This window comes from Musca vetustissima, unplaced genomic scaffold (assembly GCF_032173495.1).
Source record: "Musca vetustissima isolate MV318-11 ecotype Yass unplaced genomic scaffold, APGP_CSIRO_Mvet_v1 utg10798, whole genome shotgun sequence".
Taxonomy (NCBI): Eukaryota; Metazoa; Arthropoda; class Insecta; order Diptera; family Muscidae; genus Musca; species Musca vetustissima.
In genome coordinates this window covers 1-133,343 of record NW_026872440.1, presented here as the reverse complement: position 1 = coordinate 133,343, position 133,343 = coordinate 1, and the positions used below count along the sequence as shown (strand labels likewise).

The 133,343-nt window shown below is 34.5% G+C and overlaps 2 protein-coding genes across 2 annotated transcripts; both read right to left on the bottom strand.

Annotated features, from left to right (window-relative positions):
• Nucleotides 1-2,309: 2,309 nt before the first annotated feature.
• LOC133338369 (uncharacterized) lies at nt 2,310-4,008 on the bottom strand (the record flags this gene model as incomplete). Its single annotated transcript, XM_061546580.1, has 1 exon — nt 2,310-4,008. A coding segment is annotated over exon 1 (1,699 nt), but the record flags the coding sequence as incomplete, so codon positions are not given.
• A 36,620-nt stretch (nt 4,009-40,628) lies between these two features.
• LOC133338265 (uncharacterized protein DDB_G0283357) lies at nt 40,629-125,328 on the bottom strand (the record flags this gene model as incomplete). The annotated part of the gene is given in 16 exon segments (XM_061546477.1): nt 40,629-40,687; nt 40,743-41,601; nt 78,539-79,800; nt 80,046-80,341; nt 80,765-80,911; nt 83,589-83,702; nt 83,813-84,103; nt 84,166-84,564; nt 85,054-85,548; nt 91,547-91,711; nt 98,215-98,390; nt 102,788-102,940; nt 112,282-112,490; nt 112,576-112,673; nt 121,783-121,907; nt 125,224-125,328. Coding segments are annotated over 16 exon segments (4,953 nt in total), but the record flags the coding sequence as incomplete, so codon positions are not given.
• Between the last annotated feature and the right edge of the window lie 8,015 nt (nt 125,329-133,343).

The window sequence follows — 133,343 nt, the reverse complement described above, 5'->3', positions numbered from 1 at the left end:
TTACATGTGGACTACCCCTAAAAGGGGCGAATATGTATACTTTTTGGGATGGAGGTTTGTTACCATATACGACTACAAAAAACCAAATTACAAAGAATTTGGTTGAAAAACGCGCTCACGAACCCCAAAATACAGAAAATTGAGGGTACCCTTATATATATTTATAATTTATAGTGGAGAGATTTGCTACCTAATAAGAACTCGGCGTACTAAATCACAGTCAATTCGGTCGAAAAATACGATCAGAACCCCCAAAATACGAAAAATATGGGGGTACCCTTATATGGGGACTATCAGAAAAACTGGACCTATATTTATAATTTTTTGTGGAGTAATTTGATAACCAATAAGAACCCAACGTACAAAATTTCAGAGAATTCAGTTATAAAACGAGCTCAAGAACCTCAAAATCCCGAAAATCGGGGGTACCCTTATATGGGGACTAGCCGAAAAAATGAACCTATATTTATAATTTTTAGTAGGGAGATTTGCTACCCAATAAGAACTCAAAGTACCAAATTTCAGCGAATAAAAAATGAAAAACCCCCAAAATACAAAATTGTACCAAACTATTTGACATATTTATAATTTTTTGTGCAAATTCAGTTAAAAACGCGCTAAATAACCTCAAAATACCGAAAATTGGGGGGTACCCTTATATGGGAGCTATGGCTTAACGTGGACCGATTTTTTCCAATTTCAATAGGGTTCGTCCTTGGGCCAAGTAAGTGACCTGTGCCAAATTTCATCCAAATCGGATCATAAATGCGACCTGTACTTTGTTAACAAAAATACATGGACAGACGGACGGGCGGACAGACGGACATGCATAAATCGATTCAGAAAGTGATTCTATGCATATTCTCAAAAGGAACCATGGGTCTATCTCGATTATTTTTGCATGTTACAAACATATGCACAAAGACATAATACCCTGTACCACACTGTGGTGAAGGGTATAAAAACAGTTACCGGAGCAGTATAGTTGGACATGGCCGACCATATGATACCTTACACAACTTCCATGAAAATCTAACATTCTATATTCGGAGCTTGGGCAAGTTGCGTGATATTTTGCACCCTCTTGGCCGATTAGATGCCAACAAATATTTCTAATATTCAGTAGACGAGAGTTGCACTTGTCAGTACGTAAACACCCGTAAATATTTAAGTGTAACTCCCACATATGAGTACATATGACCATAAAGTTGGTATCAATTTAAAGGTCAACCACTCTTCTTGAACACACCACCAACTTCTCGGCCCTATGTCCTTCAGGAGTAAATATATACGCTATAGAATACAAATTTTGTCATTTTTCACACAAAAGTCAGGGTCCATTTGAAATTCGAGATGTTTGGACCATAATTGCGGCCTCTGGAACGACCAGAAAACCCGAAAAAATAAGTATTTGGTCCATTTCATTCCCTAAATATTAACCATCTTTACCAAAAACAATAGGGGTATTCATTGGGCCGAACCCATTCTACATGCAAAATTTCATGATGATTGGTCTATAACTGTGGCCTGTATCATGTTTACAAATTATATTGGACAGACGGACGGACGGACACACATGTCTAGATCGACTCAGCTAGTCGAGATATGACGATCGGTATACTTAATGGTTGGTCTAGGACCAATATTTCGCGGCGTTACAAACTCTTGGGACTGCACAACGCTCTAATACCCTGACAACATAGTTGTGTCAATAAAAATGTTCAGATAAAAGTCCATGGATGATGTTCACCAATTTGAAGTTCCCAGCCCTTTTTTGAATTTTCAGAGAATACATAGTAATCACCTAAATATTTAAGGAATTACGAAGTGTTCGGCCCTGTCACAATTAACGGTGTTTAAAATTGTATATATATTTTGTTGGCCTCCCATGATAGGAGTTATAATAAATGATATCCGGTGAATGATTAGGATCTAATATATAAATTCCACATAATTGCCGTTTATTATATTTGGTATACAATATTTGTTATATTATAAGCAATCATTTTTTAACAATTATTTAAAACAATGAAGCACATCAATGCAAGTAAATTTTATGAAAAAAAAAAAAAAGTATTACAGTATTACGTTGCAACCTTATTTCATATACAATTATTTTCAGCTTCCTCTCTATCGAAAACGAATTTCAATTTTACAATAAATTTTCGAATAAATAATTTCCAATAGAAGCAACAGAAATGCACAAATATAACATGCTACCATTATTTGCCATATAAAAATGAATTCGTCGATGCCCATTGTGCGATGACCTGCATCCGTATTGACATTTTCTATATTTTTAATTTTACCAATTCTTTTCAATTCAATATAACTGAGACGTAGCCAATATTCGTTGAAACCAAATTCATTGGCTCGAATAATGAATTTATTTAACGGTTGTAGGTACAACGAATTCTGAGGCAATACAAAGCCCGTAATGCCCATATTGGGCAGACACATTCTGCTCAAACGAAACAATGGCTTTGAGAAACTCCTCTGCTGGGTACTGTAAATATACCATTGCGCATAATGGACTGGATAGGCGTAGGAGGTGTTGAATGAGGAATGTAGACGCCGATATTTCTCATAGTCAGAGTAAATTTCCAGTCCGGGCAGAAAGCGTTTATAGTTGTATCCGCGACTCTGTTTAATGAAGTCCAAATCATTTTTGAAGATCACAACTTTTAAATTGGCGGCCCGAAGTTCTTGGAAATTTGTGATTGGTACCGTAAGAGGATGTGTGAGAAAGGATTGCAGAATTGCTGAAAATTGCACGGTGACAAGTAGACCTCGTACAAATAGTACGGTATATAATATTTTTAAACTTTTCGTTGCTTGGGGTTGTAGTTTAAACGACCAGCCAAATATTCCCCTAAACACTTTGGTATTCAGAATAAGTTTATCCAAAGTAATTGAGTATTGTTCGTTTCTTTGCAAATGTAAAATTTTCATACCCAGCTCTAGGATAATAGACAACACCAACATCAATAATATGAAACTTAGAAAAAAATGTAGATTCATCGAACGGTATATAAATTCCTTATAGCTATGCGGCTTCTCGATCGGCACCATAATACACCAGGGTCTGACTTCATACGAGTGAGACATTATCCTTGAACTATTAGCGTGGAGTGCTGGAACCAATGCTGCTGGTATATCGAAGCGATCAGCTTGGGCCAAATCGAATATGTTTTGATAGAATACCGGTTTATCCTCCTGCAGGAACAGAGGCCATGACAGGGAGCCGTTGATTTGCTGGGCAAATGCTTCGAGAAAACTCACCACATAACCCTTCATTACAACCTGCCCATATTGATTGCGATGTAAAGCTGATCGAGGTATCATTTGATCGGGATATGTTCGAATTTTATGACCATACAAATTTGCCATTTTATTGGGAAAGAATTCAACATTGTTGCCAACATCATGACCAAAGCTTTTCGTAACCACTTCGAATTCAGGAAACATTTCGAATGCGTAGAATACTGGATCTTCATAGAAATTTCCCAGCAAAACGATGACATTAATTATTTTCTGTTTGGAGCATGCCTTAAACATGTGCCACACAACGATGCTGGCAAAAGCCTGAGACATATGTTCCGCCAATAGAATAATGCGATTTTGTAGCTTATATTGTAAAACCCGCGATAAAAAGCTAACATATCTGTCCTCATCCCCATATTGCCAATAGATGAAAATCAAAAAGTTTTTATTCAATTTAAGGCAGCCATTACAAAATTGACGTACGAAGGTTTGAATTAGCACCGACTTTCCCATATTTTTCTGTAAGACTTCAGGAACCAATACATCCTTAATGGTAAATTCACGTCCAATGAGAATACAGTTATCAAATCGATTCTCTCGATCCACTTTGTAGAATAGTTGTTTTAATTGAAATCTTATTTCATGCTTATGCACGTCCTCGTTTTGTAATTTTCTAATTATTACATTATTGGGTTTGATGGATTGAATGAATAGCAGAAAGATTAGAATTTTGAAAAATATCATGTTTAGAAAATGCTGCCTAAATAAAGGTTGTCGATAAACTGTAAGGAAAATTTAAAGTGAAATTTTATTTATGTGTAGCCAAATAATTTCTTTCTGATACGCTATGGCTGCTTAATGGAAATCATTATGGCATTAATGATATCAAATGCATTTCCTTTTAGCGTTCAATTAATAGCATTATGTTTTTTCCTTGTTCTTTGATTTTACTTTTTTTTCAAATAAATATTTCAGATTACATTTGTTGTACCCTACACATATATGTTCACTATGCGTATAATTCTAGACCGAATTAGGTGAATCTATCTAATTATATCCGTTTGTCAAAGTAGAGGCCATAAGCTATTACCATGAGTAGGTAAAAATTTAGGGCATCTAATGGACCAAACACTTTAAAGAAATAGAGTCAATAGAAATATCCGGACAGATCATTTTTTGAATGACCACTTTATGGAAAAAGGGTACAAAAAGTTTGACCCGATTGGACTTCAGAAATTTTAATTTGTTTTCTTTTTTTTCAGTTATAATTTTGTGGCATTTTATATGAGCAAGGGTATCTAGCCAATGAGTACGCCATAAAAAGGGCCACATGAACCAAGATGTCTGTGTGAAAAAATGACCAACTAATAAATATAAATAATCGGAAAAGTTATATATGAAATTGCAGTTGTTGTCCTTTAAATACGATGTTGTCGGGGTCTAGTTTAAAACATTAATATAAATATTTAATCCCAGTTAGTTGTTTTTATAAAAAAAAAACAACTATTTATTTGTGGGGAATGTATGACATTGTCCGCTGAGGCGTAAGGCAGGGAATACTTCGGATCTCGCCACTGATCCTCATCATTTCCCTTATTTTTTTGTGATTTTTTCCCCAGAAGCTATTTATTGCTTCGTTTAAAAACAACTTTTCATACCTAAATATCTCATGTAACAAATCGAAGTACTTACGTTACCAGCGATACCACCTCAATGAAAGGGTCGTTGGTGCGTGACTTCGTGGCTACAAATCAATTGCAGACAACTACAATACATTTGCAACTGCTATGTGTCGTCACTTTGTGACGAAAGCACATAACGTTGTAGTTGGTATTGCTATTTATTATACCTTCCACCATAGTATCGAAATATTCATTTCCGACCCTATAAAGTATATATATTCTTGATCAAGGTAAAATTCTAAGACGATTTGGCCAAGTCCGTCCGTCTGTTGTAATAACTCTAGCGTCTAAACGAATTAAGATAGGGTGCTGGAATTTTGCATAGGTTTGCCTGCAGGCAGGTCAAGTTCGAAGATGGGCTTTATCGGTCCACGTTTAGGCATAGCTCCCATATAACAGTACCCCACAATTTTCGGTATTTTGGGGTTCTTGAGCGCGTTTTTTAAACCGAATACGCTGAAATTTAGTACATTGAGTAACAAACTAAAAATATAGGTCCACTTTTTCTGGAAGCCCCCATATAACGGTACCTCCTAATTTTCAGTATTTTTGGGGGTTTTGATCGTATTTTTCCAATGAATTGCCTGTAATTTAGTATTTTGGTACAGGGTATTATGTCTTTGTGCATATGTTTGTAACAGGCAAAAGGAATCGATATAGACCCATGGTTCCTTTTGAGAATATGCATAGAATAATCACTTTCTGAGTCGATTTATACATGTGCGTCCGTCTGTCTGTCCGTCCGTCTGTTGATGTTAAATTGAAAACAAAGTACAGGTCGCATTTATAATCCGATTTGGATGAAATTTGACACAGCTCATTTATTTGTCACAAGGACAAACGCTATTGAAATTGGGAAAAATCGGTTCAGATTTAGATATAGCTCCCATATATATTTTCGTCCGATTTAAGGTAAACGATGCACCAAAGTCCCTCAAAAATTACTTGATTTGCACGAATTTTGGCATAGCGTATTGAATTAAGTCTAGAATGACGTGCGCTAAGTTTCGTGATATTCAGTTCCTATTAAGATATAACTCCCATATATAGTTTCGTCCGATTTTAGGTAAATGGTGCACCAAAGTCCCTATATATCTTTCGATTTGCACGAAATTTGATATAGCCTACTGAATTAGGTCTAGAGTGATGTGTGCTAAGTTTCGTGAACATCGGTTTAGATTTAGATATAGCTCCCATATATAGTTTCGCCCGATTTTAGGTAAATGGTGTACGAAAGTCCCTATATATCTTTCGATTTCTAGAATGATGTGTGCTAAGTTTCGTGAAAATCGGTTGAGATTTAGATATAGTTCCCATATATAGTTTCGCCCGATTTTAGGTAAATGGTGCACCAAAGTCCCTGTATATCCTTCGATATCCTGTATATCCTTTCGAAATAAGGCAAATAAGGAATTAAGTGTAGAATGATGTGTACAACTCCTTATATATTTTCGTCCGATTTTAAGTAAATTGTGTACTAAAGATCCATAGCTAGGCCGATTGACACAACGTACTGAAGTTAATATAGATTAATATTTGGCAAGTTTGCTTGAAATCGCTTCAGATATAGATATATCGTAGCTTCCATATATAGTTTCGACTTATTTATGTTAATTGTACACCAAATACTCAATGGGTGTCTGGTTGAGATTAAATTTTAAACAGTGCAGCATACCGAATAGCGTGTGTCAAGTTTAATTTAAATCGATTTAATTAAATCTGTCCCACTGTGCGCAAACGACTCTAAACATGCCCAAATGAATTGAAATTTATCATAGGTTCCAGAAAGACATAAAAATCTCATATTTAAGTTCGTTCAAATTCATGTCAAAATTCCTTCAAAAAGGCGACGTCTTTTCGGATACATATGTAGAATATACCCAAAGTGGTGAAGTGTATCATATAGTCGGCCCAGTCCGACTTTACTACTTTCCTTACTGGTTTATTTACATTAAAATATTTATCTGATTTGTTCCACGTTTTGGGTTTGGTTCTAAGGCTCTATTGTATCGAGATAAAATTTAGAACGTGAGGTTCAATAATGAACTATATATGAACTATAACCCATTTAGGCCTAGACCCTGTGTGGGAGGTACCAGAAGGAGTGAATCCATATTTCCCATCGTCGAAGTTGTACTAAGTTTGGAAGAAGTAATAAGATGAGCATAGTTAGGATGACATCAAAATGTTCTTATACCGATTTGGTCCAAAGAAACATTGGGTCCAGAACAAATATTTCGATGAAGCAAATTTTCACCGTGTCAGTGGGTATACACCCTCATTAGCCATGGGTTTGCAGAAATGTCGGTATATGTCCACTTTTTGGTGTTGAAAAATAAATCAAGATAGTGTTCGGAGTTATCTGTCCATGTTTTGTCATTTAACGAAATCACGCAATATTCTGCATTTTGAGGATTATTGGCATGTATATACACCATATTGTCTATAATTATGTATTTCTGGATATTATTTGGTAGTATATCTTTCTACTAAAACGCATAAATATTGGTCAATTTGAGTTTAGCTCAATCATAGCGGTACCTCTCAATTGGATTTTTAAATTGGATTCTCATAGGTTTGCAAATATCTCCAATATCATAGAATATCGTTCTCCGACGTTCAGCGAAATTGGATCTAATTTGATATTTTCGGTTTTCATTAGGTCTCAAATCTTCCTACCAATAATTATCAATACCAGCCCAAGTTTTGGTATAGATCTCATATTACGACAACCCAAATTTTTATTGTTTTGAAGATTTCTGACATTAAGATAACCATCGATTTCAGGCATTTTGAATGATCATATATATAGGAACTTTGGTGCACCGTTTATACAAAATTGGACGAAAATATATATGCAGGGATGATGCGTGTGATCGACTGTCAAAAGGTTGTAAACGTCGAAAACTTCGGTTTCTTGTATACAATGTAATACGTAGTAAACGTCATTTATTTGAATATTATTACCGTATACAGTTATTTCCAAGAATATATAGGGGAGAGGGGGCACCTTTGAACGTGGGGCACTTTTGAACAGCGCTCTTAAAATCTCGGCTAAGAATTTTTCCGACCCGCAACGAAATTTTTTTATATGCCAATCTTGTTCTTTATCTGCGTAAACCATTTTGGCTAGCTTTTTCAGCTGTCCACAAAATGTACATGGGTGACTATGTTTTCGCACTGCAATTGTAAACCTTTAATTTTTTGGTTGTAAGGGCGCAGGAAGAATTCAGTGATATTTTTCTTTCGTTAAATATTTTTTTTTACATTCCAACAATTATTTCAAACATAACTAATATATTTTCTTTCATATATATTTCCTACAAAAAACGTTATTATAAATTGCCGTAAAATACCACAGGTGGGGCACCTTTGAACATACCCAGTAAACTCCATTAAAAAACGGAGTTTTTAACTTATGGCTTCGATTTCTCAAAAATTTCAAATGGGCTAATAAAATTACGAAATTAGCTGTATTTTTCACCATATACATTTTTGTTTTTATGTCATTTTATATTTTAATAAATTTTGATCAGAATCAGTTTTGAACACTTTGACTTCCTTCATTAAAACAGTAATAAAATATGTATATCAAGCTTAAAGTATGTCATAAGTATATTCATTTTAAAGGTTACATATGTAGCTATTAGTTAAAACTTATAAGAAACGAACAATTATAAAATATTATTTTTATGAGGCTTGAAAAAAAGTGTTCAAAGGTGCCCACCTCTCCACTATATTATAAACCAGTGAGCGGAGCAGTATAGTCGGACGGGGCCGACCATACGATACCCTACACAACTACCACGAACTCTAACTTTCTGAGGATGTTTATTCCGAGTCTGAGTAATATTTCGTGATATTTGCCCCCTCTTGTCCGATTAGAGGTTAACAACACCTCTTTCTTACTTTTTTCGAATATTCAGTACAGTCCTTCTAATTACTTGTCCAGATTACCTTCACGGTGGGTTGTGTTGTGATTTTCGGATTATACTCTACTCGAAAACACACAAAAATTATGTTTTTCGTCCATTTCATCCAAAAATTTTAATCTGATCATCGCCGAAAATTGTAGGCGTTGTTCTTGACTATAACTGGAACTTCATGAAAAATTTCAAAGCCATCAGCGCGATATTTCTCCCTCCAATATGGTAATGGGTTACTAAATAATATCTGAATACGTAAGCACCTGTAAATATTTGACTGTAACTCCCACATCTGAGTAGATACATCACTATATTTGGTATCAATTTAAAGGCCAACCACTCCTCTTGGATATGCTATCAACTCCTGGGGTCTACATCCTCCAGGAGTAAATATATATGCCATAGAATACAAATTTTGTCATTTTTCACACAAAAGTCAGGGTCCATTTGACCCGCTAAATATTGACCGATCTTTATCAAAACATGCATGCTTATTCTCTGGCCCGATCCCCTTCTCCATGCAAAAATTCGCGGTGTTTGGGCCATAATTGCGGCCTCTGGAGCGACCAGAAAAACCGATAAAAATAATGTTTTTGGTCCATTTCATCCCCTAAATATTAACCGATCTTTTCCAAAAACAATAGGGGTCTTCATTGGCCAGAACCCATCCTACATGCAAAATTTCGTGAAGATTGGTCCATAACTGTGGCCTGTATCGTGTTTACAAATTATAATGGACAGACGGACGGACGGACGGACGGACGGACACACATGTCTAGATCGACTCAGCTAGTCGAGATATGACGATCGGTATACTTAAAGGTGGGTCTAGGACCAATATTTCGCGGCGTTACAAACATTTGGGGCTGCACAAAGCTATAATACCCTGACAACATAGTTGTGTAGGGTATAAAAATCAAAAACTTTTTTAGAATAAAATTTTGAAATTTTTTATGGAACTGAGTAAACATACGTAATTTCCAAATTGATTAATGGAAATAGCTATTATCAAAAACCTAATAGTTTTGGGTGGATTTCCGACGTTTCTGACGTATGTACTTTAAGTCGAAAATGTATGTCATTTACGTCACTATTTCTGACTGCCTATCTCTGTATATATGGGAGCTATATCTAAATCTTAACCGATTTTTACGAAACTTAACACACATAATTTTAAACATTATACAGTATGCCAAATTTCGAATTCTGTCATCAGAATTATTTTTTATTATTGTAAAACAGAAAATAGGAAATAATTTAAAATGATTTTTTCCGTCGATTTTGCATTTGGTTTTCTTGATATTGGACTTTTATTTTTCAAAAAGAATGTAGTGTATCTCCCGCATGCAAGGATACAGCGATGCCAAATTTTGTTCATATCCTATTTATAGTATAGTTGCATTAAATTTGAGAACAGAAAATTACGGACAAAAATTCTGGGTTAGATTGAACGAAAATGTATATGGGAGCTATATCTAAATCTGAACCGATTTTCACGAAACCTAGGACACATCATTCCGGACTCAATTCAGAACGATGGCCCAAATGTTGTGCAAATCGAACGATATGTAGATCCTTTTTTGCACCATTTACTTCAAATCGGACGAAAATATATATGGGAGCTATATCTAAATCTAAAATGATTTTCCCAAATTTTAATTGGGTCCGTCCTAGGGCCAAACAAATGAGCTGTACCAAATTTCATCCCCAGAGTATGCATTGTAAAAGAAAAAACACTCCAAAAAATAAAACACAATTCTGATATTTCACCATTTTAAATTATTTTCAGATCTTAGTCAAATTGGTATTAATTTGTCAGAGGATAACATTTTTTTTAATATTGTGTATATAATTTGAACTTTAAGGGGACCCCCCCATTCTCGGTGTAGAATGTTCCTACAAAATTTCAAGTGAAAATCTTAAGAACTCTTGAAGATATACCCGATTTATTGTGTTGTCATCTAGTGACGGCAAGAGTGATTCTCAAACTTTAAACGCATTTTTCTCAAAACGAATTTCGGGCACGATAACTCAAAAACTAATAATCCAATCGGTTTCAAATTTTGACACGTTTCTCTGGGAGTGTGTAGCTCTCGTATTAACTAAGATAAAGCCAATCGGTGAAGATCTTCCTTATTTTTTAACTTAGTTTGTGGTCAAAAATAGGCGATTTTCCAAAAAAAAAATTCAAAGCTCCGCCGTTTTGTTAATTGTTGTGCGAAGTCAATAATCCTAGTTCATACGAGAGTCAGACATGTCCTCTTTCTAACACCGTTGGAATTTTCGGATTCCGATGTTCCAGTGAGGAGTTATCATGCCCGCCATCGAAAATATGGACTTTTCTTTGAACACAAAAAACAACAACAACAAATTTTGGTAAATTATTTTTCTTCCTTTTTAAATCTTCAAATATATATGTGCCAAGTTACAAACCTTAACAACCATTCGTATTCATTTACCAGCCCATTTAAAATCTTAATAATAAAGAACCAAAAAGGGGGGGGTTCCCTTAATAAAGCTGTTTTATTACTTTGTCCCCCATTTTAGACATTTCGAAGGTTTTCATGTTCTCAGAAATTTAAACAACTCCTTCGAAAATACGGGAGAAGATTCTTATTCTATTCGAACAATGAACACCAACAAATTCGACGTAAGCCAAAATATCTCACAAATAATTTATTCTCCATAGTTTTTGAATTCACCCAATGCCAAAATCATTTTTGGAAAATGTGAGTTCATTTTTTGCCATCTAAACATTTAAACATCATTAAAGGTAGATTATATTCGCCAGCCAGCTTATCCTTTTTTGCACCGGGTTTTAATTTTATTTAATTATCAATGATTTCCTGCTGGTACTCTGTCGAATGTTTATTAAATCCCTATTATTTCGTTTTATTTTTCTAAAATAAAAAATCCTACCTTATTGCCATTATCATAAATTTTTAGGTAGTTATCGTGGTAACAACTGCCCAAATAGAATTGGAGGAAACCTTTGGCATGGCATTTCTTGTGTCCCTTTTTTGGTTTCTCTTAATTTCCCCGGATCACAATGGAATTAAAAAGGATTTCCGCTTGGAGATAAGTTCAAATTATTACACCTGCGTCAACAACTGTTTTCGCTTTTTTCTTCGTTTCATTTTTGTCTTTGTTATTTTAAAGCGAAACTTTTGTTTTATGCCTCTTATCGTGAATGGTTGATAGGGAAATGAAACCAAAGTTTTTTTTTTTTGGCTGTCGTTTCTTTTGTTTCCTTTGCTGGTGTTGTTGTTGTGAATTTTTGTTTTTGTTTGGTTGTGTAGGGTGAAATCATAAAGGACATCTTAATGTATGGTTTATTTATGTGTGTGTGTGCGCGTGAGCGTAGAAGGGCCATTATAAGGTTTTGTGTTTTTGTCGGCTAGCATTTGGAGATTGTCTAAAATGATGTCATTTTTAGAATTTTACAACTTTCGTTAACATTTAGCAAGAGACTAATAAAATAGAAGAGTTTATAACTGTGTTTTTGTTACTTTTTTTGTCGAAGGTGCCATAAAGTTATATTTACGTTGAGTGCCCGTACCTAAATAAATTAAAATTAGTTTAAAGCATGTGCCCAAATGTAATAGTATTAATTTGGGGAACTTAAATCAACATATTTAGGGAGCTATATCTAAATAAAACCCGATTGGATTTGAACGCATCAATTAGGTACGTTTTTGCACAGTTTGGTGTTAATCTAATAATCCTTGAGAGTTTGGTACACCATTTACCTAAATTTAAACCGATTTAAAGAAAACTTGACACACGATAGTCTACACTAAATGCGGCACGCACGTGGAGTAAATTTTGAACCAACGTGAAATCGGATAAAAATTTATGTAGAAATTATACCTATATCTGAATCGATTTTCACCAAATTCTATAAATCGGATAGTTATTCTAGGAATATTCTCAAACGCTTACGATTATCTGGACCTACAATGTGCCTTAATAAATTATAAATGGTATATATTGGTCCAAGTTTTAACGTGGCCTCTATAAAACCAGTAAGGAAAGTAGTAAATCGGACTGGGCCGACTATATAATAACCTTCACCACTTTTTGTATATTCTACATATCTATCCTAAAAGACGTCGCCTTTCTGAAGGAAATGAGATATAGAATAGCTTCCATATGTAATTTGGACTTATTCATGTTAATTGTACACCAAATAATCAATGGGTGTCTGATTGAGATTAAATTTTAAACAGTGCAGCATACCGAATAGCGTGTGTCAAATTTGCTTAAATCGATTTACCTATGAATTTGGCATAGGTTGCAGAATGACATGTGAGGGATTGGAGTTAGTCGGTTTATATATAGATAAAAATCACATATTTAAGGAAATGAAAATGAACAAACTTAAATTATCTATATATAAACCGACTAACTCCAATCCCTCACATGTCATTCTGCAACCTATGCCAAATTCATAGGTAAATCGATTTAAGCAAATTTGACACACGCTATTCGGTATGCTGCACTGTTTAAAAATTAATCTCAATCAGACACCCATTGATTATTTGGTGTACAATTAACATTAATAAGTCCAAATTACATATGGAAGCTATTCTATATCTATATCTGAACCGATTTCCAGAAAACTTGATAGAGATTAATTTTAGTGCACCATCGGACGAAAATACATATAGGAGAAGTACACATCATTCTAGACTTAGTTCAGTACGCTATACCGATTACCTTAAATCGCAAGAACATATGGTAGATACAGTGGTGGTCACAGAATTAAAACATTTACTGTTCTCAATCATTTTTTGATCAGCCCTCGATTCGTTTGAAGTATTTTTGAAAATTTTTTAATTCAGAACACTTCGATATACTGCACTCAAGAGATTTAGTGTGAAAATGGAAAATTTTTTCATGCAATTTTTCCATAAATAACGGTTTTTATGAAAATACATCGACTTTGAAGTGGCCATATAATTAAAACATTGTGTGATTTTTTACTTGACTGCATTTTTTGAAAATATTTTTTAAAAAAGTTCTTTAATTTAGTTAAATTATGTAAACTAAGCACCGATAAAATCATTTACTGATAAAAATTTTTGAAAAAATCTGTAAAATCTATCAAAATTGCCAAAAATGTGTTCAGTACACCTTACATTCAGAAAATAACCCTTATTATAGAAAATAAAGGTTCGAATGCACCAGAAATTGCTAGAATTAGTAGAAAACAATAAATAATTCTCAAAATAAATAAATATTTGAAATAAAAACTCAAAAAAATGGGAATTAACTTAAAGGAACGATTCAACTTCGATAGCCTTTATTGAAGAAGGCCGGAATATTTTTGCAGTATGTGAGGAAATATCGATTGATATTGGCATTTATTATATCAAATCGATTGTTCGAGTAGTACAGAATATATTTCATCAAAAAAATTATCAGTCACAATAGAACGAACAGAGATCAACACCTATGTTGACGAGAAAACGTTTCTGGTACACAGCAGCATGTTTAATGGTTAACTCTTGACCCTTAAAATCTATTGAACATGACAATATTTTTCCAAAATAATATTTTTTGAATAGAATAATGCCCATTTAATCTATTTTAGCCTAAAAGAAAGAACAATTTTACAATTTGACAAATATTTAAAGTCTTGAGTTGAGCATCAAAAATGCTGCTGTGTGGCAGAAACTTTTACTCGTCAACATATGCGTTGATCTCTGTTCTTTCTGTTGTGACTGGTATATTTTTTGATAAAATATATTCTGTACTACTCGAACAATCGATTTGATATAATAAATGCCAATATCAATCGATATTTCCTCACATACTGCAAAAATATTCCGGCCTTCTTCAATAAAGGCTATCGAAGTTGAATCGTTCCTTTAAGTTAATTCCCATTTTTTTGAGTTATTATTTCAAATATTTATTTATTTTGAGAATTATTTATTGTTTTCTACTAATTCTAGCAATTTCTGGTGCATTCGGACCTTTATTTTCTATAATAAAGGTTATTTTCTGAATGTAAGGTGTACTGAACACATTTTTGGCATTTTTGATAGATTTTACAGATTTTTTCAAAAATTTTTATCAGTAAATGATTTTATCGGTGCTTAGTTTACATAATTTAACTAAATTAAAGAGCTTTTTTAAAAAATATTTTCCAAAAATGCTGTCATGTAAAAAATCACACAATGTTTTAATTATATGGCCACTTCAAAGTCGATGTATTTTCATAAAAACCGTTATTTATGGAAAAATTGCATGAAATAATTTTCCATTTTCACACTAAATCTCTTGAGTGCAGTATATCGAAGTGTTCTGAATTAAAAAATTTTCAAAAATACTTCCAACGAATCGAGGGCTGATCAAAAAATGTTTACCACAGTAAATGTTTTAATTCTGTGACCACCACTGTATATCTGAATCTGAACGGATTTTCAGGAAACTTATCACAAGTCATTCTAGACTTTATTCAATATGCTATGCAAAAATTCGTGCAAATCGAACGATTTTCAGGAGCTTTGGTGCACCATTTACCTAAAATCGGGCGAAACTATATATAGGAGCTATATCTAAATCTGAACCGATTTTCAGGAAACTTAGCACACATCATTCTAGACTTAATTCAATACGCTATTAGAAAATTCGTGCAAGTCGAATGATTTTCAGGGACTTTGGTGCAGCATTTACCTAAAATCGGCGAAAAAATATATAAGAGCTATATCTAAATCTGAACCGATTTTCAGGAAACTTAGCACACGTTATTCTAGACTTAATTCAATACGCTATGCCAAACTTCGTCCAAATCTAACGATTTCGGGGGCTTTGGTGCACCATTTACCTAAAATCGGGCGAAACTATATATGGGAGCTATATCTAAATCTCAACCAATTTTCATTCTAGGCTTAATTCAGTGGGCTATACTAAATTTCGTGCAAATCGAAAGATATATAGGGACATTGATACACTATTTACATTAAATCGGACGAAAATATATATGGGAGCTATATCTAAATCTGAACCGATTTTTCCCAATTTCAATAGGGTTCGTCCTTGGACCATACAAATGAGATGTGCCAAATTTCATCCAATTCGGATCATAAATGCGACCTGTACTGTGTTTACAATTTAACATAGACAGCCAGGTGGACGGACTTAGAAAGTGATTCTATGCATATTCTCAAAAGTCACCATGTGTCTATCTCGTTTCCTTTTGCCTTTTACAAACATACGCACAAAGATATAATACCATGTACCACAGTGTGGTGAAAGGTATAAATATACCGAGAAATTAAATTTTGCACAAAACCCTCACATGATACCCCATTTTAATGGCTCTGCGTCATTTTTGGTATGATTATTGACCTTACCGCATTTTCCCACTATTTCGTATATAATTTTCGATATGTTTCGACATAGCTCTCATATACAAGTCCTGTCCCATTTTCGGTACTTAGAAGGCTTTTACCGTATTTTCCCACTGAAGCGACTGCAGAAATTGTTTAAAATCGTTGACTATGTCGAAACAATTTTCGAAGTGTTTTAGGTTTACTCATATTTTCTCACCGAAGAGGCTCTAGTTTAGCTTTCCGTATTCCTGTGGATGAAAAAAATGTAAAAAGTTGGATATTGGCTCCCTTTTTTGACATACGAGGGCGTCTCGGAAACTTTTTAGCCTATCAATGAAAGAGAATAGTTAGTTTTTCAAAAATATATTTTTTTTTTTTGAATATGGTCTCCTGAAACTTTAATACACGTAGTTCAACGCTTTTCTAGCAATTCTATCCCTTGATACAAGTGTATTGCATCTTCATTTGACGTAAAACTCTTGCCAGCAAGGATTTTTTAGATTTGGGAACAAGTAAAATTCGCTGGGGTGGTCAGGCAACTCGCACTTTAATCGTTGATTTTTATTCCCTTCTTTGGAGCACTTCCTCCAGCATCAGTCCATTGTTTGGATTGTTCTTTTGATTCTGGAGTATAGTGGCGGGTCCATGTCTCATCAACAGTCATGATCATTCTTATGCGTTTTTGATCGACTTAACAGTCGACCAATGTGGCACCCATCTTGCAGGAAGCTTTTTCATCTGTAGTTCTTCATGCAAAATTAAATGGAACCGATCAATTGAGATGTCCATGATATTAGCATATCATGTACTTTGGCTACAATTTCTGTTGTTGTTGCTGCTTTTGGTTCATATTCACTGCTTGTACGATCACGTTTAAAATCAGCAACCCAATTTTTTACTGTTGCATATGAAGGAGCACGTTCACCTAACACATTCATCATATCATTATGAATTTCTTGTCCCGATAAATCTTTTTTAAGTAAATATTTAATGACAACATGCATTTATAATTTTTCTGTTTACAGGTCGATACAAAATTCAACATGTTTTCTAACAGAGATGGAAGTTTTTTTTTATAATTCCGCATTTCCCCATTGACGTGGCCCAAATAAATATTGAAAATTTTGGTTTTTTTGTGGGGGAGATACCTGAAAGAGTGAACCAATGGATCTGCGAACTTCGTCTAAGCTTGTTAAAGATAATACATTTTTGCAAAGTTTTTTTTTCCAATCAGATAGTCCATTCGCCTGACATTATAAAATGTTGACCATTTGTCGGTGAGGTACAAGAAGAATGGACTAATATTCCCAATCTTCGAAGATGCACTAAGTTTGGAAGAAATATAAGTATGTGCAAATTTTCGAGAGTTATCGTGCACATTTGTAAATCGACTCCAAGTTGTCGATGAGATGAGACACATTTTTGCTGTATAAAAGTGTATACACCCTCATTAGCCATAAGGCTGAGGGTATAATAAGTGTACTATTTTCAAATTTCATGTGGGAATTGTTGTATAATTTTGAGGTTAGAAGGTCATTGTGGAAATTCGTACTATAAGCATACGAAATGTTGTGAATAATACTAAAACAATTTGTGTTTTGAGTAGGAACCATGATATTGATTTTGATAATTTCATCTTGAAATATACGAACATGTTCTAAAAGTAGTGCATTTGGTATTGAGTAGGCGTATATAGGTATAATCTTTAAATTCGATAAGAAAAGAAAATTATAGTTAATGGTTTTGGGTGGTGTTAAACAATGTTGTGGGTAAAGTATCAGAAGGTACGGCCAGATGGATTCCACATTTGTTATTGATTTAGTTATGGTAAAAACCTACAAAGCCTGGATAGTTATCGTACGCACCAGAAATACCTAGGGACTAAGATTCTCATCGACAAATAGTTTGAAGAAAAATGTCATATTCTCTGCGAATCCGAAATAGTAAATTGCATCTATTTTATGTGCAAAGACATAGGGAAGAAGCGAATTGTCTGCCTTCTTCTGTAATGCGATTTTTTACCTTTGGAAACCATATTGCTCTATCTTCGATCGATGGTGGGGTATTACTCTCAAAATTCAGGAGTTGTATCTCCAAAACTGGAGCTTGTAAATGCTCTTTTACAAATTCAACAGAACAATTATTACTTTAAAGGGGAACTGTGCCAAAAAGTTGGACCCATATTGAACATTTTCTGAAATTGCAGACAACCTATATTCTGGAAATGAGAAAGAAATTACAACCAATATAAGCAAAAAATAATCTTAAATATGAATACAATCTGTCGGAACCCAAAAAGGGCCAAACAATTGTCATTTGCTCCTCTGTTGACGGAATATTATTGGCCTTCTGTAGACCGTAGATATTTTTTAAGTCTTCTATCGACTTTCTGTAGTATTTCCAGGGATACAATATATGTTGTTGAACTTACAGGTCGCATTTATGATCCGAATTGGATGAAATTTGGCACAGCTCATTTGTTTGGTCCAAGGACGAACCTCATTGAAATTGGGGAAAAAATCGGTTCAGATTTAGATATAGCTCTCATATATATTTTCGTCCGATTTAAGGTAATTGGTGCACCAAAGTTTCTATATATTTTTTGATTTGCACAAAATTTGGCAAACTTTGCACATATCATTCGTGACCTTAATGAATAAGGTCACGAATGATATGTGCAAAGTTTCGCGAAAATCGGTTCAGATTTAGATATAGCTCCCATATATATTTTCGTCCGATTTAAAGTAAATGGTGCACCAAAGTCCCTATATATCTTTCGATTTGTACAAAATTTGGCACAACGTACTAAATTAAGTCTAGAATGATATGTGCAAAGTTTCGTGAAAATCGGTTCAGATTTAGATATAGCTCACATATATAGCTTCGCCCGATTTTAGGTAAATAGTCCGATTTAATGTTAATTGTGTACCAAAGTTCCTATACATCTTTCTATTTGCACGAAATTTTGGCACAGCGTACTAAAATAACTATAGAATGATGTTCAATCGGTTCAGATTTAGATATAGCTCCCATATATAGCTTCGCCCGATTTTAGGTATATAGTCCACTAAAGTCCCTGGAAATCTTTTGATGTGCACGAAATTTGGCACAGAGTTATGAATAACATCGAGAATAATGTCCGCCAAGTTTCGTGAAAATCGGTTCAGATTTACATATAGCTCCCATATGTATTTTCATCCGATTTGAGGTAATTGGTGCACCAAAGACCCTATATATCTTTCGATTTGCATGGATTTTGGTATAGGGTACTGAATTAAGTCTAGAATGATGTTGCTAAGCTTCGTGAAAAAATTCATAGCTAGGCCGATTGACACATCGTACTGATGTCTGGCAAGTTTCCCATTGAAATCGGTTCAGATATAGAGATATAACAAAACGCGTCGTCTGTTAGGATACATATGTAAACCAGTGAGCGGAGCAGTATAGTCGGACGGGGCCGACCATACGATACCCTACACAACTACCACGGAACTCAAATTTTCTGCGGATGTTTATTTCGAGACTGGGCAATATTTCGTGATATTTGCACCATCTTGCCCGATTAGAGGTAAACAGCACCTCTTCCTCACACTGACATATTTTCCGAATATTACGAGTATTCAGTACTGCTATTGTCCAGATTCCTTTCACCGTGGGTTGTGTTGTGATGTTCGGCTTTCATTTGAGGTCTATAGATCAATTCGAAAATAACACAAAAAATAAGTTTTCGGTCCACTTCATTCCAAAATTATTATCTGATCATCACCGAAAATTATAGGCGTTGTCCTTGACTATAACAGGAACCTCATGGAACATTTCAAAGCGATCAGCGCTATAGTTCCGCTCTCCAGAGTGATAATGGGTTACTAAATAATATACGAATACGGAGATACCTGTAAATATTTAGGTGTAACTCCCACATCCGACCACATACAACAATATAATTGGTCTTAATTTAAAGGTCAACCACTCCTCTTAGATATAATATTAACTTTTCGGGTATATGTCCTTCAGGGGTAAATATATACGCCATAGAATACAAATTTTGTCATTTTTCACACAAAAGTCAGGGTCCATTTGACCCGCTAAATATTGACCAATCTTTCTCCAAACAGGCATTCTTATTCTTTGGCCCGATCCGCTTCTCCATGCAAAATTTCACGATGTTCGGACCATTGATGCGGCCTCTGGAGCGACCAGAAAAACCGACAAAAATTTAGTATTTGGTCCATTTCATCCCCTAAATATTAACCGATCTTTCCCAAAAACAATAGGGGTCTTCATTGGCCAGAACCCATCCTGCATGCAAAATTTCGTGAAGATTGGTCCATAACTGTGGCCTGTATCGTGTTTACAAATTATAATGGACAGACGGACGGACGGACGGACACACATGTCTAGATCGACTCAGCTAGTCGAGATATGACGATCGGTATACTTAAAGGTGGGTCTAGGACCAATATTTCGCGGCGTTACAAACTTTTGGAGCTGCACAAAGCTATAATACCCTGACAACATAGTTGTGTAGGGTATAAATATACCCAAAGTGGTGAAGGGTATCATATAGTCGGCCCAGTCCGACTTTACTACTTTCCTTACTGGTTTTTATTAAAAATGTTTACTTTTTATTGTTATTTAAACTTAATAACAATATAAATGTGAAATATCAATAATCCGCTGTATAATTTGTTTTGTATAATTTGTAATTAAAAGAAAATAAATTAAAGTTTAAAAATATGGCAACCTACAATATGGCATGTGAAACAGCTGTTCATTGTTTTGATCTATTTTGGCGCAACAACTACAATAGATTACAAATAAAAGAACATTTTTATGGTGGCAAAAACACAACGAATAATGGAAAGAAATTTGCGATTGAATTAATTAATTCACTTTATTATTACACTACATAATTGTGTGCCTTTTTATTTAATTTCGATATTTATCTCCCCAAATTCTCAAAGTGGGCTGTTATGTTATGATTTGCTCCTACACCTTTATTTCTTCCTTCAAATCCGGCACACGATAATTTTGAAAAAAAAAATATTTTTTGTTTTTTCATAATTCTTATTTAAGTTTTTCAGTGTTATGCGGCTCACCAGACAAATTTGGTTTTTCCACAATTTTTTTCTTGAGAGACAGATCCACACCCAAAATGTCTGCTATTCGCCTCCAAAATGCATCAAACTCGACGTAAACATTCCTTATTACCTTCATACATTCCTTGGCAATACTTGGTTCAGCATGCATCGTTGTCAATAGGATTTCCAATGACATTTTATTGGTTGTTTTCAAGTTAAAAATTTGCTTACGATTATTTATAATATTCTAAATCTTCATAGAATAAGTATTGTGTAAATATTTTTCATAAAAATAGTTATTACTTATGTTTTTGTAGTCAACTCCCTTTAAATTTATTAGCGAAAAATTTCGCACAAAATTTCATCTCATTCTCCTACTCCCTGTAATTCAGAATACCTAATTTTTCCCCAAAGTGGATATTTTCGCTTTCGAACTTTATTCAGAATAAGCCGAAGGGGAAGAGCGAGTAAATTCACATGGAATTGACATCCAGAATAAGGCTGATAGTTTCGTCCGATTTTATGTGAATGATGCACCAAACTCCTAATGTTTGTCTGATTGGAACAAAACTCTGCACAGAGTACTGAATTAGGTGCAGACTGATGTCTGCGAAGTTTTGCTAAAATCGATTCAGATTTAGGCATAGCTCCCATATAGTTTCGTCCGATTTTTTGTGAATGATACACCAAACTCCCAATATTTGTCCGATTGAGTAAACTTTTGCATAGGAAAAAATGATGCGTGATAAGGTTTGTTGAAATCGGTTAAGATTTTGATATATGTCTTATATATATATACATATATATATATATATATTTTCGTTCGATTTTATGTAAATGGTGCAACGAAGGGTCTATGCTTGTTCGATTTACACGAAATTTGGCAGAGGGTATTAAATTTAATATGGAATTATAACAAAAAACAAATGGTGTATGTAACGGTTACTCAATTAGGTCCATGTGTTTATATAGCTCCCATACATAGTTTGACTCGATTTCATAAAAATGGTACACCAAAGAATCCAAGTCTGTCCGTTTGACATGCAATTTTTCATTGATTTCAGAATTGTATGTGTTTGGGGTTTTTATGGTATCTATGGTCCTCCAAAGATTCTTAGACCGTTCTATCTACAGAATATTGCAGATATTAACATGTCTGGCATGTACCCAAAGGGGTGAAGGGTATCATATAGTCGGCCCCATCCGACTTTTGAACTTTTCTTGCTGGTTTTTTATACAATCCACTCCTGCTTTAGGTCCTAAAATATATTTTTAATCAATCCACTTCTATTTTAGGTCATAGAAAAAATATTTTTTTAACAATTCCACATCTGGCCCTTTAAAGACATTTTTTAGTCAAGAAAAAATAGTTTTAAAAAAACCACCCATTGGTCCTTTAATTTTTTAACAATTCGCTTATGATTTAGGTCCTAGAAAACATATTTTTTTAAAAATCTCCGCCTTGGTCCTCGAAAAATTTTTGTTAATAAATCCCCGCCTTGGTACTTAAAATAAAATTTTCTAGTTCCTAGAAAAAAATATTTTTGAATAAATCCCCGCCTTGGTACTTAAAATATAATTTTCTAGGTCCTAGAAAATATATTTTAAAATAAATGCACGCCTTGGTCTTTGGACTCACAAGTTTTTTATGTCCAACAACAATTTTTTCTAAGAAATCCATGTCTTAGTCCTTTAAAAAATATTTTTTAGTAAATTCACAACTTGGTCCTTGAAAGAAATAATATTTATTTTTATCAATCCCCGACGGTATTTGGTCCTTGAAAAAAATATATATTTTTTTTATATCCACGCCTAGTTTTGGAAATTGAAAAAAATCAGCAATCCTCGCCCGACTTTGGCCCTTCAAATATATTTGCAATTTAAGGCCCTTTAATTTTTTTTTTGTTAACAGTCCACTTATGTTTTAGGTCCTAAAAAATATTTTTTATAAATCTCCGCCTTGGTCCTTAAACAAAATGTTTTCAATCAATCCACTCCTTTTTAAAGTCTTCGAAAAAATATTTTTGAATAAATCCCCTCCTTGGTACTTAAAAAAATTTGTTAATGAATGGACTCCTGTTCTAGGTCCTAGAAAAAAATATGTTAAATATATACACGCCTGGTCCTTGGACTCAAAAGTTTTTTATATCCTAGAAAGCTTTATGCCCACGTCTTGGTCCTTTAAACAATATTGTGTAAAAAATCTTAGTCTTTGTCCTTTAAAGAATATTTTTTGTATATTCACAACCTGGTCTTTGAAAGAAATAATATTAATTTTCATCAATCCCCGCCGGTTTTGGTCCTTAAAAACACTAATAAATTCACGCTTAGTTTTGGAATTTGAAAAATAAAATTCAGCAATCCAGGCCTTTCTGTGGTACTTTAAAAATATTTGCAATCTTAGGTACTTTTTTCTTAGGGCCCATATAAAACATGAATCTATATTTAAACATTTTAGGGCTTCGGTTGGGAACTTTACATAGGAGCAATACATCAAACGGGGAGGTACGTTTGTTGAAATAATGTGAAATATACTGTGAAGAAGTTTTTGTTTACCCACGAAAACTCCGAACTCCGAAAATGTACATACCTGAAATGTGGCGGAGCTACTATATGGAAGATAGGTTTGATTTTTTTCTCATCCATAGTTCGAAAAGCAAATTAGACTGGAAAATGCAGCTAGGACAATAAAAATATCTGACACCATATGGTTGAACATTATTATTTTGTTACATACCCAAATTCTTGTATAGGATTTAATATTGTTGTCCTTTCCTTACTGGCTTGGATTTTTCATTACTCATAAATATACTTTTTTAAATAAACCCCTATAATTATTTCCTGTCCCCCATTTCAAATGAAAAAATAAAACAAACGTTGCTTTTTTCGTATAAAAAATGAATGTTATTTTGTTTTTATTTTTATTTGATAATTATAGATGTTAATGCTATTAAATTATTCGTTATATTTTCAGCTGACTTACAATAGCGGTTCGTTTTTTTTCATTTAATAAAAATGACATTTAAATATCATAAAATCTTATCATGGAGTTTGTTTACTTGTTTTTATATATAAATAATTATTTTTATATATGCATGTAATTACGTTCATACAAATAGATTGATAATGTAATTGAAATTTAAAAAATTGTTGTAAAACACTATATATATGTAGGTAAGTATGAATACATGTATTAATATTATCTCCCAAAGGGAGAAATTATTATAATCTATTCGTTAATATTTGTTATTTTTTGTTGTTATTCAATAAACATTATATAAAACTATGTGTGTGTGTGTGGGTATTTGGATGTTGGTGTATGCGTATGACAGTACAATATTTCTATATATATAATGTTGTGTTGATTTATATCAAAAATTAATAAAAATGGCAGTTTTCCTTTTGTAAGCATAATAAATAATAGATTTATGTGATTTAAATGAAAAAAACTTTACACACACACAATCGAACACCTTTCACATTTAATTTGGTTTTTTTGTTGCATATAGTTGGTGTGTTTTTTTTGTTTGTAATAATTAATTAATATGATTAATGTGTATTTACAGATGCAAAATAGATTGAGTTTGTTTTTTCTTGCCGAGTTTCTAAATAGGAATCAAGTAAAAATGTTAAATTATTTATTGTTTTCGTTTATGCATTATAGTGTGGCAGTAATAATTAATTTCAATTTTATGCTGTTTGATTTTTTTCAAATGATGATTTTTTTTCATTATTAAATACTGTGACTTTTTTTGTTATTACTTAAATTTATAAATACAATTTATTTATTTTTTTGTTTTTTTTATTATTTGTTTATTCATATAAAGTATTAAATACATTTATGTTACTCTTTTGTTACATACTAAAAATATCAATACTTTGGACGTTTGTAAAGTTAATATTTTTTGATTCGTGTTGTTTTTTATTTTTAGTTAAAAGGTATATACAACCACTTATGTTTTTTTCTTTAAAAGCCTCTTAAAAAGTTATTGCAAAAAATAATTTTAGTTTCTTAATTTTCAGATGATTCGATAAATTATTATTTGATTAACAAAATATTCTTTGATAAAAGTTTAAAGAGTTTTTCACACGTATTTAGAGTTTAATAGATAGAACACAGTCTGCAATGAGTTTTTTATAAATATCTTTTGGAAAAAATTGTTTTATTCAAATCTGATTAAATTTTGATCCAAGCAAACGGTCACAGAAGGACACCAAGTCTAAATCGAAACCGACTTGAAAAAAAGAGAATTGTGTAAACTTTCGCCACAATTGGACAAACTTCAGGTATTTGTTTCAAGATTTATGTGAAATCTGCCGAAAATATATATGTGGGAACTTATCTAAATCAATCGGACACATTTGTTGCATAATTTATAGGAAATTGGAGATATAAAAGTCTGCTCTATCTAAATCAGATCCAATAATCACCGATTTTAATGTAGTTTGCCCTAGGACCAACAGTATGGGTAGTACAATGTTTCGTCACATTTGAATAAAAAGTGAGATCTTCACAAACATACGTGGACAGACAGACGGACGGGCACGCCCTCATATGTTACTATGGGTCACATCTAAGAGTATCAAAATTAAGCCTCCCAATAGGGACGCAAAATGGTCATGTGGCGATCACTCCCTCTTGATCAACATAGAATTGTCAATTCTGAGTTACACAACATATTTTGTGTAGGATTTAGACACCTGAATTGGCTGCAAGTTTCATATTTTCTTTTCTCATGGAGTACCAAATATTTCAATTAAAAATATCAATATTACTCCCCAAATGTCGGTATCTTGAGGATTTTGGACACCCACATTTTTACATAGAATCCATATAATGGTACATATACAGGGTGAGATGAAAAAAAACTGCAACCAACTTCAGACTGGTGTCATTTCTAAGCCACTCGTCCGACAGCTGTTAAAATTATTCCAGTGACAGCTCATTATATTGTTTACAAGCATACAAAAGCATTTTGGTGAGAATTTTCCAGAAAAAAAGTTATTCGTGATGGAATTCAAGCGTCATAGTGTGATTTCTTTATATTTGGCTGGAACACCACAAGTGGCTATTGTTAGAGCACTCCAGCATTTAAATGTGAATACATCTTTTGTATCTCGTACCATCGCTCGTTACCTTGATACTGGTAGCGTAGCCCGACGTTAAAGAAGTGGACGGAAGAAAACAGCAACATCAACCGAAATGGTTCGAAAAGTAAGGAAGCGACTTGATCGAAACGAATAAATCTTTTGTGTCTCGTAACATCGCTCGTTACCGTGATACTAGTAGCGTAGTGCGACGTCATGGAAGTGGACGGAATAAAACAGCAACATCAGCAGAAATGCTTCGAAACGTAAAGAAGGGATTTGATCGTCGCAGTGACTGAAAAATGGCTCGTGAGCTGAACATATAGGGGTAAAGCCATTGAAATTTGAAAAAGTGCAATAACTTGCACCGCAACAGAAAGACAATAGACTTAAAAGAGCTAAAGAATTGCTTCGCTTGGCCGAAAATGTTGAACTACAGACTTTGGTTTTCTCTGATGAGAAAACATTAGTTGTGCAGCAGCTTGTAAACAAACAAAATTATCGTGTTTACTTGCCAAAGAGTCAGCTCAAAACGCACACCTTCGATTGGCCACCAGAACTGATGGTGTGGGCCGCCATAATAGCCGAAGGTGTGGGCCGTCATAAACGGGCCCTTGGACTATTGTGTCTGGAGTATTTTGGAAAGCAAGGTTGGCACAAAAATACCAAAGTGTCGGTCACCTCAAGCAAGTGCTTCGCCGAATGGGCCAAAACACCGCAGAGCAACATTCGGGCAGCGTGTGACGTTTTCATTGACACTTTTTGCTTTAAAAAAAAAACATATATTTTGTTTGTATAAGTGCACATTTTCAAATATCCCCCTTTCTAATACGGCAGGGTTCTTCAAAATAAAAAAGTGGCCCTATATTGAATATTATTATACCCTCATCCATTATTCATAACACGAAAATTCGAGGGTATTACACTTTGATATGGTGGAAATGTGCAAATAAATCGAATTATTTGTTTTAGAAAAAGTTTCATTGGACAAAAGTGTTCAATTTAAAATTTCTGTTCTACACATATCACATGTTATGTCTGGCTGGCTGGTGAAATTGTTCCTTCATGTAGAATTTAATATTTCTTCCAAACTTAGCTTACGTTCGAAAATGGGGAATATCGGCACACTCATACTGGTACCTCCCACAAAATGATCAAAATTTTGCTAAAAATTAATTTTATAATAAAATGCAAACGGACTAACCGATTTTAACAACAGTTTGTACAACCTATTATTTTTACAAAGCCTACAATAAGTCCGAAGATGGGACCCATTGGTCCACTCCTTCTGGTATATACGACACAAATGGTCAACATTCTGCAATATATATAAATCCATATATCAGGCTAATGGAATGTCACTTTTGTACTTGTTTTCAGCAACTCTGATTATAGGTTGGTGTGGCCTAAAGTGCCATCACCACGAAATATTTGACCTAATGAATTGAATTCACAGGTTTGTGTGTGCGTTCATCATGAAAATTGACATAGGGAAGGACATCTGGTCAACCGATATGGATGGTACTGTACAATTCATTTCATGCATTTGGGGGGATTGAAATTTCAAATATTTGTTTAATCCGATAATTTGTGCTTTAAATATGAAATTAACATCAGTTGAAAGGATTTACCAACATTTGCCAATTTTTTTAATAAAATCCCCGACAAAAAAATCTGAAAGTTTCTCTGTATTTGTATTTATTTCGACATTAAACTTTAATCTACCCATAATTTGCCTTTCTTAAATATCGTATACAATTTCCACGTTCTTCTTTGTAATCATTATTTGCCATCGGTTATTTTCATTATTTGCGAGCCAGCCGGGCTGACGTTCGAAATAATCATAAAATTTTATTTTCATTGATAGAAAATTTCTACAACAAGTAGAGAATTTGTAATAAAATAATATACGACGAGAATTGTTGGCACCGGAATGGTATTACCATTCCACGTGGTTTGTCGTTAAATTGAATGAGACTACAAACAAGTTATTTATCAAATTAAATAACTGACATGAAAAAAACTAAAAAAAAATTATTGAAATATTTGTGGCAAATAAAGCAAATATTCATAGGGAATAATGTACAGATTGTAGGAGATGAAAATTACTCCTAAAAGAAATTTGTCGATATGAGTCCACTTTTTAAGTAGCATATACATTTGTTTATAGGTGGCCCTTTTGATATGCTTTTTTAAGGGTTTTTTTTATCCCATTTTAGCAACTTTAAAGTGCTCTCAAACACACACATTTAAAATATTAAAAAACTAAGATCATCGCCATAGCTAATTGTTCTCACTTTAATAGCACCTTCCGCTTTTTAATTATTTACATCTGTTTTTGCTTATTCGTCTCTTTTTGGTGTTGCCTTCGATGTTGCCTTGCTTTGCAAAACATTAATGAAAACTATTCTGTGCACAGCATTTATTTTCAAAGCCAAGGAAATTACCATTCCCCGGCATTAATTTCCATCCGAGAAACGTTTCATTAAGACGAAATAAATATTACTATTACACGAAGAAGCAAACGAAATAGACAAAAAGCTCTGAACGTGATATTTACAAGTAATGTTCATCGCACATTTATTTTAATTCTTTGCATTTACTTACTGCTAAACAAAGATTTGTGCTTCCGCTGAAAAACGCTCCATTTTGTCGCACTTCTTTTTAAATTTTTTATTTCGTTTGTCTGTACTGAAGGTGAAAATGGCATTAATGAGTAAAAAGGAAAAAAAATATATAGTGGACAGGTGTATCCGAAGAAGTGTTGCCGTTCGAATAAATGCACTATTCTGTGCAAAAATCGGTTGATATTGCCCCTATGTATCGTGTGGAACCGAAAATTCGGAATCGAAAATGCTAAAAGTGAAATACTTCCTTGCAGGAAAAAAACTCAATAAAGGTCCATGTTTACAGCTGAAAGTTAAATACCTTATTTTAGCAATTGTTCAATGGCCTATGTTTAAAGTCTGTGAAACTTATCTGAATAATTTGGTTAACGGAATTTTAGTTTTTCCTATGTAGTTTACAAGACCAGCAGGATGTAATTGTCAATTTTTAATTTTGAAGTACCCACTCGAAATGTTTTTGAAATTTTGTGTTTGTTTTATTTACCTCATAAGGTATTCAAATCATCTTTGGGTCAAGATTGGAGTCAAATGATGAAGCCTTTATATATGTAATCGTCAAGGTATTATTTTGGACAAAACGACTGTTATATACAAAAGTGTTATATACAAAGGTCCAAACACAGATATGATTGTTTTTAATTTATTATAGGGATCAACAGGGAAAAATCATCATGTCGTAATTCAGATATCGGATTTATGGTGAATCTGCTCTTTTGGGATGTTATTTACCAGCTAAGAATTTTCCACACCAGACCAGTAAAGTTTAAGTAAAGTTTTTAAGCTTATTGACAACAGAGAGCACGGGCTATGTGGAATGTGTCCTGTAGTTCTGGTCAAGAAAAAACATCCGATAAAATATAATATGAGACTATGACCATTATGTCAGCCTAATGTCATATGATGTGACAATATAAATTATTATACCATCCACCATAAGTTGGAGTGTATTCTACATTTGTCAACCCGATTGCAACGCTTCCAAATATTTACCGGGAGATAAAATTCTACGTCGATTTATAAGTGTCCGCCTGTTGAAATTGCGATCCCAATATTTTAGATAGAGCCTTGAAAATTTGCACTGGCATTGCTATTACTACTAGGACAGTTGGTATAGCAAATGGAGTATATCGGTCCACGTTTTGGCATAGCCCCAAAATATTCGATATAGTGGTGAATTTTGACACATTTTTCAACCAAATTGGTTGTAGTTTGCCACTTTTGGTTCGCATTGGGCACCAAATCTTCCTACTGCATATGATATGACAGGTCCAGTTTTTAAGGTAGACCCCATATAACGGTACACCCCATTATTTGGTATTTTGTGCCGTTTTAGACTCGATATTTAACAGAATCAGATGTAATCGGCCTACGAAAATGGTCAATATTTATATTTGTACTGTTCACAAAACTGTGGTACAGGGTCTTTATGTCTTTGTACATATATTTGTTTGTCCACCCGTCTGTCCATGCTCAATTCTAAACAAAGTACATGTCGCATTTACGATCCGAATTTATTTGGCCCAAGGACGAAACCTATTGAAATTGGGGAAAATCGGTTCAGATTTACATATAGCTCCCATATATAGTTTCGTTCGATTTTAAATAAGGTGTAGTCCAACCAAAAATTATAACACCCACTATTCGGTATTTGGAGGTTGGAATATTTTTTCAACCCAATTCGCTCTAATTTGATTTTTTTCTTATACCAAATCTTCCTACTAAAAACTATCAGTGGCAGGTTACGGTTTAGCATAGATCATCTATAACGCTACCATCCCATTTTCAGTATATCGAAGACTTTACCGTATTTTCCAACCGATAGGTCTGCCATTTGGTATAAAGGGTTATAGAAAGTTGGCTTATTTTTGAATTTCTGCGGTGTATATATAGGTACAAGTTTTGATATAACTCTACCTAAAACTTCCACGACTTTTTCGGTATTAATAAATGATTAAACATGTTTTCTCATGGGATTGGCTAGTACTTGACATATTGGATTCCTGATGAATAAAATATGAATTTCCAGCTATAGTGTCTGTAATTTGGAAAACTGTTTTACGGAGCATGAACAACCTATCATCACATAACAACATAACTTAGTCATAGTACAATGTACTTCTCGTATTGGAGGCTTTAAAAAATTTCGGTCGATTTGTTTATTAATTGTACCCTGTGATATAGACCTATAATTACTCTTTAGTACATGCACTTAGGATCACTTTTCGCGCCGATATCCGCTCGCCTTGGTATGAAACTTTCAAAGGCAATCGGCCCAGATATTGTTCCCCTATATAATTTCGTTCGATTTCATATAAATTATGAAAAATATAGACTACGTCTGTAAGATCGACTTGATATCTTGAGCGTATAATCAACTTTTGTATAGAAATGTGTGTGTAAACTTCGGTTCCGATATTAATATGGCTGCCTATATAATTTCTCCCGATTTCATATAAATCATGATCCCAAGAGATTAAAATTTGACCGATTAACATTTAATTAACCACAGCCTATCGAAATGTAGCTGTAAATGCCTCGAAATTTCCTCTAGAATGATTTGATTCCACTTCGATTTCTTTTTCGGAAATTTTTTATTCAATCAGATATGTTTTATGTAAAATTCAATGGGGATTATATGAACACCTCTTACACATAGCCGAAGTGGTGGAGGATATCATATAGTGTGTCCACCTTTAACATTTTTCCTTACTTCTCGTCCTAATTTTTAACATAGAATTTCAAAATCATATTTTCAAAGATTTATATTAGACCCGCGGTGATATTTTAAAATTTTGAAGCTTATAGCAGTTACGTAAGTCTTCTACTGTGTCATTGATTTATCAGATGTTATGAAAGGAACCTCATTGAAACAAAATATACAAATCCAAAAGATATTCATTTAATCACGCATAAAACATTTGTGTGTGCTTACGTTCATTGGTTCATTTGCTTATATCGTTTTTCTTGCTAATAGTTTACGCTTCATTTTTTCCAGGGTTTCTTCATTCATTTTTTTCTGTTTTTCTTTTCTTATTTTCATTTAATAATATTTACACAATTCTTACGATATTTTTTCTATATTTTTCTCACTCTCTCTTTTTAGCAATTTTATTACTGCTGATGCTGTTGCAGCCATCGTTTACAAAATACCGTTGGTGGTGGTACCGCGGCTAATGTTTCTTGATTTTCATGCTGGATTTGTTGTGGATAGGACTGTAAATGATGTTGTTGTAGCTGGGACTGTTGTTGTTGTAACTGTAGCTGTGATTGTTGTTGTTGATGAAGATGATGCTGTTCCATATCTGGTATGCTAATGGTGGCCACCTGTATGGGTATGTGAAGCATCGTTGTTGAGGTTGTTGGCGGGTGCTGCTGCTGATGAAGAGGCTTTAATAAGGGCGGTGGCTTGGGCGGTGGTAGTACCAATTGTGGGGCCGGTTGTTGCAAATTAAAATTCATTAATTCTCACAATTCTGTACTCATTTCACCTACGATTGTGCTCTGCATAGCACAATAGCATGGCCCAAATTAGAGCAGGATTCCAAAATGGAAAGCAGAAAGGAAGAAAAACAACAAGAAAAGAAGAAAGAAAGAAAAAACAACAAATGGAAATTAGTAAAGTTGAGAACAAAAAAGTGAATAAAAACGTTTCTGCTGCTGCATAAATAAATTAAATTTAATTTATTCAAAAATTTATTATTTGTTTAATTTGTTAGTATATATTTTAATAATTTGCTGAAAAGATTTATTTTCTGTTAATGGAATCAGTGAAAAAATGTATAAATCAAAACAAAAAATTAAAAAAAAAAAATGTTTAGTTGTTAAATTATATCTACCAGGGGCATTGTTTTGTGCTCTAGGGATGTGGTATGGTTGTTGGTATATGTGATAAGCTAATGTGTTTTCTATAAAGCCATATAATTAATGTATTATTAAATGTTGTGTGGGTTTTTTTACGTTTTATAATTTGTTTGACAAATAATGGACTTTAGAAGGGATTTTTAATCAAATTGAAAATTGTGTGCATGTTTTTGTTTTTGAAATTATATTTTTTTTGTGATCAATAAAATGAAAATTGTATATAACCTTAAATTTAAAAAAATCGATAAAATTAATTGTACATATATATTTGTCATAATTAATTATTTGTATTGACTTTGACGTTTAATTTAAGTAGACGCTTTTCCTTTACAAATTATAAAAAAAAAACTTTATCCCTGATGATGATTGTCGATGACAATCGAAATATTGGAAGAATAAAAAATTAAATAAAACATAAACAAAAGTTTTTTCATTGACCTTTAGCCGAAACATCATCAAAAACATTAACAATTTGCCAGGTCAACTATAAATATCAACTGCGTATTGAAAGAATTTTAATTCAAATATAGTTTTAATGATATTAAAAACAATGTACTTTAACATAAATATGTTGAAGGATGTAATATGAAACGATGTCAATATTATATCGTTCATACAATAATTTATATTATTAATTCATATATATTTTAGCAATCAAATTGACAAATTGTGGCAGACATTGCAATGTTTGGATGCTCATTTGAGTACCATTTACCATAAGGCGAAGGGTATACAAAAATTTGGTTCAACAAAATAATGACGAAAATTGTGCATAAGTACTTGTCATAGTCGGAGAATATTATAAACAAAAATAAAAATTCCACTGTAAGTTGTGCACAAATTCGTCCAAATCGGACACATTTTATTTATTTGGTACATCATTTGCATAAGAACGGACGAAGATATATATGGGAGCTACATCTACATCTGAACCGCTTTCCAAAAAAAAAAAAAAAAACACACTTCATTTCACACTGCACCAAATTCAACAAACCCTAATACAAAACATTATAGACTAAATTTACATAAAATCGGTCGAAAATATATATGAGAGCTATATCTAAATCAAATCAATCAAATCAACCTGGACCCAATTCAGTACGCAAGCATTTTTCCCATTATTAGCAATGATGTCTAAAGTCATGTATATTTGAAGTCCCGCGAGTGACCGCTCTTTTGTGGATTTTATCTCAAAAGTAAGAAACCGAAGGCTCTCAATTTTTTTCACTGATAGTACTCCTAAAGTTCTACACAAAAGTGTCAAGGGAGAATTGCAAAAAAATAGTTTTCGATTTATTTTACATTTAAAGTGTGATTTGGCCCTTGGAAGTCGTGTGATTGACTGCGGAAGTGTCCATATATGGTATAAATCTGAACCGATTTCAACAAAACATTACGTGCGTCAACTTTCCCAAAATTTAATACGCTGTGCAAAATGTTATCTCAATCGAATAAACCTCGCAAAAACTTCGCATAAATCAATCATAACCTAATTCTCTACGCCATGCAAAATTTTGTCCCCAACGAATAAATTTTTTCTCAATCGGACAAACCTTGGCTGTTTGGTGCACCATTTGCATAAAATCGGACGAAACTATATATGAGAGCTATATCTAAATCTGTACCGATTCCAACAAAACGTCGCATACATCAACCATGACTTGTGTAAAACTGTGTCTCAATCGGACAAAAATTTTGGTTTAGTGCACCAGTTACATTAATTCGGACGAAATTATATATGGGAGCTATATCTAAACTTGAACCGATTTCAACAAAACTTTACGTGCATCAGCGTGTCACAAATTCAATACGCTGTGCAATAGCTTGTTGCAATCGGACACACCTTTGCAGTTTGGTGCTCCAAAAAAATCTGACGAAACTATATATAGGAGCTATATCTAAATCTGGACTGATTATCTCCAATTTCTATAGGGTTCGCCCTTAGGTCGCATAAATGACGTAAACAAAATTTCAACAAAATTTCTCTCAAAAACACATGGGCGGACATGCGGAAAGTGATTCTATGCATATTCTCAAAAGGAACCATGGGTATATATTGATTCCTTCTGCCTGTTTCAAACATAAGCACAAATACATATCACTCTATACCACAGACTGGTGAAGGGTATAATAAGAAAGATCTTTACCGATTGGATTTATCCTAGTTCAACGATATACACTCACAGAGAAACGTGTCAAAATTTGGAAGCGATTGGATTGTTTCGAGAAAAACGCGTTTAAAATTCGAGAATCATTCTTCACGTCTCTTGTTGCTAACACAATAAATCGACTATATCTTCAAGATTTGTTGAGACTGAAGCACTATAAGAGTATAAGGTGAAGTGTATATTAAATTTGTCATTTCCTTTGCAACACCTCGAAATATTCAGAGGAGACTCCACAAAGTATATATATTATTGATCAGACATTCTACTTCCATTTACGCATGTCCGTCTGGCCAAAACACGATAGAGATCACCATATTTATACCTCACACAACTATGTTGTCAGTTTATTATAGCTTTGTGCAGCCCCAAGAGTTTGTAACGCCGCGAAATGTTGGTACTAGACCAACCTTTAAGTATACCGATCGTCTTATCGCGACTAGCTGAGTCGATCTAGACATGTGTGTCCGTCCGTCCATTATAATTTGTAAACACGATACAGGCCAAAGTTATGGACCTATCTTCACGAAATTTTGCATGTATGAAGGGTTCTGACCAATGAAGACCCCTATTGTTTTTGGTAAGGATCGATTACTATTTAGGTGATGAAATGCTAGTATTCCTAGGATATTTGGTATTGCAAAAGGCATATATCGGTCCACGTTCATGTGTAAGATTCATGTATCCCCCATATAACGGTTCGCCCATATACTCGGTATTTTGGGGATTTAGACAGGTTTTCTTACTAAACTGGCTGTAATTTGACATTTTGGGTGCTCATCTAAAAAGTTTCCCTGGGCCTAACAAAACATCATGTTTTTGTTGAAATTGGTTTTCCAATTGGATAAAAATCGGAAGGTTTTTCCAATTGTGTTGAAATTTGCATTTGGAATTGAGCCTGTAATATACATGTCAGGTTTGGGTTGAAATCTATTTAAACATAGATAAGTATAGCTATTTTATATGCATCATAGACCTTATTTTTGTTGAGTTCCTCGATAGTCCAGCTAGCTAGAAGAAAATGAGAAATCTAAATCCCCAACGTAGTATATATATTCAAGTATAAGTATTTTGATGGCCAGAAAATATACTTTTTGGCAATCTTAAGGACCTTGTTTAATATTCCCATCTAAACGTATTGCTATACTGTGTAAAAATCATATTTTATTAAATTTTATATTATTTTAAATGTACTGTTAATTGGAGAATATTTTTTAGGAATTTACCATTTGTTTAACAGTAATAAAATATGAAAAGTTATTATTATACCCTGCCACTTTATTAAGGAAAACAACCACTACAAGCATTTTCCCCACATTATTGAGCCCAAATCCCCTTAATTTTTATTTCGTAAGCCAGAATGCTCTCAGCAAAACAATTTCGTATTTATTTTGATAATAATTCGCTAAATTTAATGTTTTATGGTAAGCGCCGCAGAACAATGTAACAGATAAAGAATCATCATTATAAATAATAGATGAATGCATGAATTGTTGCCCATGACGGTAACATAAATGTCATACTCTTAAGGGAAGAACAGCATTGGAACAGAACCACTCGCAGTTGGTTTCATCTTTTGTTTTCGTGATGAAGGAAATTCAATAGGTTTCTGTGAATTTTGCTTACACACACAATCTCAAGAGTATTGTTTATCTGGCATCATCCATTCAGCGTTTCCCTGTTTCACGAAAAAACAGCAAGGTTTTCATTTTCCAGGACGCTCTGCCGTTGAAAAGTGAAATAAAATAATGTTTGTTGAATTATGCGCATTACTTTACATTTTGCAATGGCTTTCAACACGTGTTGTTTACGGGATACTTTGTGTGGTACCTTGTATATTTTTGTTTTTGTTTCTGTTTTCTTTTATTTACCCTCCTGTTTAAATAAGTCGGATGTACTTAATTTGATAGCACTGAAAATTGAACATAATTTTCTGACTTTTCCCACCCGTAACACGAAAATGTTGTTGCATCATAAAATTTGTAAATTTTGTTCAATAGGGAGGTATATATGAGAATATAAAATGTTTATAAGGAGCCGCAACATGTTTGGTATATTTTCAATCAACATTTTTTTTTATAGAATTTACAAAACAAAAACTGTTAATGCTATTATGGTAAATAGTCAAAGTTAGGAGATGCAAGACTATGTTTCATAAAATTGTCTAAAACGAGACGGACCGGTTGTCCGGTTATAGGTCAAAAAATTGACATTATCAAACCATGTGCTTATCCGAAGGCTTGGTCTTTCAAAATTACCGAATTATCTATACTAACAAAAGAGTTAAGTGATTGACTGACTGGCTGATTTAACGATTCATCAACGCCCAGACGAAACGGCTGAAGCTAGGGTTGGCTGAAGGCTGGGTTTTGGAAATTCGTACTAGAACAGTACGAAAAGTACTAAATGTGATACCATTTGTATTTGGCGAACCGGTAGAGCTAGAACTCTGAAATTTGGATTGGTGGTCGCTGATAGAGTGTAGGATAGGCATAGCAAAGGGTTTTTGGAAATTCGAACTATAACTATCCGAAAACTACTAAAATGTACTTAATTTGGTACAGATTCGTAGCGTGTGAATGGATAGCGCTAAAAATTGAAATTTGGAATGTGAATTATGGTTGAGAAGTAGGATCCATTAAAGGAGATGGTTTTGAAAGCGTGTACTCATGTGTACGAAAAGTACTATATGGTACTATATTTGGTACAAATTTAATCTATACTAATAAAAGAGTAAAGTGATTGACTGACTGGGTGATGCTAAAGCGATTGTCTGACTGGCTGAAGCTAGAAGTTTTGGGTGAGGGTCACTCTTGATCCAAAGGTGACATGTAAGGCTGGGTTTTTGGAAATTCGTACGAAAAGTACTAAATTTGATACCATTTGTATTTGGCGAACCGGTGGAGCTAGAACTCTGAAATTTGGTTTGGTGGTCGTTGATGGAGTGTAGGATAGATGGACCAAAAGGGTTTTGGAAATTCGAACTATAACTATCCGAAAAGTACGAAAATGTACTAAATTTGGTACAATTATGTAGCATGTGAACGGATAGGGCTAAAAACTTGAATTTTTGAATGTGAATTATGGTTGAGAAGTAGGGTCCATTTAAGGAGATGGTATTGAAAGCGTGTACTCATGTGTACGAAAAGTACAATATGGTACTATATTTGGTAGAAATTTAATTTGGAGATACAAATCGAGCTGGAATTTGAAATTAATAGTACCGTCGGAGTGTAGTGGGATATGAAAGTGAACGGAGTGGGATATGAACGTAGTTTTAGAAATTTGTTACTTGTGGGTACGAAAAGTTCTAAATCGTATTATAATCGAAACAGTTTGGATTTAGGTGAACGGATAGAGCGGGAACAATGAAATTTGAACTTAGGATCACTGTAGGGGTGAGGGATTGGGGTCGGGATTCAGTTTAAGAAAATGATACGTATGTGCACTAAATGGTACTAAATTTGGTACAATTTGAATTTTAGTAGAACCAATAGAGCTAGAATCATGAAATTTGGAGTCAGGATCACTCTTGAGGTGTAAGATTGAGATATGTAGGAATTTTTGGAAATTAGTACTAATGTGTACTAAATTTGGTACAATTTGAATTGTGGGTGAACCGAAAGAGTTGGAATCCTGAAATTTTGATTTAGGAACACTGTGGAGGTGTAGGATTGGGGTACGTAGGAAGATTTGGAAATTGGCACTACTATGTACTAAATTTAGTACAATTTGAATTGTGGGTGAACATATAGAGTTATAATCCTGAAACTTGGATTTAGGATCAGTGTGGGGGTGTAGGATTGGGATATGCAGGAAATTGGAAATTGGTACTATGGAAATTGGTACTACTGTGTTCTAAATTTGGTACAGTATAACGGTACCACCAAATGTTCAGTAGTTTGGAGGTTTTGAGCAAAATTTTCAACCGAATCCGCTGTAATTTGGCATTTTTGGGTAGCAAATCTCTCCACTAAAAATTATAAATATTGGTCCGTATTTTCGGGTAGCCCTATATAAGGATACCCCCAATTTTGGGGGTCCACATTTAGGACTAGCCGCCACATACCCCATCGATTTTCGGTATGTTTAACATTTAGCATAAACGAATGTATTGTGATGCAGAAATGTGATCCCACTCTAGGCATAGCCTCTTGAAACCTACACATACAATTTTCTCTGCAATTACCATTTTCATATTCAACCGAAATAAAACCTGTATACGTCGGTGATGGGGATTTTTTACACATGTTCAACACGATCATGCGTCGTCAATATCGTTCCACTTTTTGGGGTTGTTAGGAAGAATCTTCATTGCTGAAATTTGTATTTTGGTGTACATTATGATTGAAATAAATCTGTTCGCAGAATTTTCGGTATAGGTACACATTTTGGTATGTTCCCTATGGCGAAGGACCTGGTTCGACCCGGCTGAACTTAACGCTTTTTTATACCCTTCACCACACTGTGGTACAGGATATTATGTCTTTGTATATATGTTTGTAACAGGCAAAAGGAAACGAGATAGACACATGGTTCCTTTTGGGAATATGCAAAAAATCACTTTCTAAGTCGATTTATGTCCGTCCGTCCGTTCGTCCGTCCGTCTGTCTGTCTGTCTGCCCATGTTAAATTCTAAACAAAGTACAGGTCTCATTTATAAATTGAATTGGATGAAATTTGGCACAGCTCATTTATTTAGCCCAAGGACAAACCCTATTTAAATTGAGAAAAATCAGTTCAGATTTAGATATAGCTCCCATATATATTTTCGTCCGATTTTATGTAAATGGTGCACCAAAGTCCTTATATATACTTCGATTTGCACGAAGTGTGGTACAACGTACTGAATTAAGCCTAGAATGATGATTGGTGAGTTTCGGAAAAATCGGTTCAGATTTCGATGTAGCTCCCATATACATTTTCGTCCGATTTTAGGTAAATAGTGCACCAAAGTCCCTATATATCCTTCAATTTGCACGGCATTTGGCATACCGTAATGAACTGAGTATATAATTATGAGTGGTAAGTTTCGGGAAAATCGGATCAGATTTAGATATAGCTCCCATATATATTTCTATGTAAATGATACACCTTAAGTAAGCTATGTAATCTTCTAGTGGTAACTAAAAATCAGTAATTTCAATTCATAATTAAGTGGCACTGCAGAATGTAATCGTAAAACTGAATGAATTCTATTGAAATAAACTCACATTTGGAACGACATTATCATAATAGACTCACTATGATACTTTATATAAACTAAGAATAAATACAATTGAAATACAAAACACTTATAGAAAAATATACACTCAAAATACACTGGATTTGGGGCGGGGGTGGAAAGAACACTTTATAGAACCAAATTACAAAATTAAAAACTTACCGTCGACTACTTAGTATAATTGGTGAAAGGATTATCTCTAAACTGGAGGAAATATTTTGATTTTGATTTTGTAACGGATTTTGTGGGTTTGGCATTTCATTTGATGCTATTGCTGTTGACGTTGTTGTTGTTGTCGCTCCTGCCACATTCGATGGCGATGATATTGCTGATGCTACCGATGTTGATGATGATGGCATTGACGATACATTCACTCCAGCACTGGTTGCCATTTTACCGCCACTACCAGGGGTGGAACTAAATGCATTGCTGCTGGTTTTGGGGATTTGGGGAGAATTTAAATTGGTATTTGAATTCGAATTGCTATTTAAATTTTCAATTTTCTGCAAGTCCTGCATGGGGGAATTATTATGCTGATGGTGATGTTGATGCTGTTGTGTGTCTGCTGTGGCATTGGCCGGAATTGTGGCTGTATTATTGGAATTTGTGGTGCCCGTAAATGATGATAAGGGTTGTGTTGTAATAACTATATTATTGCTATTCATGGACGTGGATGTGGCAGCCGGATTGTTGGTTGTGATGGGGACAATATTGGCAGTGATGCTATGGGGATTCATAGTCGGATGCATGACTGTATTAGCATTGGGGGATAATAAGCTGGGTGGCTGTGCATTTACGGTTGATGGATATTGCCATTGAGTGCTGGAATTGTTATTGTTGCTGTTGTTGCTATTGGCATTACAATTATCTAAATTAATACGATGGGAAACAGGCAACAACATCGTTTGACCAATATTCCTATTGAATTCTTCTACCTGATGATCATTGTCAACACTTTCAGGTGTTTGCAGTTCTGAACTGCAATTGTTGTTGGTGGTGGTGTTATTGTTATTAATTGAAGAGCCATCATCATATTCATCATAGGAGACATCATCGTAGCTATCATTTAGACGATTATTACTGTCGCTATGCTGGCCCTCTTGTCTGCCGCATGGATTATGCTCGCCACCATCATCATCATCGTCTTCTTCGGTGTGACTGGGTTCCTCGTCTATCTCCTCCAAATCATCTTCACTACAGGTTGTCGACATTGAATGCGATGCCGATGAATTGTTTGTTCCGTTTGCCTGAAGCCTATCATTGCCAATTGTATTGGTTGAGGTGGTGGTGATACAGGTGGTTATGGTGGTGTTGGTAATGGTGGAGGTGTTGTTGGTGGTAGACTACAGGGTTTGCATATAACAAATATTTTTGTTTTGTTTTTTTCAAATTTTTAATACAAAAGAAAATAGAACAAAAGAAACAGAACAACATTGCGTATCGTATCGAGTACGCAGGTGGGGGAAGAAACAAGAATATATAAGAAATTGGGATTTACCAAAATTGTCATTGAAATGTTTCATATACAAACAAAATTTCACTGTCATATATATTTTATTTTCAATGGACAACAAACAACATCAAGAGGACAAGAATATAATAAATATAATATGTCATGCATATTTTGAGGTGGGTATTTTAATTCATTTAAAGAAAGCATATACACAACGGGCAATCATGCTATTCTTTGGAGGATGGGAGTTTCTTAATATTTATATGGGGAAAATATTTTAAGGTTTGTATAAAATAATTATTATAAATATGTATTATACACAAACTTCTAATATAATAAAAATATATGTTTACATACGTACGTGTTTGATTTTGCGTTATATACTAAACGTGCATAAATATAAATAATTTGTTTATCTTAAATGTAGTATATGCTTATTTTTAATAAATTCTTATAGAGAGTATTTTTTTGCAAAATAATTTCAAAATCCGATACAAAATATTTTTGAAAACAATGCCATAATAATATAGAACAACAAACCTTTATAATATAGAAAATGCAATTGCCTTATGGGTCTTTGTGTTTATCCCAAATTAAAAATGCATTATATACGTCATATTCAAATAATTACAAAAACATTTTCTCTAAGATTGACACATTGTTACCATTCTAGACCCATTTCGGTCCTAGACACGTGTTAATTGGTGTCCATAGTACTCATTGTACAATTTTAGGGAAGTATCCGGATATTTTAACCTATGTGAGATTTTGAGTGTGAGGATGTTAAATCTTTTTTGTAAAAAATGTATATTATAGGTACAATTATTGGCTATCTATTTTTATTTTAGTCCCATATAGAAAGCATTCCGGGTTCTGCAAGAAAACTGACAATATAGGTCACAAATAGTGGAAGAGTTTTTGTTAGGTAATTGACCTTTTCTTAATGAAGTGTCCCAAATTTAGAGTTAATAGACCTTCTCGCGGATATATTTTAATATAGATGCATATAAAAGTATACGCCCCAAATGAGATGTGGTTCAAATATTTTGTTTATTTCAAAACAATCTTATTTATATGTATGCCAAAAAAATTAAAATCATAATAAAGAATCGTCCCAACTCATCTGGTAACTCCCTACAAAAATGTTGAAATGGTGTAAACACATATGAATCGAGAGGCAAACACGATTTCAACCGAACTTAACAAACCGTAATATTTGGTCAAATATATAATCAGGATAAAAAAATTTTGGATTTCCTCCACATAAAAATCACACTTCAAATAAAACCCAACAAATTAGTCTAAGAAAGGGGTGCAATAGGTACGAAGATGCCCTGGCAGATTGATATATCCCGACTTCACAAATCTAATTAAAACTTTAATAAGTGAAATAAGCGTAAACCAAAATGAACGAATTTTACTAATGTTTGGTGAATGGAAGGTGGTAGATTTTTTTACCCAATACGACTACAAATTACAGTTAATTCTGTTAAAAACCTGCTCAAGAACGCCAAAATACATAACATTGAGGTACCGCTATATGGGGGCTACGCGAAAAAGTGGATCTATATTTATAATTTTTAGTGGAAAGATTTGCTACCCAATAAGAATTCAAACTACTAAATTGCAGAAAATTCGGTCGAAAAAAAAGCTCAAACACACCAAAATATTGAAATTTATATGATGGCTACAAGAAAAAGTGGACCCATATATAATTTTTAGTGGAGAAATATGGTACCCAATAAGAACCCAATGTACCAAATTTCCCAATGTACACAATATACTGAAAATTGGGGTACAGTTATATGGGGGCTACGGGAAAAAGCCGACCGATATTTATTCTGGTCTATAGTGCATTGGAAAATTAACAAAATGGCGAATATTCGACAACAAACCGAGTTAGAAAACCAGAGAGCGGAGCAGTACACACAATTGCCACGGAACTCTAACATTCTGCGGATTTTTATTCCGAACCTGGGTAATTTTTCGTGATATTTGCACCCTCTTGCCCGATTAGAGGTCAACAGCACCTCTTTCTTACACTGACACATTTTCCGAATATCTCTTCAAATTCCAATGTCAATGTCCAGATTCGCCGTGTGTGTTGTGATGTTCGGGTTATATTTGTAGGGTATAGATTGAAAAACACAAAAAAAGTTTTCGGCACATTTCATTCCGAAATTATTATCTGATCATCACCAAGGTTATATGCGTTGTTCTTGACAATAACTGGAATTTCATGGAAAATTTAAAAGCGATCAGCGCTATATTTCAGCCCTCTAGTGTGGTAATTGGTTACTAAATAATATCTTAATACGTAAGCACCTTTAAATATTTAAGTGTAATTCCCACATCAGAGTACATACGACAATATAATTGGTATCAACTTAAAGGTCGACCACTCTTTTTGGATATACTATCAACTTCAAGGCTCTATGTCTTTCAGAAGTAATTATTAATTTGAGAAGCACTTCTGCCTCGCTTTATACAGGCAAAATGAATCGACTATATCTTCTAGAGTTGCTAAAATTTCCACTTGAAATTTTAAAGTGATATTCTGGATTTAAATTTAAATTTTCAATTTTTTTAAATTTTCAATTTTTTCTAGAACACTCTAATAATACATAGTCTTCTCTACAGCAATTGAGTCTAAAAATGGTATTATGCCTTTGTGCATATGTTTGTAACAGGCAAAAAGGAAACGAGATAGACATATGACGAACCTTATTGAAATTTAAGAAAATCGGTTTAGATTTAGATATAGCTCCCGTATATAGTTTCGTCCGATTTAAGGTAAATCGGGGAACAAAAGTCCCTGTATATCTTTCGAGTCACTTACTTCTACCAAGGACGAACCCTATTGAAATTTAAAAAAATCGGTTCAGATTTAGATACAGCTCCCGCATATAGTTTCGTCTGATTTAAGGTAAATCGGGGAACAAAAGTCCCTGTATATCTTGCGATTTGCATGAAATTTTGTATAGAGATTTGAATTAGGTCCAGAATGATGTGTGCTATGTTTCGTGAAAATCGCTTCAGATTTAGATATAGCTCCCATATATAGTCCGATTTTATGTAAATGGCGCACCAAAGTCCCTATATATCTTTCGATTTGCACGAAATTTTGCGTGGTATACTGTGTTGTGTTTAGAATGATGTGTGTCAAGTTTCAAGAAAATTGGTTCAGATTAAGATATAGCTCCCATATATAGTTTTATCCGATTTAAGGTAAATGGGGCACCAAAGTTCTATATATCTTTCGATTTGCACGAAATTTGGCATAGGGTACTGAATTAGGTCCGGAATGATATGTGCTAAGTTTCGAGAAAATCGGTTTGGATTTAGATATAGCTCCAATATATAGTTGTGTCCGATTCTATGTAAATGGTGCACAAAAGCCCCTATATATCTTTCGATTTGCACGAAATTTGGCATAGGGTACTGAATTAGGTCCAGAATGATATGTGCTAAGTTTCGAGAAAATCGTTTTGGATTTAGATATAGCTCCTATATATATTTTCATCCGATTTAAGGTAAATGGGGCACCAAAGCCCCTATATATCTTTCGATATAATTGTGTCTAGAATGATGTGTGCCAATTTTCGAGAAAATCGGTTCACATTTAGATATAGCTCCTATACATATTTTCGTCCGAGTTAAGGCAAAGCCCCTATATATCTTTCAATTTGAATTGAATTTTGCGTAGTATACTGAATTGTGTCTAGAATGATGTGTGTCGAGTTTCGAGAAAATCGGTTCACATTTAGATTGGCTCCCATATATATTTTCGTCCGATTTAAGGTAAATGGGGTTCCAAAGTCCCTACATATCTATCGATTTGTTAGGATACATATGTTGAATATACGCAAAGTGGTATCATATAGTCGGTCCATTCCGACTTTACTACTTTCCTTACTCGTTTTTGCATAGATGCTAGGTAAAAGTTATGTTGTAACTTTTTCGAAACCCTCTTCTCAGACATATTACTGCACATATATTTTATATAGTTTTAAAATGCCTTCATTACCCCATAAATCTGTTCATAATTGCATAAATTTTTGTCACAACCTATGATACCACGACACGAAATGTTAGTTTAATCAAATCACTTTTATATGCGAATGATTGATGTATATCAATATTTCATGTATATCAAATTACGTATACGCCATGTATGGTTGCAATCAAAATATGAGCTCTATTCCATATGTTGAGCTTTTCGATAATTTGAAAAACATTCACAGAATGTATTTAACAGATGATTAACTGTAATCAAATGTGTAAGGCATTCAATGGACGTATTCGTTGTATTTGTCTGTTTTTAATTTAAATTCAAAAATTTATAAATATAAACTTCCTTATCAATGTATTTAATGTATTCTTTATTATTTCCATATAACCTTTAATTAATGCTGTCAAAAGGCGAAAAATATTTCCATCAAATAGTTGCAATCAAACATGCACAAAATTCCATTTTATTTTTCTGTTTTTGCCAAAAACAAAAATGTTACGAAAACAATGTCACGTACATATTTCAGTTGAGTAGAATTAATGAGTTGGAATTCATGTCAATTCATATGGAATTTCAATTCGCATAGAAATGTGTAGATTTTTGTTTTTTTCTTTTTGCTTGATAAATAAAGCAAAGTAGATGAATTCTTCTCATATTTATTCTCATACATATTTTCTTCATCAAAATAATGCTTCGGTTGAGATTGAATGTGCTGTTCTGGGTAAATTGTTTTTTTTTTCTTTCTAAGTAATTCGAATGTTTTGTAAGGTAAAATACGAAGAAGAAATCAATGAGAAATGTGAGGTTTATAATTTACAGATGTTGGAGTTGTTATTAATTTGGAAATTTGGCTTATTGAGATTGGTGAAAATCGGTAAAAATTTAGATAAATATCCTATGTAAATTTTCTTACTATTATCTTTCGGTTCCCAGTTAGATATAGCTCCCCACATAAACCCCATTGTTTGTGCTATTGGCACTAAATTTTGCATATCGTACATATTTTATTTATCTCTTGCTCCAAGGACCTTGCCTTTTAGGTACTTGGCGCATCAGACCCCACAGTATGTCCGTGTAACACGAAATTTTGCACAGAATATGAAATTGAGCCCAGAATTAATCGGTTCAAATTTATAATAACTTCCATATAAATTTTCTAAATTTTTTCTTCCAAAGTTCTAATTCACTGGCCTCAGTCGGCATACTCAAAACAAATTTCCTTATCGAAAAAGGAATGAAAAATATACAAACGTAATGAAGTAATCACAATACACACAATTTGATTATAGACTTCGAATTAAAAAAAAAAAAAATAGAAAACAACAACAACAACACAAAAAATGCATGTTAATGGCAATATGAAACGAACGAATGAGTGTCAATAGAAAGGACTCGGAAGTGATGTGATGAAGTGATATTCAATGGAATTCATTCAAAATATTGCCACTAACATAAGCATCATCATCTCCACACACAACAGAAATATGCATGTGTGTGTGCGTGTTTGCATTTCAGGAACATGCACAATTTATTTATGATATTAATCTTCAAAAAGAATTTCCTTTTCATTGCTTTCCTTTTTTGTTTTGAATTTATTCACCACTTTAATTTGATCAAACGGAAACTTGGCTAAGAGGCTCGCCATGTGTGGCCCATTGTGTGTCACTGTGTTTGTGTTTGCCTGTTCTCTAGCTGCTAGGCTGGCTGTCTCTTTGCTGGTTTCTTTGTTTGTTTATTTTTAAAGGATAATGGTATCCTTTTGTAAAACTAAAGAGTTTGTACTACACAATGTGTGTTGTAGTAGTCATCGTTGTTGTTGTTGTTATTGTGAAGTTTGATTTTCCATTAATTAAAATTGCATTCATCTTGAAAATTACTTTGTATACAGAACACTTTTCTTTCAATGTACGTATGTATGGTTGTGTGCGTGTGTATTTACATACATACACATGTTGTCTAGTATGTATAATCAATGTATTGATGACTAGTTATAATAGTCGTGCAAAGGGTTAACACACAAATTTGTAGGTGTGTGTGTTTGTTTTTGTTTTCTATTCATCGAAGTATATGCAAACTTCAAGATACGATTCGTATTTCAGCAGCCTTTGTTTAGTTGGCGAACAATGCCACAGCATTGATCCTTTGAGTGGTGATTTTGATTGAAAAGTTTCTCCCAAGTATATCCTTATTAAAGTTTATCAACACTTAATGTATGTTTTCTTATATTTGAAATGTGTGTATTTAACCGAAACAGGTTTTAATTAAATTGTTATTTTAGATAAGAAGAATACGACAAAGTATTTTGATAACGTAACAAGGAAGTGTTGAAAAATAGGCAAATTAAGTTGACTTTTGATGTGGAGGATGCTAAGTTCAAAAGACTTAAAAATGTTGTTAAGTTCGGACTCAAACATTTTAAAACATTTTTTAATGAGGTACCAAAAATTAAATCATTTAAAAAGTGTCGGTCGGTGTAGCTGACACATACATATATACCCTCTATTTGCGGGGGTCTACTAAATTACTGTCTAGCATCGAGGAGGAGTATTTATACCCTACACAACTATGTTGTCAGGGTATTGTAGCTTTGTTCGGCCCCAAGATTTTGTAACGCCACGAAATATTGGTCCTAGACCACCTTTAAGTATACAAATCGTCATATATCGACTAGCTGAGTCGATCTATACATGTGTGTCCGCCCGTCTGTCCATTATAATTTGTAAACAAGATACAGACCACAGTTATGGACCTATCTCCACGAAATTATACATGTAAGATGGGTTCTGGTCAACAAAGACCCCTATTGTTTTTGGTAAAGATCGGTTAATATTTTGGGGTTGAAATGAATCAAAAACTTTATTTTTTTCTGATTTTCTGGTCGCTCCAGAAGTTGCAATTATTGCTCAAACATGGCAAATTTTTGCATGGAGAAGGGGATCGGGACAAAGAATTAACAGATTTGTTTTAATAAAGATCGATCAATTTCTAAAGCGTGTATATTTTACCCCTGAAGGAAAATGTTACGATGTGTTTGTTTGGATGAAAATGAATATCCCGTTCGCTTCATAAGAGATTTTCAAGTATTCAAATTATTAACCCTTTGTGGGGTTTGTGGTCAGATAGTCCGTTCGCATGACATATAATTAATTTTTAGCTAAATCCCCATTTGAACCCTTCACTACACTGTGATACAGGGTATTATCTCTTTATGCAAATGTTTGTAACAGGCAAAAGGAAACGAGATAGACACATGGTTCCTTTTCAGAATATGCATAGAATCACTTTTTATGTCGATTTATGCATGTCCGTCCGTTTGTTGGTGTTAAATTGTAAACAAAGTACAGGTCGCATTTATAATCCGATTTGGATGAAATTTGGCACAGCTTGTTTGGCCGAAGGACGAACCCTATTGAAATTGGGGAAAATCGTTCAGATTTTGATATACGAAGACGAAATTTGACATAACGTATGGAATTGAATCTAGAATGATGTGTAGCTATGTTTCGTGAAAATCGGTTCAGATTTAGATATAGCTCTCATATATATTTTCGTCCGATTTAATGTAAATAGTGTACCAAGGCATCTTTACATCATTCAATTGCATGAAATTTGGCATGGTGTACTTATTGAAGTCTACAATGATGCGTGTTAAATATCATGAAAATCGGTTCAGATTTAGATATAGCTCCCCTATAAATGTTCGCCCGAATGTAGGTAATTGGTGTACCAATGCATTTACATATCATTCGATTTGCACGAAATTTTGCATGGCACACTGAATTAAGTCTACAATGATGTGTGTTAAATTTCATGGAAGTCGATTCAGATTTAGATATAGGTCCCATATATATATTCGTCCGATTTTATGTAATTGGTATACCAAAACATCTATATATTATTCGATTTGCAAGAAATTTGGCATAGTGTATTGAATTAAGTTTAGAATGATGTGTGTTAAGTTTCCTGAAAATCGGTTCAGATTTAGATATAGCCTTCATATAAATTTTCGTCCGATTTTAGGTAATTGGTGTAGCAAAGTCCCCATATATTTTTCGATTTGCACCAAATTTGGCATAGTTTACTAAATTCAGTCTAAGTTTCGTGAAAAGCGGTTCAGATTTAGATATATTTCCCATATATATATTTTCGTTGGATTTTAGGTAAATGGTGCACCGAGTGACACGATATTTTGCACAACGTATCGAATTGAGACTCGAATGTTATTGATTTTGTTGAAATTGGTACATATGCAGACACAGCTTTCATATATATTTTAAACGGGTGTCTGATTGATGGTAAATTTTATCAAGTTTGATCTAAATTGATTTACATAAATTTGTCCCATTGTACGCAAATGACTTTAAACTTGTCCAAATGAAATGAAATTTAGCATAGGTTCCAGGAAGACATAAAGACTCATGTTCGTTTAATTCCATTTCAATGTTCTTTCTAAAATGTGACGTCTGTTCGGAGACATATGTAGAATATACCCAAAGTGGTGAAGGGTATCACATAGTCGACTTTACTACTTTCCCTACTGGTTTTAAAATAAATTTTAGTTTGGAAGAAATATTACGAGTTTCGATGGAATCGGTTACTACAGTCGAGACACCCGCCAGGCAGTCAGATTCCACATTGTCAGAAGAGGATTCGGACCAAATCAAAATCATGTGGTCAAAAATGAGGCACATGCTTGCCACATCAAATTGTATAAACCCTTAATAGCCATAAGGCGGAGGATATAAACAATAAAAGTGAAACTTATAAATCTGTTATAGCAAAAGGTGGACCAATTTTGAAGATGAGAATTCAAAATTTCAGAAACATTGTGTTTAAACCCTCAGAATACCAAGGTTAAAATTTGGAGAACTTTCCGACAACTTGAACCATTTTCTGTCGAAAAGTATTTTAGTTTGTTTGAAAAAAAAATCTTTAAATATTTAAAATTGGGATGTACCTCTTGAAAAACATTGAATATTTTCTACGTAGAGGTATTTTACGCCATTATGATACCTTCATCGCTATGATGAAATGTACACCATGAACAATTTTCTGCACGGAAAATGATACTCTTTGTGATTAAAAACGCATTCTCAAATATGTCGAGCTCTATTGTGATGCTTTTCTGTCATTCAAATGGATTTGTGGACTTATTTCTTGACTTAGCGACCTGAATTTTAAGGTAACATATATTTCGCTTAAATATGACTGCTTTAAAATTATTTTATTTTACAGTTTATTATTTGTATCTCTTTTATACCCCACTGAAATATTCAAAATTTCTTCGCCAAAAAATCTTTACTAAATAGTTTTCAGTTTCAAATTTTATGTTATTGAAATTCTTCATAAAATAAATTTCCTCCTCGTTACACAATTTTGAACTATTATAAAAAAAGTTATTTAAAAAATGATTAAAAAATTAATAAATTACCCAAAACATTATCTATTTTAAAATATTAACTTATATATCTGAATTATATTTTGAGAGGTTCTTCAATTGCTTCCACTAAATTCAGTTTTTGAGGAATTTTTTTATTGCAAAAAGTTTCACAACAGAAAACACACCCTAACGTTCTCTCAGATGACCGATCCCTTTACCTCACTACTAATAAAATCAAATAAAAGGAAAAATAAAAAAAAATTGCCCTTTTTGTGTGTGAAAAAAATAAATAAAACTCAAAACAAAAATTTTGCAGACATAAAGGCTTCCACATCCTCACACTGCCGATTTTTTTCAGATACTTTTATTTTCAATGGCTGGCTTTCATTTGAATAATTGTGTACGTATGTGTTAGTGAATGAGTGAGTGAGAGTGTCCTTTATTGTTGTTGCTGTTGTTATTTTGCCAAACATAAACATTGTTTTGTGAAAAAGTAATGTTCCTGTTTTCGTTTTATTTTTTGGTAACTGCAAAATAAATTAAAGTTAATTAAATTCTTGCCAGCATTGTCTGTTCACATTGCTTTGAGCCTTATCTGTCTAGTTGTATGCGTGCCACCATTTTGGGGCGCTTTTCAGCTACTGTTTATAATTGTGTGTAAGAGTTGTGGTATAAGTCTTTCTAATGTACTATGGCAATAAACATACATTTAACAAAGTAACATTTCGAAGCAAAAACAACACCAACTACACCAACATCAGCGTTAACACCGAAAAATCCAAACATAGAACTTTTACGTAACCATTCCAAAATAGTGTGCCAAAACGAAACGAAGCTATGTATGAAAATACTACCACTCTAAGTTAGAGTACAGTTAATAGTCTCTAGAAAGTCTATTTTTGCTGCCAGACATTCACGGTTAGAACTAAATATTCATAGGGCACAGTGTTTTGAATAAATTTGACATAATTATCGACAAGAGGGGCTTACAGGGACTTACAGACATGTGGTTTGGTAACTGTGATCATACCGCGATTACAGTTACCAATCCGTCTGTCTCTCCATGTTACATTGTAAACAAAGTACAGATCGCATTTATGATACGAACTGGATGAAATTTGGCACAGCTCAATTATTTGGCCTAAGGACGAGCCCTATTGGGAAAAATCGGTAAAGATTTAGATGTAGCTCTCATATATAATTTCGTCCGATTTAATGTAAATGGTGCACCAAAGTCCCTATATATATTTCGATTTGCACGAAATATGGCATAGCGTACTGAATTAGGCCTACAATGGAGTACGTGAAATCGTTTCAGATCTAGATATAGCTCTCATATATATTTTCGTCCGATTTTATGTCAATGGTGCACCAAAGTCCCTGTATATCTTTCGATTGCCACGAAATTTTGGAGAGCGTACTGAATTAAGCCTAGAATAATGTGTGCTAAGTTTGGTGAAAATCGGTTCAGATTTTGATATAGCTCCCATATATAAATCCGTCCGATTTAATGTATGGCATAGCGTACTGAATTAGGCCTACAATGGCGTACGTGAAGTTTTGTGAAAATCGGTTCAGATCTAGATATAGCTCTCATATATATTTTCGTCCGATTTTATGTAAATGGGACACCAAATTCCCTATATATCTTTCGATTTGCACGAAATATGGCATAGCGTACTGAATTAGGCCTACAATGGCGTACGTGAAGTTTCCTGAAAATCGGTTGAGATCTAGATATAGCTCTCATATATATTTTCGCCCGATTTAATGTTAGTGGGGCACCAAAGTCCCTATATATCTTTCGATTTACACGAAATTTAGCACTGCGTATTGAATTAAGTTTGGGTTGATTTGAGTTGAGTTTCGTGAAAACCGGTTCAGATTTAGATATAGCTCCAATATATATTTTCGGTCGATTTTATGTAAATGGTGCGTCAAACTCCCTTATTATCCTTCGATTTTCACGAAATTTGGCATAGCGTACTAAATTAAGTCTAGAATGATATGTGCTTATTTTCCCGGAAATCGGTTCAGATTTAGATATAGCTCCCATATTTATGTTCGTCCGATATAATGTTAATGGTGAACTAAAGTCCCTTTATATCGTTCGATTTGCACGAGATTTGGTATAGCGCATTTAATTAAGTCTAGAATGATGTGTGTTAAGTTTCGTGAATATCGGTTCAGATTTAGATATGGCTCCCATATATATTTTCTTCCGATTTGAGGTAAATAGTGCGCCAAAGTCCCTAAAAATATTTAGATATACGCGAAATTTGACATAGCGTACAGAATAGAGTCTATAATGATGTGTGCTAAATTTCGTGAAAATCGGTTTAGATTTAGATTAAGCTTCCATATATATTTTCGTCCGATTTAATTGAAATGTTGCACCAAAGTTCTTATATACATATCTTGTTCAATTTCATGTCAGTGTTCTTTCGAAAAGGCGACGTCTGTTAGGAGACTATGTAGAAAATAGCCAAAGTGGTGAAGGATATCGTATTGTCGGTCCAGTCCGACTTAACTACTTTCCTTACTGGTTTCATTTTGTACTAGTGAGCCTTCTCACTAGACATGAAACACGTCATTCTAGATTCACGTCACTCTACATTCGGACCGACATTTGTAACAAATATTAGGGTGTGCCAAGTTGAAGCCAAAAATGATTCGACATACTTTTTACAGGATATATGTGTTTTATAAAAAGTCGAACAGATATGGGGAAGTAAATCTGGATTTCATTTGACCTGTTTAAATTCCGTGAGTAGTATTAGGTTGAATTGGTTCGAATTTTAAATAATTTCGTCGGACTTCTTTGAATGATGCTATATCTGTCTAATAAACTTTGAATTAAAAAGTGGTATGGATAATGTTGAATTTCTGTTCAACATTAGTATTACCTATGAACTATCATATTCAGCATGAGTCACAGGTGGCAGATTTCGAAAATTTGGAAAACAACTTCCAAAAAAATATTTTCTATTTTATGAAATTTCCACAGTTCATTCCTCAATGAATGACTGGGTGGGTGTGCGCCCATATACATTTTTGTTGGTGTTTGCGGGTAATTGAGTGAATGGATATACAGTATGAGTGTGTGTGTGTTTAATGTTTACGTTTTTTTTTCAAGTTTGTGGATTGAAAATTTTTTCAGCGAGTGTGAGTAATGTATTTAAATCCAAAAATTACTAAATCAGCATAAAAGCTTCATATTTATGTTGTGAAAGTATTGTGTATCCACAAAAGTACTCATGGGGATCTCTTGTATTCGAATGTGTGGTGAACAGAAGAGTACACACACACAAACCTAGACTCGATTATACACCATACATTGGGAAACAAAACACATTTACTGGTAATCTATGGGTGTTTTAACTTCAAAGTGCTTACATGTTACCATGGAGTCATCAGCACCACCATCATCATCATTGTCGTCGTAGTTGTTGTCGACTGACAAACTGTTGTTTTTTTTGGGAGTCTGAGAACATTTTGGCCATCATCATCACCATTATCCTTCTAACATTGCCTAGAAATACTATCTAGCAAGGCAGTTTCATTTTGCTTTTGGCATACTCAAAACCCATGCCTGTTAATATCCTTTAAGATATTAAGGAAAGAGTGAGTGAGTATTTTGAGAGAAATTTTAACTTTGAAAATTAAATCATTGGTAGCTGTGTATTTTTGTTTTCGTTGTTTGTTCACTGTTGTAGCTATGTGTGTGTGTGTGTGTGCTGTTAACATGTATCTACGATTTTCATTTCCTGTGTGTATTCAGCCAGTATGATGATAATTACTTACCGGAGGCAGTAATGCGCTTTAATTTGAACAAAACAACCAATAGCTAGCTATTGTCTTCCTTGTAAAGCCTTTGAGTGTTATTTTGAATTTTTGTTTAAGCAAAAGTCTTTAATTAAATTTTTAATTTTTATTTTTGGTAATGGAAGAAATGTGATGTGTATATTTCTGATATTAAAAAAATGATCTAACAACCGATAGTTCCCATTTCTAGCCCGTATCTCATTATGAAAAAAAATTACCAATTTTTTTATGTTCCTCATTTTTATTTCATCAACAATTTGTCCCGCACAGAATAAACACAGAGGAGGGACATTGCAATTTTAACATTCATATAGCCAGCCAGACAGTTACGCCCTCGTTAAATCAACAGACACTGACTGTCATTTGTCAAAATAATAATAAGACAAAAAAATGACAAATGACAAATAGATAAATTTGATATTGCGTTTTTTTATGGCTACACTGAACGTTGCTGGGTAATTTTAGTGCTTCTGAAGGAGTGTCAACATAATAAACTTTTCAAATTTCATTAGAATCAACCTATGTCCTTCGTACTATTGCAAATAGGGAAAATTATGTGTTTTTTTATTCCAAAACTCATATTTTTTGACACATCACAAAATGACACAACGGTGATGAAGAGTTCCAAGAAAACCAAATAAAATGTCGTTATCGACCATCTGTATAATGGACAAATTACAGAAATACATAGACAAAAATTATGGTTTGAGAGATTTTCATTATAAAATAGAATTTTTGATATTCAATGAAATGACATTTTAATTACAAATCGTCAGCATTTCGTTCAGTAAGGTTAGATATGTATCAAAATATATTCCGAGGTATATGGTTTGAGAGATTTCCATTATTAAAGGGAATTTTTGAAATTTGATATTATGAAATTTTAATTACAAATTACCAGTATTTCATTCAGCAAGGTTTCTATAAAAATGTTGATAAGTATCTCAGATCCAATAATGTTCCTTCATTATTAAAACATATAAACCCCGGTATATATTTTGGTAAGTATCTCAAATCAAAAAATTTCCCTTCTTTATCGGTTACTTTCACCGGAATTTTAAAATTTATATTTCTAATTTCAGTTTTAAAGAAACGTTGGAATGTCTTTGGTCCCTGGCGTTATACGGACCTAATTTCCCTCAGAACCGATTTCAAAACTCACTTTAGGCTATACTAACGTTTTGCAAAATTTTGTGCTAACCGCTCTAACTTTGGGGTTTTGGGCACAATTTACTTAAATTCGGACAAGACTATATATGGGAACTATATTTAAATCAAATCCGATTTCAGCAAAACTTAGTACACATTAGGCTATATCAACTTCAGTACGTTTGCAAAATTTTGCGCAAATCGGGCTAACTTTGGGGTCTTTGGTGCACCAATTATTTAGGGAGATAGAAATAAATCTGAACCGCTTTTTCCAATTTCAATATGGGCCAAACAAATGAGCTCTGCCAATTTTCATTCAATTTGGATCATAAGAGTGACCGAGGGCGGATAAGCGGACGGACATGTATAGGTTAATGGGACAAGACTTTTATATCAAATTTTGGAAATAATCAGATGATATTTAAGGAATGGGATGAACCAAAAGCCATATTACTCTATGGTTTCCTAGTCGCTCTAGAGGCCTCTATTGCAAGCCGAACATCACAAATTTCAAACGGATAAGAGGTCTGACCAAATATTTAGAATGTTTGTTTCAAAAATGTTTTAGAGGTTCAACTCAACAAAGACTTGTTTGTATGTAGAATAACCAAATTTGAATCGTATGGCGTAAATGTTTACTCCGGAAAAAAAATTATTTGGAAAATATGCCAGGGTAAGATTGAAGATCTGCTGACCTCTAATCGATTAAGAGTATGCAGATATTGCGAAATATGGTCCAAACTCGGAATATACTTCTAAAGAAAATATGGTCCGCCCAGTCCGACTATACTGCTCGGCTCACTGGTTTTTAAAATACATAATTTATACCCATAAATTATAATAAGAATACCTCCAGCTCTTCCATAGGGAAAAGAATACCTGTAGCTCTCCCCAAGGAAAAAGAGTACCTAAAACTCTTCTACAGGAAGAACAAGTAAGGAAAGTAGCAAAGTCGAACTGGGCCGACTATATGATACCCTTAACCATGTTTAAAATTTAATCACCGTCAGACACCAATGGATTATTTGTTGTAAAATTAACATGATTGCTAAAATTCGTGCAAATCGAATGATTTTCCGGGATTTTGTGTACCATTTACCTAAAATCGGGTGAATCTATATATTGGAGCTACATTTAAATCTAAATCGATTTTCTCGAAACATAGCACACATCATTTTAGACTTAATTAAGTACGCTATTCCAAAATTCGTGCAAATCGAATGATTTTCAGGGACTTTTGTGCGCCATTTACCTAAAATCGGTCGAAACTATATATGACAGATATATCTAAATCTGATCCGATTTTCACGAAACTAAGCTGACATCATTCTAGACTCAATTCAGTACGCTATGCCAAAATTCGTGCAATTCGAAAGATTTGCATGGACTTTGGTGCACCATTTACTTAAAATCGGACAAAAATAAATATGGGAGTTATATCTAAATCTGAACCGATTTTCACGAAACTAAGCAGACATCATTCTAGACTCAATTCAGTACGCTATGCCAAAATTCGTGCAATTCGAAAGATTTGCATGAACTTTGGTGCACCATTTACTTAAAATCGGACAAAAATATATATGGGAGTTATATCTAAATCTGAACCGATTTTCCCGAAACTCACCACTCATCATTCCATACTCAATTCAGTACGTTATGCCAAAGTTCGTGCAAATCGAAAGATATATAGGGACTTTGGTGCACCATTTACATGAAATCGGACGAAACTATATATGGGAGTTATATCTTAATCTGGACCGATTTTCACGAAACTTGGCAGACATTACTCTAGACTTGATTTAGTTCGATATGCCAAATTTCGCGCAAATTGAAAGATATATCGGGACTTTGGTGCACTATTTTCCTTAAATCGGACGAAAATATATATGAGAGCTATATCTAAATTTGAACCGATTTTTCCCAATTTCAATAGGGTTCGTCCTTGGGCCAAATAAATGAGCTGTGCTAAATTTCATCCAATTCGAATCAGAAATGCGACCTGTACTTTGTTTACAATTTAACATGGACAGACGGACGGAAATGCTTAAATCGACTTAAAAAGTGATTCTATGCATATTCTCAAAAGGAACCATGTGTCTATCTCGTTTCATTTTGCCTGTTACAAACATATGCACAAAGACATAATACCCTGTACCACAGTGTGGTGAAGGGTATAAATACTTGCAGCTCTCCTATAGTAGGAAGTGGAATACCTGCAGCTCTCCTGTACGAAGTAGAATACCTGTAGCTTATCTTTAGGAAAAAATACCTCCATCTCTCCAGGATGAAGAATACCTGCAGCTCTTCCGCAGAAAGAAGAAAGCTTTTCCATAGGAAGACAATTACTTGCAGCTCTCCTATAGAAAGAGGAATACCTTCAGAGTCAGCACCATCGGTCTTTATTATTTCCTTTTCGAATTACCTACTTAAATTATTAATTTCTCCAGTGGAAAGAAATCGTGTTACGTCATAATTCAAAAGTTTCCGCAACGTCAAATTTGAAAAAAATCTGCAAAATTTTTATCCCCAAAAACTATTTCTGCCCTGCACATTTTAAATGTTACTTGGTTTCACAATATCTATTCAAAATATTATGATTATATAAAAAAAAATTGAATCTATATGCTAAGATAATTTGTTTTATCACATTGCAACAGACATAGTTTATTTCAAATGAATTAGCTTGATTATACACATCAAGTTTATTATTTCGAAATCATATGACTTTGTGACTTTTAGTGCTTTAACTTCATTGAAAATAAAAATCCCACTTCTTTTTCTGTTGACTCACACAAAAAATAAACAAGACAAAATAACGAAATACACAAATGTGTTTTCATTTAATTTCACTTGATGAAACCAAAAATATGCAACACCAACAATATTCAATATTCTATCAATCAAAGGAGTAAAAAAGGAAAAACAAATTCAGCCACACTCACACACACACACCTTTAAAAACAAACGTTACCATCGATCAATTTCATTCAGAAAATAAATGCATATTCCTTTGTTGTTTATTTGATCAAATTGTTCGTTTTTTTTTTTTTGCAATAAATTTCCAAAATAAAATAAATTAAAAATTATTACAGTTTGCCTTTTATCAACTCGTATTTTTTGTTGTTGTTATTATTACCGAAAGAACATTGAATTGTTGTGGCATGAGGTTAGTCAGTTGGCAATTTTTAGAAATATCCTAAAAACAATATTTTTCTAAAAATTGCATGCTAACATATCAATATTTCATATGTATTTCAATTCAATGCTGAACGTGCATAAATCCATACATACATATACACATGAATCAATGGACGTTTGTTTGAATGCATGAATAAATTACAATATTTGCTTTGATTTGGATCGTTTCGAAAATGTGTATTCTATTCAAATACAAATATTCACATAAAAAAAAAATATTTATTAAAATAGAGAGAGAGGGGGGAAAAAATAAAGTGAACAATTGACATAAAGTGCAATAAATTTCTATTTGAAATTATTTCTGTATTAAATAAACATGGTATGTGTTTATTGCTGTAGCATAGTGTTTGCTTAAAAATTGGAAATCAATGGAGATGAGTGCATACATATAAAAGGTTATAATTGGTATTAATTGGTACTATTTTTAAAACTTAATCTAAATAAATCAAATGATTTGTAGACAATGCACCGTTTTAAGGGGGCCCATCCCCCATTCATTAACTAGCATAAATATATTCGGGCAATATCTTCCTTATTTTCCAGCTTGGTTTTGGTCGATTTTGTAATTGGTAATTGAAATTGGTAATTTTCCTAGGTCTGCCATTTTGCTAATTTTGCCATCATGTCCGTCTTCAAAAGGAATTTTCTTTAATTACAAAAAACAACAAAATTATGTAAATTTGTCATTCCGTTTTCAACACATCGAAATATTCACCGGAAATCCCATAAAGTATATATTAAATTGGTGAAAAAATCCATTATAAAAATGTCGATAAAATCTGAGAAATGATCGAAATTGACCGGCACAAAGCTGAATTCAAAAAAAGCTCGATGTTTGGGTGCCACACCAATTACCAAAAAAAAAAAAAAAATAGGATGGATCGAATTTCCATCTGCGAATCCTTGGCCAAACGGAATGAGAATACCAATTTCTTAAGCGGTGGTGACGGAAGATATGAAATGGATCAAATAAGATAATCCTGTGCGAAAACGATCGTGGTCAAAGAGCGGTGAAGCACCTCAAACGGTGGCCAAACGCCCTTACTGGGCGTTAGTCCTGGAAGGGGATTATTTATTACGAGTTGCTTCATATGGCCAAACGCTAACTTCTGATCTCTGCTGTCAACAACTGGGCCGTTTGAAGATAGCAATTGACCAGAAACGGCCAAAATTGGCCAACAGGAGAGATGTCGTGTTCCACCAGGACAACACTAGGCCACACACATATACAGTGACTCGCCAGAAACTTCGGGAGTTTGGTTGGGAAGTTTTAATGCATTCGCTATACAGTCCGGACTTGGCACCAAGCGATTATATTATTTTTATACCCTTCACCACACTGTGGTACAGGGTATTTGTGCATATGTTTGTAACAGGCAAAAGGAAACGAGATAGACACATGGTTCCTTTTGAAAATATCTATAGAATCACTTTCTGAGTCGATTTATACATGTCCGTCCATATATCTTTCGATTTGCACGAAATTTGGCACAACCTACTGAATTGAGCCAAGAGTGTTGTCTGCGAAGTTTCGTGTAAATCGGCCCAGATTTATATATAGCTCCCATATATATTTTCGTCTGATTTAATGTAAATGGTGTACCAAAATCCCTATATATTTTTCGATTTGTACGAAATTTGGCACAGCGTACTGAATTAGGTCTAGAATGATGTGTGTTAAGTTTCCTCAAAATCGGTCCATATTTAGATATAGCTCCCATATATATTTTCGTCCGATTTAATGTAAATGGTGTACCAAAATCCCCTTATATCTTTCGATTTGCACGAAATTTTGCATACCGTAATGAATTAGAGTGATGTGTGTCAAGTTTCCAGAAAATCGGTCCAGATTTAGATATAGCTCCCATATATTTTCGTCCGATTTAATATAAATGGTGTACCAAAGTCCCTATATATCTTTCGATTTGCACGAAATTTGGCATAGCGTAAAAAATTAGGTCTAGACTGATGTGTGTTAAGTTTCCTGAAAATCGGTCCAGACTTTGATATAGCCCCCATATATATTTTCGTCCGATTTAATGTAAATGGTGACCCAAAGTCCTTATATATCTTTCGATTTGAACAAAATTTGGTACAGCGTACTGAATTTTTTCTAGAATGATGTGTGTTAACTTTCCTTAAAATCGGTCCAGATTTAGATATAGCTCACATATATATTTTTGTCCGATTTAATGTTAATGGTGTATCTAAGTCCCTTTATATATTTTGATTTGCACGAAATTTGGCATAGCGTAATGATTTAGATTTAGATATAGCGCCCATATATATTTTCATCTGATTTAATGTAAATGGTGCACCAAAGTCCATATATATTTCTTTCGATTTTCACGGCATAGCGTAATGAATTAGGTCTAGAATGATGTGTTAAGTGTCGTGAAAATCGGTTCAGATTTAGATATAGTCCTATATATCTTTTCTTCCGATTTTATGTAAATTGTTATATATATATATATATATATATTATATCTATAGCAACTCTATATCTGACCAAATGAAAAATTTAGTGTAGGTTGAAGAATGACATGTTTATGGATCCATTTTCGTGTTTATGGTCCTTCAACGTCTGTTAGAATTCATCTGTTGAATATACCCTAAGTGGTGAAGGGATTCATAAAGTCGGCCCCGTCCGACTTTACTACTTTCGTTACTGGTCTTACATTGCAAAATTTCTTTGATGATAAAAAATTGCCATCAAGGAGGATTGAGAAAATGGACTACTAGAGTTTCTGGCAAATATACAGCAGGATTTCTATGAGAGAGGCATTATAAAATTACCTTCAAAATGGCAACACATCACAAAACAAAACGGTGCATATTTGGCCCAAATCGGACATTCCGGAGCTTGTTGAATAAAGTTCTATAGTTCATAAAAAAATATTGTATTTTCCCCAATCTAATATAACCGATTTATTGTGTTCCGTCTGTTGAAATCACGATAGAGATCGCAATATTTAAGATAGAGCTCTGAAAATTTACATAGATATTGCAAGTACTCCTAGGATGTTTGGTATTACAAATGGGATATATCGCCCCACGTTTTGGTTTAACCCCAATATAAATGTACTCCCCCAATATTCGGTATTTTTTGGGATTTTGGACACGTTTATCCACCGAATTGGCTATAATTTGGTATTTTGAATTTCAGGGTAGCCCCCATATAACGGTATACCCCAGTATTCGCTATTTTGTGGATTTTGGACACGTTTTTCCACCGAAATGGCTGTAATTTGATATTTTTGGTTTGGTAAAAATGTTACGATATTTATTCAACGCACCAAATGTACTCTATTTGCCTCACAGTAAATTTTCGAATTTTATAATTTTTGATAATTTGTGGGGAAGGTAAAAGAAAAGTGCAATTTATGTAGTGTTGGTTAATGTACTTCAGCTTGGGTCAACCCGGACATTTCAATCCTATGATATTTGAACAACAAATTAAAAAAAGAAAAAATACCTTTTGTGGGGAGATACTGATAAGCCCCAAATATATATTTAACCATTAAAGAATATGCAGCATTCAAAATACCAAAAATTCGGTGGGATGTTTATATAGGTTCAAACATGGACAGTTTTCGCCCTCCATGAAACCGGAAAACCAAATTACAGTCACTTCAGTGGAAAAATGCTGCGGAAACCTTAAAAAGTACCGACAATGCAACGAATACCATTAGGTACTTCATTCTATTCATGCAAGTGATCTGTAATTTCATCGAAAAAAATATTTTGACTGCATAGGCCTACTTCCAAGTCGGTGCCTACGTCAACAAGTTAATGGGTTACATCTGGAACTCGGAAAATCTATGAGTTTATGTTTATAATTATCTATGCTAGAACCTTTTCGATTTGAAAATACGATTATTTTTTGCTCAGATGTATGAGAGCCTATAGAACTCTGAAATGGCATATTACAGTCTTTTCGTTTCGAAAAAAGAGGCTACAAGCCTCAAAATATCGAAAATTGTGTGCAACCTGTATATGGGGGCTATGTCAAAAAGGACCTAAAGGGATGATGTTCTGCTCAGCTCTATGTCAGTATGCAAAACGCCAAAATGTAAATTAGAGCATTTTCGACTGAATAATACAGCAAAAATCCTCAAAATATCGAAAACTGTGTGGGACCTCTATATGGGGAACATGACAAATTTGGATCTATAATAGTCCTTATATGCATGTCAGTCTCCAAAACCCCAGTATACCAAATTACAGCCCATTCGGTTAGAAAATTTTCCTAAAATAAATATTGGACTATGAGAGCCGCACCAAAACCTGGGCCAATAGATCCAGTTTCCAGGCTATATCTTAAATATTACGAACTTTATCATGATTTTAACAGGCTTGCTGACATAGCTAAATCGACATAGAATTTTTATACCGTCAGCCTTATGGCTAATGAGTATGTATACAATTGAGAAAAAATATGCCTCATCGTAATATTGGTTTTAGACTCCATGTTTATTTGGACCAAATCCATTTCACACTATTTGAAATCGGTTTACAAAAAACTGTTTGTCTGGCCTGCTGGTGCGCACGATAATCTCGCAGGCAGTAACCGAGTTAATCTAAACTTTGCACATTGTAATAATTCTTTTAAATTTAGATCAAGGTCAGGGAATGTCGGTCAACTCCTTGTGGTACCTTCCCCACAAAACGGTCAAAATTTGGTTGAATATTAATTTTTGGATATCATGCGAATGAAGTCCTCGATTTTAACAACATTGTACAAAAACCTATTATTTTTACCAAGCCTAGATCAGTCCGAAGATAGGATCCATTGATACACTCCTTCAGGTACATCCAATCCAATATTAGCGAATGGATTTGCGACTATGTGTGACTGTTTAGATCGGTTTATGGTCCGGCGATATAATTTAGCCTTACATTTTGGAAAATATATTGAATCACTTTAATATTTTAAAGAATTTGTGAAGTCATAGTGAATATATGACATCCATTTTCCCTTTGAGACCCCTGCAATTATTTCCATGCATTTCGGACATAAAGCAAACTATGGCATATCCGTTACAGGTGCCATTAAAATGCATATCAATAAGTAACATTCTTCTTTTATTTTCCAAAATATTTTAAAGGATTGTTCTCAACTTAAAGATTATATTCCTACAGATATCATTACGAAGTAAATATTGTGTATTGATAACTAATCTATCCCAGAAAAAATCAGTAATTTTCATTTTTGGAATAATAACAATTCCTTTGTTTCACAAATAAAGAACAAAATGTACTGACAAACTCCTCCGACTCCATTAGTTTATGTTATGCTTCATTTGCAAAAAAAAAAAAAAAAATAATAATATTATCGAAAGTCCTGCTAGTTCATACTGTGCCTTCATATTCCATTTTTTGTTTTCTAATCTTCATAATGTTGCTGTTTTGGTACTTTGTTTCATCATAATTTGTCTATTTTTGCCATTATCTTCCATATTCAGGACATAACTTTATCTTTTATTAGCACAATGAACTTTAATTTTTGTATGGGGTAGGACTTTCATAATTTTGCCCCCAAATACCAAGTTGAGCACTTTCCTTTCTCTTCTACTCCATAAAGCTGTTTGGAATATTTGTTTTGTTTAACAATCATAGAATATTTTTTCGAAAAAAAATCAATTGAAAGCTTTACTCCTTAGTGTTTTGGTTGCCTTTTTAGGAAGTAAAATATATGTATATCTAGCTATGTACGATACATAGATTGTGAAAGGAATCACAACAACAACAACAGCAACATTTCATATTTTCGTTACAATTTATTTTATGGCAATATTATGCCAATGATTTGTAAGCACTTTAGATATGAAAATCATCCATAAAGAAAACATTAAATATTTCTTTCCATTTCATTTCATTCCACTACAGTTCAGTTCATTTGTTTCTATTCACAGTATTCTTATGGGGTGAAGGCGGGGAAGGCAGTGTGTCTTTTCTCTATTTGTATCTGGAGAATAGTTACCACAATTGTAATTTGTTGTTATAGTTGTTATTGTAACCATAAGCAAGATTTACTTATTGAAAATTGAAAATGTAAAGAAACACAGGACAATCACTCGTAGTTAGTTTACGATTTATATTTAAGTTTTTGTATGTTGGGCTTAAACGAGGTGTGGATTTAAACAAAAATTGGTTTTTTAAAGAATATTTTTGATGGTTTTCATGGTTTAGATTACTTAAAGAATATTTATTTCACAGACCCATAGAGACGTGGATTTTTAAAAGAATATTTTTTCTAGAGCCCAAATAGGCGTGGATTTTTAAAAGAATATTTTCTCTAGGGCCCAACTAGGCGTGGATTTTTAAAAGAATATTTTTTCCAAAGCCCAAATGGGCGTGGATTTTTAAAAGAATATTTTTTCTAGAGCCCAAATCGGCGTGGATTTTTAAAATAATATTTTTTTAGAGCCCAAATGGGCGTGGATTTTTAAAATAATATTTTTTCTAGAGCCCAAATGGGCGTGGATTTTTAAAAAAAATGTTTTTTCTAGGGCCCAACTTGGCGTGGATTTTTTAAAGAATATTTTTTCTAGAGCCCAAATGGGCGTGGATTTTTAAAAGAATATTTTTCTAGAGCCCAAATGGGCGTGGATTTTTAAAAGAATATTTTTTCTACAGCACAAATGGGCGTGGATTTTTGAAAGAATATTTTTTCTACAGCACAAATGGGCGTGGATTTTTCAAAAGAATATTTTTCTAGGGTCCAAATAGGCGTGGTGTTTTTAAAAGAATATTTTTTTACAGCCCAAATAAGCGTGGATTTTTAAAAGAATATTTTTTCTAGGGACCAAATAGGCGTGGTGTTTTTAAAAGAATATTTTTTCTAGGGCCCAAATAGGCGTGGATTTTTAAAAGAATATTTTTTCTAGGGCCCAAATAGGCGTGGTGTTTTTAAAAGAATATTTTTTCTAGAACGTGGTGTTTTTAAAATAATATTTTTTTCTAGGGCCCAAATAGGCGTGGTGTTTTTAAAAGAATATTTTTTCTAGAGCCCAAATGGACGTGGATTTTTAAAAGAATACCTTTTCTAGAGCCCAAACAGGCGTGGATTTTTAAAAGAATATTCTTTCTAGAGCCCAAACAGGCGTGGTGTTTTTAAAGGAATATTTTTTCTACGGCCCAACTAGGCGTGGATTTTTAAAAGAATATTTTTTCCAGAGTCCAAATAGGCGTGGATTTTTAAAAGAATATTTTTTTCTATGGCCCAAATAGGCGTGGTGTTTTAAAGAATATTTTTTTCTAGGGCCCAAATGGACGTGGATTTTTAAAAAAAATATTTTTTCTAGAGCCCACATCGGCGTGGATTTTTAAATGAATATTTTTTCTAGGGCCCAAATGGCGTGGATTTTTAAAAGAATATTTTTCTAGGGCCCAAATGGCGTAGATTTTTAAAAGAATATTTTTTCTAGGTCCAAATAGGCGTGGATTTTTAAAAAAATATTTTTTTTCTAGGGCCCAAGTAGGCGTGGATTTTTAAAAGAATATTTTTTTCTAGGGCCCCAGTAGGCGTGGATTTTTAAAATAATATTTTTTCTAGGGCCCAAGTAGGCGTGGATTTTAAAAGACATTTTCTAAGGCCCATATAGAATATTTTTTCTAGGGCACAAATAGGTGTGGATTTTTTAAGGAACCACACAGGCGTAAGTTTGATTTGATTGAATTTGAGGCTTGATTTTTTAAAGAAGCGTACAGGCGTGAGGCTTGGTTTCTAAAAGAAGCATACAGGCGTGAGTTTGATTTGATTGAATTTGAGGCTTGATTTGTTAAAGAATACGTTTTAAGGACCAATAACGTCGTGAATTTTTTTAAAGAAAATTCTTCGGAGATCCATATAAGCGAGGATTTTTTAAAGAATATTTTTAATGACCCATTTTTAAAGGGCATATACATGCGCAGATTTCTTAAAGAATAAGTTTTAAGGACCCATACAGACGTGAATTTTTTAAGGACTCATACAGACGTGGATTTATTAAAAAATATTTTTTCAAATACCCATACTGGCATGGATTTGTATGTAAGTAAGTCCTTAGTCCGACTTTACTACTTTCCTTACTGGTTTATAGAAAATTTTTAATGGATTTCTTTAAAAATATTTTTTCAACGACCCATGCTGGCATGGATGTTTTAAAGAATAAGTTTTAATAACCCATATTTTATTATTTTTAGGGTATAACCCCAGTTTTCGGAATTTTGGGGTTATTGAGCACATTTTTCAACCGATTTCGCTGATATTTGGTATAGTGGGTTCTTATTGGGTATAAAATTTCTCCACTAAAAATATTAAATATAGGTCCACATTTTCTGGTAGCCCCCATGTCATATGACATGTGACATATGTCATATGACATGTCACATATGTCATATGACATATGTCACATATGTCACATGACATGCCATATGACATGTCACATATGTCATATGACATATCACATATGTCATATGACATGTCACATATGTCATATGACATGTCACATATGTCATATGACATGTCACATATGTCATATGACATGTCACATATGTCATATGACATGTCACATATGTAATATGACCCGTCACATATGTCATATGACATGTCACATATGTGATATGACATGTGACATATGACATATCACATATGACATATCAGATATGTCATATGACATGTCACATATGTCAGTCATATGACATATGTGACATGTCATATGACATATGTGATATGTCATATGACATATGTGATATGTCATATGACATATGTGATATGTCATATGACATATGTGACATGTCATATGACATATATAACGGCCCCTCCCAATTTTCTGTATTTTAGGGGGGTTTGATCGCATTTTTCGAATTGGCTGTAATTTAGTGTTTTGAGTTCTTATTGGGTAGCAAATCTCTATAGTCGGACGGGGCCGACCATACGATACCCTACACAACTACCACGAACTCAAACTTTCTGAGGATGTTTATTCCGAGTCGGAGTAATATTTCGTGATATTTGCCCCCTCTTGTCCGATTAGAGGTTAACAACACCTCTTCCTTACTTTTTTCGAATATTCAGTACAGTCCTTCTAATTACTTGTCCAGATTACCTTCACGGTGGGTTGTGTTGTGATTTTCGGATTATACTCTACCCGAAAACACACAAAAAATTATGTTTTCGGTCCATTTCATCCCAAAATTTTAATCTGATCATCACCGAAAATTGTAGGCGTTGTTCTTGACCATAACTGGAACTTCATGAAAAATTTCAAAGCCATCAGCGCGATATTTCTCCCTCTAATGTGGTAATGGGTTACTAAATAATATCTGAATACGTAAGCACCTGTAAATATTTGACTGTAACTCCCACATCTGAGTAGATACATCACTATATTTGGTATCAATTTAAACGCCAACCACTCCTCTTGGATATGCTATCAACTCCTGGGGTCTACATCCTCCAGGAGTAAATATATATGCCATAGAATACAAATTTTGTCATTTTTTCACACAAAAGTCAGGGTCCATTTGACCCGCTAAATATTGACCGATCTTTATCAAAACATGCATGCTTATTCTCTGGCCCGATCCCCTTCTCCATGCAAAAATTCGCGGTGTTTGGGCCATAATTACGGCCTCTGGAGCGACCAGAAAAACCGACAAAAATTTAGTATTTGGTCCATTTCATCCCCTAAATATTAACTGATCTTTTCCAAAAACAATAGGGGTCTTCATTGGCCAGAACCCATCCTACATGCAAAATTTCGTGAAGATTGGTCCATAACTGTGGCCTGTATCGTGTTTACAAATTATAATGGACAGACGGACGGACGGACGGACGGACGGACGGACGGACACACATGTCTAGATCGACTCAGCTAGTCGAGATATGACGATCGGTATACTTAAAGGTGGGTCTAGGACCAATATTTCGCGGCGTTACAAACATTTGGGGCTGCACAAAGCTATAATACCCTGACAACATAGTTGTGTAGGGTATAATTATAACTATAGGTCCATTTTTTCGTGTAGCCCCCATATAAGGGTACCAACTAATGGGGGTTCTTGACCGTGTTTTTCAATCGATTTCGTAACGTTCCCTATTTTCTGCATTTTGGTGGTTTTGAAAGCATTCTTCGATCTTTGTGTTCTTATTGGGTAGCAAATCTTTCCACTAAAATTTATAAATATACATAGGCCCATTATTTCGGGTAGCCTACATATAAGGGTGCCACCTATTTTCGGTATTCTGGGGTTCTTGGGCCGTTTTTAAACCAAATGAGTTGTAATTTGGTATATTGTAGTCGTATATGGTAATTATTCTCCCTCCCAAACACTATGAATATTTATAACCTTCATTTCTATTAAAATAGTGAGCTGATTTGTTCTGTGTGTTGGGGTTGTCCCCAAATAGGCGTTTTCTAAGATAGTATAGGGGATAGTCGTTACTGCAAATATTCAGGGCTCTAAGACGATTTTGATATCTGTTGTAATCATTTCACCTTCAAAGAATATCGTGCTAAAAAACTCGAAACTGAAGGAAAGAGTTGAGTTACAAAACTGCAATATTGGTTTCGAAATTGACATATATATGTCATTAATTAGGCATATAACCACAAATATTTGCCAATTTCTACACTATGTAATCAATATTGGTTCCCCTTTAGGCATTGCCTCATATAACTTTGCCCTCTAAACTGTAGTAGTTTGAGGATTTTATACTCTACCATGCGTTATCTATATCAGTCCATGTTTTGGGGTTTCCAGATTTTAGGAAAAATCCCCATTAAAAATTGCTGAATTTTGTATTTGGTATACATGATGTTTTACATAAACCGGTTTATAGAATTATCGGTATAATCCACTTTTTGGTATATTCCCTATATTTTCATTGCAAGTATCTGTCAGTATATCTATGGTATAGAGTATCCAAAGTTCGGCCCGGCCGAACTTAACACTTGATATTTCTTTCTCTTTTAGCAAATGGAGTAAATTCTAAAAAGCTGTTTCTTTTCAAAAAATGGAATGAATTAAAAAAAATCTAGTCTACCAAAAAATCTTTTTGCTGACTATTGCCATATTTTCTTCTTCTTGCAAATATTTATTACAACTATTAGTTTTATATTATTACATATCACATATACATATTTTATATTTTACATAATTTATGATTACTTCCTTTGTGAAAAGGAAATTCTCCAACTCAATTACAAAGCAAACATGTTAATAAATAATAACAAAAACTGAGTAAATATATCCCAATTATTATAACATGATTCATACTTATTCACTCGCAATATTTATTCACAGACATACATACATATATATGTATATAGTTACATAAATTGCTTAAAATACAAATAAACAAATATAAAAAAAGCTTAAGTCATCATATTTCATTGCTGAAATTACTTCCTCTCAGGCAAAAAATATGAGACTAAGTCTTTGAATTGGGCAATTATATTCCTTATACACAGTTTGTTATTTCCAGTTTGATATATTATTTTTGCCATTATTGTCTTCATTCATATTTATAAAGAATATTATAGTTTTTTGTTCGTATGTACGCTTATGTTTCCGTTGGCAATAATTCATGGAATCAATTTTATATGTATGAAAATTCTAGGGAAACCCACCCTAATGTCAAATAAACATCTGTGAAATTTTGTAGAGATAGAGAGTCTTGGTAACACATTTATATTACAAAATATAATATAATGATGTGGACTGACAATAGTGCGAAAATATATTCATGTCCAAAAATTATATTTCATGTAATACAAATAAACATAAATAATCATTAGTGAATATGTTGCAGAAATAGTGAGAGTGAGATAGGCGAACGGAAATTCTACGTGCAATTAAATACAAAAAAAAACCTTTTTCTATTAAAAAAAAGATAATTTTAAACAAATGACAGTACGACGGGACCGAAAATAGATAGAATCAACTTCTTAGTCGATTTATGCATGTCCGCCGTCCGTCTGTAAACAAAGTACAGTAGAGTACCAATTTTTTGGCCCAAGGGTGAAATCGGTTCAGATTTTGATATAGCCGCCACATATATTTTCGCCCGATTTTATATACATAGTGCAACAAAGCCCCTATATTTCTTTTGATTTTTCATAGCGTACTGAATTAAGTATAGAATCATTTGTGCTAAGTTTCGGTTCAGTTTTAGATATAGCTCCCACATATATTTTCGTCCGATTATATATAAATGGTGCACCAAATTGCTTATATTTCTTTCAATTTGCACGAAATTTGGCATAACTTACTGAAAAAGTCTAGAATGATGTGTGTAAAGTTTCGTGAAAATCGGTTCAGATGTAGATATAGCTCCAATACATCTTTTAGTCCGATTTTATGTACATGGCGCACCAAAGTCCTTATATTTCTTTTAATCTGTAAGAAAATTGGCATGATGTCCAAATTCAGGTCTAAAATGATGTGTGCTAAAATTTATTGAAAATCGGTTCAGATATAGATATAGCTCCCATATATATTTTCGTCCCATTTTATGTGAATAGTGCACCCTATAAATCTTTCGATTTGCACGAAATTTGACATAATCGCCCATGTGCTGCATTTCGAGTTTGCTCAAATGTGAAACATTTTCCCACATTCAGATTTAATATTTAACTTGTGTTTACAACATTTAATTAAAAAATCTAGTATTTTAATTAGATTTTCTAGTAAAATTAAAGAAAATAAAAAGTCATTCATTTCCCGACGTCGTCGCATTTGACGCGGAGATGCTAACGACGATGAGGATTTTGTGGATTTTTTTCTTTGGCGATGAGCCCGCAGCTCACTTGGATGGTGAGACCGACAAAATGGCCATGGATGCTGTGCTGGCTGTCATTTTATTGGGGAAATTTCGATAACAGATTGTTGTCTAAGGCATTGTTATCTATACCCATTATACTGCCGCCACCTTCGCCGCCGTAAAGATTGCTAGAATTTTGTGAGCTCGATATGGCAGTCATGACAGATTTTTTTAAACAATACATTCCAACGTTTACTATTTCAACAACCTTTTCAGGATTGCATAGCTTTGCAAACATCGAAATACTTACACAGATTCCCTAAGGCGACGTCGTTTAAAGCCTTCCAATGTCATTAGCCTTCTAGTAGAAATCAGGGCAATTATCAAGCCAGGTTGCAGTTTTTCATAATTTTGTTGTTAAAGAAATAGAAAATCGGTAATACGCAACGGATGGCAATGAAATTTGGTTTGTTCGATTTGTTTTGAATCTGCATATAAGTGTGTTGAATTTAGTTCAAAGCGGATCAGATTTAAATATAGCTCTAATATATATGCTCTATCCGATTTTACGTCTATGTAACTCAAAACCCACAAAATACATACATAATACATCATCGTAAAATTTAGTTTGAATGTTTTTTATAACAGAATAATTTGTTTCAGATCGGGTCAGATTTAGATATAACATCCATATATATGTTCCATCAGATTTCACGTTTAAACCACACCAAAATCACAATATACACCCGATCATAACGAAAATCAGAAATGTCTCCGCCAAATTTGGTTCAAATCGGATCTGATTTAGATATAGCTCTCATATATATGTTCTATCCGATTTCAACTTAAATCACTCGTTTGCATTATACCACCCTTTTGAAGACTTATATTCTAGAAGGAAGGCTAGAGCTTCATTCGCAGAAAGTGGAATAGGCTTTTGGGGTTCTTGGGGTGTCACGTTTCTCAGGTGAAAGGTCAGTAGCTTCTTTCCTTTTACCAAATTCAAAGTTTTTATTAGGTGCTATTTTTCAGAACAATTCTTAGGGAAAAATTTAAATCCGAATATAGCCACTCATGATTTTAGACTTTAAAACCATTCATGTTTCTGTGACATTTTTACCAACTTTGCACTAATTTTCAGCGAAATAAATGAACTGTTTGCTTTAAATATTTCTCTCTTTCATCCGAAATGTTGTCGAAATCAATTTTGCTCACTTAATGTTTGAAAACAGCATCAGCTTTTTTCAGTTTGTTACATTCTTCTCGTCATATTTCAAAAAGATCGATTTTTTTATACGGAGGTTGCCTAGAAAAAGAGGCATTACTCGCAAAACGCAAAAAATTGCAACTTGAAATAAATTGAAAATAACTCATTAGTTATCACTTAATTTATGTGCAAAATTTCAAAGAGGTCTTATTTGGTCATTTCTTTAAAAGCTTATTGGAAGTCAATATATCAAATTACTTTAACTCTTTAAAGTCTTCATAGGCTAAAGGGTTATTTTCAAGTATAGTGTCGCAAACATAAAAATGTTTTTATTTAATATAAATATGTTCACTTGTATCTATATTTTCCATTTTACACTAATTAATTATTGTAAACACAATTGAAATAATACGCACTCAAAGTTGACTAAGCACCACAGAAATATAAGCATATTTATAGAATAAATTATATTGAGCGACTTGCACGGCCAGCTGTGTAACGGTACCTCATATTTAACACTAATAAATATCACGTCTCTCTATTTTGGAGTGTTCTTAATACAAAAACAACAACAACTCGTGAAAAGCGACACTTTGATTTTTTCAATTTTACACAGAAAAACCGGTCATTTTACCTATAGTGGATTGACACGACGTTTTGCAATGTAACCAAAGTGGTGAAGGTTATCATATTGACGGCTCAGCCGACTTTACTACTTTCCTTAATGGTTTTATAATTTATATTTATAATGCAAATTTATAAAAAAAAAGTATCGGACTCATGTTGAAATTTGACGTAGAATATTTCACCATTTAAAATTTCTGTGCCTTTTTTATAATTTTTTGTCCTAATTTTCGGTATTATATATTGGATATACCGATTTCTCGTGTTCAAAGACATATACTAAAATTTGATGAAGAATATTTTTGGCCTTTATACCATTTTTCTAAAACGACATCTAGTCGAAATGAGTTTTCATATTTGTAAGATTTTTGGCGTTTAGGCTAATTTTTGAGTTTTGATCTATTCTGAGATATATAGTAAAAATTTATGGCGAACATTTTTGTAGAATATTCTGACCTTACAAACTTCTGGAGAAGGGGACCGAAAATACCCCTTCAGAGTCGACTGAGTGTTAACGTAGTAGACAAAAATATTACACACATATGTACGTAAAACGCAAGGATTTCGAGAAATTTAATCAGAAAATGTCAAAAACCTGGGAAACCCAAACATAAACTTTTAAATGCCTATACTCTTTTCTTCTATTTGTAGCGCCTGTATCATTTTTTTATAATTTCCCGATAATTATTTTTGGTGTTGCACAGTGTTTTCTGCCGCGTGGTTTATTATTTATGGAATAAAGAATATAATTCAATCAATGTTATAGTATAAATTTGTATACATTATTATTCGACATATAAAGACGTGTATATCATGCACCTACTTAAATAAAAAAAAACATTTTCCAAATCACAAATTAATTTGAATTACAAAAAAATATACATTTTGGCAATCATGATTATAGACAATAATTTATTTCACAACATGCTTCGACAAATGAATACATTGGCCATTATGTTCTCTTACTTATTAGCTATTATCACATGCTGGGAGCATCCTACTTTTCTTCGTCTTCTTCTTCATCGCAAAATAATAATCAAACAAAAAAGAAAAACATGATAATAATCCCCAAAACGGAGATCTATAAATGGGTGGTACGTGCTCACCATAATTCAACATCAGCAACAATTTGTGGTAATTAGGATTTTTTTGGTGTGAGTACATTATGCTCGGCCATACTTACTTGATTGGTCGGATGGTAGTTTTAGTCAAGTGCACAAAATAACATATCGAACACATAGACACACACACACAAATATACAATGTATTTAGTAGAACAAAAATCAAAGATGACCGGATGTGGAATGATATAGCAAATGGAAGATTTTAATAAATCGCAATTGAATACATTTTCTAATATAGAGAACAGTCCATAATCCATTTCATTTACTCGAAGATGAGATTGATTGTAAATGAAAAATGTATACTTTGGCTTTATGGAAAACAAATTACAAATATTATTCTACTAACATTATTTTGAAAGTCTACTAAAATTATTTTTGTTAAAGAGGTGTTTTCTCAAGCGCATAAAAATTACTTCTGGTATGGCTTCTTGAAAAAAATATGTGAGAAGGAAAAAATGAATTAAAAATTCTCCGGCCTTAGATACAGCTTTCAGAATTTAAATCGTGGGGTTTTCGGCTAGCAATGATGGAGTGATAATCGTTAAAGATTGTTATGCTTAGTAAGCACCGAAACAGTTGAACAATATGGGCGGCCAAAGGAAGTTGTTATAGACGAAGGCATAAACATGATCTATAGCATGATTGTAAATCTGCTATTCCTGAAGAAACAGTTTATCCTCTAAGAACATTGAACACCAAATGTTAAGAACGGTTCGAAAATGCAGTTAGTTCCATAAAAATATATACAATAACACAATACTTTTATATGAGGAGTGGACCTATATTGAAGAAGCTTTTATCCTTCTAAACCAGGGCATACCAAATTACAGTCCTTCCGACAAAAAATACATCCTTGAGGAATTCTAAATTATGGCGGGCCAAGTCGGAATCTGGACATGCATCGGTGATTGGCAAGCATTTTATTTCTTATATCAAGTTTATACGAAGGAAAGAGATAAACAACTATAATGTGTCATTTGTTTGCAGGCTGGTCGATCATGAGATATATCAGTTCACGATTTGGGATCGTCTCCAAAATTTTCTATGAATTTTGGACATATTTTTCAACTTAAATACATTCATTTCATATTTAGATCTTTCTACTTAAAATTACCAATATCGGTCTACATTCGGTATTAGAAACTTTTCAACCGAATCGGATGCATATTAATATCTTGGGTTCTCAGATCTTCCCATAAACGCGTACCATTATTAGTCTAGTGACCAATAGTGTCGTGGATTGTGGGGAGATTTTCGGAGGAAATGACCGAGTACCCAAGATTCCAGGAACGATGAAAAGAGATTGGCGACCCTAAATAAACATTTAGTAGGTATTAGGTCACCTTCTTACTAATGTGTCCCCCCCCCCTACGTTGGGTGGGCAGTCAGGATCAGGAGACCGACTGCATACGAACGGAGTCTTATGGAAACTTGATCGCGTCACCAAGTCATTCCGGCTCACTGGCCAAGTCCTTACCATGATACAAGCCCAGGGTTCACCTCAAATCTGTTGTCAAAAACTACTATACAGCCCTACCTAAACACCCTTCTCCAATAGTGTCGCGGACTAATAGTGGATTTTTGGCAATAGTTTCGGAGAAAATGATCGAGTACCCACGATCCCAAGATTGATGAAAATGGATTGGTGACCCTAAATAAACATTTAATAGGTCTTAGGTCACCTCGTTCCTAATGCGACCTCCCTTACGATGGGTTTGCAGTCAGGATCAGGAGACCGACTGTATACGAACGAAGCCTTGTTGAAACATGAGCGCCTCAGCCAGTCATTCAGGCTCACTGTCCAAGTCCTTACCATGATACGAGCCCTGGGTCCACCTCAAATCTGTTCTCAAAAACTACTATGCAGCCCTACCTAAGCACCCTCTCCACTCTTCTAAAAACAAAATTAATGAATAAAAGCAATATTACGATTGAAGTTGGTGTCACTGTCCTGGCGCCCCTTAGTCTCGACCACTAGAAAAGCAGCTACAAAAACGAAATTAACCCACCTCTTATTTTAATGAGCCACTGGTTTGGGACTGCATAAACTTGAGTCTGAAGAGACACTCGAACCTTCTCCACGATCCAAATGAGGGCCGGCTGCTTCTGCCTCAGTCAAAAAAAGGTTTCCGACCAACCTCTGGGAAGGAATTCCTGATCGAATAGGACATGCATTTTGGTGAGGATGGAAATTCCAACTTCATGGAAGGCTGTGGCTTTTCGAGACTTCCGAGGCAAATGACCATTGAAGTTTATGCTAGTATTGATGACATTTCCATTGAAGTGATAGCTGACTTATCAACACAAGCAATCAACAAACGTGCCAATACAAAGAAAAGTCTCCAATACAAAAATCTACCGAAGAACGGTTAACTTCTGCAAACGGTTCATCGAACGAGATAGGGACTCGTTTACCAAAAAGGATTTCCTTTAGAACAAGAGGATCCTCAAATTCATTCAAAAGTGCACACGAAACTATCCGATTGACATGACAAGCGACTTCTCGACATAGCTTAGTTTTCATATCAATGTTAACATCTGTAACCAGTTCATCGAACCGAAAGTTCTCATGGAATTATCCGAATGACATTGTGAGGGACTTCCTTATCGAAAGAATTCCGAAGTAGCATAGTTTTCACCTGTTGTAATAAGGCTATCTTCAGAAGGTCAAATTGTATGATAGACTATTGTAGGCACGTATTTCACTCCACCAATAATTATCATTTATCAGGCGATGATGGAGGTTCCCACACCATGGTGGGCAGTGTTTTTTTAACATTCGACCATTAAAGTGGATACTAGTGTTGATGACCTTCACATTGAAGCATTTGTGAGTCATCAACACAAGCAATTACCAAACATGTCAATTCCTAAGAAGTCTTCGACATAAAGATCTACCAAAGAGAGGTTAGCTACAGCATCCTGTTCGTCGGACGACATAGGGACTGGGTTACCAATAAGGATTCATTCAGCTCTACGGGAACCTCAAATTAGTTCTAACGGAACTATTCGAATGATATTGCGAGGGTCTACTTGATCGAAAGCATTCCAATGCTTCTTGATGTTCGTTCTTTATAATGAGTTTTACTTCCGAAGGGTAAATTGTAAGATGGACTATGTTGGTCCACGTTTAGGCATATGACGACAACTCCGGTTGTAGATATTTTATTATACCCTACTATAAGATTCTGAAAGCACGTCGTGTATATACCTTGTCCTTACAGGATTTTCTCATTGACAGATCTCATACAATATTAATTTAAAAATCTTCCATATCTATTTGTCCACATCCGATTTAAATACAAATATAATAGCCAAAAAATTAAAACATGCCACACATACATATATATTGGAAGTGAAAATAAAAACGGAAACGCAGTTAACACAACAAATTTTTAGAGAACATAAAAAAGAACGAGCAACAAATATGTAAGAAAATAAAACGCCGTGCAACGAACAACAAACATCATGCACATAGACACATAATTATATATGCATATTCCAGCTAATTACTGCCCTATTTGGGCCCAAGTCATTCTCAAAAATGTGGTACTCACAGTCTGTGGCATGACGTTATTTTGTGAAGATCCCGCATTATTACTTTGTTGTTGCTGTTGCGTTGAAGGATGTTGCAAGAACACTAAAGGTCCAACTAAATTATGAGCTGGTGATCCGGTCGAATTTCCACCAGCCATACCCGACACAGCCTTGCCATGAGTCATCAATGCTTTTGGTTGTTGAACAATAGCTTGATTTGCTTTTCCTGATAATGAATTTCCCGCTACACAACTATTATCGAATTGATAATACATGACATCGGTGGCTGGGGCAGCTCCAGCATATAGATTGCCACCACCACTGGGATTATTACTGCCATTCGATTTGTAACAATTCGGAGGTAATGGATCAGCTGTTTGGGCTCCAGAAATGTGATAGGCTGTTGGTTGATTATTTGACGATTGTTGTTGTTGCTGCTGCTGGGATGATGAGGACGACGAAGATTGGTTTGGTGGTAGCTTATTATTGCTGTTGTTGGTATTCCTAACAAATTCCGGCATGTGCGGCATTTTATAATTATAAATAAATGGTGGCTCATATTCATTGTGGGCCGCCGCCGATGTTGGATAGGCCAAAAATAGATCCGATTTGGCCGGATGTAAACGTGAATTGAAACCAATGCCCGGATATTGAGCACTTATCAGCGGATAACCTATACTGCCGAGCGGCGGATAATTATTGCCACCCGTCAAGAGTTGAGTCTTGGTAATGGCTTGACCGGACAGACGTCGTGTGGGTACCCCCAAATCCGATTTGGCATCACGTTTCTTGGCATGCACGGCCACGGAAGAGGGTCCCTGATAGTAATAGGGGGCAGCCGGTGTATTTGGCCATTCTACAAAATGATCAACATGATGGGGAGTATTAGTAAGGGAACCACCGCCACCACCACCACCGAGACTTGCAATACCACTGTTACTACTATTGGCACTAATACTACCGTTACTGCCCCCAGCCAGAGGCCGTGTTGCTGTTGCGGCATTGTTCAGACTGAATTTATATTGATTGTTCTCAAATGTGGTATAATTCAGTAGACGATGGCTGGGCATTGATTTCTCAATGCCGCCACCGCCGCCACCAGTTGCCCCACCACCTTCTTTATCGGCGCGCTGTTGTTTGGATGATGCAGTCGTCTGGTTTGTGGGCTGCAGGATGCAGTTTGGGAAATTGTGCGTTTCGGGATGGTTCATTGGTTAGTTAGTTGAGAGTTTGGTTTTTGTGTGTTGTATGTTTGAGAGAGAGAGAGAGGTATGAAACAAAGGTTGGCATATAGAGTAATGTTAATTTTTATTTTTTTCTAAAAGCAAAAACAAAAAGTAATGCTGAGGAGGTTGGTTGTCATTTCCACAACATTTGGTGTTAATGGCATTATGGCAACAACTACGAACTAAAAAAAGAAATAACAACAAAAACAAATTGTGTTCTAAAATAGGGAATCATTTACCGTTACTAGATGACTATTAACTGCTGCACCACAGGATGTATTAACGGATTGATGTTGGTGATGTGACTGATGCTGCTGTTGTTGTTGGTTAGTGCTGGGGTATTTGCTGTAATTTGGCTTGGTTTGGTTTGGCGTTTGGTCATGGCGTCTATTGCCATAAAATGAGTTTTGTCGATGTTGTTGTTGCTGCTGCTGTTGTTGTTGTTGCTGATGATGATGTTTTTGATTACTCACAGTCTGTTGCATAAGGCTATTGTAAGCTTGGGAATTACCACCTCCATTAATAGAGGATTTACGATGGCTACCGCTAGAGGCCCCAGAGGACTTGTTAGTACCATACCGTGTACTATCACTTGATCTAGACGGGGTGGTAGTGTAGAGTGTCGTTTATTTATGTTTTCCCGGTGTTAACATTTTTTTGTTTGTATATAAAACAAACACAGCGGAAAAATTGGATTTCAAATGTTGTAAATGTATGGTTGGGGTCATCAGCCAAGCAACACCATATGCCACATAGGGATGCAGGGTCAAAACGTTACACATAAAAATGAATAGTTTTAGTGGGTAGAACGGTGGATGGAGGTAGGCATGGAGAAAAAAAAGGTGTAATAAAGGACAAACATTAGTTATGTGTTTTTTCTGGGTTGTAGAAATATTTTTGGCTTTGTGTTGGGGGCAAAAATTGCACATTTCTGCTTTTAAATAGTTAGCTTATAGTGTTGTGGTTATTTTAGTTTATTAGTAGAAATGGCAAATACAAATTAGAAAAATCAATTCATACCTTTCAGATGAATAAGCATAATCCTGATCGGCTCCCAACCCAGAATCGGTATGTTCGTGTGATACACGTAATGCTGAATTCTCCATGGGACTGAGATTAGAACCAGTCGGTGATATGAAATCACCCATACTCATGCTGGACATCATTCTGCAATAAAATGAAATATTAGGATATGGTAAAAGGTGTTGAATAGAATAGAATAAATCAATTTTTTCAACAACGAAAGTGGTGCGATTTTAAGATAACTACAAAAGGCTTGAATTTATTGAAAATATTTTTCAAGGACCTCATAAGGCGCGGATTTATAAATACTATTTTTTCAAGAACCTCATAAGGCGTGTATTTATAAATAATATTTTTACAAAGACCTCATAAGGTGTGGATATATAAATAATATTTGTTTTCAAATATTATATTAGGCCTGATTTTTGCAGAATAGTTTGTCAAGGACAATATAAGGCGTTGATTTATTAATAAATATTTTTTCAAGGACAATGTAAAGCGTGGGTTTTTGAAACAATTTTTTTGAGGACATCATAAGGTGTGGATTTATGAAACAATATTTTTCAAGAACTTTATAAGGCGTGGATTTATGAAACAACATTTTCAAGGACCTCATAAGGCGTGGATGTAAGAAACAATATTTTCAAGGACCTCAAAACGCGTGAATTTAGGAAACAATATTTTTCAAGGACATCATAAGGTGTGGATTTATGAAACAATATTTTCCAAGGACCTCATAAGGCGTGGATTTATGAAACAATATTTTTCAAGGACCTCATAAGGTGTAGATTTATGAAACAACATTTTTCAAGGACCTCATAAGGCGTAGATTTATGAAACAATATTTTTCAAGGACCTCATAAGACGTAGATTTATGAAACAACATTTTTCAAGGACTTCATAAGGTATGGATTTATTAAATAATGTTTTTCAAGGGCCAACTGAGGCGTGGATTTATTAAATAATGTTTTTCAAGGACCTCATAAGGCGTGGATTTATTAAACATTATTTTTTTCAATGACTTCTAAGACGTCATGAGGCGGGGATTTATTAAATATATTTTAATGACTTCCAAGACCTCATGAGGCGTGTATTTATTAACAACATTTTTTTCAAGGACTTCTAAGATCTCATGAGGCGTGATTAACAATATTTTTTCAAGGACTTCTAAGATCTCATGAGGCGTGGATTTATGAAACAATATTTTTCAAGGACCTCATATAGCGGGGATTTTTGAAACAATATTTTTAAGGACCTCATATAGCGTGGATTTTTGAAGCAATATTTTTCAAGGACCTCATAAGGCGTGGATTTATGAAACAACATTTTTCAAGGACCTCATATAGCGTGGATTTTTGAAGCAATATTTTTCAAGGACCTCATAAGGCGTGGATTTATGAAACAACATTTTTCAAGGACCTCATAAGGTGTGGATTTTTGAAACAATATTTTTCAAGGACCTCATAAGGCGTAGATTTATGAAACAATATTTTCCAAGGACCTCATGAGGCGCGAAATTATGAAACAATATTTTTCAAGGCCTTCTAAGACCTTATGATGCGTGGATTTATGAAACAATATTTTTCAAGGACTTCTAAGACCGCATGAGGCTTGGATTTATGAAACAATATTTTTCAAGGGCCAACTGAGGCGTGGATTTATGAAACAATATTTTTCAAGGACTTCTAAGACCTCATGAGGCGTGGATTTATGAAACAATATTTTTTAAGGACTTCTAAGACCTCATATGCCGTGGATATACTATCAATATTTTTTTAAGGACTTCTAAGACCTCATAAACCGCGGATATACTATCAATATTTTTTCAAGGACTTCTAAGACCTCATAAGCCGTGGATATACTATCAATATTTTTCCAAGGACTTCATAATGCGTGGACTTATTAAATATATTATTAGCAGAACCTCATAAGTCGTCGATTTATTAACTATATTTTTACAAGTACCTCGTACGGCGTGCATTTATGAGGAATATTTTTTCTAAGACTATTATAGGCGAGGATTTATTCAGATTATTTTTTCTAGGACTACTTAGGCGTGAATTTATTCAGAATATATTTCAAGGGCTTCATAAAGTGGATTTATTCAAAATATTTTTTCGAGGGGCTCATAAGGCATAGGGATTAATTGAGAATATTTTTTCAAGGGGCTCATGAGGCATGGAAATAATTTGAGAATATTTGTTCAAGGGCTTCAAAAGACATTGATTTATTAGGAATATTTTTCGAAGGATCTTATGTGCAAAATCGAAATATATTAAGGGACTTTGGTGCACCGTTTGCATTAAATCGGACGAATATATATATGGGAGCTATATCTAAATCTAAACCGATTTTCAGGAAACTTAACACACATCATTCTAGACCTAATTCATTACGCTGTGCCAAATTTCGTGCAAATAGAGATATATATAGGGACAATGGTACACTATTTACATTAAATCGGACGAAAATATATATGAGAGCTATATGTAAATCTGAACCGATTTTTCCTAATTTCTATAGGGTTTGTCCTTGGGCCAAATAAGTCACCTATGCCAAAGTTCATCCAATATATTCGACCTGTACTTTGTTCACAAAAATACATGGACGGACAGAAAGTGATTCTGTGCATATTATCAAAAGGGACCATTTGTCTATCTCGTTTCCTTTTGCCTGTTACAAACATATACAAAGACATAATACCCTGTACCACAGTGTGGTGGTGGTTTTTTATTTATAGAACTCCTCTGGCTACAGAAGAGCACCTTCTTCTAGTACAAAATATCTCCCTCTAGAAACGATAAGAAAGAAATTTACTCACCTCACTAAACCGCTATTACGATCACATTCCCTTGACGATATTGTACTGGCGGAACGTATTGAACCATTTTTGGCACCATTACTATCATTGGGATTAGAATTTTGGTAACATAAGCTACGGTATACACAATACGATAATAACATAATACAATGAAAAAAAAAAAAACACCAAAGACCCGAAGGCCTTTGAAGCATTACAAACCATAACCACAAACAAATACTTACCCTCTTATGCGATCGACACGATTTTTACCATGGCCACTTATCGAACCACCACCACCACTACCATTTGTAATGGTATTACCCGAACCGGTACTTTTACCTCCCACACTATTCTTGCTATTACTCTTGTGTATGCGTATATTGGAATTGGAACGTTTCGAGGTTGTCTCCACCACGGTGTAGGGGATTTCGCGTAACTGATCTTCAGTCATGCCAGCTGTATCGACTAAATCAAATTGTAAATGTTTGGCCAATTCACTGTTCCATATGCGATTCCGCGAATCGGAGGGGGATCTAAAAAGGAGAATTTTGAAATATTTTAAATCTGTTTTAAAATACTGGTGTCTTCATTTTACTTATTCTTTTTGTGCCTCCTCGACTTGTGATGTGAATGTGTATCCGAATGTGAGTCATTGCTGTGTAGACTGCGAGCAACCATACTGCTCTTGGACACAGATGCCTGTTGCACCGAACTTTGGCCTAGACTAGCTTCTTGCTGACGCCGTTGAGCTTCACGCCATTGTGTACTCGAATCGACTAGCTCGGAATGTGAACCAATAGCACTAGCACTACGTGCTGTTGATGATCGGTGGCCGGAATAACTACGACCCCGGGTACTTTCATGATCGGAACCGCCTGAGTCACGTCGATGACGTGACCGTCGATGTTTACGATGATGTGAACGTCCGGAACGGCCAGAACCACGTGATAATTCACTTTCGTTGTCGGATGTTCGGCGGTGACGATGTTTGTGTCTGCGGGGAAAAACAAAGGAATATAATGAAATTTTATTAAGAATATTTTTTCTAGGAATAATTATTAAGAATAATTTTTCAAGGACTATATAAGGGGTGTATTTATTGAAAATATTTCTCAAGCTCCATATAAGGCGTGGATTTATTAAAAATATTTTTCAAGCTCAATTTATTAAAAATATTATCAATCTTGGATTTATTAAAAATATTTTTTCAAGCTCCATATAAGACGTAGATTTTGTTAGATTTTTTTCCAAGTGCCATATACTGTTATTGTATATATCACTATGTGGTTAAATGCTATAATTAATTCAAGCTTCCTGGTCCGCAAAAATCACTAAAACCACCTTGCTTGACGAAAAATTCCATCACCTCGCCAATAAATTCCTTGTATAATATCTCCCATTTATTATTTATATACGTTTTTCCTGACCTATCACTAGCAAGAAAAATATATTTAATATTCATTATTCTGACAAATTCAATTACCTTCGCGTTGAACGTGAATCATTTGAGGAATGACTCTCCACTGAACTAGATCGATATCGCTGTTGCTGCTGCTGTTGATGATTATGCGTTGTCGATGCTGTCGAGGATACGTGATCACGTTGCGATGAACGTGAATGCGTATGATGTGAATGTTGATGATGATGGTGACTACTACCGTTGTGGCCGAGACTTCCGCCACCACCTCCTCCTCCACCACCACCTGTGATGCTGGCCGATCTCACCGAACGTGGACTTGATGGCTTGTTGCCAAATAACGAACGCTGTTGAGTCCTTGGCCAGGGTGCACTACGAGTACTACGCGGAGAATCAGGTGCTTGCATGGAATTGTTGTTGTTGTTGCCACCATTGTTATTGTAATTACTTTGACTATGCGGCATTGTATGCTGTGCTGATGATGATGGCTGATGGTGATAGGGATTAATGCCCAGACTAGTTGGTATACTGTATGTGGATCGATAGGGGCTTTCGTAGGTGCTGTAAACAAAAAATATGGATAAGAATAAGAATACGAAAAAAATCACAAAAATGAGATGGATGATGGTGAGAAAGAAGACACGCCATTTACTAGATAACCACCACCAGCAGAGTATTCGTCTGCCAATGACGACATAACTGATGAGGGGTTACATGGCCACCAATAAAAATTGATCAATTACATTGCCATAAATATAAATTGTTTAATCATAAATCTAAATTAAAGGTAGTTAGTTACATGCAAACGAAAAAACACACGTACACACACACACACCCAGTCTTCATTTCTGGGTGTGTGTGAAGTTACAACATCATCCAGACATATGGACCTCCTATGTTTAAACAACAACATACAGATTCGCTCCACCTTAACGATCTACATATGATCAATTTTATTTTTTTTCGTCTTTTCGTAACCACTAGCCGAACGAATGCGGGAAAAACGCAAAATATTGCAAAGAAAATCGGAAAATGATCGGTATGAAAAATGAAGAAATGTTATGTGTTTGTAATTGAGTAATTACCTAGGCGATTTGTTTCGTTCTGTTATAGAGTTTACAATCGTTTCCTAAATGATACAGTGTTGCGAAAACAATAAATTCTCTGTCGATTTACTCATGTCCGTCTGTTGAGATCACGATAGAGCTCGCAATACATAAGTTACAGCTCTGATATTTTGCACATACATTGTTAGAACTTCCCGATATAACGGTAAACCGAAGGATTTGGTGCAGACACATCCTCCTGTAGAGATGAAGATGGAAACCTGGTGACAGATACCGACAGCGTGCTGAGGATCTGGAAGGAGTATTTTGAAAAACTTCTGGTATCAAATAGTAGGGATGAAGAGGATACACCCGAAACCAATAATAGATGACGGTGTATAGTGTATACCACCTAGCTAAGATGAAGTCAGAATAGCAATCAATCAGCTGAAGAATAATAAAGCAGCAGGTACCGATGGTTTACAAGCCGAACTATTCAAAACTGGTGGCCATATGCTGGTAAGGAGCATGCACCAGCTGATTAGTACAATTTGGCTAGAGGAAATCATGCCCAATGATTGGAACCTCAGCATCCTGTGTTCCGTGCACAAACAGCAGACAAGACGATATGTGCCAACTATAGAGGAATAAGTCCCTTCCTATCGCATATAAAGTGCTATCCAGCGTGTTGTGTGAACGATTGAAGCCAATGGTTAACGTCATTATAGGACCATACCAATGCGGCTTTAGACGTGGCAAGTCCACCATTGACCAGATTTTCACTCTGCGCCAAATCTTGGAAAAAAACCCACCAAAAACACATCGACACATTCCACCTATTTGTCGACTATAAAGCCACATTCGATAGTCCTATCCGTTCAAAGGTGTTTAAAGCCATGTCTGTGTTTGGCATTCCTGCAAAATTAATTCGACTATGCAGAATAACTTTAACTGGCACAAGATCAGCAGTTAAAGTCGGAAAGGACCTTTCGGAGCCCTTTAATACCGAACGAGGATTCAGACAAGGTAACAGTTTGTCGTGTGACCTTTATAACATCCTGCTGGAAAAGGTCATACGAGTGGCAAAGGTGAACAGAAATGTCACTCTGTACACCAAACAACACATGTTACTTGCCTACGCTGATGACATCGACATAATGGGTCGAACATTGAGAGCGTTAACTTCCAACTTTTGAACAAATTGAGAAGGAGTCTGCCAAAGTGGGTCTGGCAGTAAACGGCGAGAAGACCAAGCTGATGGTATCAACGCGCAAGACGTCCAGTAGACTGGGATCAACTGTGGAACTTGAGAACTGCGGCTTCGAGGTAGTCGAAGATTTTATATACCTTGGTACCGCAATAAATAAAACGAATGACATTAGTTTTGAAATTCAGAGAAGGATAGTGCTGGCCAACAGATGCTACTATGGTCTGAGTAAGCAACTCTAATGCAAGCCCACCTCCCGCCAGACCAAACTCACAGTCTACAAGACGCTGATACTACCCGTGCTATTATATGCAGATGAGGGTGTTTGAGGGAAAAATTCTCCGATAGATCTATGGGTCGATCTGCGTTGACGGTGAATATCGCCTTCGAATGACCCATGAGCTGTACCAGCTATTCTCGGACATCGACATTGTTAGACGTATTGAGCTGCAGCGACTACGTTGCCTAGGTCCTGTTGTGAGAATGGATGAAGACGCCCCAGCCCAAAAGGCATATAAAAGCGAACCAGCTGATGGTGTACGTAGAAGGGGAAGGCCACGAATAAGATGGAAAGATCAAGTGGAAGATAATACTGCCGAATATGATCTTTCAAACTGGAAAATCTTTTTTAAGCTCGGCTTATGGAACGAAAGTTCTGTCACAAGGCAGCTAAGAGAAGAGTTAAAAAAGCTTAATACTCTTAAATGGGCCTTGAGCCTTAAATGGGCTTTTTCAATAAAACAATTCGGTATATCAAAACATGAGGCTTGGACCCATAAGAATGCAAAATATTAAATTCAATTCGATTGAAAAGACAGCCCAAAATACTGAATAATGGTGTGTACCGTTGTGTGGAGTATATCCCGAAACTTTGGCCAATATCGATTTTTATTGGTAGGAGGATTTTTACCTAATATAAAGACAGAATATAAAATTGCAATCAATTTGGTTGGAAAACCAGCAACCAGGCGCAAGATTCCGAATATTGTGTATTAACCGAAAATATTTTTAATATTTTTAGGTTATACAACATTCCCTTGTTCCATATATGCCAATATACTTAGGTAGGTCTTGGATTATTCTCTTATCATCAATTATTCCCCAAGTAATCTGCTGATACTTCATGTCTCGAAACACTGTCTCAGTTTTTTTCAAAATGTCTGGGAATAAGTTTTTTGGAGTTTCATGTAACAGACGCTGAATAATGATTATTTGGTTTGGTTCCGCCATAATTGTGGTTGGCAACATTTTTTTCTGCTTTGGTCAGCCTGCAATTGGCCAGTGGTGGTGGTGTGCTATTTGTAAAAACATGAACTGATTTTTTTTGAGTTAAATACTTGTAATTTTTCACCGTTTGGCATGTTTGTTGAAATGTACTGAGGACACAGTGTTGAGCGATCAGTCAGCCAGCCAGCCGGACGGCCAAACAGATTCCGACCATTTTCACCGTTGTTCATTTCAGATGAATGGTAATTTTTTTCCTTATAGCTTTTTTGGATTTTCATTCTTTGGTGATTTTTCACATTATTTGTATGATTTATATGGACCCATTTAAAGTCAATTTGTTTACCAGGAGTTTCTTTTGTTTCAGTTTTGCCTCTTTTCTGGTCGCGTATTGCAACCAACAATTATTCCAACAATACCAATTCCAGTATTCTACTGCAGGAAGTTACTCAAGAGAAATAATACACACAGAAAGAATGATTTCTTGTTGTGGGTTTTTTTTTTTTTTTTTGGTGTCCACTTCTCTTGTGGCCACATTCGGTGATTTAATGTTATTGGTTTTTAAGTTATGGTCAATTTACATTACATTGCTGGAAGATTTTTCTCTTCACTACAATTGAGGTTTGGATAGGAAATGACAGAGTTTGGTCAGTAAAGTTGGTTGTGTGGCTAAGGGGGATTTATAAAATTATTTATTTTCTTTTTTTACTTGAAAATAAATAATATAGCCAAAAACAAAATGTCTCAGTAGAATTGGGATCAATTAAAGCCAACGAATTTCAAGGACAAGCTGGACTGAGCCTTTTTATATCCTCCACCATAGTATGGAGGGTATATTAGTTTTGTTTTCCCGTTTGTAACGCATCGAAAGAATCATTTCCGACCCTATAAATTCGATGACGATCTAAGCATGTCCGCCTGTCTGTTGTAATCACTCTATCGTCTAAACGAATTGAGTTACAGCCCCAAAATGTTGCTATATCGGTCCACGTTTAGGCATAGCTCCCATATAAGGGTACCCCCAATTTTCGGTATTTTAAGGTTCTTGAGCGTGTTTTTCAACGGAATTCGGACCTATAAATATAGGTCCATTTTTTCGGATAGCCCCCATACAAGGTTATCCCCCAATTTTCGGTATTTTGGGGTTCGTGAGCGCGTTTTTCAAATTCGAAATTTTGAATTCGCTGAAATTTGGAATTTTGTAGTCGCATATGGTAACGAATCTCTCTACCAAAAATTATAAATATGTGTCCATTTTTTCGGATAGCCCCCATGTAAGGGTACCCCCAATTTTGCGGTATTTTGGGAGTTTTGATCGCATTTGTCGACCGAATTCGCTGAAATTTGGTACTTTGAGTTCTTATTGGGTATCAAATCTCCCTACAAAAAATTAGAAATGTAGGTCCATTTTTTCGAAATACGAATTAAAAAAATATAGGTGCACTTTTTCTGGTAGCCTCCATATAACGGTACCTACTAATTTTCAGTATTTTGGAGTTCTTGATCACTGAATTGGCTCTAATTTAGCATTTTGAGTTCTTAATAAGTACCAAATCTCTCCACAAAAAATTATGAATATAGGTCAATTTCTTCGGATAGCCCCCATATAAGGGTATCCCTCAAATTTTCGGTATTTTGGGGTTCTTGAGCGCGTTTTCAACCGAATTCGCTGGAATTTGGAATTTTGTAGTGGCATATGGTAACAAATCTCCGTAGCAAAAATTATTAATATTCGACTCCATTTTGGGGTAGTCCCCATATAACCCCCTTTTTATATTAAAATAGTTATCTGATTTGTTCCGCGTTTTGTGTTTGTTTCTTAGACTCTGTTGTAATCATTTCACCTGCAGAGGATATCGAGATAAAAAGCTAGAACGTAAGGCCTCTATGTGGGAGGTACCAGATGGAACTTGAACTAAGTTTGGAAGAAATAATAAAATGGGCAAAGTTTGGATGAAATCCAAATTTTCTGAAACGGATGTGGTCCAAAGAAACATGGGGTCTAGAACCAATATTTCGATAAAGCACATTTTCACCGTGCCAATATGTATACACCCTCATTAGCCATAAGGATGAGGGTATAATTATCGATTACAAATTTCTGATATTTGTACAATGGTTTATATAATGGGTTTGTAGAAATGTCGGTACATGTATGGTGGAGGGTATCCAAAGTTCGGCCCGGCCGAACCTAACCAATGGGGTAAAATTGTCAATATATGTCCATACCAGCATAATGCCGCTTATTTTAGAAATTTTGAAGCTCTTAGCAACAAAACTAATTTGGAATGCCCGGTAATCAAAGCATAAAATGTTTGAGGATATATCGCCCATATTTTCTAATTTTTTTTTTTCAAATCACTTTGATTATTTCTAAAATGTAAATAAAGTTTGAAGTCCTCCATCTAAAGACAAGAATAACTTCTTGAAGACTTCAGTAACTCATTAAACATTTTAAGTAAATGAACCTTCATTTGCATTTAAAGTTTCATTAAAAAAATAAACGACCATTTGTGAATTTGTTACTTCTCAGAAATATTACGTTTATGCAAACAACATATTTTTGCTACGAAAAAAAAACAAATCACAAACAATTTCTCATACTTTTCATCACTCGCAAAACCGAATTGAATTTTTGTGACGTCTAGACATGACAACAATTTGTTATGGCACGGTAACAATTGAATTTCCCGACCCTTTCACGGAAAAAGCGAACATCTCACTCAAACACAAGGTGGGCCCCGAAGAAAAATAAACAAAAATTCTCAAACAAATATCCGTGTACCGTAGTAAACAAAAAACCCCAAAAAAAATATAACCAAATTTCACAAGAAAACAATCAAATCCACGAAAAAACTGACGATGGTGATGACGACAATGAAAAGGGCAATAAAGACAAACTTATAAATTTTCCTTTTGGTCTTTTGTTGATATGTCGTCTATACGTAGACATTTTTGGGTTTGTTTGCATGTAACCGTAGGAAATGATTTGTGCGGAAAAAAAATCTTATATTTATTTTTGTTTTGGCAACCATTCTAAAATCACCCTCCCATTTACAATGCAGGGGTGCATTTAACTTACCTTGCATTTTTGGCATTTAAAAATGCTGAACTACCAAATTCGGGTTTCTTTCCGCCGCTTAAAAAGTCATCCGTTATGCGTCGTGGCTGGCGTTTGGAGGGGACACGCACAAATGTTGGCGGTGTCCGGTTAATAAACAGCGCTTCTTTGGAGGATTTATCTTTGCTGTGGAATGGAAGAATAAAATAGAAATATTATAACTGCCGACACAACTAAAAATAAGGAAAAACTAAGGAATAAAACAAAAGCATAAGGATCCCTTTCTGGTTTATAAAGAACATTGAGATTTCCACACACATTATTGCTTTCATTACCCATAGAATGTCTAAAATATTATAGAATTCCATGAGTCAACTATATATTTATAGAAGATCCTTAGATTTGTTGTCCTTAAGAAGAAGATCTAGGGGCATTCTTTTTTATTTTTTTACAAGAAGTCCCTCCAAAGGACGTAGAGATTTGATATTCGGTATAGAACACATTTAAGGATTTATTTTGTCTATAGAATACCTACAAGTCATCTATTATCTATATTCACATGTATTTATTATAGAAAACCTAGAGAGACCACTGTTCTATATGCAGCAAAAGCGGGAAATTTTTTCTATAGTAAAAATTCGGAGTCCTGGTTCTTAGCTTTTTTCTATAAAAGAAAAAATTTCAAACCTTTGTTTTTATACCCTCCACAATAATATGTTCGAAGATGGGTTATATCGATCCACTTTTAGGAATAGCCCCCATGTTAGGGTACTCTAAATTTTCGGTATATTGTGATTCTTAATGTCATTTAGGGTATGTTTGGTACCAAATAACTCTACTAAAAATCATAAATATCTGGGTAACCCCCATATAAAGGCTCCAACAATTTCGGCATTTTGGGGAGTTTAGGTACATTTTTCAACCGATATGGTTGTAATTTGGTATTTTGGATTCCGAATTTCTATGAATTCTCTCTACTAAAATTTATGAACATCGGAGTGGCACCCATATAACGGTACCCCCAGAATATGGGGATCTTGACAATTTTCGACCAGTTTTTCAAACGAATATTAGGTTCTAATTGGGTACTACATCTTTCCGCACAAAATTGCTCTACCAAAAATTATGAATTTACAGGGAAATTCTGATACAGAGGTTCTACATTTTTATTTTGGCATATAGAAAATAATTACCGAAACCAGGTTTTTAGTCATTTTTTGTCTATAAATTCGGGTTTTTGGACACTGACATACTTCCATTCGGAAAATTATCAATACAGTACCCAGTACTTTGAGTTTTTTCCGCACAGAAGAGAACGTGATCTGCCATTTCGGGCTTTTGGAGGATCACAGCATTTGCTCCGCTGTTCCGCTCAATTTTCGGAATTTTGAGGGGTTTACCGCATTTCCTCACAATTTTGGTATTTTGAAGGCTGAAGCAGTGTTTCCACACAGCAGTGGCTGTAATTTGGTAGTCCGGGTTTTTGGAAGAAGCCATACTTATATGTAGAAAAAATCATCAATATAGGTTCATGTTGTGACATAGCTCTTATATAAAAGTCCCTGCCAATTTTTTGTATTTTGAAGTCTTCACTAAAATTCATTCGGTTCTTGCAGTGGGAGAAAAATTTTTGCAAAAGCACTTTGATATAGATCCATGTTTTGACATTGCCGGTATTTTGTTAATCAGAATCACTTTCTGAGTCTATTTATGCAGATCCGTCCGTCTGTCTGCCCATGTTAAATTGTAAACAAAGTACAGGTCGCATTTACGATCCAATTTTGATAAAATTTGGCACAGCTCATCTATTTGGGCCAAGGACGAAGCGCTTTCAAATTGGGAAAAATCGGTTCAGATCTATATAAGTTTGGTGGAAATCGGTTCAGATTTAGATATAGCTCCCATATATATTTTAATATAAATGGTATACTAAAGATCCTATATATCTTTCAATTTGCACGAAATTTGGCGTAATATACGAAATTAAGTTTATAATGATGTGCGTTAAGTTTCGTGAAAATCGGTTCAGATTTAGATATAGCTCCCATATACATTTTCGTTCGATTATATGTAAATGGTGCACCAAAGTCCATATATATCATTCGATTTGCACGAATTTTGATATAGCGTACTTAATTAAGTCTAAAATTCTATGTGATAAGTTTCGTGAAAATCGGTTCAGATTTAGATATAGCTAATATATATATTTTCGTCCGATTTAATGTAAATTGCGCACAAAAGACCCTATATATCTTTCGATTTGCACAAAATTAGGCGCAGCTTAATAAATTAGGCATAGAATGATATATGATAAGTTTCGTGAAAATCGGTTTAGAGGTAGATATAGCTCCCATATATATTTTCCCCCGATTTAAGGTAAATTGGGCACCAAAGACCCAAAGTTAAGCCGATTGGGACAACATTTTGCACAGCGTACTGAAGTTACTATAACCTACCGGGTGTCAAGTTTTGTTGGAATAGGTTCAGATTTAGATATAACTCCCATATATAGTTTCATCAGATTTTAAGTAAATTGTGCACCAAAGACCCAAAGTTACGCCGATTGTCACATAATATTGCACAATGTTCAGAAGTTAGAGTAGTATAACGTGTTTTGTTTAAATCGGTTCAGATGTGGATATAGCTCCTATATAGGTTAATGGGCCTCCAAAAATGCGAAGTCTGTTAGGATGCATCTGTTTAATATACCCATAGTGGTGAACGGTATCATAGAGTAGGCACCGTCCGACTTTGCTAGTTTTCTTTCTGGGTTTTAAATCTTGCTTCTCGAGTAAAAATAAAGTAAAAATTTTTTAACTTTAGGTTTTGGTTGATTTAACCCTCGGAACATTGACTGATCATCATCTAAAGCCGTTCTAAATATTTGGTCAAATCCCAAATATTTAGAACGGCTTTATGTGATGTAAATCATGTGATGTAAATCACATTTAACTATATCATCTAAACATCACCGAAAATTAAAGGGATCGTCCTTGACCATAACTAACTAAATGTAAAATTTCAAAGAGATCAGCGCGACATTTTCGCCCTCTCGTGGGGTAATATTAATAATAAACCATATCAAAACACATAGACACCTATCTGAGTACACACAACAATACAATTGGTAACAATTAAAATATCATCCGTTCCTCTTGAATATATTATAAACTTCTCCGGTATATGATCTTCAGGAGTAAATGTATGCGTTTTTAGTGCTTTTCATCCCGTAAATATTAACGGATCATTACAAAAACAATAGGGGCCTTCTTTGGCCAGAACCCGTCATACATGTAAAATTTCGTGACGATTGGTCCATAACTATGACCTGTATCGTGTTTACAAATTATAATGGATATATGACCAATATTTCGCGGCATTACAAACGTTTGGGGCTGTACAAAGTAATTATAACCTGACAACTTAGTTGTGTAGGGAATAAAAACGGAAATATCTTCAATTGTCTGTAGAAGCCTTTGGGCTTTACAGTTCTCATTAGAATTGTCCGCATTGTTAAGTGATTGAGAATAAAGCTACAATGGAATTCAATACATTCCATTTTAGAAATGTTTTTTTGAATGTGCATCCACACTGCATCTTCACTCTTCACCCCTCTCTGTGTGTCTCTCACTCTCTTATACTCGTATGAAGTTGCAACCACACACACTTTCCTTTCAAACAAAAAGTGAACGAACAAAAAAAACTTTGTTCTTCTTTTCTTAAGTAATTTAATTTGAAAATGCATGTTTCAGTTTCTGTCGTTGTTTTTTGTTGGTGGTGTTTTGGGTTGTCATGTTTTCAGGATTTACATCCTTCATCTGCATGACATGCAGGCACACATACATCCTTATACATATGCAAAGTCAAACTACATGTATGCAGTTAAAATAACTACAAAAAAAAAAGAGACATTGGCAAGTCAAGACCAACAACAACAACACTCAGATACACGTCTGCAGCAGCATCCCTATATTTCGTAACGTAAAGTTTTCATTTCAATTACCAAAAGTTTGTCCAACAAATTATGTTTGAAAGTTTTCGACTTCGGTATTCCTTAAATATATCATTAAAATAATTAACTGGCTAATAGTTGTATGAAAGAAGCATATGTGTGTAGGAGACTAACGGAGAGAGTTAGTTGGCAAATGAATGACGTAAGGATATAAGTTGGAAAAGTTTTGAGTTTGAAGAGAAGCGCATGTGGGAGAATATGTTTTGGACAATTTAATAAGTGAGATATTAAAATAAGGTTATTTAGAGGACATATGATAATAAAATGAGGAGAAAGAGAAAGAAAGAGGATACATTTTAGATCACATACAAGTCGAAATAAATTAAATATTAAAATGTTCGATGTTACATTCAATCTGAGTCTATACTGGGATATAGCTCCATATTTGGATTTACAATTTTTATATTGTAGTATTTTTTTAATCCGTCCATTTTTATACCCTTCGCCACACTGTGGTACATGGTATTATGTCTTTGTACATAAACATAAACATAAACACATGGTTCCTTTTGAGAATATGCATAGAAGCACTTTCTGAGTCGATTTACGCATGTCCGTCTGTCCGTCCGTCCACGTATTTTTGTGAACGTGCACTTTGCACGTCGCATTTATGATCCCATTTGGATGAAATTTGGCATATGCCACTTATTTGACCCAAGGACGAACCCTATTAAAATTGAGAAAAATTGGTTCAGATTTAGATATAGCTCCCATATATAGTTTCGTCCGATTTTATGTATATAGTGCACCAAAGTCCCTATATATCTTTCGATTTGCACGAAATTTGGCACAGCGTAATGAATGAAGTATAAAATGATGTGTGTTAAGTTTCTTGAAAATCGGTTCAGATTTAGATATAGCTCCCATATATACTTTCGTCCGATTTAATGTAAATGGTGCACTAAAGTCCCTATATATCATTCGATTTGCACGAAATTTAGCATATCGTATTCAAATAAGTCTAGAATGATGTGTGCTAAGATTCGGGAAAATCGGTTCAGATTAAGATATAGCTCCCATATATAGTTTCGTCCGATTTTAAGTAAATGGTGCACTAAAGTCCCTATATATCATTCGATTTGCACGAAATTTGGCAAAGCGTAATCAATGAAGTATAAAATGATGTGTGTTAAGTTTCCTGAAAATCGGTTCAGATTTAGATATAGCTCCCATATATACTTTCGTCCGATTTAATGTAAATGGTCCACCAAAGACCCTATATATCTTTCGATTTGCACGAAATTTAGCATATCGTATTCAAATAAGTCTAGAATGATGTGTGCTAAGTTTCGGGAAAATCGGTTCAGATTAAGATATAGCTCCCATATATAGTTTCGTCCGATTTTAAGTAAATGGTGCACTAAAGTCCCTATATATCATTCGATTTGCACGAAATTTGGCAAAGCGTAATGAATGAAGTATAAAATGATGTGTGTTAAGTTTCCTGAAAATCGGTTCAGATTTAGATATAGCTCCCATATATACTTTCGTCCGATTTAATGTAAATGGTCCACCAAAGACCCTATATATCTTTCGATTTGCACGAAATTTAGCATATCGTAATCAAATAAGTCTAGAATGATGTGTGCTAAGTTTCGGGAAAATCGGTTCAGATTAAGATATAGCTCCCATATATAGTTTCGTCCGATTTTAAGTAAATGGTGCACTAAAGTCCCTATATATCATTCGATTTGCACGAAATTTGGCAAAGCGTTCTGTATTAAGTGCAGAATGATGTGTGCTGAGTTTGGTGAAAATCGGTTCAGATTTAGATATAGCTCCTATATATATTTTCGTCCGATTTATGTAAATTGTGCACCAAAGTCCCTATATATATTTCGATTTGCACGAAATTTGGTACAGCGTAATTAATTAGGTCTAGAATGATGTGTGCTGAGTTTCATGAAAATCGGTTCAGGTTTAGATATTGCTCCCATATATAGTTTCGTCCGATTTTATGTAAATGTTCCTATATGTCATTAGGTCTAGAATAATGTGTGTTAAGTTTCCTGAAAATCGGTTCAGATTTAGATATAGCTCCCATATATATTTTCGTCCAATTTAAGGTAAATGATGTACCAAAGTCTCTTAATATCTTTCGGTTTGCACGAAATTTGGCACAGTGTAATGAATTAGGTCTAGAATGATGTGTTTTAAATTTCCTGAAATAGTTGAAATCGGTTCAGATGTAGATAAAGCCTCTTTATCTGACCAAATGAAAAAAATAGTATAGGTTGTGGAATGACATGTTTACGGATCCAATTTCATTTTACTGGTCCTTTAAAAATGCGACGTCTGTTAGGAATATACCCAAAGTGGTGAAGGGTATCATATAGTCGGCCCCGTCCGACTTTACGACTTTCCTTACTGGATATTATTTTTTTATTTACACAGCCTCCGTCCGAAAAATATTTTCCTTCTCAAAAACCACTTAACATTGTCATGTAAAAACTGAAAAAAAAATTGCGACAGCTTCAACAAAGGCTTGCATCCATGCAAAACTGTTTAAAAATTTTTCCGTCTGAGGCGAGAATTTTCAAAAAAAAAAAAAAAAAAAATCTTGTTGCAAACAAAATATCTAAAAATGTTTTATCACACATTCATCCCCATATTCATTGAATATGTTAAGAGTTAAAGTCAACAACTACAACGACAAGACAGAAAAAAGTAAACTTACCTGCATTTCAGTCTCGAGCCCAATTGAAAAATATCTGAAGTATTTGTCGGTGAATTTGGTAATGATGGCGGAACACGCATCAAACGAAAAAATGCATGATGTTCGACACAGCAGCGCCATAGATGTTTGCAGGCCGATTTGCGAGGTGTTTCAAAACCATAAGTGCTCAGCTCGTTCTAAAGAATACAAAAACAAGAATAAGAAAATGTAGGAAAAAAATCATAAAGATAAGAAACAATTTAACTATAGAACAGTTCTTTTTTTTGTCAAACACTTTCTTTGGAATTTATCTACTTGACAAAATAACAAGATATGAAATGATGATGACGATGGTTAAAGGAGTCTGGTGCTTTTTTTTCAAATATATACATTGTTAGCATATTGAGTAAGAAACGCGTTAACAAAGTTTTGCTTTACCAACAATGCACCATGCAAAAGTTTATGACAATATGCATAGCGTATTCTAAAAGTATGTTTAAAACCCTTGTGGCTGGTGGAAGGGATGAGGAAAATATTACGAAACTTTGTATAGTTTGTCATCGGATGAAAGCATTTTCCAGCATAAAAAGAATAAAATTTTTTTCTATCGTTGATGGGTAGTGAAATATATTACCGCTTATAATCCGCAAATTGATCTTATACGATTTATTAACAATTTATCTACTTGTTAAGCTCAAAATATTTATTCCGGAAAACAAAAAATAACCGGTATGATGTGAGGATTCAGAAGACCCCAAATTGGTCGGATCCGTTATATGTCAAAATAAGTTAAAACGAAATTACAGTCAATTTGGTTGGAAAACGTGTCCAAAAAAATGTTTAGACGTAAACTTGGAAAAACAAGTAAGGAAAGATGAAAAGCCGGACGGAGCTGATTATATGGTACCCTACACCACTCTGGGTATATACAAGAGAAGATAATGTGTCCTTTTGATAGAAGAGACGTAACATCTTTAGATGATCATTGAAAGGGAATTGGGTAGAAAAATGTGACCAACATAGATATTTGGACCAATAAAAAACCATACACATAGCAGTCTCCAATGGGGCAGACTTGAATTTTTTGGTGTAAAATTTGTATGAAATCCAACAAAATTATATATGCGAGCTATATGTAAATCTGAACCGATTTTGAGAAAACTTCATACACATCAAGCTGGACTGAATTCCGTACGTTCCAGAATTGGGGGATACTTGGGTCAATATTATTAATTTTTGGGAGTGCGATTTGACATCCAATGAGAATACACAAACAATATCAAATCACAGCCAATTCGGTACAAAATCCTCAAAATACCCATTCGCAATATCGAGCATTCTAGGAGTGCTAGCAATGGCTGTGCAAAATTTCAGGGATCTATCTTAAATATTGTGACTTCAATTGTGATTTCAAGAGACGTAAACCACGATTACAATCGTGGTTTCAACCGAAGGACAGATTAACGCATGTCCGTTAAATCGACTTTGTGGGGTCTCCATTGAATGTTTTGAGGTGCTGTAGATATAATATAATCATTATCTTTTGATGGAGGGTATAATAAATTGATAGCAGGATGATTATTCTGCTTACATATATTTGGTCAGGTCATCGGGTGAACCTTCAAAACATAGAAAAAATTCCTATCTACCAAGTCACTTGATGTGGACAATTTGCATAGAACCATGAAATTAAATTAATTTAAAAAGGTGTAGTGACGTTTACATTGGGGTGATTTTGCAAAATATGGACTTATAATATAGCAACAAAAATCTGGGAATGTTAAATTATAGGTCCTTCGATTAGAAAATGCGTCTAAGACCATGAATCATGAAATGGGACGTTGATATTACCCAATTGCCGCAAGACCGACATAAATCAAAGTTTACTATGCAGAACTAGAATATCAGGTGCTAAAGATGAATTTCATCTGGAGGGAAATGCACACAAACACTCGAAAACCATATCCAAATATTTTTTCTCCAAAAATCAAATATCGCGATTTTTCCTTAATCATTTCTTTTCCTCCAGCTAAGTCTTCTGTTGCTTTTCTGAGATGATGGGTCTGACATCTATCATTACATAGAATCACACACTCAGATTGAGAAGCTGTAGAAGTTCCTCTGTCCTTTGTAAGTTGTTGTCAATTGAAAACTTAAAACTCATCTTACTCGATTAGTCATTGTGTTCATTTCGTTAATCATGGCTTCTCCTCCAGCTAAGTCTTCTGTTGCTTAAATTAGATGATGGGGCTGCCATCTATCATTACCTTCTTACTTATTAGTATTGCCATTTTCCCCTAGGTGCCACATTTCTAATTTCCACTATCCTCATATGATGATGCCGAGGTAAGAATATAAGGAGGATAACGATGCATTTCGTCTGGAGGGGTGTAAGCCTCTATAAGACTTCACATTGTTTAAAAAAATCAGATCAACATCTATTATACACTGTGATTGAGAAGCCGTAGAAGCTCCTCTGTCCTTTGTAAGGTAAGAGTAAACTTAAAATGCATTTTCGCCATCTTAATTGATTAGTCCTTGTGTTCATTTCGTCAATCATTGATATTCCTCAAGCTAAGTCTTCTGTTGCCTGTCCTAGCTAATACGGCTACCATCTGTCATTACTTGGAAATAAAGTGCAGAAATGTGCCTTGATGGCACATTTCCAAGTTGGTGCTATCATTATATGTTGATGCCGATTTTGACTATTAGAATATGAGGTGGCTAAAGATAAATTTCATCTGGAAGGGGGATGTAAGTCTCTTCTTACTAGTATTCGATAAAAACATCCAAAGATTTTATCTTTATAGATCAAAAATCACAATTTTTGTATTAATGATGCAGAATTGTTCGCCACATCAGACTTTATACTGTGTAAAAAATCAGATGTATATCACCCACACACTCTGATCGAGAGGTTGTAGATGTTTCTTTGTCCCCTGTAAGTGATAGTGAATGAACAATTTTTAACGCATTTTCGCCATCTTACTCAATTGGTTTCGTGAATCAACGCCTTTCCTCCAGCTAAGTTTTCTGTTGCCTATTCTAGGTGATGGGGCGGGCATCTATCATTACATCGAAACAAAGGCTACTCTAATTTGGTGTGGTGACACATTTCCAAGTTTGTGCTATCCTCATATGATTGATGCCGATGTTGGCTATTAGAATATCAGGAGGCTAAATATGCACAGATACAAATATTGGAAAACCACACTCAACGACTTTTTTGTCCTCCACTGAAATTTGAACCCGACACCCTTATGGTACTACCCCACCCCACGAAGTCTTGACATAAACCCTCTATAACGGTCTCGTCACATTTTCTAGTCTATGTAGTCATAAGTAAATGATACCTTTATATGAGTCGTTTATTTTGAAAGTTGTTTAAGTCCATTTAACTTTATATTCTTTATGTATATTCTATTCTTTATATATATTCTATTCTTAAAGGCAAAACTAACAAAATTGATACAGTACGACAGCAATTTTGAAGCCGCAGCTTAGGTTAGATTATTAAGCTTTGAACATTTTTTGGCAAAGCTAATGAAGTTGGGATTTTTTTTATCGGGGAAAAAGGGTAGAGTGTTATTACCAAACAGGCGTTGTTTCCTACTTCCAAGCATTGGCCATCTACTGAAAAGATGTTCGACCGTTTCCGTATCTTCTTCATCGGCATGATCCCAACAATTAGTTTCATCTCGTTCTTACCGTCAGAATTCATTGATTTAGATATGCTTCCAGAAATCATAACTACAATTTCCTCACTCCACTTAGTTCCAATTTATTTCGAAGTACATCATACAGATTCCACGAATGTAATAGCTAAGAGGTAGTTTAACAGTAGCAGCGATCAAGCTTATCAGCTATTTATAATTCTCTGTAAAGTCGATGTGACCTAAAATCCAACGAAATATATAATCACCGGTCCTGTGTTACTAACCCATAGTTCCTTGACTAATTGTAGCCTACACGAATGCTATGATTTCGGCTTGTAAAACGCTGCAAGATATAAAGAAAGTTTTCACAGAAAAGTCCAGCTTCTACCGTCATAGAACCGCCTGCTTAAACGAACAGAACATTCAGCCAGGAGTCTCTGTCTGCAATTATTACATTTCTAGATTGATGTCATTTAATCACTGAATTGGTTACCATGTGGTTTATCACGGTCATTGTTTATAATATTAGGTTGATATTTAGATATAGCTTGCATATATAAATTCTTCGACTTCCAAATCAAGTATAGAATAATATATTTAATAGGGCGTTCTGGGCGTTTGATCATTTATTTTATAAATATCCAGTGTGTAACGTCGATCCCGTACGCCCTTTTCCTTCTTACAGGTTTTTTAAAGATCGATTTGTTACGTATCTCCCCTGGGATATTCGGGTATTTCAGTTAAAAGAAACTTTTTCCACTATTAATGGCGCCCAACTTATAAAAACCAACTCCTTCTAACCATCATCACCACAATCATATTTAATTTCCAACCATTATACCTTGTGGGGTAAGAAATTTATTCCTTCACCACCACCTCCTTCAACCCATCACAAATAAACCATCAAGATAAAACACAAAGAAAATACATATACATACATTTTTATCACTTATCCTTAGCATAAAATAGCGTCCTTTGTAATAGACTTTAGCTATGCGTGGCCAATAATAATGAGCCACGGTTGTTTTGTTGCGCAGCACCACAATACCGCTCGGCGTTAGACCAAGATAATATTCCACACTATCTTCACCCTGTAAAGAGACAACAACAAATAAAAATACAACAAAATGAGATAAAGGCAAATTTTACAAATTGCTTTGAGTTTTAAAGAAGAAGCAAAACTTAGCTTCACAAAAAAAAGACATGAACTTAAAAACTATGCAAATACCGACAGCAGCAACAAAAACTGTGCTTTTTTCCACTACAAGTAATGTTTCATAATTTCCTCTTCAACTTCCAACAAAGACACAAAGCTGCTCTTACGCTATTGTTGTTGGTTGGTGCTGCTGCTGGTTGCGTTAGATGTTTCCGTGGGATGCTGTGAGTTTCTTTTGATGTTGTTAACAAACTATTACCGTCAAACTACTGAAGCAGTAGCAGCGACAACAAAATTAAATCCAAATGTAAAGGTCACACACACTGTTAACTTCTCAGAGCTATGTCTTTCTATACGTCATTGAAAAAGCTAGTCGAAACATTAGGGGGTTCTAGATTGAAGAAAAACAGGACCATGTTTTAGGGTTGGAACCTAGAAGGCCAAGAAAATGTTCTATTGATTATGCCCAACTTACATCTTGGCTTTATCACCAGCGAAGTTGTCGCCTTAGGGGTTATGAAAACCCCAATAGATATTGTTGAGAAGACCCTCCATCCAAAAAATTTATATGCTCCCATATTACTCATTTTTAATTAATTTATTAATTTTCGGTACGGTAAATTACCTCTAAAGAATCAATGCTTGCGTAATGGTCATGTAAAAGATATAGTATTTCACACATAGTATAAACTTTCAAAGTTTACAATAAACCTGTAAATAAAAACCAAAAAGTAAAAACTTCGGACGGGTTCGAACTATTGGTGCTTGGCCTGATTCAGTGCCCTGTGCAAAATTTTGTGTCAATCGGACAAATATTGGGAGTTTGGTGCATCATTTACGTAAAATCCGACGAAACTATATATGGGAGCTATATATAAATCGGAACCAATTTTAACAAAACTTCGCAGACATCAGCCTGGACCGGATGCAGTGCGCTGGAACCTATATCTACATCGGAACCGATTTTAACAAAACTTCGCAAACCTCAGTCTGGACCTAATTCAGTACCCTGTGCAAAATGTTGTGCCAATCGGACAAATATTGGGATTTTGGTGTATCATTCACAAAAATTCGGACGAAATTATATATAGGAGCTATATCTAAATCTGAACCGATTCCAAAAAACTTCGCAGACATCAGTCTGGGCCTAATTTAGTACTATGTGCAAAGTTTTGTCCCAATTGGACAAATTTTGGGAGTTTGGTCCATTATTTATATAAAATCGGACGGAACTATATATGGTAGCTATATAAATCTGAACCGATTTTCTCCAATTTCAATAGGTTCGTCCTTGGGCCAAATTTCATCCATATCAGATCATAAATCCGACCTGTACTTTGTTCACAAAAATATGGACTGATAGACGGACATGCGTAAATCGACTCAGAAAGTGATTCTATGCATATTCACAAAAGCAACCATGGGTCTATCTCGCTGTGTGGTGAAAGGTATAATTAAGCTCGTAATTACAGCCTCAATTACACAGACTGCGCAAACTTTCGTCTCAATCGAACAAAAACTGGGTCTTTGGTGCACTATTTTCAGATTTAGATATAGTTCCCATCTATTTTTGTCCGATTCAGTGTAAATGGTATACCAAAGTCCCAACATATCTTTCGATTAGCACTAAATTTGGGGCAGCGTACGGAATTATGTGCAGATTGATGTGCGTTAACTTTCGTAAAAATCAGTTCAGATTTAGATATAGCTCCCATATATGTTTTCGTCCGTTTTTTAGACCCAATGGCTGATTGATTGATTAGGGTCTCCATTATATATTTTCGTCCGATTCAATGTAAATGGTGGTAAAAACTCAAATTTAAACCGATTGACACACAATTTTTCGTGAAAATCGGTTCAGATTAAGATATAGCTCCCATCTACTTTTGTCCGGTTCAATGTCAATGGTATACCAAAGTTCCATATATCTTTCGATTCGCACGAAATTTGGCGCAGCGTTCTGAATTATGTCCAGAATGATGTGTGTTAAGTTTCGTAAAAATCAGTTCAGATTTAGATACAGCTCCAATATATATTTTCGTCCGTTTTAGACCCAATGTTAGGCTGATTGATTGATTAGGGTCCCCAATATATATTTTCATTTTCAATATGACTGATATACACAAAATTGTGCACAATGTGCTAACGCCAGTATAGCCTAAAGTGTGTCAAGTTTCGTTGAGTATAGAATTATGTATTTTTTTTTAGAAATTTAGACTTATCCCATATATTCGGCCGACTTCTTGCTTATTAGGTTTCAAATAATCAACGAGCGTCCGATTGGGATATGCTTAAAATCGATTTACCTAATTTTGTGTCATTCTCTATTCATATTTTAGTTCATCTAATTTCATTTCAAGGGTCCTTTGAAGATGTGACGTCTGTTAGAATGCATCTGTTGAATATACCCAAAGTGGTGAAGGGTAGCATATAGTCGGCCCCGTCCGTCTTCACTGCTTTCTTACTGGTTTATATTAAAATAGTTAGCTTATTTGTTCCGTGTGTTGAGGTTGCCCCCATATAGGCGTAGAATAAGCCTATATGGGGACAACCCAAAAAAGTATAAAATTCTAAGACGATTTAGCTATCTGTTGTACTTATTGCGCCTTCTAAGGATATCGTGATAAAAAACACAAACCTGATAATAATGAAATATATCGCCCAGCATTTAGGCATCTTCCCTAAAATATAGGATTCGAAATTGACATATATCGTTCATTAATTAGGCATAGCCCTCATATAATGATAACCCCAAATATTCGCTAATTCCTTACCAATGTTATCAATATTGGCTCCTCTTTAGAAATAGCCTCATATAACTTTGCAATATAAATTGCAGTAGTTTATGCATTATCAGTATTAATAACAATCCACGCGTTGGGGTTTTCAGATTTTAGGAAAAATCTGCATTAAAAATTTGTTGAAATTTGTCGTTATAGGTCCATTTTTGGTATGTTTCCTATATTTTCATTGCAAGTATCTGTCAGTTCGACCCGGCTGAACTTAACGCTTTGTATTAAATTGTAGTATTCAATTTTCTTTTTGCGAGAGGTTCTTATTTAAACTGTCAACATTGTTAATTTTTATACCCTACACAACTATGTTGTCAGGGTATTATAGCTTTGTGCAGCCCCAAATGTTTGTAACGCCGCGAAATATTGGTCCTAGACCCACCTTTAAGTATACCGATCGTCATATCTCGACTAGCTGAGTCGATCTAGACATGTGTGTCCGTCCGTCCGTCCGTCCGTCCGTCTGTCCATTATAATTTGTAAACACGATACAGGCCACAGTTATGGACCAATCTTCACGAAATTTTGCATGTAGGATGGGTTCTGGCCAATGAAGACCCCTATTGTTTTTGGAAAAGATCGGTTAATATTTAGGGGATGAAATGGACCAATTACTAAATTTTTGTCGATTTTTCTGGTCGCTCCACAGGCCGCAATTATGGCCCAAACACCGCGAATTTTTGCATGGAGAAGGGGATCCGGTCAGAGAATAAGCGTGCATGTTTTGATAAAGATCGGTCAATATTAAGCGGGTCAAATGGACCCTGACTTTTGTGTGAAAAATGACAAAATTTGTATTCTATGGCATATATATTTACTCCTGGAGGATGTAGACCCTAGGAGTTGATAACATATCCAAGAGGAGTGGTTGACCTTTAAATTGATACCAAATATAGTGATGTATCTACTCAGATGTGGGAGTTAAGTCAAATATTTACATGTGCTTACGTATTCAGATATTATTTAGTAACCCATTGCCACATTAAAGGGAGAAATATCGCGCTGATGGCTTTGAAATTTTTCATGAAGTTACAGTTATGGTCAAGAACAACGCCTACAATTTTCGGTGATGATCAGATTAAAATTTTGGGATGAAATGGACCGAAAACATAATTGTTTGTGTGTTTTCGAGTAGAGTATAATCCGAAAATCACAACACACCCACCGTGAAGGTAATCTGGACAAGTAATTAGAAGGACTGTACAAGAGGGGGCTGTACAAGAGGGGGCAAATATCAGGAAATATTACTCAGACTCGGAATAAACATCCTCAGAAAGTTAGAGTTCGTGGTAGTTGTGTAGGGTATCGTATGGTCGGCCCCGTCCGACTATACTGCTCCGCTCACTGGTTTATTATTGTAATATTTCTTTGTAGACTTTATAATTTTCATCGACTATGTTCTTCGTAACCATTACTCATATTCTACAAAGATATCATAAAATATGTATTTTCATTTAACAATTAATTTACTTTATTTCCCTGATTTCACGGTTTGGTCAAATCGTTTGCTGTCATCAGTTGACAATAATCAACTAAAGATTACAACACTTCAACAGTACTTGACTTGGCCAAAAGAACAATTTCTCAAGAAATTAATTATACTTTAATAGACTTTTGTGGCTATACATCTTCCCCTGCTCCTTAACCAGCGGACACACAAGTAACGTAACGTTACGCACCCAACAAAACGACCATCCACCATTATTCTCCATAAATATGGCCTATGGCTATTTGTTTATACTTCTAGTTTTGTTGTTGGCCTTGCATCTCTTAACTGTTCCGTAAATCAAATTAATTGCCTTTTTCCATTAACAAACAACTTTGATCTTTGTTGTTGTTTTTGTTGCTTTTCAACGTTTTCACAAAAAGAACTTTAACTGTCATTAAATCTCAATGAACAAACATAATTCTTGCTTCGTGTTCGTGTGGTCTTATTTCCCCCACATTGACTCAGAAATACTCGACACACCAACGTGTAGGCAAGTTAGAGGGCGTCGTTCTACCGACAAAGACGGCAGGGTGTGAGTGTGTAAAATATAATTTATATTTTATTATAGTACTTAATCTCATAGAGAATGTATATATGAAGCGAAAATATAAAATAAAGCCCATTGGCGGGGGAGGGTCATAAAAAATTAACATAAATTTACTCAACAATGTCCTTTCTGGGGTCTCATTGCTTAACACACAAATACACCCAGAGACTCGCACACATAGTCATAATGTTGACATTGTCGTCCTTCTAGCTGGTCTTTATTTCATTTTTTGTCGTATCGTATCGTATCGTCGTTGTTGTTTTTGGAATATTTTGTCGTCTTCTCTTACTAATTTATGAAAATTGTAAAAACTAATAAATTTCGATGGTAACACGAAGATAACAGTCATGTGATGATATGAGTGTGTGTGTCGCCTGTGTGCGATTTGTATTGAAGTATTCGTGTAAGGCTTTTGGTTGGTACCTTAAATAATATTTCTATATATACATATACTGCCAATAATAATTGTATGTACATAGCAATTTATTTCCATATTTATATACGTATTTTATGTTATTGCCGAGATTGTTGTTATTGTCGTAGCTGCTGCTGCTGCCGTTGTTGTTGTTTAGCTATTAATGTGTTTATTTACTTTTTTATTATTCAATATAGAAAAATAGAAACATAATACGGTTCTTATCAACAAATATAATGTTGACATAAAATATTTGTATTTTTGGTCCTTCTTTTTTATCGAGTAACAACAATTACCAAAATTGAGGCAACAGCTCATACCAACTGCTTAATGATGAGAGACAATTCAAGGCCCAAACTGGACTAGAGTTCGAAGAGAAAATGGTTCGACAGGGACTAGGAACGTATTTACAATAAAAACTTATAAGGTTTGTATTAAGCAATATGGCGAATATAATAAACAGTAAGGAAAGTAGTAAAATCGGACTAGGTCGACTATATGATATCCTTCACCACTTTGGGTATTTTAGCGACAGACGTCGCCTTTTCGAAGAAACATTGACACAAATTGAAGGAATTTAAATATGTGGTCTTCATCTATAAGTGAACCGACTAACATCAATCCATACACATGTCTTTCTGCAACCCATGCTAAATTTCATTTCATTCGGGCAGATTTAGAGTCGTTTGCGTACAATGGGACAAATTTATATAAATATATTTATAGCAAACTCGAAACAAGGTTTTTTGGGTTATTTAAACTCAATCAGACACTCGTTCGAAATAAATGGACGCTGTGTCTGCTTCTGCACCAATTTCAAACAAAAGAAAGCAATAACGTTATTCTAGTCTTAATTTGATACGTTGTGCAAAATTTCGTGTCAATCGGACAAACATTAATATAATATATGTGTGAGCTATATCTTAATTTGAACCGATTTCAACGAAACATTCCACAGATTAATTATCTGTACAAAACTGTGTGTCAATCGGAAAAACTTTGGGTCTTTTGTGCACAATTTTCATAAAATCGGAAGACAATATATATGGGATATATATCTAACTCTGAACCGATTTTCACGAAACATAACGTACATCATTCTAGACCTAAGGGAACCCCCCCCCCCCCACCCAATTCTCGATTTTAATTTTTCAAGATTCAATGAGCTGGTAAATCAATACCAACGCTTGTTAAGGTTTTTAACTTTGCACATATATAACTGAAGATATAAAAGAGAAGAAAAATAATTTACAAAAAATGTTTGTTATTGTTTTGTTGTTGTTTTTTGTAATTAAAGAAAAGTCATTATTTTTGATGGCGGACATGATAACTCCCCACTGGAACATCGGAATCCGAAAATTTCAACGGTGTTGGAAAGAGCACATGTCTGTCTCTCGTATGAACTAGGATTATTAACTTCGCTTTAAAATTAACAAAATGGTGGACCTTTGAAAAAATATTTTTGGAAAATCGCCGATTTTTTACCAAAAACCAAGTTATAAAATAAGGAAGATCTTTACCGATTGGCTTTATCCTAGTTCATACGATAGCTATACACTCACAGAGAAACGTGTAAAAATTTGGAATGGATTGGGTTATTAGTTTTTGAGTTATCGTGCCCGCCATTCACAAAAGAGAAAAACGCGTTTAAAGTTTGAGATGCCCTTTAGCCGCCACTTGATACTTCAAGAGTTCTTGAGATTTTCTCTTAAAATTTTTTAGGGACATTCTTGAATCAGTGTAAATTCGAATTAAATCAAAAAATTTGTTGACCCCGAGGGGGTGGTCCCCTTAATTCAGTACACTATGTCAAATTTCGTGCAAATCGAAAGATATATAGGGATTTTCGTGCACCACCTACATTAAATCGGACGAAAATATATATGAGAGCTATATCTAAATCTGAACCGATTTTCACGAAACATAGCACACATCATTCTAAACTTAAGTCAGTACGCTGTACAATATTTCGTGTAAACCGAATGATGTATAGGGACTTTGATAAACCATTTGCATTAAATCGGGAGAAAATATATATGGGAGCTATATCTAAATCTGAACCGATTTTCACGACACTTAACGCACATCAATCTAGACTTAATTCAGTACGTTATGCCACATTTCGAGCAAATCGAAAGATATATACGGACTGAGGTGTACCTTTTACATTAAATCGGGAGAAAATATATATGGGAGCAATATCTGAATCGGCACCGATTTTCACGAAACATCATTCTAGACTTAATTCAGTACGCTATAGAAAATTTCGTGCAAATATAATGAAATATAGGGACTTGATGGGACACTTATATTAAATCGAACGAAAATATATATGGGAGCTACATAAAAATCTGAACCGATTTAATTCAATACGCTATACCAAATTTCGTACAAATCGAAAGATATATAGGGACTATGGTGTACCGTTTACATTAAATTCAAATTTTATTCAATTCCGATCATAAATGCAACCTGTACTTTTTTAACAATTTAACGTGGACTGACGGACGGACAGACATGCATAGATCGACTCCGAAATTGATTCTATGCAAATTCTCAAAAGGAACCCTGTGTCTATCTTGTTTCCTTTTGCCTGTTACCAAAATATGCACAAAGTGCCACAGTGTGGTGAAGGGTATATTTAGAGCTAATTTGATCAAAAGGCAAGTCTACACAACTATGTTGTCAGGGTATTATAGCTTTGTGCAGCCCCAAGTGTTTGTAACGCCGCGAAATATTGGTCCCAGGCCCACCTTTAAAGAAACCGATCGTCATATCTAGACTAACCAAGTCGATCTAGACATGTCCGTCCGTCCGTCCGTCTATCCGTTATAATTTGTAAACACGATTACGTATTACGTATTCGTGTATTATCTAGTAACCCATAACCACACTAGAGGGTGAAAATATAGCGTTGATCGCTTTGAAAATTTCCATGTGGATCCAGGTATGGTCAAGGACAACCCATATAATTTTCGGTAATGATCAGATAATAGTATTTAGACAAAGTGGACCGAAAACTTAATTTTTTCTGTTTTTCAAGTCGATCTATAGGCCACAATTGAAAGCCAAACATCAGAACACAACCCACAGTTAAGAGGATCTTGACAAGTCATTAAAAAGGGGTACTGAATATTAGTAATATCTGTTGACCTATAGTCGGTCAAGAGGGTACAAATGTCATGAAATATTGTCCATGCTCAGAATATAGAACCGCATAAAGTTAGATTTTCGTGAAAGTTGTATAGGGTATCATATGGTCGGCCTCGTCCGACTATACTGCTCCGCTCACTGGTTGATAGATAGATTAGAACTCAAAAAAGAACAAATAAGAACCAATTCGAATGGAAAACATGACCAGAATTCCGAAAAATGCCGAATGATAGGAGTATATTGATAGCTACGCCGAAACATTGGCCAATATGGATAGTTTTTGTAGGATGATTATGGAGGAGAATCTAAAATATAAAATTAGACCTAATTTGGTTTGAAACGTGCCCATAATTCTCAATATTGCCAAATATGGTATCCAAAACATGGATATACTCCACTTTTTATTTCAAGCATCCTAGGAGTAGTGGCAATTTATGTGCAAATTTTCAAGACTCTATCGTAATTATTACGCGTTTTATCGTTATTTCAACAGAAACACGCAGGGACAGACATGCATTCACAGTTTTTTAATGCGATGTATGTCTCTTTAATTGCCTGGTACTATGTTGCTTATGATTTGAGAATATTACTAGTTTGGACATGGCTAATTCGACGTAAAATGTTATTTATTCTTTACTTAACATCCGACGAATATTTCTAGAGGTTGCAAACGGAAGGAAAAATTTAATACATCCGTCATCTCACACCAAGTCTCTCACGTTTTTGAAGTCATTTGTTAAAATATTTAACATTTTTCGTAATGGAACCCATTACAGGTTTTATTTTTTGTGATTGGACTATTGCAATATTAGAAGTGATAAAAATGAACATTTAAATGAAAGATCTTACATTTTCGAAAAATATACAATTTTCTACTTACCAAAACTGGATGCAGATCCACCCCATACATATCATGCCATTTGACTTTATCTAAATAATTCAGTTCAGCAGCGGCCGGTGACATACCCTTCAGCTGCTGATGTAGTTCCGCAACCCGATTTTCCAATTCACTACTTTGATTGGGTAGTAAACGAAATTCGGATACATAACCTTTGGAATGGCGTCTTTGGTCATAATCACCCAGTTCAGCTGAAATTAAATGGCATTAAATTAAATGAAATAAAATGTTCCGTAATTTGTAAATAATTTTCAAAATTGCTTGCTTAAGACTTACACTGCACAACAAATGCACCCAATTCGGCAGCCAATTCAAAGGCAACTGGTAGCCTTCCTTGTAGGACATCCTGTTTGACTTGTAGAAACAATTGATATCTGCAAAATTGAGACATATTTTTGGGGTGTGTAAACAACAACAATTACATGGGTATTAAATAGAAGAGACTATTCTATGTGCACTATGTGGGTGTGTGTGTGTGTAAAATTTCTAATTTCATTTGTAAGTGTAAATAAACAAATGAAGATGGCAACACATGTGTACATTTCGCACACAAATAATATTGAATACATATGAACCCTTCTAAACAAATACATGTGTAACAAATATGTGTGTATATTTCAAAGTTTATACAAAATTTCCATAATCCTTTAAACGAAATCCAAACAAAACTCATTGTGTAGTTTGGGTGTACAGAATAATACTCGGTATGGAAGTGGACAGCTTTGGAAATGTATATTCAAATGTCCCTTAGAGATTTACACAGGCCTTTTGACGTAAGTGTATTTGGTATTTACCATACCGCACACTCACACACATACTCCTTGTTGTTTTTCGTATTTGTACATCTCTATGACAAAAGTTAATATTTACCTAAATTATTACAGACGATTTCAACAGCATATGGTTCAACTGTCACCAATAGAATGGTGAAGGTCTTGCACACAAGTTCAAAAGTTGTCTAGGGCGATAGTGACCATAACTAATTATTTTGGTACAACATTTGTTATCCAAATGTACGTTACTATACATAAACAGGTGATATGTTATAGTACGGTCATAGGGAACTAGTAGTTCGTCATAGAAGATGTTCCCTATATAAAAGGTAAGTTATTAGTAAAATTAAATTTTTTCTAAATTGTGACAATTTGGTGTGGACGTACCAAAGGACACATTCGCTTTACACGATATATATGTTTTTATTAAAATATGACCATCTGCCGTGGCCTACAGACCCTTCGTCGGATTTAATGTTGAATTTTTAAATTGATGGATCAAATCAGATATCCACCAGAGATTGAGAACCGAAAGGTTCCGTCTTCCGATTTAATAAAAAGTCTACTTTGTGCAAAAAATTTGGTCAATTCCGAGTTTCATTTAGCATCGTTTGAGATTTCTGAAGGTACCTGAAGGAGTTGCCCGAGAAAAACCTATAATTATAAGTTTCGTACAAATATTAGGTTGTGCAAAGTTGTGACTCAATTCAAATTTATTTTTCAGCAAGATACGAAGTGCCAGAAGAAGTGGCCGATAATTTTTAAACTTGCTTTAAATTTGGGGAAAAAAATATTCACCAAAATGTGGACGAAACCGGGCGAAATTCTAAATCAACTCCAAAACGGTTATATAGGATTTGGTTCAAAGATGCTGGAGACAAAACCCGATATTTAGATAAAGAACATTTTAATTATTATTTGCATGTCGGATTCCCAATTGACAAAATATCTTCACACAGGAACTGATTAATGCATTTCCATTTTCCCAAATATCGCCATACGAATGTCCGGGCCGGTTTAAGTCCCTTGAACGTCCTTCCCATATTCCAACAGAAGGTAATAGCAAATATTGCAAAAAACTTCCCATGCTCAATACGTTAATGGGTTTGTGTTATCAGGGCCCAAATACGAGTCTCATTCCATTTTAGGTGTTTTAAAGATTTGGCATTCGATTTCTCAGAGGGAAAATACAACCTCGTGGGTCTAAGAGATCTTCACCACGCTGTGGTATAGGGTATTATGTCATTGTGCGTATGTTTGTAAAAGGCAAAAGGAAATGAGATAAACACATGGTTCCTTTTGAGAATATGCATAGAATCACTTTCTTTATGCATGTCATGTTAAATTTTAAACAAAGTACAGGTCACATTTATGATTCGAATTGGCAGAAATTTATCACAGCCCATCTATTTGGCCCAAGGACCAATCCTATTGAAATTGGAAAAAATCGGTTTAGATTTAGATATACCTCTCATATATATTTTCGTCCGATTTAGGGTAAATGATGCGCAAAAGTCTCTGCATATCTTTCGATTTCCACGAAATTTGGCATAGCGTACTGACTTGAGTCTTGAATGATGTGTGTAAAATTTCTTGAAAATCGGTTCATATTTCGTTATAGATCCCATATATATTGTCGTCCGATTTAATGTAAATGCTGTGCCGACATTTTGAATAGCGTACTCAATTAAGTCAGGAATGATGTGTATTACGTTTCGTGAAAATCGGTTCAGATTTAGATATAGCTCCCATATATATTTTCGTCCGATTTAATGTAAATGGTGCACCAAATTTCCTATATATCTTTTGATTTGCACGAATTTTGGTATATCATACTGAATTTAGTCTGGAATGATGTGTGCAAAGTTTCCTGAAAATCGGTTCAGATTTAGATATCGCTCCTATATATATTTTCGTTCGATGTAAATGGTGTGTCAAAGTCCATATATATCCTATATATCTTTCGATTTACACGAAATTTGGCACAGCATACTGAATTAACTCTGGAATGATGTGTGCTTAGTTTCGTGAAAATCGGTTCAGATTTAGATATAGCACCCATATATACTATAATCCGATTTAAGACAAATGGTGCCCCAAAGTCCGTATTTATCTTTCGATTTACACGAAATTTTTCACAGCGTCCTGAATTGAGAGTAGAATGATGTGTGTTAAGTTTCGTGAAAATCGGTTCAGTAGAATGTGTTCACCAAAATTCCTATATATATATTTCAATTTTCACCATAATTTGCATAACGTACTGAATTAAGTCTGAAATGATGTGTGCTAAGTTTCGTGAAGATCCGTTCAGATTTAGATATAGCTTCCATTTATATTTTCGTGCGATTTAACATAAATGGTGCATCATAATCTTAATTTTTGGCCGATAAACACGACATTTTGCACAACATATCAAATTGAGACTTGAATGACGTTATTGGGTTTTGTTGAAATTGGTGCAGATTTAGATATAGCTTCCATAGATATGTATTTCGAACGGGTGTCTGATTGAAATTCAATTTTTAACAGTGCGACGTATCGAATAGCGTGAATCAATTTTGCTATAAATCGTTTTTTCAAAAATTTGGCATGATACTCATACGACTCTAAATCTGACCGGATGAATTTACATTTGTCATAAGTTGCAGAAAGACAGGAGTATGTTCATTCGAAGGAACATTGACATACAATTGTAGGGATACATATGTACAATATACCCATAGTGGTGAAGGGTTCATATATTCGGCCCAGTCCGACTTTACTACTTTCCTTACTGGTTTAATTTATTTAATTTAATATTTTTTCAAGCTCTGTTATTAATCGCGGATTTTATAATAATATTTCTTCATGAACTTTTAACTGGAGTACATTTTATACAAATATTTTTTGAAGGTTTTCAAATGGAATTATAAGCGTCTTCAAATTGGAATTATAATCTATAGACGAATACTTTATACAATTATTTTTCCAGGCATATTCAAGGTCTATCAGTAGACGTGGATTTTATAAATTTATAAAATATAGTTTCCGAGTTCTACATATGGGCGTGGATTTTATAAAACATTTTTTTCGAGGTCTGTGTGGTGTGGATGGAATTCATAGAACTTATCAAGCTCTCCCCCAATATATTTAATTTAACCACCTTCCCTAATAACATAACATTCATTAATATTATTTTCCAATTGCTAAAATAAAAATCCTCATTGATTGTTAATTTGAAACAGAATTCTATTGCAGCATAATGAGTTATATTGTGGTCATTCCCCTTTTAATTTGCCTATCCACATACTATCTACATTGCATAGCAATTGCTTTCGAAAAAATCCACAAATTCCCAATTTTCCGGACTCATCATACAAAACACAAAATGGGTTAGTTTCGTGTTCGCCTCGTCGACCAATATTTATCAATTGATATTTATGCGGCGACAGATGTTTAATGAAATGTTTGCAATTGCAATTGAAAATGATGATGCACTCGTTTTAGAGGAGCAAACATTCAATCGGACTGGCGGATTGACGGACATTCAAAGAGGCTACAATGGACCATATCAAAAATCAAAATAAACCAAAATGAAATGAATTTTGTGTGTGTGAGAGTGGTAAATTGCATTTGACACGTTTGGGCAAAAAAATAGAGAAACGAGAAATTGCATTGATAAAAGCCAGTCATATGAACCACACGATATGCGGTGAATCCTTTTAGGTATACCAACTGTTTCAAATTTTTGTCACCATGAATAAAGTGTTTGTGATTTCGTCTTTTAGTAAGCAAATTTATTATCAGTGAGATTATTAATGGCTGGTATAGGTTATCCTGACAAACTTTGGTAAAGATTATACATTAAAAACAGTTTATAGTTTCCGTGAAAAATTGAAATTATATCCACAGATCAAAAATAAATGTTTGGCCAAGGGTACAAATATATTGGACATATCAAGCAAAATATGTATTTATGATTTATTATGTTTATTAAATCAAATATTTATTTCAAAATTTAACTGACATATACCTAGTATATTCATAAATCTGTTACATAATCTTTTTACGCACAAAATTACGATATTTTGTTTACCCTAAGTGCAGCCGGTTTTCTATCACCAACTGATTTATCGTCCTGTGTAATGATTGTAATCTGTATCATCAGATCTATGTCCTACTTGTTTTCTTTTCAAATTTCGTTTTTATGTCATTTTTACTTGTTCAAAGTCTGCGGTCATTGGCAACTCAAAAAACGTTGAAATGGGAACAGAGACAAAACAAATATGATATTGAAAATTGAATTGCCAGAAAAAAGAGAATATTACGCTTTGATTAAATGACGATGGCAGATATACACAACTACAGATACACCGTTCCTTCTAAGCTAAACTGCAGGTTACAGAAATCAGAAACATGTCAAAAAAAAAAAAAAAAAAAAAAAATGTGAAAGGAGCAAAGTCGGAATGGTCTATTATATGAAACCCTACACCAATTAGTATACTGAGAATATATGAGAGCTATATCTAACTCTAAACCGATTTCAAGGAAACTTTGGGGCACAATTTGGAGCACATGCATGTAAATGGTGCATCGTTTACATAAAATCGGACGAAACTATATATGGGAGCTATATCTAAACTGGACCGATTTTCACGAAACTTGGCAAACATCACTCTAGGCTCAATTCAGTACGTCATGCCAAATTTCGTGTCAATCGAAAGATATACAGGGACTTTGGTGCACCATTTACATAAAATCGGACGAAACTATATATGGGTACTATATCGAAATCTGAACCGATTTTCCCGAAACTCACCACTCATCATTCTAGACTCAATTCAGTACGCTGTGTCAAATTTCGTGCAAATAGAAAGATATATAGCCACTTTGGTGCACCATTTACCTTAAATCGGACGAATATATATGGGAGCTATATCTAAATCTGAACCGATTTTTCCCAATTTCAATAGGGTTCGTCCTTGGGCCAAATAAATGAGCTGTGCCAAATTTCATCCAATTCGAATCAAAACTGCGACCTGTACTTTGTTTACAATTTAACATGGACAGACGGACGGAACCATGGGTCTATCTCGATTATTTTTGCCTGTTACAAACATATGCACAAAGACATAATACCCTGTACCACAGTGTGGTGTATAAATACAGTTGGAAAACAAAAATGTTGAAAAGTCGGATGATCGCCTTCAGAAAATCTGTACCGTCATGTAGCAGCAGTTTTAAGAAAATTTGGTGGAGACCGATATTAAGTATTCAGAATTCTCAAAAAAATTCCATGCAAGTCTTGAAAAATGGCTAGCAAACATCTGGTCAGAAATTTCAAAGAATTACCCAGCTGGTAAATTTCAGCCCTAAAGAAGTTAAAAATTCCAAAAACTCGCTTGGAAATTATGTTATGGTCATGGTCTTCAAGGAATGCTGCCTTCTTCAAAAATTGAAGCTACGGAGACCTTCGAAAAATATCCCCGATTAAGTCGATGAGAAATCGTCTGCAGATAGGCCTCAGTTCATTAAGTTCATTGTAATTTTTCAAAGAAGTAGTAGTAGTGTAAAAATCCTCTTGCAATGAACTCCAGAACCCAAAGTATGCCTCGACAAACGTCCTGCTGCTTAAAACCTTTCTATATATGTTAAGGTTCTGCATTAGTTAGCAATCTAGCAGGGATAACGAAGTAGGTCTGAGATATCTGGTTAAATTTCTCAAATTTCTGAATCGATGTTCGCCTGCCTATTGAAATCATGATAGAGCTCGTAATATTAGATATAGTTGTTCGAAAATTACCATCCAACCCAATTCCGCAAGGAATTTTTCGATTTTCATATACGATCGATTTCGATTTTCATATACAATCTCCCAATATTTGTCCGATATACGATTTTCATATACGAGAGCAATTCGGAAAGTGCTTAGCCTAGCACTAAAAGCGCGGTATAACCAGAAAAAATTTAGGTATTTTGGAAACCTCCTTCTATGTTATGAACACACGTATTTTTTTAACTCCTGTTTCTATATGAAAGAGTTACAAGATCGGAACAAAATTTAACATATGGTCATAACAGAGATGGAAGTTTCCAAACACTTAACTTTTTATACCCTACACAACTATGTTGTCAGGGTATTATAGCTTTGTGCAGACCCAAAAGTTTGTAACGCCGCGAAATATTGTCATATCTCGACTAGCTGAGTCGATCTAGATATGTGTGTCCGTCCATCTGTCCGTCTGTCCATTATAATTTGTAAACACGATACAGGCCACAGTTATGGACTAATCTTCACGAAATTTTGCATGTAGGATGGGTTCTGGCCAATGAAGACCCCTATTGTTTTTGGGAAAGATCGGTTAATATTTAGGGAATGAACCGGACCAAATACTAAATGTTTGTCGGTTTTTCTGGTCGCTCCAGAGGCAGCAATAATGGCCCGAACATCGTAAAATTTTTCATGGAGAAGGGGATCGGGCCAAAGAATAAGCATGCATGTTTTGATAAAGATCGCTCCAGAGGCAGCAATAATGGCCCGAACATCGTAAAATTTTTCATGGAGAAGGGGATCGGGCCAAAGAATAAGCATGGGTCAAATGGACCCTGACTTTTGTGTGAAAAATGACAAAATTTCTATTCTATAGCGTATATTTTTATCCCTGAAGGACATAGACCCGACAAGTTTATATTATATCCAAGAGGAGAGGTTGACCTTTAAATTAATACAAATTATATTGTTGTATGTGCTCGGATGTGGGAGTTACACCTAAATATTTAAAGGTATCTCCGTATTCGTATATTATTTAGTAACCCATTATCACTCTAGAGAGCGGAACTATAGCGCTGATCGCTTTGAAATGTTCTAGGTATGGTCAAGAACAACGCCTATAAATTTCGGTGATGATCAGATAATAATTTTGGAATGAAGTGGACCAAAAACTTAATTTTTTGTGTTATTTTCGAGTCGATCTATAGACCACAAATGAAAGCCGAATATCACAACACAACCCACGGTGAAGGACAATAGCTGTACTGAATACTCATAATATTCGGAAAATATGTCAGTGTGAGGAAGAGGTGCTGTTTACCTCTAATCGGGCAAGAGGGTGCAAATATCCCAGGCTCGGAATAAATATCCGCAGAAAATTGGAGTTCCGTGGTAGTAGTGTAGGGTATCGTATGGTCGGCCCCCGTCCGACTATACTGCTCCGCTCACTGGATTCTGTTTATACCGTGTTTTTTGTGTTAGGCTAAGATCTTTCTGAACTGCCCTCGTATATGAAAATCGTATATCGGACAAATATTGGGCGATTGGTGCATCATTTACATAAAATCTGACCAAAATATATATGGGAGCGATATCTAAACTTGAACCGATTTTAACAAAACTTCGCAGACATCCGTCTGGACCTCATTCAGTACTCTGTGCAAAATTTTGTCCTAATCGGTCAAATATTGGGAGTTTGGTGCATCATTCATATAAAATCGGAAGAAACTTAATATGGGAGCTATGTCTAAATCTGAACCGGGAGCTATATCTAAATCTGAACTGATTCCAACAAAACTTCGCATACATAAGTACAGACCTGATTCAGTGCTCTGTGCAAAATTTTGTCCCAATCGGACAAATATTGGAGTTTGGTGTTCCATTTACATAAAATCGGACGAAACTATATATGGGAGCTATATCTAAATCTGAACCGATTTCAACGAAACTTGGCATACCTCAATGTAGACCTAATTCAGTACTCTGCGCAAAGTTTTGTCGGAGCAATATTGGAAGTCTGGTGCGCCATTTACATAAAATCGGACGAAACTATATATGGGAGCTATATCTAAATCTGAACCGATTTTTCCCAATTTCATTAGGGTTCGTCCTTGGGCCAAATTATTGATATGTGCCAAATTTCATTCAAATTGGATCATAAATGCGACCAGTACTTTGTTCACAAAAATACATGGACGGACGGACATTCGTAAATCGACTTAGAAAATGATTCTATGCATATTCTCAAAAGGAACCATGTGTCTATCTCGTTTCCTTTTCCCTGTTACAATCATATGCACAAATACATAATACTCTGTACCACAGTGGGCACCAGTAGTGCTGAATGAAAGTTCTCAATATAGTTCCATATATCGATATTTATAAGATCTCATTTTTGGCATTATGGTTAATCAGAGAATGAAATATTCATAGAAAGATATTTTACAGGTTTTTGTATCAACCAATTTTAGCCTAATCACATGTTTCCAATGAGGCAGTATTAGGTTCCTTGTGTTCATATGGCCGAACATACATCTTAGGTACTAGCCAAATTTCCATTTTAAGTGAATGCACCCTGTTCTTAAATTTCAAGTTAGAATGCCCTTTTTGTAGATATAACCAATATAAAAACGCTACCCGATTATTATTTATTCACATTTAGTTCCTCATGGTTAAGAGTAAGAAAGCCCACCTCTGAACCTGAATTTCACACACACAAAATATCATTGCTGCTGCTGATAACGTCTCGCACAACAAATCCTCTAAGGATTAATTCATAAGTACTCGAATGCCTTTAATACTACTTTATAACTTCTCATATCTTATGCTGATTAATTACGTTATGCTTGTTTTTCTCTTTTCAATTTCCGTTAAATGCCGTTAAGAATTTATGTAAGTGTATGTGTGTTTGTGAGTGTGAATATGAAAGCACAAATTACTGCATGGTGTTGGTTAACTTACCTTGTAATTTCCTCCACTAATTTACAGGGATCGGCGGCGTAGAATTTAACACCAAAATATAAATCGTATGGATCTGCTTTGGGTTTTAATTGGCGGGAAATGCGTGAGGCTGGATCCAGCCAATGCTATAAATACCAATGAAACCCCAAACACAGCAACAGCGACGAGACGAGAAGACACGTGCCACCAACACCATCATCATCAGCGACACCATTCAGAGGCAGCCAGCCAGGCCATGTGGCAACAATTGATAAAATAATGGCAAACCAAGACGACGGCAGCGTTAAATGTAAAACAATAAAATTTCAAGATGTAATACATATAGAAGGAGAACAATAAAAAGGAAGAGACGAGAAAAGAAAGGAAAAACAGAAAAAATAAAATTGAATGTAAATTGAATAAAACTTGTGAATGTTTATTTTAAGATAACTTCGGGTCGCCGCTAAAACAGCAGGCGAATGGTCTACACACAAAACCTTGTCGTCGTCCTCACTCTCTGCTCTCCTCGTTTACACTCCATTGCATGGCTGTTTAAAATTCTGTAAAGTTATGGTGAAAATCCATAGCAATAAATTGTGAACATCCGCAATGAAAACTCCCAGCAAAGAAAATGCCATGTGAAAACCCAATGAATTCGAATCGAACGCCCTTCCCACGCTTCACTCGGCCAACATTCCTCGTCTTCCTCAAAGACAAACCAAACTTAATCCCTGGTTTATGTTCAACGTCGCCACTTTGGTTGAACGAGAGGACACAGACACACACAAACAGTGGCATCAGTCAGGCGTTACAAATATTGAGAATGGTTAGGGATTTTCGTGGGGTTAAATGATTCCTACCAATATAATATGACCTTCAACCCACCATGTTCTCTTTTCGGTTTTGCCCGTTTCTTATGGATAATTTTTTGTCCTTCGCCAGCAGTTCAGAGTTAGGGAACTATTAAGAACCAAAGTCATTTATAAAGGGACAATTTGAAAAGTTTTACTTCCTTCCTACGAAAATGAAAACAAGACAAGACAAAAGTGGAGCATGCTGGGGGCAGATACAAAGAAAAAAACTTTTGCTGTTTTTGTTTAAATTTCATAAAATATGTTTTCTCTTCCTTTGACAGATAGCTATCGTAAATTGTAGCCAAGGGAGGGGAATTTCTTTAAATATTTTTCTAAAGAGAATTTTTTAAAAATATTTTTTCAAGGCCTAATGAAACCGTGGATTTTTAAACAATATTTTTATACCCTCCACCATAGTATGGAGGGTATATTAATTAATTAACCATAATCGGTTTGTAGGAATGTTGGTATAGGTACACATTTTGGTATGTTTCCCATATTTATACCCTTCACCACACTGTGGTACAGGGTATTATGTCTTTGTGCATATGTTTGTAACAGGCAAAAGGAAACGAGATAGACACATGGTTCCTTTTGAGAATATGCATAGAATCACTTTCTAAGTCGATTTATGCATGTCCGTCCGTCCGTCCGTCTGTCTGTCCATGTTAAATTGTAAACAAAGTACAGGTCGCATTTATGACCCGAATTGGATGAAATTTGGCATAGGTCACTTATTTGGCCCAAGGACGAACGCTATTGAAATTGGGAAAAATCGGTTCATATTTAGATATCCCATATATATTTTCGTCCGATTTAAGGTAAATGGTGCACCAAAGTCCCTATATATCTTTCGATTTGCACGAAATTTGGTATAGCCCACTGAATTAGGTCTAGAATGATGTGTGCTAAGTTTCGTGGAAATCGGTTCAGATTTGGATATAGCTCCCATATATAGCTTCGCCCGATTTTAGGTAAATGGTGTTCCAAAGTCCCTATATATCTTTCGATTTGCACGAAATTTGATATAACCTACTGAATTAAGTCCAGAATGATGTGTGCTAAGTTTCGCGGAGATCGGTTTAGATTTAGATATAGCTCCCATATATAGTTTAGACCGATTTTAGGTAAATGATGGACCAAAGTCCCATGCAAATTTCGATTTGCACGAAATTTGGTTTAGCGTACAGAATTAAGTTTAGAACGATCTGTGCTAAGTTTCGTGAAAATCGGTTCAGATTTAGGTATAGCTCCCATATATATTTTCTTCCGATTTTGTGTAAATGGAGCACCAATGTCCCTATATATCTTTCGATTTGCATAAAATTTAGCATAGCCCACTGAATTATGTTTAGAATGAAATGTGCTAGGTTTCGTGAAGATCGGTTCAGATTTAGATATAGCTCCCATATATATTTTCGTCCAATTTTATGTAAATTGTGCACCAAAGTCCCTGAAAAGCATTCGATTTACACGAATTTTGGCATAGCGTACTGAATTAAGTCTATGATCATGTGTGGTAAGTTTCGTGAAAATCGGTTCAGATTTTCATATAGCTCCCATATATATCTTTTGATTTGCATGAATTTTGGTATATCGTACTGATTAAGCTCGAGAATGACGTGTGTTAAGTTTCGTAAAAATCGGTTCAGATTTACATACACCTCCTATATATATTTACATACACCTCCTATATATATTCGTCTGTTAGGATACATAGGTAGAATGTACCCAAAGTGGTGAAGGGTATCATATAGTCGGCCCAGTCCGACTTTACTACTTTCCTTACTGGTTTATAAGTATTTTTCTGAAGGAGTACCAAAGGCGTGATATTTTCCAATGGGACTATTAAAGGCGTGGATTTTTTAAAAATATATTTTTTTCAGGGCCTAAGAAACCGTGAATTTTTTCAATTACTAACCAAGTGGAATCACGCAGTAGAGGTCTAACTGTGTTAAAGAGTTTTTTTGTTTTCCATTTCATTGCTCAAAACTAATTCAAGATGTAATGGAAAGGAAAGAAGAAGAAGTAGTAGAAAGTATTTTTCTTTTTTTTTTTTTTTTTTTGTTGTCTGTTAAATACTGTTTAATATGTTTTCTAAATAAACATTATTTTTGTTTTTATCAGGGATGCTGTTCTTGCCTCCATTGGGTCTAGCAACGACAGCAACAACAACACGTACGAGCGACCCGGTCAGTAAAATGAGACAAAACAAAGTTGTCGAAGTTTACTTTTAATTTCCATTAATTACGCCTGATCACATTCCCTTTCCCACAGCCAAATATCTGCATGGTCGAGAATTGCTGCCGCCCATATTCGAGCTAGCATAGGGCTGAAAGGGAATACATTTAAAATCGAAAAAAAGGTCCTTTGACACTGATGACACTACGATGGCATAATTACGAATATCCTTTTTGTAGGCATTCCATGCCGCAGTGATAACCCTTGCTAAACTCGGTCACATGTTTTGTTCGTTGGCATCGTCGTTTCGTGGTGGAAGCGGGCAAGAGAGTGAGCGATTGGTTTTGTTTGCTTATGGATGATTATTTTTTGTTTGTTTATATTGGTTAATGATGTATGTATGTACATGTATTTGCAGTATATTTACCGTTTGATTTTCTTCATCGATGTAACGAATACCAAAGAACGATGTTTCAATTAAATTCAGTCGAGCAAAGACAACATCCAACAGAGCCTGACCCGGCAAATCATCCTGCAAGAGAAAACGAGAGATAAATGACACATTAAAATAAAAAGACATCAATTGGCGAAAAACGGAATTGTTAATAAAGAAATTAATTTTTAATGGCATACCTATTTCGAAAGAGAAATTAAAAAGTTTAGCGCAAAAAAGGAGATTAAAATGATTTTATGTTTCAATGGTTATTGGGTCGTTATTGGAAAAAATCGTTAACGATTTCTTTGATTAAGTTTTTGGAATTTTTATGGTAATTGTAATTAATTAAAATAAAAAAAAAACAAATGGATATGACAATTATGTCAAGGCAAAATAATATAATTTCTTCTACACAAACGTCAATAGCAAGGTTTATTCATAAGGTTAACAGAGATGCGAATTCGAAGTCTTCATTGACCGTCGATTTGCACGAAATTTTGCATGGAGTAGTAAATTAAGTCTCTAATTATGTGTGCTCAATTTCGTGCAAATCGGTTCAGATTTAGATATAACTCCCATATATATTTTTTCGTCCGCTTTAATGTAAATGGTGCACCAAAGCCCCTATATTTCCTTCGATTTGCACGATATTTTGCAGGGCTCATTAAATTGAGTCTAGAATGATGTTTGCTAAGTTTCGTGAAAATCGGTTTAGATTTTGATATAGCTCCCATATATATTTTATTCAGATTTTATGTAAATGGTGCACCAAAGACCCTATATTGTGTATAGCGTATTCTCTTGAGACTGATAGAATGATGTGCGCTAGGCTTCTATGCAATTGGTTCAGACTGGCATATAGCTCTCATATATATTTTTGTCCGATTTTATGTAAATGGTGCACTAGAGATCAAAAGCTATGCAGATTGACACAAAATTTTGAGAAAAGTTCCTAAGTTAAAATAAACGAATCTCCTGCAAGTTTCGTTGAAATCAGTTCAGATTAAGATATAGCTCCCACAGTTTATTCCGATTTTAAGTGAATGCTTTGTTGCACCATTCAAACGTTTGTCATGTAGAAATCGGTCAATGTTCCATCGAAAAGGCGACGTTTGTTAGGACACACCTGCTAAATATACTAAAATTGGTAAAGTACATCATATGGTCGGCCCAGTTCGACTTTACTACTTTCCCTACTGGTTTATTATTTAGTAAACCTGAGGAATTATAGTACGTTTACATGTAACCGGATTTCATTAATCCAGTGGGTTTCAATTCAACTCCTTTGCTTATATGTCAAATAAATCCTCGTAAGTGGGGCAGGACAGGCATATAACCAATATCGCCAATGAAACCGGCGAACACTTGCTTTTAAGGGCATCTTGTCAAGAACAATATATCCATGATTCATCACCTGTCACGAAAAGGTTACAGAATTCAGATAAAGGCCTTTTGAAATGCCACGATAGTATTTTTATACCATTCACCGCACTGTGGTACAGGGTATTATGTATTTGTACATATGTTTGTAACAGGCAAAAGGAAACGAGATACACACATTGTTCCTTTTGAGAATATGCATAGAATCACTTTCTAAGTCGATCTATGCATATCCGTCCTTCCGTCTGTCTATGTTAAAGTTTAAACAAAATACAGGTCGCATTTATGATTCGAATTGGATGAAATTGGCACAGCTCATATATATATATATATATATATATTTCCGTCCGATTTAAGGTAAATGGTGCACCAAAGTCCCTATATATCTCTCGATTTGCAAGAAATTTGGCACAGCATACTGAATTGAGTCTAGAATGGCGTGTGCTCAGTTTCGTAAAAATCGGTTCTGATTTAGATATAGCTCCCATATATATTTTCGTCCGATTTAGTGTAAATGGTGTACCAAAGTCCCTAAATATTTTTCGATTTGCACAAAATTGCGCACAGCGTACTGAATTAAGCCTAGAATGTTGAGTGCAAAGTTTCGTGAAAATCGGTTCAGATTTAGATATAGCTCGCATATATATTTTCGTTCGATTTGAGGTAAATGGTGCACCAAAGTCCCTAAATATTTTACTATTTGCATGAAATTGGGCACGAAGTACTGAATTGATTCTAGAATGGAGTGTGCTCAGTTTCATAAAAAACGGCTCTGATTTAGATATAGCTCTCATATATATTTTCGTCCGATTTAATTTAAATGATACACCAAAGGACCTATACATCTCTCGATTTGCACGAAATTGGGCATAACGTACTGAATTGAGCCTAGAATGATGTCTATTTCGTGAAAATCGCTCCAGCTTTAAATATAGCTAACATATATATTTCCGTCCGATTTAACCTAAAAGGTGCACCAAAGTCCCTATATATCTTTCAATTGGCATGAAATTTGGCATAGCGTACTGAATTGAGTCTCTAATGATGTGTGCTGAGTTTCGTGAAAATCATTTCATATTTAGATATAGCTCCCATCTATATTTTCGTCAGATTTTATGTAAATTGTGCATTAAAGATACAAAGTTTGTCCGATTGAAACACAATTTTGTACAATGAACTTAGTTAATGTAAATTATAATAAACGGGTGTGTGGTTGATGTTTGCTTTAAATTAATGTACACCATTTTGTTTAATTGTAAGAAACAACTCTTAATCCGACCAAATGAAAAATTTAGGTTGCAGAATGTTATGTTTATGGATCCAATTTCATGTTAATGGCCTTTTGCGCCGTCTGTTAGGATTCATCTGTTGAATATACCCAAATTGGAGAAGGGCATCATATAGTCGGCCCGTACGACTTTATTACTTTCCTTATTGTTTTTTCTAATGCCGTCGTATTCCGATGTTCTAGCGAGAAGTTATCATGCCCGTCATGAAAAATAATGGCTTTTCTTTAATCACAAAGAAACAACAACAGTTTTTAATTATTATTTTTCTCATTTAAATCTTTAAATATAAATGTGCAATGTTACAAACCTTAACAAGCATTAGTATTCATTTATCAGCCCATTGAAAATCATGAGTATATATAAAATCGGAAAGGGGTCTCCTAAAATAGGTTTTCACGGTGCAATAGTGTTGTGCTTCATCGTCATACAAGTATTTCGCCGATGATCCTTTCCCGTGAGAAGTGCATCGAATGTTGGGAAATATATCGCTAAGAATGGCGTGTATTAAGTGTTGTCGAAATTTGTTCATATTTAGACAGAAAAATTGTTCTTGAGTACATTTGCTTGTTTAAGAATAATGCTAATACATCCGACCACACCCATCTACAGCCTTTATTTACTTGCCTTGTGTACATTATAGTGTAGGGGAAACTTAAAAGTGTCGGAACTTATTATATCCATTGAAATACGCCTTAACGTAACACCCGTTTACAAAGGAACTATTAAAGGATTTTTAATAAAACATAAAAATTAAATCTTAATTTTCCTCAACACCAAAAGAAGGCGGCAAAAAAGAAAAACGGAATATCATAAAAGAACTCACCACCTACCATTTGCTACATGTCTACAACACTCCGACATAGGGTTTGGGGAATTCAACAAATACACACCGTTTGTGTCTGGCATCGTCTGAGTAAATTTATTTTTATTTAACATTATAAATAATAATAAGTGTTGTTTTGTTGTTGCATTGCATTGCATTCGTTTTTCATTTGTTTTCCTAGTCTACCTTGGACCCTTTAAAAGTCATTTACTTCTTGTTTTTGTAATTCTCTTGGCTGTCGAATGAAGGTTCGTTACCATACACGCATTTCATAACAAAAGGACTTGGCTTTGAAATCACACATCGTTAACTCTCTCGGCTGTTGTACAATACACAAAATGACGACTAAAGAGAATTTGTTGCTGTTGTTGTCGTATTTTAGATGAAATGAATGAGTGAATGAATCATTTAGGCATATAAACAGGATGTAAATTTTATATTTTGAAGTCTAAGAAGAAGAAGGAGAAAACGAAGAGGGATAATGTTATGAATGAAAAGCCTATTTAAAGGTGACATTGAGACTCGGGTAAATGTTTCATTAACTATTTACATAGAGAAGTGGTTGTTGTTGTTTTTGGAGAGATTGCATTTTAAAGGACAGTGGGATTCAAAGGACATAAAAATGGAGAAATAACGTTATTTGGGATAATTTCCGTGTTTATTTTTTCAAATTTTTAATAAAACATTTAATTTTTCACATTAAGGTAATTTTCAACCCACTGTGTCTCGACTTTTACATTTGAATATAAAGAAAAATTGCAGTTTGTTGTTTTGAATAAAAAGCATATTATGTGCACACATTTTATGCAAAAAAATAAAACTGGGAGTAAAGGAGGAACACAAATCAACAACAACCGTTATGAATATTTAGAGTAGCCACAGTTTATGAATTTCTTTAGAATTCCGCCATTCGCCATGAACCTGACTACTACCAGAGAGGTTTAAAGAAATGAAGATGCAAATCTTTTTTTTTTCTTCTTGTTTTTGTTTTCTTCAGAGATAAATAAACCGTGACTATTTGCATCAGTAGTAGTAGTAGTGACGGTTGGTGACGTTTGCATGAAAAGAAAATTACTGTGTTAATTCTAGACAAAAACGAAGAATGATACCAGCATTTGCAGAAGAACCAGAACCATTTATGTCAGATGTGATGGCCTTACAAATGTCACAGTATGCTAGCATTTATTGTAAATAAAGTTGTTGTTAATGTTTACTAAAAGGCGGAATCTAAATTCTCTTGCCAGAGGAGCAGCCTGACATTGAAGGGCAACTTGAGAAAGTCGAATGCCAAAATAAGAGGGTAATTTATAAATGATCAAAAAAAGAATGTTGAAATAAAAATCATAGAAATAAGGCATAAAAAAACTTTTCTTTGGCGATTTTCACAGAAGTTCAAAAAACAAGCTTTGCACACCTAAGGAATTTTTCTCTAAATAGGCAACTTTGGGACTACGAGGAATTTGTTCAATATAAAACCAGTAAGGAAAGCAGGGACAAATTTCAATAAGGCACCCGTTCGAAATACATATGGAAACTATGGCTGCATCTGCACCAATTTCTACAGAACGCAATAACGTCATTCAAGTCTAAATTTTATACATTGTGCAATATTTCGTGTTAATCTTTGGTGCACCATTTATGTAAAATCGGGCGAATAAATATTCATATGTGGGAGCTCTATTTAAATCTGAACTGATTTTCCCGAAACTTAACATACGGAATTTAACGCCAAATTTCGTGAAAATCGAAGGATATGTAGGGACTTTGGTGCACCACTTACATAAAATTGTGCGAACATATACAGTGGCTCCATCGAATAATCGGACAAGTGGTTGTCAGATATAATAATGCTATACATTTCAAAAAAATTGTTTAAATGTGTAGTTTTTTTCGCTTTTATTTACACATTACTTACTTATATTTCTGAACAATACAAAAAACAACAACTTTCCTAGTGATAATAGTAAATTTCGCCAGAAAAACAAAATTAACTCAATTTATTGTGCTCAACGCAAAATCGGACAAAGCAAAGTATCAATGTCAAAAAATGCAAAAAATCGAGAAATTAATATTTAGTTGCATATTCTTTGTTGTCCAGAACGGCCTGTAAACGCTTCGGTATTGATTTGACCAAATTCTGGCATACCTCCGGCTCTATGGAGTTCCACGATTTCAGTAAAGCCTCCTTAAGCTGTTACATTTTTTTCATACACTCTTCTAGCTAATTCTTCGCAAAGATGCTCAATTACGTTAAGGTCTGGGCTCTGTGCAGGTGTTTGTATAAGTTTGGGACAGTTATGGATTAACCAAAGCTTTGCAACACCTGATGTGTGCTTGGGATCGTTGTCTTGATAAAAGGCAAAGTTGTTCGCGATACCCAATTTGTCTGCACTTTGATTTACATTTTGTTTTAAAATGTTGAGGTAGACAAATTTGTCCATTTTACCATCAATAAAATGCAAATTGTATATTCCCGCACTCGACATGCAGACCCAAAACATAACAGAACCTCATCCGTGCTTAACAGTGGCTTTTGTATTCTTATGATTAAATTCAGCATTTGGCTTACGCCACACATACATCTTTCCATCTGATCCGTGCGAATTAAATTTGCTTTCGTCAGTAAACAGATCCTTAATATAATGGAAACTATCAATAGAAATGTATTTTAAGATGATCTATCATCAAATTACCTGCTTCCAAAAATCTTCTAATTTTAGTAAATACCCCTTGGCATATTTTATTCTACTGTTTTTATTTTTAAGGCTTATAAATGCTTTTTTTCTTGCAACTCTTCCATAATAATCATATTTATGTAATGTATTGCGAATAGTATTTAGGCACACAACTTTTCAAGTGCGAGTTTTTAAATTTATTTTAAGTTCTTTTGCGCTTTTAAATGGATATTGTTTTATTTCTTTTAATATCGAACGCTCTTCTCGCTCATTCAATATCTTCCATTGACCTTCTCTGCTTTTATTGGTCAATCTGAACTCATCACGGAACCTCTTTATAATGTCGTGGACAGTAGATTTATTCATTCCAACCAATACGGCAATTTCTCTTACTGTTTTACCTTCATAATTCAATTTATCTATTAATTGTCTGATTTCCACACTGAATTTTTTCCCTTTTGGAGCCATTTAAATTTATTTTTATTTAGTTTTACCACTTTCTTGATCTAAATGCAATTTACAAATGAATACGACAAACAAAATACAGATTTGAAGTTCATATTTGCATAATAACGGGACTTTTAACATTGATACTTTGTTTTGTCCGATTTTGCGTTGAACACAATAAATTGAGTTAATTTTGTTTTTCTGACGAAATTTACTTTTATCACTAGGAAAGTTGTTGCTTTTTGTATTGTTCAGAAATATAAGTAAGTAATGTGTAACTAAAAGCGAAAAAAAACTACACATTTAGACATTTTTTTGAAATGTATAGCATTATTATATCTGACAAACACTTGTCCGATTATTCGATGGAGCCACTGTATATCTCCCATATATAGTTTCATCCGATTTAAGGTAAATGGTGCACCAAAGTACCTATATATCTATCGATTTGAACGACATTTGGCATAACGTACTGAATTTAGTCTAGAGTGATATGTGTTTAGTTTGGTCCGATTTCGTCTAGAATGATATGTGTTATTTTTCGTGAAAATCTGTTCGGATTTACGTATAGCTCACATATATATTTTCGTCCGATTATATGTAGATGGTGCACCAAAGTCTTTATGTATCTTTCGATTTGCACGAAATTTGGCACAGTGCACTTAACTGAGTCTAGAATGATGTGTGATAAGTTTCGTGAAAATCGGTTTAGATTTATGGGTCGATTACGGATGGTAATCATAGTTTAGTGGCGTTGCCAAATTTGAATTATGAATGGCAACTGTTGTCAATTTGAGTTGCTTCAAATAGAATTTTTCGGCAACCATTTATTTCTGGTTCCTGTTTAGTCGTGTTTAGTAATAAGAACTGAATTTTGTTTAGTAATAAGAACTGGTTAATTACTACTAAACTTTTAAAATAAAGTAGCCTTTCCTATTTAAATATAAATGCCGAACATCTTCTTTTGGGCCCGTGATATGTACGTGTGTGCAATCTATACATATGACTTTTTCCTCCTCTGTTAATTTGGAAACTATTCAAATTTTACACAGTTTTTCCTCTATTAGCCGGACAACTTCGGTCAAAATCACCGACATTGTGGGTTGAGCCATGCCATGGTTGAAGTCATTGTCATGGGACTTTTGAAAACTTCCCTCCGCAAAAAACCTTAGAGCTGCACACACTTTTAATAATTGCTGTTGACCGTCAGGGTCTAATGCTTCAATCAGGGTCAGGAAATCAGGGTCTAATGCTTCAAATAAGTACACAACGGCATCTTTTGGTAGCCGAAAATAAGCCTTAAAGCTAAAATGAACTGATGATTGACCATTTCTCTAATCATATATAATGGATTTATAAATAACTAGCAAAGTACCCGCTACTTCGTATGCGGAACAGGAATAATAAAATATTTCATATGGAAATCGTTGTACTATAGTTCTGAATTCCACCTCTATTCGTACATTTAATATCAAGTTTATTACCATTAAGTACTCT